Raw genomic sequence first — 143,813 nt, 5'->3', positions numbered from 1 at the left:
TCCTTCACTGATGTTTTCATCTTTGTCATGTTTCCTACATTACCCACCATTCCACCCATCTACCATCTTAAAGTGAAGCCAGTAGGATTTAGCCTTTTTTTATGTCTATCTACAGAGAATGATGCAGCGGCGCTTTATTCCTTATGTCTGACCGGCTCTCTCGCATCACATCATCTGTACAATCTGCTCGAGCAGAGTAATATCAAACCACCATGAAGGCTAATGTGCCTGTCATCACGTCGATCGCTGATTAGCTGAGTCGAGTCTAGCAATAACTGATACAACTGCATCGTATAGATGCGTTGCATTCTGAAATTTTGCAAAATCTTTATAAAAATTTTATAAAAATGACGAAACTTCTTATCCTTATGCCTGAAATGGTGCCTGTTTGTCCAGTGACAGTTTTCATGTTGCTATTCCTCACTGGTTTCTTTCCAAACCACAGCAGGGTTTTTATATTCAGATGATTTAATCATTATGGAGTAACAGAACATTTTGATGTACATTTCTGTCTCATCATATGATCAGATGTTTTTAAAATGACAACGGAGATTAAATTCAGAAAGGACCGTGTTGGTGCTTTTAGAAATCAGTGCACAGTCTTCTTTATGATGCTTTGATGTTTATTTCGCAGTTAATGATAAATCTGCAAGTGAATGGATTAGTACCATCGTTATAGTATAGATTCGTTCTCTTCATATACTCGAAATTATTCACTAAGTACTGTAGATATCCTCAAATGTCTCCAAAGTCAAGAACAGATGTAATGAACCAGCTTTCTGCTTTTATGGAGCTAAAACTTTCAAATGAATCCTCAGCTTAAGATATACAGCAGCCATTACCTTAAAACCCACTGACTGGTGATGTGAATAACATTGAGAGTGTGTGTGAGAGAGAGAGAGAGAGAGAGAGAGAGAGAGAGAGAGAACGAACACTCATAGTTTGCAAAATTGGTGTGTTGCAAGCAGGAAAAATGCGAAGTGTACAAATCTGAGTGATCACTCATTGAAATCCAACTTTTGTACAGTTCATCAGAGGATCGTTGTGTAAGTGGCAGAACAACTGTTTCATGTGTTTTTCATTGCTACTCTTTATACAATATATATTCGGACAAACCAAGGGTTCATTCAATTATGCATTTGTAACCAAGATGCCTGCATCTGCATGTATGTATGATTTCTGTTAATATGCATGTGCAATGTCCATTTTAGTCAATTAATTAGCATGAAAAGACCGGAAGTCACACATAAATGAATGTTAATGCCATGCATTCTTGTTATGACCCCTAGCATTTGTATTAATAATAATAATAAGAATAAGAATAAGAATAATAATAGACAACCTCAACCTATAAAAATGATGAAATCAGTGTTTAATTTTTATTCAAGTGATTTCTAACACCAACACGACGTATTATTAAAACACACCACCACAACCAACAGCTTTTAAAAGGAGGGCCAACACCCAAAAACAAAACAAGGTCGATCTCGTGCGCAGCCGCAACCCGACTCCAGTGGACAGGTGACCAAGACACGGACACGCGGAATCTGGGATGCGCGTTCACGAGGATGCGCGCGCACGAGGCAAGAAAACGCTGTGGGTTCAGATGCGTCAGTGGCGCGTGCGCGCGTTCTCGTTTCAACAAGGCAGGAAAAAGGGTTTTAAACAGACATTTAGACCACGATCCAAGTCATCTTCAAGTGTAGGAGTTGCTGGGTCTGCATAGAAACGATATGCATTGACAAAACCATAAGAAAAGGTGCATACCATGAATATGATAGATTGCTATTCATATGCATCTTGCTTACCAATTGCACATCGTTCAAGACGAACAGCTTTTGGTTCTCCTCCTCTTCACTTCGCTATTACGGAGTTTTTCAGTGATTTTTCTCTCGTGTCCTGCAGGACAATGGCGGTTTGTGTTTAATCCGATTTCTTTCTTGGTTCTTCCTTTTCCCCCTGCATGACAGGGATATTCATCCAGGTTGTAATAATCATACTGGTCATAATGCGCCTCTTCGAACAAAACCAGCCTTTCGATGTCAGTAGCCATGTTTATTTCTTTGCTTTCTTTCCTCGCACGCGCGCCCTAACAAGCTCACTTCTATGCGTAAACAACACAGACGATGTCACGTGACTTTATGTGTGTTTTCAGTCGCCTTCGCGTCACGTGGTCGCGTTCGCAGTCGCTTATTGGCTGGGAATTTTATCCCCATACAGTCAACACTTCTCTAAAGCTTTCTCACGTACATCAGATTAGAATCTGGATTCTCTCTCTTGGAGATAAAGAATATTTAATAAACAATAAAAATACACATTTTCTATCTCAGGCGTCATCGGGACACACTCTCCGGACAATTTTTTGGACAATTTTCCAGATATGCCAATCAACCTACCATGCATGTCTTTGGACCGGGGGAGGAAACCGGAGTACCCGGAGGAAACCCCCGAGGGGAGAACATGCAAACTCCGCACACACAACAAGGCGGAGGCGGGAATCGAACCCCGACCCTAGAGGTGTGAGGCGAATGTACTACCCACTAAGCCACCGTTCCACCCTTACATGAAACATGAAACATGTGCATGAAATAGGTACAAATTGTTGTATTCTTTATTACTCATTGCATAGTATTCATTAAATAACAGTGAACACAGTGCCATCTACTGGCTTTCTTGAGTAGTTATGGTTCAGGGGCCTATTTGCCCCCCTGTCAAGGGATTCTTTTGATTATGATTCATTTACAGCAGAGACCTGTTACGTTAGCTATGTACAAGATGAGCAGAACACTGCATTGATGGTGGTATTAGCTTCAAAATTGCTGATATGTTTGATATGTTTATGCTGTGTAAAAATCTGGACAGTCTGAAGCTACTACTGCTTTATTGCTTGAGATGAGATGAGATGAGATGAGTTGAGAGATGAGATGTAAATCCCACTGCATCACTACTGACAAGTAGTCAGATGTGAAAATAGACTAAAAAGTCAACCAAGAATCTAAATGTGTCACATCTAAAATATAAAAATATAAATTATATGTGCCATAAAAATAAAATACAAATTTGAATTTACCTCTATAGGTTGGGGGGGAATGAATAAATAAACAAATCAATCAATCAATAAACTTTGTTACTGTATCAGTGTTAAATACAACAAGAATATATTTTCTCCACATGGTGGCAGTGTGAACTAAACAACAACAACAACAACAATAACAACAAAAAACAGTTATCTGGGTTTATACCAGTTATCGCTTGTTCTCAAAGAACATTATACTGAAATTCCAAATATACCAAATTCCAGTCTTTTGTGGCGTTCTAATCATTAGAATACATAAACGACATTTCTGTATTGTACAATCTGTTGCACCTTAGCTTATTTTACATAATATATATATATATATATAGGTACATATTGCATATAATATGTAGTACTACTGTAAGTATGTCTAATAGCACACTGTGTGTACTGACTATATGAATGAGCATATTGGACATTTTCATCTGTTAATTTCACCTGTATGTTTCTGCAATTCCTGGAGTACGCTCCCAAGAATTTCACTCACCAAGGCACATGTGCTGTGGTGGTGACAATAAAAGTGACTTGACTTGACTTGATATGAAAGCTATAATTACATGTCTAATAATTAGTCTATAAATGAGTATTAAATTTAATATCATAAGTAAGAAGTTGAGCTAAAATTGTAATCATAATATTATATAGTGTAATATTTAATTTATTTTAGTGTAATATTTATTTAATAGTCCTTATGCTATTAGAACAGCACTGAACAATAAATAATATGGAAGATAAATAACACATGCAATTTTGAGTTCTAGTAAATAAGGAAAGTATTGTGTGATATTGTGTGAAAAATATATTTTGTGAAACCTGCTTACGTACCTCAAAAGAAACAGAAATGCGCATTGGCAACCATCAGGTTATTGGAAACTACTGGACCTGTTAAAAAAGGATCACCAAAAAACACTGATTAGGTTGTTTTTTAGAAGTATATATGCCTGAATACTGCAGATGTAGTCTAATTGACATTATATTTAAATGTAGTTTATATTACATATATGTATGTTTTGTCTATTGTGTGCATATATATACATACAGAGACAAAATATACATATCCCTATATATAAATGTGTGTGTGTGTGTGTGTGTGTGTGTGTGTGTGTGTGTGTGTGTGTGTGTGTGTGTATAATACATATATATATATGTGTTGTCTTATAAGGCCAAACTTTAATTGTCTATGTGATCTACATGATATTCTTGAGCAAACTTGAGCTATATTATACTTCTTTCTACCTAAAAAAAACCTTTTGCAAACTATTGCACCCGAGCACCTGTTTGACCCAGAGCGCTAGCGCGCGCGCCCCCTGTCGGTCACAGAGCGCGGACGCGCGCGGACACGCCCCTGCCGCTGTGGCGCGCACCGACGCTCTTCCACGTCTCCGCTCCCGCGGGCCCAATGGTCGGAGAAGGCTGCGTGTACGAGCAAGGCCGGGAAAAAACATGGCGGCGCCCGTCTTAAGAGTGTCCACCCCTCGATGGGAAAGAATAGCCAGGTTCCTCGTTTGCCTCTTAGGAATACTGCTGTCCGTGTACGCGTTTCACGTGGAAAGGGAGAAATCTCGGGATGCCAACTACCAGGCCATGTGTGACTTGAGCAACTCTATAAGCTGCTCCAAAGTGTTCGGCTCAAGGTAAGTGAATGAAGCTAAGCTAATCGGCTACCTCCACAAAACCCGCCTACTTTTATAGCATTGTATCAGAAGAGTCCGGTAGCGCTGCTGCTTTAATGTGTATAGTATGAGTGAGTAACTGGGAAGTACAATGGGCATGGGTTTACTGGGTTTACTGGGTTTAATGGGTTCACCAGTCAGACTAGCGCTTAAATGTGGACCAGGATAGTGACCTGTCTGGGTGTTAGCCACCCAGCCTACTCAGTGTGATACTGATAACGCGTGTGTATTGCTGTTTTTATTATTAATGTTAAACCATTTAGTATTTTGTTGCAGCGTGTAAATACCACGACTTGAGTGAGTTGAATGGAGCGAACGAACAGTTAAGGAATATGTGCTAAAGTCTGCAGCCCACAGCTAGCTAGCATTGATAGCTATTAATAAGACAGTTATCTGTCTGATCCTAAGTATTCGGGACAGGGGACAGGGATACAAATAACATGAGATAGTTTGTGTTTTTTTGACCTTGTAGCAGTCGCTATTGTGGCTGTTGACTAAACAGATTTTAATTGTTGGAAGGAGTTTGTATAGAACTGTAATTTAACTTGTCACCTAGCCGCTAGCTACCTAGCCACTTAGTCTAGCTACCTAGCCACTTAGCGTAGCTACCTAGCCGCTAGTTACCTAGCCACTTAGCCTAGCCACTTAGCCTAGCAGCCTAGCCACTTAGCCTAGCTACCTAGCCACTTAGCCTAGCTACCTAGCCACTTAGCCTAGCTACCTAGCCACTTAGCCTAGCTACCTAGCCGCTAGCTACCTAGCCACTTAAACTGTAGCAGAGAGATAAGACTCTAAAGGCTCTAAATATACACACCAGTTTTTTTTATTTTGTTGGTTGTAGTTTATTTTTGGGTCCTGTGTTATATTTTCTGTTTATTAATTAGTTAATATTAACTTCTATAAAACTGATAGGCGTTGCTAATGTTAGCTAGATGTTAGACTGACTAGGGTTCTGTTTCTAAGGCGTTTCCACACCGTGGATATTTATTTATTTATTTATCTATCTATCTATCTATCTATCTATCTATCTATCTATCTATCTATCTATTTATTTATTATACCTGGTGGGTTTGAAATTCCTGTTTATAAAAGTATAATAAAGACGTTGATTAGTCTGTACAATATTCCTTCTTGCCTAAACACCTTGAATTGTGTTCAGCATTAGCATTGACACAGATACATTTTCATTTGTAAGTAATTTACCTACGTGGAACTGAGGAGGGTTTTTACCTACAGCTCATATTAACAATCAGAGGACAGCCCTCTATCTGACAGACGTGTTCAGGCTGTCACTTTCAGCTTTACAACCTTGTGTTATGGATAGATGAAGGTTTACATACTGGCTCAATCGTATCACCTGTAGACGAGCTGTTTTGTGTATTGATTCAACCCAGTGTGTAGTGAATGTGCTCGGCTGTAGTCTGATCTCTAAACACAGGCTATTGAGAAACGAAGCAAGGGTTTGCCGATCACATCTTTGATACGATGTCTAGGTCTGAGTCTCGCTCAAAATCTGAATGCTCTGAAATCTGAGTGCTCGATGACCTCCTGACAGTAACCCAGCCAAGCTTTCGTTTGAAGATTTATTATTCTTTTAATTATTTTAAAGACAGCAGAGGCGTGAAGGTGACATGATTTAAGTAGAGAAGACAACACAATGTGGAATGCTGTTATAGGAAAATAATCAATGACAGGTTCATGTGAAGGGACAAGACATATTTTTCCAATCAAAGCAAAGTGTTTTATTTTTCTTATACCTCAGCAATTTGCCAATTATTAAAACATAGTCCCTGTTATTGCTTATGAATATAGCAGCTATATTTATTTAGCAGTCATTTCTTCACAGCTTCTCTTTTTTTTTATTCTAATATGACAAAAACAGTTTGTCGTGTTAGCCAGAAACCCGAAGACGTCCCTGTGACGCTGTTACTGTTAAATAAACGTCTCATAAAAGACTTCGGTATATCAATAAATTGTATGCTTTTCATTCTTAAAACATCACAAATTCAAAATCTGTCTATCTTTGTTTATGTGGAGGATCTGCCATACAAGTTCCTATGAATTATTTGTTACTATAAAAATTAGAACTTGTTAGCACAGTCATGCTAGTGTAATCCCATCATTTGAAATGTAGCAAGCACTATTGTAAGATCTGCTGTGATAGAAAATGAACCCGGATACGAGAATTCACCAGTGCCTTAGTATGAGACAGTTTGTCAGTATTTTTTGCCGTGACACGACACACATCATCCATCCCACGGAAACGGTTGTAGAAATCGGTTGTTGATTACTGCCGCGATCAGATCAGTATCGGATATCGTCTCTATCAGGATCACTTTGAACAGCAAAAGATGTGTTCAGTGTGCCAGTAAACTCGGCTTCATTTCAGCAGGCCAGGCTCAGCTCTCAAGACCTGTTTTGTTTTTTATTCAAACTTGTATCCACATGTGTAAATTAGAAGAGTTAATCGGTTAGATCTGAGAGTCACAGATGTAGCGACCGTTTTGCAAATCAAAATAAATTGTGGGCCGAAATGTGACGGGAAAGATCATGACTAACCTTTCACTTCAGATTCACTTCCACAGATCAGCTTACCAAGTCTATTTTATTTATGTCGTTATTATGCTCTGGCATGCGAGACTCTCACTGCTGAGTATTTCACTTAATGGTATCTCGGGTAAAGGTTCGTCTGGGTGGCTGTGGGACGATTGTGTAAGGATGGCAAGAGAGAGGCTTTTTATCTAATCCAAGCTGGAGGTTTTTTGATTCCACCTCACTGGTTAGTCCTTGACCAAGTCCTTGGTTAGTTAGAATAATACATACCTCCATGTGCAAGGAGAACTTGATAAATGAACTAGAGATGGTACCGATTTGTTATGTTAGTGTATCAGACTAATATGTGCAGAAAATGCTGGATTGAATATCGCCAAAATAAAAAAGAATCCAAATGTGATTTTCTATCAAGCAAACATTTAGGGTAAATTTATACACCAAATTTGTGTTATTGACTTTTTTCCTTTTTAAATATATTATTAAATGTATCTTGCAAGAAAAATGATACTGGATTGCAATTTATTTTTTTAATTTAAACATCTGTCCAATTTTGCATATGATTTCATTAATTTTATTTATTTATGTTGTATTTATATTATTTTCTTTTTCAAATTAGAAGCTGCTGTTTTGTGTAAGACGTATTTGTCGGTGTGTATTTCATCCTGAAATACTAGTTCTAGTGAAGTGTGTCAATTAAAAAAAATCGTAGGAAAGGAAAAGTGCGAGTTTCGACCAGACAGCAGTTTTTTTTTTCCTCAGTATCCCACGGGTGATCGCAAGTATAGTAAAGAAGGACGAATGAAACAGAGCTACTAATAAAACGCAGTAGCTGAGTCGTTTAGAGAGTCTCCCACAATAGTTGTAGAGAAAAGAATCCGAAACGCTTATTAATGAGTTTGTTTAAATAATAAGGAAGCTGGAAACAAACCGTTGATGAAGTCACCTGTTTAACCAGCTCAGCCTGTGTTTTATCACATCTTCTATTTAAAGGATGAAAAAGTCGGTACAGCACGTAAGCTCGATTCGCTCCTCTTCACGACACCGTTAACAAGAAAGAAACACAGAGTGTTTATTATCGATGCTGAACGTTAATGTTAATGTAACGCTTATGTTTGGCTGCGCTACATAATAAAGACACTACAAACCATTACTACTACAAGATGTTATTAATGAAAACATGCTGCAAATCTGACAGAATATTGAAGGCACTATTTCCCACACCTAAACCTGTCAAATCGCCTTTTACTGAATATCACTGAGGCTGATTGATATAATCGTTTGTTGGATTTTATCTTCCATTATTGCAGAATCCTACAACGTGCAACGTAAGCACGAGAACAATGAAAGGCGAAAACTAACCAGTGACAGGTTGCGTAATGAGATTTCACCGTATGGTACAGATGCAGGAATACGATTCACTTATTATTTTAGTTTCCCACTCACTTAAACCACAGTTCATCTAAATACAGTCGTGTGCAAAAGTTTAGGAACCCCTGACAATTTCCAGGAATTTCATTTATAAATATTTGGGTGTTTGGATCAGCAAATTCATTTTGATCCATCAAATAACTGAAGCACACAGTAATATTTCAGTAGCGAAATGAGGTTTAGTGGATTATCAGAAAATGCGCAATATACATCAAAACCAAATTAGACAGGTGCATAAATTCACATCAGTATTTAGTAGAGCCTCCTTTAGCAGAAATAACAGCCTCTAGATGCTTCCTATAGTCTGTAATGAATGTCTGGATTCTGGATGAATGTATTTTGGACCATTCCTCCTTACAAAACATCTCCAGTACAGTTAGGTTTGATGGTTGCCGAGCATGGAAATTGTCAGGGGTTCCTAAACTTTTGCATTCGACTGTGTGTATATAAATATATATATATATATATATCTTCACCCCAAACTCTCATGGTCCGTGTTTTTGATGTGTGTGATCTGTGGTCTGTTTGTCTTGGCTTGTACGTATCGGCTTGTGATTTTTATTTGTGAAGAACTGATGATTTTGAAGATTTTTTTTGCATGTTCTTTTTATTTGACAGTACAGACAGACAGACAGACGAGACGGACAAGACAATACAAAACAGTCAGACAATACAGAAGTCTTCACATGTTCCTGCTTAGCTGGTTTGCTGTTTGTGTTGTTAAACATTGCCATTTGTTGCACTGCTGCGCTGTGGTTTCCCTTCCAGTGTCTGTTAGCAGATCATCACCAAAGGAGGCCGCTTTCTATAGCAGGGCAGATATTTGGGTAAAAAGCCGAGTAGCTGAAAGTTGGTTTCCTATCAGTTATTTCTTCTTCTTTGGATTGATTAAGCAAACACTTAGGATGATTGTCTGAGATAACATCAGATCATGGTCTGGAAATGTTGAGCATTCTTCATCCTGCTCTACTGGGAACAAAACTTTGGGATTTTACAGTGAATTTACAAATACGACGTTTATATCTTTGCCTTAATCCTGATCTCAACCCAGAGCATTCATAGAATTTTGTTTTGCATCAAGAATTTGTAGGTTGCAGTAGTTAGTTAGTTTGTTTTTTTGTTCTTTCTTTCTTTTTAATCGAAAGACTTTATTCATATTACAGTGTACAAAGATGATACTTAAAAAGAATGGAGATAGATGTGATAGAGGTCTTTGCTCTAATTTAGAACAAGGGCCAGTAGGTGTTCAGTATTGTCATGTTTGCTACCACATGGAAGTGAACCTTCTTATGTGTAGGTGTCTTTATATCTCCTTCTTCTCCTTCTACATCTCGTTTTAGGATTTAACCAACAGGTGTACAAGTCAGCTCCACAAATGCCTGTGAGAAGCAGTTTATATGTCGAGGCTGTCTGTGTCCACACCTCTCTTTTGTAATCCATCTTTAAGTTTGATGCATAGATAAGTTTGTTGATATCCAGCTGCCTTTTAATAATATCCCAATTAATAATATTTCTGACTGTATCATCCGGTTAGTCCTAAACAGACTTATCCGTTACCCGTAGCTATAAAAATAAAACCGTCTCCTCTTTGCTACGTATTTTTCGTCATCGTTTGACAATTTGGAATCTTTGTACACAACACGCAGAGTTTCTTTGACTGTACGAAGGACCTGGTATGAGACGTTCTCATTGGGTTTCTGCTGCTTCGTGCATAGGCCTAACATTCTAACACTGTCGTTTCACACCGTACGTGTTTTTACAGGGTTTACAAGACTTCAGTAGTGCTGCTAACTCTGATTCAGAGCAGGTTTCATAACCACAGGTAACTCTTATTCTAAATTCCAGGTGTTTCCTTTGCCTGGAGCTAAAAGAAATAACGATATCCCAAAACCCTTTATATTATGCCATGCCATCACCAGGACACAAACCCCGCATTATTTAAGAGAGGGGGAGGAAAAAAAAAGTAGTGAGCTTTCTCAGGACATCGGATTGTGCTTTTCATTGCCAGTGTTGGTGCTGTAGCAGGTGGTGGGATTTAGGAGTACGACATCACACCACCATGAAGTTTGTTACATACCAAGAGAAAACCTTTCCCTTGTAGTTAAACCTACTTTTCCTGAGTTCTTCTTATCCCACACATACAACCTGGGCAGCTGTTCCTCAGGTAATAATATACTATACAGATATGGGACTAAAGGAAGACCAGTGCTTGAAGTCCATCTTTATCGATGCAGTGGCATGATCTGTGTATCAGAGAGGGGAGCAGGGACATGTGTACTGGCTCCATCACATGCCTCCACACATTATTAATAACAGGTAAGATTAAAGCCCTCCGAAGCACCGCTTTATGCCACTCGGGTCGCTTTATAATCCTTGCGAGTGCTAAATGCGATGCTCTTGAGAGTTTCTCATGCCCAAAGTTTCCCTTTATTCATCTCGGATGACGTTATTAGGGCTAAAGGTGACGTTCGGCTTGCTCAAGGGGAAGCTCTGTTCCACTTTGATTATTACATTTCACTGCCTCTTTCATCATCTTGTGACTTATTATTCAGGCCAAAGATTTCTTTGCTGTTCTTTGTGCTCCAAATAGAGAAGGCATTGATATTAAACTTTAAATAAAATGACTGTCTTTTTTAATTTCCATTATAAACCACGTAAACCTGTCCATGTGTTTTTTTCCCTCTTTTTTCTGTAGATGGGGTCGAGGATTCGGTTTGTTTGGGTCCATCTTCGGTAACAACAGTGCAATAAATCAGCCAAACAGTGTCTACGGACTGTTGTTTTACGTCTTTCAGCTGTTATTAGGTAAGTAATTGACCTCAGCATGCCTTTGTTTGTTTTTTTTCTTTGAAGGGCAGCCAGCGACTCCGGATTTACACCTTTATACTGATCCAGAAACAGATTCTTCTCACTACAATTCTTATAATAAAATCAAGGAGTCTGGCCTTCTGCCAGCATGAAATGAGACCATTTTAATCATGTCAGTCTTGGGGGAATGAACTAATCAACAAGAGTTCTCTACTCAGGGTCTAGTGTAGACGCGATCACCCCTCGTGATGGAGTCGCCATCAACACACAACAAAAGTTTAGTAAAATCATTAATTAGTAGATTAACGAAAGTAACGGTACTCGAGAATCAGGGTTTAGAAAACTATTATCCATGATCAAGAAGTTAAACTCAAAATCGCCTAAATGTAAACATTTTTCCAGTAGACCTGTATTTCTGCCTTAAACGTACCACTTCTTGTGTCTTGCTAAAGGAAACGATGACGTTAGATAACTTCTACGGCTGAGTTTGTGAAGAAGAGGCGGGAATTCTGGGCGATTCTGCAAGCAGCAAATTATAATGAAAACTGATGGATGCTTTAAAGAAATACAGCTTGCAGTTTAACTCATGCCCGAGGCTTCACATAACCAGACCAGGATATCGTTATATACTGTAAAAGAAGTATTAACTAAACAGGGGTCATGGAACACTGGGTTAGCATCGTAAGAATTTTATTTCTGTTCTGCATGAAAAATAAATAAATAAATATCTTGTATAATCTTGTAAATAACCCCAATCACAAATCCATAGTGATTGCTAAAGCTGCTTAATCGGATGTCATCTTTACTTAGGCCTGTTTTCCTTCAAACGTCTCATTTTCCTGCCATGCAGACGGAGAACTCTGTTAAGAGAGAGTTCACTGTTGGACATCCTGAAGGTGCAGCATTTAGATGGCTGAAGATCCCAACTAGGAAACTTCATATGTGGAGTTTAATATCTTGGCACAACAAACTGAACCACAGATGGAAGGGTGGGGTGCATTTCTTATTGTCGCTACAACGAACATGATCTTTTGACATATTTGGCCTGGTTATAATCATGTTAAAAGATTTCACCAAAATATTGCTTAAATAATTAAGCGTTTAAACCACACAGTTCTCAGATCAAACCTTATTCCGTAGTCGGCATGAAACCGGTCGTGTCGGTATCGTCGACCGCCTCCTGGACATCCATTCGAGTTAAATGACTCACATCTCACGTCGTTTTTCTGTCACATCTCTATTTTTACTCTGTTTCTTTCTCCTTTTTCCCCTGAGAGCTCGTGGCATTCGCTGACTCAGACTCTCCCACATGTAAGGTTTCCGTGACCAGCTGATAGGACCACGAGTTCCACCGGATCTCATCTCGTCTAACATCACACACCAAAACACGACACGCAGCACATTCTCACGCATCGTCTCAGCAGTTTGATTCACCACAGATCGATAGCGAATGCATTATACAGGCTGGATAAATCCACATTTTCAGTTATTGTTCCCTGTCGACAGGAAATTGTAAAAGGGGGGTGTGGGATAAAACCACGAACAAGTCCCATCTTACATCATTTTTGCCCAGTATGAAATGCGTCACATCGCGGAAAAAAACTAACTCCAAATTTCCGTTCCTCTTTATCTATACGACGCACTTCAGTCATACAGTCATCCAACACTACTAGCACCTTTTTTCACCTTTTTACATTTAATCTATTTCTTTTTCCACTGTACACTTTATTTTATCATCATCATCTAGCTCATTTTTATTGTTTTATTTCATTGTGTTCTGTTTATTCGTATTTTATAAAACGGACAGTCAATAAAACGTTTCACTGCACGTCACAACCGTACGAACGGTTACCGTTAGCGTTCTTTATTCCAATATATTTAAATAGAGCTCATTTCCTTCTAATAACCTGTTATGTCCAGGTTTTTAATAATATCTGTCCAACGGAATGTATATTCACCTGAAAACATTTATTGAAGAATTAGAATTTTAATAAACTTTTTTAATAATTTTTTTTTGTATCACGCCAACGCTTTAGCTCCGTCTCTCCTCGGCTCTTTGTGCGCTCGCGTTCCGTTAGTCCCTTTGTCCTTATTGCAGTTTTGCATCTATGAATAGACTGACCTTAAAGGAGAGAAGAGAATGCAAAGGGCTTGTGTGTACTTGTGTCATGGTAGTGCCACTTGGAGAAAGGTCACATCTTCTCTCTATCAGCATGCCGATGTTTCTCCGTGGACGTTTTCACTCCGGAACAATTTAATCCCCCCCCCCCCCCCCCCCCCCCCCCCGTGCTGTGATTAAATATTTACTTACCGTATGAACTAATAAGTAGTCTTAGTGCAAGATCGATAATGTTATAATAAAAAGTGCTGCGTGTATTTTTGAAATATCTTCGGCAGACTGGTTTTTAATTAGTCTCGAAATGACTGGAATAAGAAGCTGAAAGTCTGTTTTTTAAAATACATTTAAATAGAGTTCGATTAGCAGTTTACTTCGAAGAATCATTTTAATACTTGCTATTGAAGTTTTTTTAATAGGACGCCTTAAAAAAAGAAAAGCACACAATGTGGAAAATAAATAAATAATCAAAATAATTTCAATCAACTGAACATCAGACGCTTTAACGTTTAGGTCTTCGTGTTAAGACCTGAAGCACAAGCATGGAGCTCAAAATATTCCTGCTCTTGGGATCAGATAAAACAAGTATTTGACAGTCTTAACATTCCAGTGTGTGTTTTCTGCTGTTATTAACCAGCCCGCGTGCGTGTGTGTGTGTGTACTTTAGGCTTGACCGTGAGCGCGATGGCCGCCCTGATTCTCATGACCACGTCCATCGTCTCAGTGATAGGCTCGATGTACCTGGCCTACATCCTCTACTTTGTCCTGAAAGACTTCTGCATCATCTGCATTACCACATATGCACTGAACTTCATTCTACTCGTGCTCAATTACAAGAGGCTGGTCTACTTGAACGAGGCCTGGAAGCAACAACTAAAGCGGGACTAAAAGGAAGGAAAAAAACAGAAATACAAGGATAAAAAGGAAAAAAAATGAAAGAAAAGAGAAACGTGACCTCCGAACATTTGACTTGCCATCGGGAGACCTTGCTTTCAAACCAGTGTCTATTCTGAGTTAAAAAAAAAAAAAGAAAAGAAAAAGAAAATACCCAATCTGAAGAGAATTAAAATCCTAGGGCCACAGATCACAAGTTCATTCGTGTTGACAGAGGAAGGATTTAATCAGGAAAAATAATTGGGGGCTGTTCAGGGGTGGTGTTATTTTGTTCTTTTTCTTTTTTTTCTTCGTCTTTTCTTTTTTTTTTTCTTTTTCCGGTTATCGCTCACGAGGGTTGGGTCTAGTATTAGCGGCGTCAAAGAAATCTCACAAAAGCACTTGCAGAGAAACAGCTCCGAGTCCGGACAGAGGAAGTGAAGCGAAGAACAAAGCGAACAGGACGAGTGTAGAAAAGGAACAAGCCTGTCGCATGGTGCTTACTTGAATCCAGAGGAGAAATCTCATTCCTTTGTAGAACGGTACATCAACTGAATTATGACCTTTTTAAATTAATAAAAGTGCACGATCATGAGGTTTATGTACAGTTCACAGAGGTAATTCCATTAAAAGACCTAAAAAGGATAGTAATTGTTAAACAAATAAATTGCAATTTTATGTTTACAGTATTTCTCTCTCTCTCTCTCTCTCTCTCTCTCCTTTTTTTCTTTTCTTCCTCTTCATTCTTTCTTTGAGTAAGACCACTAATTTTAAACTATGAGAGAATTGTGAGATGGTGTCTTTGGGAGATCAAAATCATTATATCATCTACAATTTTGTTTTATCTTGCAGGTCTCTAGGTAGATAACGTGTTAAAATTTACTTGGACGGTTTTTGTTTTATTGTTTAAACAAAAAAAAAAAAAAACCCCCATACAACAACAAAGTAAAGCAACCTTACGTCTGACAAGTAAAAACAAAACATGTTTGACTTGAGACGGTTCCACCTTACAGTTGTGTTGTAGATCTGCACCGAGCTCTCACATTCCAGTTTTTTACTCATCGTAGCGATTTAATAGGCATCTGTTTAGTTTGTTGAGTTTAGTCATCGTTTGTTTAAATTAAACGTAAGAAAGGGGTAAGCTCTATCCTAGTCCTAGTTCAGGCATTGTGTGTGTTTAGGAGGGGACTCGGAGATCAAGGTGGTGAAAAGACTAAGTGGTGAAGGCGTCTGCAGCGCGGCGCGTTCTTCTCTCCTCGACCCTGCTGAGACAGCTCTTCAGACAAGCTCCCTTTTCTGTACTCTGTTGTAAATACTCTTGTATGTCAGCATTCCTGTACACACAGTAACATTCACTAGAGAATAATGTGCCTAAAATTTCCTTTTTTTTTTTTTTTTGTCCTTGACTTGAAATGTGTTGTACTTTAAAAGTATTTCATTGTGTCCCCTGTTTCTTGTGCATTATTGTGTTTTTCAGCTTTTCCCGCCCACCTTCAAAACCGTCAACGATCCACATTGTTTTCTTCAACCGTCACTAATCTCATCATACGTATCCAAGGCCCTTGTATAAAGATACACATGCTTTAAAGTTCACATGCCACTTTTACTCTAGTTACGTCTGTGTACTTCTGCAATAATGGTGTTAAGTCTGTTACCCATTCACACTGTAAGTCACGTATGTAACTGCGGTACTGTGACCTCCAGCAAGGCTTCCTTTGGAACTAGATGAGCTAATGCTAGCAAAGTTGTGGCCTTGAGACGGCGACCCCGTATGTGGAACCTTACACCTGTCCGCTAGCAATTCTTTTCACCACAAGTGAAACGGCACGACTAACCTTCACACGACCTTCGTTTCTACTTCCTTACATTTTATTTGGAATTATTAGCCGCCATATATCAGACATCATGAGGGGTTTTAACATCTCTTGCTTGCACACTGCCACGAAATAATAGGCAGTGCTGGTTCAACAGCTGGTCACATGACCACATAGCTGGCTGGAACTTCTGCATAATGCTTGACAGCCTTTTTTGGGGAAAGAGTTTTGTTCTGCTGTGTGCTCACTGATCTGAGTCATAACCGATGGTGATGGCCACATTAAATACGGTCACGTCATGTCGCGTGGCAGTCGGAGACTTACTGGTTGGTTGGTTGCCATCGGAAACAGCATGATGGTGACCCATATAATCTATAGTAGACACAGTATGAGGAGGTTGTTGCTGAACCGAAGCACCAAAAATTCCCACCTTCTTTATAAACCGGTGGAGTGCATGCTCACTCATTGCGTGTCTACACCTTTGCAAAAATGCCAGTGTGTTGGGATCTATCCCAGTGTCCTGACTGGGGTTGATAGATGTGCCTCAGCGTTATCCTCAAGAATGGCAATGCCCGAGAAACGCACTCGTTTAGCCAGTCGTGCACCGATGCGTCTTTCCCATGCAACATAAGAGAACAAATGACTAGTCCTCAATATTCACACAGTGAAACATAATGATGTCATAAGGTCGAGGTTCTGTATGTTCTTGTCGAAGGTGCTCTCTGGTCCTAGACAATTTAACTTTATTCATTGGAGTGGTGAAGAAAAGATGACTGATGTTGTGTGATGTGACCTTTTATAGGCTACACACATGGGCTCAGGGTCACAAGGAGATGATTTTACTATTGGTACTCTGCCTAGAAACAAGCACAGTTTTGAAGTTCTAGTTTTAAAGTTAACATCCCACCTCAACATAGTAAGGTAGACCTTGTTTTACTGAACATTTCCAGCCTCTACCTCTCAGTGTTACCCCTCAAGTCTTCCCCTTCAAATTCTTTGCATTGTCCAAAAAGACCGAGAAAATAAGCAAGCTGTGCCGCTTGGCCCCGTTCCTAATTTTGGAATCAGTGACAAGAATATGTCATGTACACAGTAGATGCATAGTGTTTTGGGTTGGTGTAGTGTGTGTGGTCCTGTCAGTAGCCTGCTGTTGATCTGAATGCTTGATGAAGCTTATTTGCTCTTCAGCCAAATCATATTTGAACCATATTCACACAAAACTGATAAAGCTTCATGTTCCTACTTTCAGGAACTTTCAATAATAGTCTAGAACTGTCGAAGGTCTAGTCAGAGAATTTGCCGGTTTGGAAACCAAAACAAATCCAACCACTACATTGTGACGAAGCTTTCCGAATCTACAGGAAAGTACAGATACCATATTGTCTGGATGTTGGTGCTTTGCCTAAGTTTTTTTTTTTTGAAGATGCCAGATACATTCACAAAATATTCTGAATATTCGCTTAACTGTAAGTTTAGTTGTCTCTTGCCACTATCTAGTAACTATGTCACTGTGAGTCCCTGAACCTTGTCCTTGAAGATTTTCCAGCAGTCAGCAACACCAGACGTAAAACCCACCCTGTTCTTGAATAGACATCGAGGAATTGAATAGAATTTACTTCAAACTCCAAGCGTGACACGATGACTTTCTTGCATTTGTTCTTATCCTCTCTTTACTATACGTATTCTGTGTCACTTACGGGAAAATCAATACGGCTTTAAAAAAAACAAAATCTGCAGTGTAAACGAATTTGTCTGCATGACATCCAAGCCTACATCCCATGCTCAATATGGCAGGTTTATTCTTTTCTTCAGTTAAACACTTCCTCTCCTGAGACGTCAAGTCCGAAGAGATCTTTTAATGCACAGCGTTTCCTCCTGAGATATTTAATATATAATGATAACGTTACGAAGGACCACGCCAACAGTGAGAAAGTCGCATCCGGTTTATACTTCAATAAAAGTGCCTTCTGTTTGTGCTTCGTTAGATGAAACTTCCTGAGGGTCAGTTAAGTGTAACACTACAGTGTTCTCTTATACATTCAGTATTAGATTCTTCTCTGGGTGATGATATACCCTGCCATATAAACACACACAAAAACAACCCATATGCTTTTATACGTTTTTACCCTACTCCTTTTATCCCATTACCTTTTCGTTTGTCATCTTGAGCTGTGTACGTCTTTTGATTTTTTTAGTCAGGAGAACGTTCACATCCGTGTTTAGGAAGCATGTCGCTGTCGATCTACGATAAGGTTTTGTATGTCGAATTCGCTAGGATATGGCAGGCACAATCCGACTAATCTATCTTGGAGGAAACGGTGTACAGAACCTTACCATAACTTTGTCATATATTTAAGAGAGAAGGGATGGTGGGTGGATCTCATGAGAATCCAAGAAATACGTTTTAAATCAAAACGGAAACAGGGACAAGGAACAAAGGATGACGGCTGAGAAGATTTGGATTAAACGGATTACAATGTGTGAAGGAGAAGTCCAGACTGAATAGCGACAGTACAGTGTCTTTATGTGGAACTGGTCTACCATTAAAACATTCCCTCAGCTATCGCTTCTCTTTGTGCTCTCTCTTGATCAGTGGTGATGTTTGTAAGTAGATGATCTGGAGCCAGCTCCTGCCATGCAAAATCTGAAATGTTTTAATGATTAATAAGGGTACATTCATTAGCCTGTGATGTTCTGATGCAAGAAAATATGTTTTATTAGCCATTTGTGTATTAAAATATTTATGGAGTGTGATTAAAGATTTATTAAACCATGTCACAGCACAGGATAAAAAACACAATCGGTTAGAGCTCCTTTATAGCCGAGGGAAAAACCACAGGACCAAAAAAAAGAAGGTATTTTTCCTATCTAGACATTTTTTATAGGATCCAACAAGTAAATGATTTGTTAGGTTATCAGTTGATGATTCCTTCCCCCCCCCCACCAGTGTTGTGTTTGCCTCTAGTTCTTTAGAATATATTTTAGATTCCCATCATGTAAGACATGGGCGAGAGTTTGCCATCTTTTTATTTCAGCTGGAGTTCATGGGGAATGAAAATTAGGGTGAGACATATTCGTGTCAGTACACGATGCTGGGGGAAATGATGGAAATGAAATGAAATCACATACAGGAAATGGATTTTTATTGAAAGCGAAAAAGGATTTTGAAGTTGTACAAATTTGTTAGGGGTCACATTTTCTACATACATAAAACAAAAGCCCCCAATAAAGTTTTCATGTGAATCTAAAAGTAAATTAAAGCCAACGTTTTAAAAGCCAGACTCGAGTCTGAATCCATACGTAATGGATAACTGATACACATAAAAATAGTCTGTAAGCCTCAAAGGTCTTGCACATTTTCCCACCGAATTCTTCCCAAGCTTACACCCAACTTTATCATTTCATTTAATAATACGGTCATTTCATCCAAAAGGTCAAATAAAAGCAGGACTACTAGTAAATCCTGGTCCAAAGACAAACCAAACAAAAGAATATCAAGCCACTTAGCGAGTAACTGGTTAGTAAGCCAGCGTAGTGATATACAGTGTCTTCACTCGTTAGCAAGTAACGTGTTCCATACGGAAAAGTCCAGCATGCGTAGGCTTAAGTGGTTTTTTGTTTTCTAGAATGTGTTTGAACGCAAATTATATGTGCATATGGAAGTAATTGAGTACAATCTCAATTTTACAGCACAGGCAATAAAACCGATCACAATATTCTCACAAACTGAATAGCACTGGCAAAAATATGCATGTATGCATTTTTGTGTTTGTTTTTTTTTTTTAAAAAGCAGAAGGCGCTGATTTCCGGGTCGAGAACAAGGATGGAATGTCTGGAACGCCAGGAAAAAACCCAAAAAACAAAGAGAACTGAAAGGCTTATTATAACCGTGGACGTAACCGGCCTGCTGGATTACGTCCCCAAATCTGAAATGCAACGAAATAACATTGTTCATAGCCTTAACAGATAAAATTTTGGCACTGATAGCAAAATGTAAAATGTGAATCTAAAACATTATTAGAGAAACCGAACAGCCGGTTTGAGATCACGCACTTTGTTGATGCTACAGTGATGAATGCTCATCACATGCGTGTTAGGAGACTGAACTTGGATTCTGGGACCTGAGGATGTGATGAGATGAACATACAGTGCAGCTGTGTAGTTTCTCTGTAGATCCAGCGTGAGGAACGTGACACTGTTTGAGCAGCACTAGTGTTATCGAACTCCTACGTTAACTCCCACAACATTCCTGACATTCCTGCTGATATGTGCTCGGTAAGATGAAGTGCTTTCTGCTGTATTATAAACGCTGTTAAACATGTAAATTCTTCCTGAATTTACCAGAAGAAGCAGAAACAGAAATCTGATCTTTAACTGGTTGACATAAGCATAAGGCACCATTGAAATATTTTGACTCGTTTTCACAGCTCGTATTTGTACACACACACACACACACACACACACACACACACACACACACACACACACACACACACACACTCACACGCGCACACACACACACACTCACACGCGCACACACACACACACTCACACGCGCACACACGCACACACACGCACACACACGCACACACACGCACACACGCACACACACGCACCCACACGCGCTCACACGCGCTCACACGCGCTCACACACACATATGCAGGGTGACATGGCAGCCAGTGTGGAGTCTTCACAGACAGGGGTATCTAGTCCATGTGGACAGGGCACCTGTTTCGTTGGCGATCCTCCAGTAGCGCTCTTTCAGAAGGAAAGCTCCTGCTTTAGGCTGCCGCTGCCGAGTGAACACACCCTTCTTGTTGCCTATCACACGAGTGATACCTGCAGAGAGAAAGTAGATTATCTGAGGAATAAAACAGAGATTTAATCCTGTTATAAACATAGCGGCGTGCGAACATTAGGGGTGTAACATCATCGCTATCTCTATCTGCTATGAGCACCAAATATTCCTGTATCTGAGGAATATATGGAGCAAAGGTTTTACTGTTATTTGTACCGGTCTCTGCTATATTTGACAAAATACTGTTGGATAATTTAAAGCAGGAAAGAAAGAAAGAACAAATGAAGAACAAAAGAAGAAAGAAAAAATAACTAACAAAAGAACAAACAAATGAATGAAGGAAAGAAATGAACAAAAGAATAAAGAAGGAAAGAAAGAAAGAAAAGAAAGAAGGGTCACCTAATTTAAACCCCCTGCGACCAGGAGCAGTGTGTTAAAGAAACAGATTTATTTTCTGCTCATTTCACACACACTACATTTTCAGATGCATCCCGCAGGATCCCAGTCCTCATGGTCTCTAGACTCAGCCAGGTACCATTTCCTGTTACCTTTCTTAATAAAACTCCAGTGACATGATTTTGTGTTTATAGATATGTTTAATGTTGTGGAATGCTCCTGAAACATGTTTGTGTTATCACTTATTTTACAGCAGCTGTGTGTGTGTGTGTGTGTGTGTGTGTGCGGTGTGTTAAACCTCACTGTCTACACGATACTGCTCTTATTTGGATTCATGCAGTTGCTAAATTGCTCATTTCAACACGCTCTACTACTTTAAATATCCGTGTCACTAAGATCCTAACTGTGACACTCATTTAACCAAGCTGAGAATCTCACTCAGTCTCCAGGCAGATCAAATGATTTCTCCACTCACACTCCGAGAGCCTCGGAAACAAGAACCAGTCCAGTCGCATTTCTATGAGGAAGTAGTCCATGTTCTATAACTACAACAGCTAACAATAATAATCACTAATCAGAATAAAAGGAAATGTTTTTATTTATTTATTCTTTTTACCCTGAGCTGTCATGAAGTCAGCGAAGTTCCAGATGAGTTCTCCTACAACAAAGTCCTTCCTCTTCTGATCAAACACTCGGTGGTAGTTTTGCAGGACGGTTTTCTGGTACTCCTCCGTAAACATAGATGGAGGATCCTAGGGGAAAATATATATATATATATTACACACACACACACACACACGGCGATAACTACCTGCAACAGCTAAACAAACTATACACACACATTTCACCAGAACGCCTTGAAATGTTTTATTTAACTTCATGCAAAAATCATGTTATGTAAGAAATCAGATGTTAATGTGTTAAAACCAGGTCAACCTGAACCTGACTAAATCCTTGCTAGCTTTTTATAATAGAGAAACAATCAACACAGACACCAGCTAAATGAAATCTTTTAATATATAAACTTTTAATCTAGAGATTTCAAGAGGCATTTTATTTCAGGAAGGTCTATAATATTCAGAACTACATGTATTAATTTCACCACCTTAAGGGATTCCCCCGAGCCGCTACGTACCTGCTTTCGTCCTGCACAACAGAATCATTACTCACATTGTGTAGGCCTGCTACAGCGTCTGCTCCGTACTCGCTCTGTATGATGGGTTTCTTGTATTTTCCGTACCAGTCGTCAAATTGAGTGCGCAGCTGGATGGAGATGACCTCCAGATGCCCGGGGTCATGGTACCAGGAGAAGTAGCTGTTCACACAGATCACATCTACGTAGGGAGCCTGAGGATACAGTCATGGCCAAAAGTGTTGGCACCCCTGAAGTTTTTCCCGAAAACGAAGTATTTCTCTCATTAAGGTATAGCAATCACACATTTTGCTTTACATGCTCGAAACAAACTTATATATCCACAATTTTGAAAGGGTGCCAATAATTTTGTCTGGCCCATTTTTGTTGTTTTGTGTGAAATGATGTCAAATTTGCTTTTTCCTTTGTTTTTTTTTTGTGTTGTTTCAATACACACAAAGGAAATAAACATGTGAATAGCAAAATTTGAAATCGCAATACTTTTCTGTGAGAAATACTTCATTTTCTGGAAAACTTTTAGGGGTGCCAACAATTTTGGCCATGACTATATGCAGTAAACATACTGTAAACCTGTGTATTTTATTCCAGTTGTATTTGTACTAAAATGAAATTAGAGACAGGTCCTTACATTTTAAATTAAAGGACATCTTAAGGTAAATAAATCCTTGTTTCTTCCTGAACCTTCTAGCCATAAAACCCAAGCCAGTCATACAATCAATAAACAGATTGTTACAATACAAAGGGAAATTCCTGCAAATTTCGACAAACCAGCCATCTTTTTGAGAACCAACCATCCTCTGAGATACATGCTGCCAGCCCACCTCATCTTATCATGCTACGTACTCATGCTGATCATATCATCGTTCCAACAAAATCGCAGACTTACAGTAATTATTCCTTCCTTGCTTCATAGCCACAGATAGTCAGGACAAAAGGGTTCAAATGAGTTGTATTTAGACTGTTTTAGACTGAACCAATTCAAGCTATTCGCCTTTTCAGTCAATTACACGGTCACAACTTTATGAACAATAAAAAAAAAAATCAAACTTTAAAAGAACTTCTTCGAGCTCTCCATCAAACATCTTATTAAACCAGATGATTCAGTTTCTAGAGAAAAGCTCCCTTTAGCGTTAATGTAGTATGACCTAGAAATGACCCAGGAGCTTTAAAAAAGTTTGAGTTAATATTTGCTCTGGATTCTCCTTGTTGTAATCGTTGCTATATAACAACTATCGTCTTATATGCCGTCTGGACGATACCACATTATCTCAGCACTTTTAAAAAAGGAGCGGTTTTAAAAAGCTGAGCTGTTTATAAACGTTTTTAGAAAATACACAGAAAAATCAATATACACAAACTCAAACTAGCAGGATTGCTAACCATAGCAATTAGCTTATTAGAGTCTGAGAGTTTCAGGCTGAGTTCCTGAAGTGGCTTGCGGGCATGTCGACAGACGTGATACCAAGTGTGCCGTTTCGGGTTTGGTCAGCTCTGGCATGAGGAAGTGAAACTGTGCTGGCATTTTTATTAGCAACAAACACAAATACATTGTGTCTGTAGACATAATACTGTGCATACATGGTCACACTCAATACACACCTGCTTCGTTATGTAATTATTCAATCAACCAATCACGTGGTAGCCGCACAGTCCATTGGTTTCATCATCAAAATGAGCAACTTCTGCAATCTCTGTGACTTTGACGTGGTCATGGTGTCAGACAGGCTGGTTTTGAGCATTTCAGAAACTGCTGCTCTTCTGGGATTTTTACACGTAACAGTCTCTTGCCTCTAACACAGAATGTTGTGGTCTAACAAGCCTTGACAGTATGAGGACAACGGACATGCTGGTTTATGCCGACACGAAGGCTAATTCGATTAACCACTCTGTACAACCACGCGGGGCAGAAAAGCAATTCAGCACATCCATGAACACACATCTGTATGTGACTGTAGTAAGTTTCTATCTCACATTCCTTCTTCGAGTCATAGACAGAGTCAGAGAATACAGAGGTCATAGGTATATTCATATAAATGACCAGAAAAGACAGAAGCAAGAGATGATGTAAAATAATAAGTGACAATAAACAGACTCACTCCTTGGTCTCTGGCATAGTTACTGTCTGTGATGAAGGTCACCGGACGCGTCGGATCCAAAGATTTTGTGTATGTTATCAGTTGTCTGCAGAGACAAAAGAAGATTTTTCCACTTCGGGATTAAGCTGGATTTATAAGAAGCAAACGGATGTATTTAATCCATAAAGCATTTTCACACTAGCCTTAAGCTAGCAGATCAAAACAGGAAACACTCGTTTTGAGCCGTAATGTCACGACAACGAAGGCTAAATGACTTTTTGATTTGGCTGCTAGGGAGAAGGAATAATCCTGACAGGGTGGCCTGTGATTGTGCTGGTATTCAAGCTCTACCTGTTTAATAAGAGATGTAGCGTGTTAACATCTGACCTGAATGCATTCCTGTAGTCACTCAACCTGAACTGGATCCACACACACACACACAATAAAGAAGGTTTACAATAGTAAGCTTCATTCCTTAGCTATATGTAAGTGAAGATGTAAAGATGAAGGCCACACATTACAGAAATGCTGTTCACAAATCACACACACACTGCTTTCGCTCAGAAGTATTTAACACCTTTCACATGCTCAGTGGAAACTAATCAGGAAGTTTGAACTCAGGCCAAAATCCTTCCACAAGCATTTCCATGACAGGAAGTGAGGGTTCATGTTTAAAAAATAAAAAGCGTAAACATTTGCCTGTTCAAGGAAATGTTCTGATTCAGCCCATTTAAATCATTATCCAAGTGGCTCATGGCTCACTAGCCTCGAGGCAACAAAGACGACAGGAAATGGGGGAAACATCTGGAAAATTGACTCTGAAAAGTGATTATTTTATATATATATATGATTATTACTATGCTTTATAATCCTTTGTATAATATGTTATAAAAAAAATCTGTAGTTATTATAAACCACCTAAACCATATCCTATGAAGAAGGATTAAGCAACCAAAATATTCATCAATAATTAGTATGAATAAATCTATTTGGGATCTTTTCTGAATGCTACTCGGTATCTGATTTGATGTAATTGACTGTCTTTGTACAACTTGAGCGAAAATGAATGAAATACAAATCAAGATAATGTAAAAAAAAAATAAAATAAAATCCTTAAAAAAGGATGTTATATTGTGGAACAGTAAACAATATATGTCTTAAGTAGAGGAGTGTGCCTGAAGTAACATCAAATAAAATTAGTCTATGTATTCATACTTGAAATAGAAGCCTGCTGGAGACATCTCAGCCGCCGGCTCGTTGGCTACAGACCACATGACGACAGAGGGATGGTTCTTATCCCGCCTCAGCAGCTCCTTCATGACGACAAGGTGATGGGCCAGTGATGTATTATCAAAGCTGCGTCTGCGGAGGAAGTGAATAGTTACAATTAAACAAATCAACACCGCAGTCATGTCGTACTCAACACAGCTTGTTACATCTTACATGTCTTTGATGCCCACTCCGGGGGACTCGTCTATAACCACGATGCCATGGCGGTCGGCCATCTGCAGGATCTCCTCAGCGTACGGGTAGTGACTAGTACGGAACGAGTTTGCGCCTAGCCACTTCATCAGGTTGAAATCTTTCACGATGAGAGGCCAGTCAAAGCCCTTTCCTCGAATCTACAGCACAAGACGAAACGTTTACAGGATTAACTACAGCTACTAGTTTTTGGAGGTGTAAAATATTTGTTCCTCATTCATTTTTATTAAAATGGGAGTGTATGAGAAACAGCACATGCTTTTTTTGGCATCTGGTGTAACGTGGGCTTGGGAGAAGAAGAAAAAATCATTTATTTTGGAGTACTCAAAAGTTGCATCCTCGTAAACACTATTCTAAAACGTTGTGTCGTATAAACAGAGTGAGTACTTCCAGTACACAAGGAAGTGAGGGATGTTGGACACTTAATGCAGTGTTCTGTTTGAAATGAATCTATCCTTCTATAATTCATGGACTAGCATACATAGTATGTCATTTTATCACCAAACAATCAGAGACCCAGATTACTGATTCACTTAAAACACTAAATATTTTAGACCAGCTCAAAAGGTTGTATTAAAATGACTTTGCTGCCCTCTAGTGGTACTCACGTCTGAATCCTCGTGCTTATTGACTCCATGGAAGTAGAAGGGCTTGTTGTTAATGAGGAACTGTGTACTGGTGACACTGACGGTGCGAATACCCACTGGCAGCGTGTAGTAATCCACATCACCGCTCTCCGCTTTGAGCTGAACCTGTGTGACCCACCGATAATCCAATCCATGTCAAACATCTAAAAGTGCTGACTGAGGCATCTGCTACATTAATGCGACCGTATTCATTCATAATGAATCACATTTATTAAAACATAGATAGAATAAATGCTACAGCCAGTTTCTAAACCACAAAAATCACACACTGTCTCTCACCTCCATGGAGTACAGGTATCCTGGGTTCTGGCTCATCAGATACGGCCACCACAGGTTGACTTCGGGTACTTTGAGAACTCCAAGGGTTCCGTTAGCATTGGCCACACATCGCTTGTCTTTATCAATAAGAGTGACCTTCACAGAGGATTTGGCACTGCCCCCTGGTGTCACGTTGTATTTCACAAACCCTACAAACAAACACAAACAAAGATCTGATTATTTTGTGAACAATCCATCCAATCTTCCATCCATCTGCTGAAGCTCTTTCTCTACACAGTGTCGCAGGGAGCCTCAAGCTTATCCCAGAGTACCCAGGGAACAGGGCAGGACGGGGTGCTACCCATCACAGGGCACAATAACACACCAGGAAAAATTTTGAGATGCTAATCAGCCTAAAACTCGTATCTTTGACATGGGGAGGGAAACCAGAGAACCCAGAGGAAACCCTCAGAAAATGTTATGATTATAACTTTGCTTTACAAATCAAAGTTGATACAAGATGAAAACATTGATACCACTGACCAGTACTGTCTAAGAAGGTAGTAGTCACAGTGATGTCATCAATGTACACCTGTGGCGTTGTGTACAGTAACACAGAGCGATGTATTCCCGCATAGTTAAAGAAATCAAAGTTGGTGTTTTGAACAAAGTAACCTGCAGGATATCTGGCAAGAGAAAAATAAGAGAATGTTTAGCATGAGTGTGTTCTGTTCATGTAGCATGTTCATGTCAGGAAACAACGAGAGGTTCGGTGCCATACTTATACCCAGATGGTGCTCTATATCCAAAAATATCCAATCTATACACAAATGATTTTGTCATGTTAAAATCAGAGGTCTTAGTGTGATAGAGTAAAGTACACAGCTCTTACCGCGCAGGATCGTTCATGTACTGGATGGTTCCCGGTGGAAGAGTGTGCAGATCCAGTGTGTTATTAACAGCGATGGTGATACGACATGGCATACTCGCATCCATCCGGATCACATCAATGATATTCGCTTCAAAGGGAAGATGGCCCCCCTCATGCTCCATCACCTTGACCCCGTTCACCCACTGGCAATATAAATAATTAGCTATTTTACTGAATAGTAATTAAACCTGTTTTCTGATTTACATATTAGATACCAGAAAGATTTAGACTTTTTGCATGAATAATTAAAGCTTCATTATAATAAAATATCCTCTGTTTGTTTAAACAAACGATAGCTGCATTTCCAAAATAATTATCACCCTTCAAAGGACTTCAAAATGATTTTGTATGCGAGTCCTACAACAAGAGACTTGTGTCTTCAAAGAAAAGAACTTACAACCACTGCATAGTAGTGAGCACTTCCAACTCTGAGCATAATCCTCGTGTCCTTGTTCTGAAACCAGCGCTGAGGGATCCACGCTTCCTTCTCGTACCACACCCAGCCGATGAAATCTCTCAGTTTAGGGTTCTGAGTTAAATCGTTGAAGCTGGAGGGTACTGGCATGTCAATGACAGGACCAGACTAGAGTTTGACACAAACACATGCAAAGACACGGTGAGAATTATTCCTCAATGCTCAAGCTAAACAATTTGCTGACTTAATTTAACACCTTTTGCAATGAATTCTGTGATGATGTGCTGCAACATTTGGTAGCCTAATGGTGAAGGTGTTGGACTACCAACAAAAGCTGTATAAAAATGAGATAATGCAAGTCGTTCTGGATATAAGGGCACCTGCCAAATGCTGGAAATGTAAATGAAACGTTTTAAGGGTGTGTGGTAGCCTGGTGGTGAAGGTGTTGGGCTACCAATCAGAAGGTTGTGAGTTTGATCCCGGGTCCACCAAGCTGTCACTGTTGGGCCCCTGAGCAAGGCCCTTAACACTTAATTGCTCAGTTTATACATACACACATATATATAAAGATAAATGTTAGTCACTCTGGACATAAGGGCATCTGCCAAATGCTGGAAATGTAAATTTTTCTCATAAGCGGAACAGGATTGTCTCTGCATAGCAATTTCAGGATCGAACTGGTGCAAAAACTTGGTACATTTCAGGTGATGGAGCCTTGCTACACCAACATGGATAAATGCAAAAGTTTGCACTCTACTACTAAACAAACAAACAAACAAACAAACTTTATATTCTTGGCAAAAATTCAATAATTTTATATATATTTTTTTTTGCAATGCTAACTACACTTACTACCTACACTTTTTGACAATACTCCACCCCAATAACTATAACACTTTGTCATATCGTGAAATATCGTGTTATAATAATATTCATAGTCATATCGTCCCTCACCATTGCAACTATTTACCTCTGATAAAGGACGTTTGAACCAAAGCTGGTCGAAACCCTGGTTCCTGTTGGGAGAGAAATCAGCTCTAAAGGTCCACAGTCCGTTCAGCACCTTCAGCTCCCGTGACAGAGACTCCTGGGGGAACAGAATCCCCCCGTCCGCTGACACGCACAATGTCCACACAGCAGCAACACACACTAAACGAACCAGCCACATTTTCAACACTTTTTGCTTGAGTGTTGCAGAGATGTTCTGTACATTGCCACTGTGCGTTTTCCACTCCGCTTCCGCTACTTTTCACATGACACGCGGACCACGTGACGGGCGGACCACATGACGCGCGCTACTACTGTGCTTGAGTATGCGCGGTTATGCTAACGTCAACGGCGCCGCCATCTTGGATGGGTCATACTGTCACGTGTAAGTGTCTTTAGACAATTTTATCGATCACGTGTGTAAGTAGTTACTGTAATATTTCCAAAACTTCAGGTCGTATGTACATCGATATACACATATCAAGGCTTATGTAAATTGTTGAATACGCAAAGAAATAGCCACATAATATTTAAAATACACTCAACACTAGAAAAAAAAAAACATAAAAAAAATCCCCATTAGATTTTTATGGGATAATTTTTTTTCGTTTATGTAACTTCAGTAAATATTTTATCCTTGTGGATGTTAGTAATTTGTTTGTAATTGAAACAAGTTAGTTGTAGTCAGTTTGTGTGTGTGTGTGTGTGTGTGTGTGTGTGTGTGTGTGTGTGTGTGTGTGTGTGTGTGTGTGTGTGTGTGTGTGTATGTGTGTGTTGAATTAGTCAAAATTTCAGGAGAATAGATGGGATTAGTCACATCTTTTGAAGTAAGTGGGATAATAATTTTTTTTTTCTGGTGGGGGAGCAAAAGGTCAGTCAGTCAGATTGGTTCAATTTAGTTTGTTTTCATTTCTTGTCCAAAAACAGATTAATCATACATATCACTGTCCCTAATTACATTGCATTACATTACATTTACGGCATTTAGCAGATGCCATTGTCCAGAGTGACTTGCATTTTATCTCATTTAAGGTCATTGCTCAGGGGCCCAGCAGTGGCAGCTTTGGTGGACCTGGGGCTCAAGATCTTACCCCTTCTGATTGGTAGTCCAACACCTTAACCATTAAGCTACCACATCCCCCATAAATGTAACGTATATATATTAAGGTATTATGGTTAATATTTTCTCTGACTAAAAGGGTTTAATATTAAATATACTACGATAAGTGTTAAATAATAGTCTTTATACGGAATTCTCTATGCTGTATATCCACCTGGTTAACCTGAAATTCAGTTTTGATCACGTTTTGAGAATCTTTTTAGGTTTTTTTGTGTGAATTAATTGGCTTTCCCATATTTTACAAGTACAAACATGTAACAATGCTTTTGATGCTTAGACTTTTGTTAAGAATTTAATAGTTTTTAATTGGGCTTTTCATGAGCCCAGACTGTATTTCTGTCTTACATCAAGTTTTCCCAGAATAGGCTCTGGATTCACCTCAGCCCTGACCAGGATAAATTATTGAAGATGAATTGATAGACCAGTAAACTTTGGGGTGAGTGAAGAAGGACAGATCGCCACAAGAGGCCGACAAACACTGTATTTAATTTGTTCCCATCAGTACCATGGTGTTTGACAATTGTAGAAGATGACAGATCTAATATCTTATTACATATTTCATAAGCTCTCTGGGGAACTATGTGGTGCATCTCGTGTGATCGGTGTGTGGAATCATCAAATAAATAATTAATTGATTTAAAAAAAAAAGTATCAGGTTCTGGTACAAGAAAAAACTACTCATGCCAGGGTTGGCAAAAGTACTTTATGAAATTACATTTAATTGAATGTATAGATAGTGTAAACGATTCAAGTGAAATTTTAAAATGGTTTTAAATGTATTAAAAAGTAAAAAAAAAAAACTAATAATATAAAAAAAATCAACATGGAGTTCTCTGAGAATATAAGCTGTTAAATATTATGATTATGAATTTGCTAATGAATTAATCAGAAGTAAAACCTCATGTGAATAACCAATACATACCGTTAGCTAGACTTGATTTACATCAGCTCCAGCCTTAGCAAAGTAAACAAGCTAGCTTAGCTAAATATAGACTGCTTAATATGAGCAAACTAGTGAAACTGAACTCTGCATAAATTCAAATCAAATAATTACCCCATTATATTGAATCATCTTAATGAGGTACAGCCATGGCGCTCATCCTCAACTTCCACACTGCAGACTGGTGAATTATCCATCTGTAAGTACACACAATAGCAATAATATAGCAATAACTGCATTGTATTGATGACATGAACTTCAAGTGCTTTAAACTGAAATGTCAGTGACTGCACATGAGTCCATACTGTTGATCAGCTTCATGAGAAAAGAAGAGACCAGTGTAAAGAGTACTTTAAGAGTGTAAATAACAGAATAAGGAGTTTTCTTTATCCCTGCAAACTAGTCTACTACTACTATTTACTAGAATAAAGAATGCTCAAGGCTCAAACCATGTCTTAAATTGTGTAGTATCGCAATACTGATAGATTAAAAAGGATAAATATTGTTCTCTTAGCTGCACACCAGATCTTCTCAACATGGATCCTGATGTTGTTCCTAGTGTATCCAACCTGATCCAGCTAATCACCTTCGGAGCAGGTCCTGGAATGTGCAGAACTTATAGATTATTATCAATAAATTCTATGTTTATTGCTTCTATGCTAATTTATCTGGCATTGTTACTGAGCTATACTTATTTTTCAATCAAATGTAGTTTTTAATTCCCCCAATACAAACATTGTCTACTTGTATCTGCTCCAGCTCAGACCTTCCGTGTCATTCTATGGCATATGATGGGGTTTGTAGTTATATGTGTTTCTCAGTCTGGATATTCATAATGAAGTTGTTTGAATCTTGGCTTGTGTCTGTTTCATTCTGTTTCTCTGGCATTATGACACACATGATGGTATGTTTGGCATGTCACCTCTTTATGCTGTGTGAGCCAACTGTTTTCCATTAAAATATTATTTATAGCTCTGGAGTCAAACACTTTAGGCTTGACAACCTGGGAAAGCTGTAGACTTTGTAGTCTTGCTGGGATGAAATCCCACCAGATTCCAAGGGAAGTGACAAAAAATTGGATAATCCTTGGACATGAATTATACAATGCTAAAAAAATATAATTAAAACTAGAATACTCCCCTAGGCCAAACTAATTTAATTTATTAGTGTCAGTTGTACAAACATTATGGATACAGACACACAGAGCTTCGAAGAGATGGAAAAAAAAAAGTTTCTTTTATGTTATAACCCTCAGTGTATTATTATTATTATTATTATTATTATTATTATTATTATTATTATTATTATTATTATTATTATTATTATTATTATTATTATTAGTATTATTATATTTATTTATTTTTTCAAATGAACAATTATATTGACATGTGATTTAATAGAGTGTAATGTTAGCTGTGTTATCTGCAGAATATCTCTAGGGCTTGTCCTCTAAGGATTTATTTATTTCCCCCCAACTTTCACGTGTGAAACGACATATAAGCCTTTTCACACATTTTATCCCAGTACTTTCTATGACATCATCTTTTAGAATAGGACAAGCTGCATGTTAATTCACTTGTTCTATAAGATTACTAGATAATGGTTTAACAAATTCAAAATTGTCTTCTGATGTCTTCCCAAATAAAGTGCCATTGAGAAATTACAAATTGTTTATACTTGTCTCAGTTATTTTCTAGGAGTTATACCAATAAGGACTCATCCATCAAATGCAAGTTCTTCAGTGCATCTTATTCACCGCATATTGATCTGGAGAAAGTTTCAATGGCGATGTTTCTAGTGTGAGCTTCAGTTTATCATATACACATTAAACTGAATTCAACACTGATCATGTTCCTGGTCCTTATGTTTACCCCAAGTTTTTGTTTTTCACTTTGCGTGCTAGGGAGACTAGTTACGCATAATGTTTTGGTGCATCATTGCAACACATGAATTATAAAAGGTGTGACATACTGTAAATTATAGCCAAGTGTGTTGTATGCTCATGAATTATAACCACGTATGAATAAAAGTTTTCATTATGCAGTCTTATGCAAAATGTCCATATATTTAAATGGGAACATTAGAACTGTGTATTAAGCATGATGCTCAGAACAAATTATGAATTTATTTACAGGAAGCTGTAATATCTTTGGAGTTCTCTGACAGTAGAAGCCTTTATTATTGTCACACACATTATAGCAAAGTGAGATTCTCTTGCATATCTCAACTTTGGAAGTTGGGACCTGAGTGCAGAGCACCACGATACAGTGTCCCTTGAGTGGAGAGGGTTATGGGAACAAAACTGGCAGCTTGGCGATGCTGGAGTTTGATCCCCTGGGCCAACAACCCAGAGCCTTAGCTACACGGAAATGTGTTCTTTGTGCCTTTGTATTAATTTGTTCTTAATGTAAACCAGTCAACCATATCGCACTCGCCTGAGGTCATCACGCTAAATATTTAAGTGCCAATTAATAAATATATTTAACACGAATCCAGATCAAAGGTCCCAGAAGACAGGCAGACAAAAAGGTTGACCTTTTGTTATGTAGACATTACTCATGCACTTTTAGAGAATTCATGAGCTTTTTTTTTCAATCCACACCCATACTATAGAGCCATCCTTGATTTCTCAAAGCTACTGGATGAAGTGTTTCATGTGATTCATGTTTGCATAAATAATTGAGAAGGTCCAGTGTGCAATACTAAATCTGCTTATCACACCATGGCTTGTTTTCATCTGGAGCATTCTTTCCTTGGCCAGATGGGCTTTAGTGATGTCACTATTAAACTTTTTTTTAAATGACATTGAAAATAAATTCTCAAAGCGTTCATTCTCAGTGTTGATTAATCTTTTAGCAGATCAGACAACACCATCAGCTGTAACCTAAATCACTGGTTTATATTAAAAAATCATTAAAAGTTGTTCATAAGGCAAAGAAGAACTGTCTCATGAAGATAAAAAGGATTCACTGTTATAATGGGACTTGCTTCATGGACAATTAACATTAAAATGTAAATCTAAATGGTTAGAAATTATGGAAAGTAATCAGTGACACATTTCTTTAATAAGTATAGCATCAAAACACTCCTTCATGAATTATTTTCCAATGACATCATACCTTGTTTTTTTGGTTCTTTTAATCACTTCCTCGCCTGACAAACCCTTTTGTTATTTTACCATGTGACAGCGGATTGGAATTTCAATAGAATACTTACTGTACGTACATTGACAAGCTGGATCTGAGAGACCACTGCTTAACATATCATTCAGTTCAATCATTCATTATTGAACATGTAGAAAAATTGAGAGAGTTGGAATTAATCATTATTTCAAAAGCACAGCTAATTTAAAAATATATATTTCTTTATAAAGTTAGATTTATGGGAGTTTGGAGATGACCAGGTGTTAGGTGCTGACATGCACATAACCTTCACATACAGTAGCTATTTTGGTTTTCTTACCATGCTTGAACCCTCTGGCATCTGATTTATTATCATCAGAGATACACTTCAGGGAGGAAGCATTGACACCTCACGAGAGGTATAAAGATTTATTTGATTTATTCTTTGTACATATTTTTTCTTTACACTTAAAATCTTGGTACACTTTCTTATTTGTGTGTAATGAACACAATACTGGTGTATAAAGTGAAAAGTCTATCGATATGGCCTGGAGGGAAAATGATCAACATTGATAATTAGCAGCACAATAAAAATTTTCTACAGAGCTGTTTTTTTTGTTTTTTTTAATATTTTTTATTTTATGTCAAAGGAAATTCCTTCATGAATTCTATGTAGCTTATAAGTGTAGTAACCAATCATTGTTTATTTAGGATATTATACTCTATTGATTGATTTCTTACTCATCAGTACAACCTCTGCCAATCCTTTTACTTTGAGAAAGCGCATCTTGCCAGGCTGCCAAGTTGGGCTCCAGCTGGTGCCAGATTGTTTGTGTGGGTGTAGATGTGACCGTGCCAGTGCACACTGGCTTTTCCTGCAAGGCATCACCACCTAAGCTGGCAGGCAGTTAGTGAGTGGGTTGGATTTCCTCACTGTATCGTATTTTATTACTTTGAGCACCTGACAAGTAAAAACTACATCTATAGACGTAACTCTTTTCTAGTGATTCGACACACAGAAGTATAGTTTTAGGGAATTAGGGAGATTATCATATCATAATAAAATCTGTAAATTTGTATATAAAGTGGGATCCGAAAGTCTAACACCACATTAACTATCTGGGATTTTATTACATTTTAAACTGGGAATCAATTTGGAAGAATTCTATGACAAAAAGAAAGTAACAATCTAAGATGTTGCAATTTTTAGGTCATTAATTAACCTGGTGATTTGAGCAAATCGATGATGTTGACCTTGTTAACTCCTATTTGTACAGAGTCTGATTTTCCATGAGTCTCATCCTGTCTATTAAAACACATGTTCAGATGACACCCCGATGTATTCGATCTAACATGGATCATAAAGTCTTTATTTTCAATGCCAGCAGGCAGTAAAGTGAACAGCAATGTTCTCTGTTCCTACATCCTACACAAAATGTCTCTGCACAGAAACCTGAATCTAAAATTTTCATGCAAGCATTTAGACAAAAGAGGGTTCTTATGGACCAGATGTTTTTGGCAATAATCCTTGTGGGCTTGTGCATTAAAGCTGCTTCTCTGTAAACACTACTGGATGATCAAAGGAAACATGAATGGAGTGATGTACAGGAAGGGAAAGGGATGAAAAAATGAAGAGAATTCATAAACATACAGAGAAAATAACTCAGGAGTAGTTTCTAAAAAAGACAGCAAAGCTGTTTGCATGTCCTGGCCAATCTCCTGAATTTTTATATGGAGAATTTTGAAGTTTAACATTCCATCAGTTCTAAACCATAATGCTGCAGAAGCCTAATGACTTCTCACTGTAGAGGTCTTAACTGCCAACAACAGCTTAGCAACAAAGTACTACTATCACATATACAATCATACGCAGTACGGCATGCAGTGAAATGCTGTTTTACCAAACAATACGACTGTCTATTTCATATAAATATAATTAAATAAACTAGGGTCAACATGGTGCCATGGATGTATTTAGCTGCCCTCATTACTGCTCTTTGTTCACCATCCTCATCAACTTATTATTATTATTATTATTATTATTATTATTATTATTATTATTATTATTATTAGTAGTAGTAGTAGTAGTAGTAGTAGTAGTAGTAGTTGTAGTAGTAATAATAATAAAGATTTTATTATTATTATTATTATTATTATTATTATTATTATTATTATTATTATTATTATTGTTGTTGTTGTTGTTATTAATTATTATTATTATTATTATTATTATTATTATTAGTAGTAGTAGTAGTAGTAGTAGTATTTTTATTTTTAAAAAGTATTATTATTATTAATAATAATAATGATAACTATTATTATAATTATCATTATTATTATAATTATTATTATTATTATTGTTGTTATTAATTATTATTATTATTATTATTATTATTATTATTATTATTATTATTATTATTATTATTATTATTGTTGTTGTTGTTAATTATTATTATTATTATTATTATTATTATTATTATTATTATTATTATTATTATTATTATTATTAGCTTTGTTTAGGCACATACTGTTTTGCTCAAATGTATTTTTACTTTTTACTATAATTATAATATTTTTACTTTTTAACTACACATTCTTCTGAACCAAACCTGAGATGTTTTTAAACGCCTTTTTAAAAAATCTTTATTTTCTATATCAGTACTTTTGTAACTGAAACGTGTGAATTTCCATCTGGAAAGTAAGTAAAGAAATGTGTATGGATTAATAATAATACAACATCAACGACAATCCTTAAGGGTTGAACGGCTCATTACAAACAAGGAAACTTTACTCCATTTATATCATTAGTTAATGGTTACGTTTGGTTTTCAGGAAGAAAACTGATCTGCAAAGAAGGAAATGAGTGGAAGCAAGTCAGAATAATTCAACATATTTGTCTTTAAACTAGATAATGTTCATGTCACAGGTGGAAAGAGTGCAAAAATGACAAACACTGACTTAAAAATGAAATGAACATTACTGCTAATGTAATAATAATTCAGTTGATCACAAAAAATATCAAGACAATGCCTAAGATACAAAGAAATGAGCCATCTGGTGAAAAACTTCTTGAGTAATTACTTTTACTTAGAAATTCTTTATGTCTGTACTTGATACAACTGCTCCAAAAATCTTCTCAGATGTTTTCATTTTTAAATAATTATCTATAACCAAGTAAGATATACTGAAGTGACCTCCACATCTGTTATCAGTGCTATATAAAGACATGCACTGTAAGCTAGCTAGCAGATCGGGTTTTAGTAGCTTGCTAGGTTTTAATTCATACACGATTCTTGCTTCATACATTTTTTAACTACATACAATAGATAAAATCGAGAAAGATAACGTTTTGGTTCAGATCATTTTGCAGATAGTTGTCAAGTTTTTTCTTCTGAAGCATTTAAGCTGTATATACCTGAATAATTGAGGCACGGGTTCTCATCTGTCTCTGCCGTCTCATACGTTGCTGTGGCTGACTGAGCATTTGGCGCATGAAGTGTTTTTCATTTTAATTAGGTCTTGAAATTTAATTATTTAAAATTTCCACATGCTGTTTTTTAAATAGCCAAATGCTATTGTTTACTAGGTAAGGGTTCATTCATTCATTCATTTTCTACCGCTTTATCCGAACTATGGACTTTGGACCGGGGGAGGAAACCGGAGTACCCGAAGGAAACCCCCGAGGCACCGGGAGAACATGCAAACTTCGCACACACAAGGCGGAGGCGGGAATCGAACCCCGACCCTGGAGGTGTGAGGCGAACGTGCTACCCACTAAGCCACCGTGCCCCCCTAGGTAAGGGTTGCATATCTTATATACGAGCAGTAATTTATTTATATGCACAGATAAACATAGACAAAAATAGACTTGTACACATATACACACTAATAATATCGATTCAGTTCTTCATAAAGGCTTTGGAACAGAAGTATAATTAAAAAAAAGGATATTGACTCGGTTACTGTCTGTGTGGAGATTTATTTGTGTCTACATCCACTGGGACTTCATTTCTGGTTTATTATTATATTATGGCATACAGCTGACCAGAATTTTTTAATTGAACAACTTGAAATATCTAAACTTGACCCTGTTTGACCCTGTTTGACTCTCAAACATAAGCACCATTAATACACCAACTGAGCTACCTGTCCTTTCTTTTCAGATACTTCAGGAGCTAATTAAAAACCTCATACAAAGCATCAGGAAACCTGTTACAGAGTCGGAGCCAATTAAATCTATAATAGATACAGCTGGTGACAGAAAAGGTGCAGAGAAGTCAATGTGCAATTTATTTCACACCACTCACAGCAACCGTATCTTGCTTTTATTTTTTCAGAGAAGAAATTTGGCTCTAAGAGTTTGTGTGAGCATGTGTGTGTTTGTGTGTGCATGCGTGTGTTTGTGTGTGTGCATGTGTTTGTTTGTGCATTTGTGGTGTGTTTGTGTGTGTGTATGTGTGTTTGTGTGTGTGTTTATATGTGTGTTTGTATGTATGTGTGTGTGTTAGGAGGGCATCATTATGCTGTATTTGCTCCATGAACCAGAGCACCATCGCTATTCATTTCTCACTTCATTAGCCAAACGTTATCATCATTTCTCTCCACCGCAGGAGATTTCCTCTATTAAATCCCTGAAACACAGATGAGAGACTTTCTGTATGAGTTGACTGTTTTACCACCAGGACAATGTTCCTCAGAACAATTTCTCATGATGTCACTGTAAAGGCCTAAATTTAGCTACTTGAATGATTTATGTGCTTAAATTATTAATACTCATTAGTTATTGTGTTACACACTAAACTATAAATTGTGCCTTGAGGAATAATTAATAACTGAATCTGCTGTAAAAGGATACGTGTGACATAGTTTTTTGTTTTTAATGAAAATTTAATCTTTAGGTTAGCAGGTATATATCATAAGTATTATAACTCAATAAGGTTTTTTTTTTTTTAGTTTTTTTAAGCTTTAAGCATGTAATAAGGTTTTATTCACATTTCAATGCAATCGTATTTGATTCGAAATATTTTATTTCTACATTAAAAAAAAGTTTTTTGTGCTTTTATTCATGTGTGACCTTTAGGACTGCTAATTCCTCGTCTCTATGATGTCAGGCAATTTGCTGAATGTTGTAATTACATTTCTTTATTAATCACTTGTATTAGCTTGTACAAGGCTTCTTTATGTGTTTGTTTAGTAATCAAGGGTCCTTCAATTCCACTAATATTTCATTAGTATTAGTATATATATTTATTTATTTATTTACTTAATTAATTAGAAGAGCAGTGACAAATGCTCTTGAATGGCCCAGTGTTAAGGATCAGTGTTTGTCCTATCATCCGAAGACCAGGAGATTGAGTCCACAAACATCTGTGGATGGAATAGTCTTTAGTGACACTCCTGTGTATTATATTTAAATAAGACTCTTGTCATCTGTGCTGTGCTTTAATGACAGACGAGGATCCTCCCTCATGTCACGTGTCAGGCCCTTCGCTATCCAAGACACTGTTGGTGGATTATGGAAATTGTTCTTCACAGATGGCTAAATTGATGAGAAGGGAGGGAAAAAACAAAATGAGGGAAGCCCTTATAGCACAGCATCGCCGCATGCTCTCCTTTTGCTTTTTATCCAAGTGATCATTTGAGAAAGAAATGAATGAGAGAAATGAGGGGTGTGGTAGAGTGAAGAGATTAAAGCAAGGACATTTAATGTAGTAAATATAAGAAATGGAAAGGAAATTGACCTGAGAGAGAGAGAGAAAGAGAGAGAGAGAGAGAGAGAGAGAGAGAGAGAGAGAGAGAGAGAGAGAGAGAGAGAGAGAGAAAGAAAGATTCTGTGAGATCTCAGAAAACAAAAAACCCACAAATATAAGACATCCCTCGCACCCTTCCACTCTTCCCATATGGATTGGCAGATGATGAATAATTCACACTGCCTTTGTGATGAATAATGAATAAGCGAGTGTGATAACGGGTGATTCTAATTAGTGTGTGGATTTGCCTCCAAATGTGTGTGTCTTAGAGCCGTCAACTGCAAGTTAAAAAAAAAAAAAAAAGGCTGCAAAGGAGAAATAGAGGGCACGTACTGTATCTCTATCCTTATAATAAACAGTGCACAAATAGTGAGGATACGTATCAAATTGATCTTAAAACCGATCATGTCATCATTATTTGATAGCTTTTCTCTGGGTGAAAAGGCCGTATGTGCCAGGCCTGAGGGAAACCCTGAGCTTAATCCTGCTGAGTTTCACTTAATAGGGCTCTGATGCAGAAAAACTGGTGTATTGTCTTTCTTAGATGTCATATCCCTTTCCTGCATAGTACTTAGACAGGAAGTCTTATGTAATTAAACGCTCTGTGTGTGTGTGTGTGTGTGTGTGTGTGTGTGTGGTGTTCAGAAATAAGGGTTCAGTGTATCACAGGTGTAAAATGCAGAGAAAATTTAAAGAGTAAAAAAAATAAAAAAATATTATAAAACCCTTTCAAAACATTTATACAATTTTTAAAAATTTGACAATAAATTATCTAGTCAAAGTAAAAAGATTTCACTCTGCAGGGACTTTAGCATGGGAAAAAAGTAACCGGAATGTACACACCGCCCCATCATTTATGATTTTCTTATATCAGCACACCCCCTTGTGTTTCATTTCATACTTAATAGATTCTTAATCAAGAGGAAAATCACCACATTACAGTATAGTGGCAATGACGGCTGGTGTATTGACGTTTCTGTGTGTTCACATGGTGTTGATTGTGTGTGAAAGTTGGTGTGAATGTGAAAGATTCTTCCTTCACAAGATAGAGGGATGCATTAAGATTTGGACACAATATGAATATATTTTTTAATTCAGCATGTGTTAAACCCTTTCTCTCAGACAATACAGTAACCCTTTCATGTGTATATTTACTTATCATGCACTCACACCTAAGGTAAATCCCCTGCTTTTCAAATCTGAAAGTGAAAGTGAAGTGACATACTGTACAGCTAAGTATAGTGACCCATACTCAGAATTTGTTCTCTGCATTTAACCCTTCCAAAGTGCACACACACAGCAGTGAACACACACACACACACCGAGAACACACACCTGGAGCAGTGGGCATCCATTTATGCTGTGGTGCCGGGGAGCAGTTGGGTGGGGGGTTCGGCGCATTGCTCAAGGGCACCTCAGTCGTGGCCGGCCCGAGACCAACAACCTTAGGGTTAGGAGTCAGACTCTCTAACCATTAGGCCACGACTTCTGTATACACGGGGTGTGTATTTAATTGTGTTATCTGTATTTGCAATGTTAGGATTATGAGGGTTAAAAAAGTAGCGAGAAAATAGAAAGCATCAGAAAGCATTGGCACATGCTGAGGACTAAACTCTCCCCTTTTCAATCATCTAGGGGCAGCTTCTCATACTGACTGTTAGCTTTAAACACACTCGGACTGCATTTTATAATATTGACAGAAATATTTGTCTATTTGTAACGTCTATTTTGATGCACAGAATACATTTACAATATATAAAGCATGTCTGGGCTTTAATTATGTATGCAAGTGTTCAGCATCAAGGCTTTTTTTTTTTTCTTTTTTCAAATAACCTTTTGCACCACTGACCAGAAGTCTGTGAGATCAAACCCAAGGTCTGACAAAGAAAACATTTTCCTGGAAGGTTCTTTTATAGTTAATAGTTCATGTCTCTAAAATAGGTTCTTCTTGGAAACATTTTTGAAATGGAAACCTCTTTAAAAACCTGTATTAGAACAGCGTTTAGGGAAGCTGATTTATTTTATTTGTGCACTATAAGCATTTGCTGAATGCTCTCAAAAGCTCTCAAAGCAAAATCAGGTCTAGTTTGTTAAAAATATTGGGGTCATTGATCATTAACATATTAACTAATTTATCAATTCATTTATTCTACAGTAGAGTTTTATGCTACTTGGCCAAGTTTGCAGTGGATTAGTCCATAAATGCTGGACATAAGATGGGAATAAACCCCCATGCCATTTCATTATATGCATACATTCATGCACCCATTGACACCAAAAGGCTATTTTTTATGGCTGGCATGTTTTTGGGAGGTAGGAAGAAACCCATATCAAATTCATGTATCATCCTGGTGGCCAGCTGAATCATCTGTATTACCACTAAATATACTTATTGTTGAGGGTAACTTGATAAACGCTTTGTGAGCTTTTTGGTACCACTGGCCAATCCAGACTGACCAAGACACCTGTGAGTCAGAAAAGTACCTTCATAAAGTGTTTCACTGAGTTCCACATGATGTTGCAATAGCATACTCATTTCAGAGAAATCTTTCTTCCTTCTTTAGTCTGTTGGAGAAGCCGAAGTGTTTTTCTCTAAATAGATGAGAATGCATTCAAAGGCCACTTTATCTGAGTGCTTTCTTTCATGTTGCACAGACATAGAGAGTCCTGCTCTTTTGATCCAGACTCCACAGGTCTGATCAGCTGCACAAACACCCCACACTTCCATTCCCAGGGCTGTAGATTCCAGCTGTGCAGCATAATAGCATTCTTCTTTCAAACGCTGTAGCTCCTGTGCTTCACTTTTTACTGCAGCAACTTCTTAGGAATGTGTATAATATAATCTTATCTATTATTAAGGTTAAGCCTAGTCATCGTTCTCGTTTCTCTGAAGATCTGAATTTATATCTTCCTCTTTCTCTTTCTGCAATCAATCATACGATTGCCAAAATGTGTTTGAAGCCTCAGAACAATGCTTTTATTAAGAATTATTGTAATTCCAATTTTTAAAAGATACTTACGTAAAGCTTTTACCACTACAGGGGAAACTGAAATGACAACTCAAATGACCCCTCACACTACGGAGAGGTATTTGCATATTCAGATTTTTAGTCCTCATTCTTGTATTTATATACATTAATTATTAGTTTAAGTATAATTACAGAATATTCATAAAAAAAAAATCAACATCAACAATTAACAGCTTTTTCCTGTCTGTGCTTGTAAGTTATTTTTAAGGACTGGAGGCTCTAATCAAAGCTCAGATTTTAAAGGGAAGTCAGTAATTACACAGTGAGCTCTCTCGTTAATCAGTAACTTGAATTCATTTTCTGGGTTGCTGATTCAAATGATTGAAAATACTTGCATTTTTCTCCAGTACAGCAGCTGTAGGCTTTCGGATTGCATATTTGCTGGTTATGAAAATATAAACTTCTTAAATATAAAATCACTTTTAAAAATGTGATAATTTAATAATTTAAAAAAGTATGCTATGAGGAAAAATAGAAAAGGTTCAAATGAATATATAATGGTAGCCTAGTTTCTAAATTCAGAATACTATACTCTAATCTGATGTTGAAATTCAGATAATCGCATACAAATCTGTCCATATTCTCCAGTTAAAATATAACTTTGATAGTCCAGTACTGTATAGCAGGTTGTAGAGATATTTATCTTCAATTCAGTTTAGTTTCAGTGGGTCAGACCTCATGGCATCGGTACGAAAAAGATCTTTAATTATATATAAAACACTGCATACACATGATGTGAAGAGCAGATTCACCAGTTTGGGAGGCCACAAAAGACCTTTCACTTCCTGGTCTCTGAACTACATGTCTGTTTCCTCACTTTTCTGCCCCTTGGATAAGCTGAGCCTCATCAGCAGAGGAAGATTGTGGCTTCCTCTTGCTGTAATGAAATGTGGTGTGAGTGTAGGCAGGTGTTTGGCTTGACGTAGAAAGGAAGGTATTTTCATTAACCAACAATGCCAGAATAATGTGTATTAAGTTGCCGATGATCATGATTACAGCTGTTATTAAGACAAAGAACGACAGGGTTTAATTTTATGTGAAAACAATATCCATCCATGTGTTGCATAGCTCTTATGTAGATTCCAGTAATTACCTTCTATTACATCCAGGGTTTCCAGATTATTCTCTGATTAAAAACAGAACTATTTTCAAACAATAGAACCATAAAACCCATATTGATCTCTATCACACAGTAGAAAGCTCAAAGAGAAAAAGATCAGGGTTTCTTAAACAGAAAATAGCCAGCATTTTATATGTAAGTTTCTTGAGTATGCCTTGAGTCACTGTTACTGCTGCTGCTAAAATTATCCACCATGTTGAATAAATCCATTAAAGTTTTATATGTACAGATTGTGCAGCAGGCACAAAAAAAAAAAAAAACACATAGTGCTTTGAAGGACTGCTAGCTTTTATACGTATGATTAGTTTATTATAAAACATATTATTAAATATAATAATTAAACTTATTGCTGGATGTTTGGGCACACAATATATTATTATGCTTTCTTCTTATTTTAGAGGTTTAAAGGAAAAATGTGCTCAAACATTTCCCCTCTAAGACCCTGACCTGTTTGTTCTAGCATTTACATTTACATTTATGGCATTTAGCAGACACCCTTATCCAGAGTGACTTACAACTGAGCAACTGAGGGTTAAGGGCCTTGCTCAGGGGCCCAGCAGTGGCAGCTTGGTGGACCTGGGGTTCGAACGCATGACCTTCTTGCACGAGGATATGCATTGATGGAGATTACAGAGTGCCTCCTGTTAATATAAACGTGATGGTTACCTGAAATACAGAAGATTTTTTTTCTCTCAAAAAGTACTCACTTAGTTCACATGAAGCTTGGCTCTGACATAAATGCGAGCGAGGAAAGATGACAAAAAAAATGATCACAACCACCATTAATACACAAGCGCACAAGGATTTTAATAAGAAATTTTTTTTAATTAAATTAAATTTAGCTTAGAACAGCTGTATAAATATCTATCAGATATCACAAGAACTCGCTTTAAGCAATGTCTGAAAATAAAAAGCCACAGATGAACTACAGAGGCTCTGTCCATGGTGCTGATTCCCTTCCTGCTGGAGAAAAGCTCTAAATATACTGATTTCTAGAACAGGTCTAGTTTTACTATAACTACAATAAAAACATCACCAATAACATTTGAGCAATTCTTTATCAGAATTTCTAATAGAGCTGTAATTATAACAAAATTTTAATATATACAAATGATATTTACTTCTAACAAAATATATTTAGTGTAGATTTTTTTTAGTGTATATATTGTCTCCATTCATCTGTTTTTATTTTACTCACAATAGCCACTTATGAGTTATCAGAAAACACCAACAGTATTTGACACTGTATATAAACACAATTTATCTATAATCATTTGTGTTATTTAAAGAAAGCAAAGTCTAAACATCAGACAAAGACCAAACAGCCTAATGGCCATTGTGATGAGCTAAGAATGTGACAAATTTGATCCCTAATTTGTATATAAGGGTCTAGGACACTAGAAAGCAAGGGTGTCTTGAAAAAATAAAACAAGGGAAAATGTTATCATGCACACAGGAAATTGCACATCAAGTCTCATACAATAATATTCATTTGTGAACATTGTTGTTCATTGGAATTTACTCTGAAGATTGTATCTCATTTTGTTTGTAATGGAGCCAAGCATCTAGAGGAAGGCTGAAAGGCTATTGTTAGGTCACTGGTTTCAGTGGTGATCATGTTTAATGCATGTCAGGCAAGACCAAGGGGTGAACAAGAGATTGGTGTTACGCTTGAGAAAACAATAGCATGTGACTGAAGTGTTATATTTACTTTACCCATGAGTTTTAGGCTGAATAAACGGGAGCATATTCATTCTTGAAGGCTTTAACACCAGGACTTGTTTTATTTTTGCAATTTGATAAAACAATGCATGCTAACTGGCCACAACAACAGAAACTTACAGTATTGCACAAAGTAGTCATAGCACAATATGAATAGAAATAGCATCATATGACTACAAGCCAAACAAACCAAAGCTATTTTAGAGTAAAGTCAGACAATTTCAATACAACCCAAAGAGAGAAATGCCAGCACTTGATAATTTTTTAAAGAATCTAAAACAATAACTGTCTTTTTCCAAATTGTAAAGTGTCCAAACTCAGTTGAGTGGAATGGTTTAACAACACACACAGCATCCATGGCTGATAACAGGATAGTAATGCAGTCACTATTAGTCATTATCATCATTATCATCATTAATATCTAGAAAAAGAGTCTTGAGCTGACTAGTTATCAGCTAAGAATCTGGATGGCAATAAAATGACCTTTAACTACACTCACCTTAAGGCACAGCAAGCCACATGACACTAATCACTCATGCCTGTTTCCTATTTCTCTTTGATTTGCACCACTGTTTAAATTCTGCTTTCTCATTGTCACCTTTCTGTTGTCTGTTTGTTGCTTTGACTACCATAGTCTTGCCCATAGTCTGAATCTTTGTGCTGTTTTGTCTGTAATCATCAGATTTTTTTACACTCTGCTCAGTAAATGTCTGCACTTGCATCTTCTGCCTCTGAGAATCCCAGACACTATGAAAATACAAGCTGAGCGGGTCATACTGGTTGAGTATATAGACAATTCATTTCATTTCAATTCAATTCAATTCTATTCAATTCAATTTGTTTGTATAGTCCTTTTAACAATTCCCACTCCCTCAAAGCAGCTTTACAGAAGTATGGAAACAGAGAGAGAAAAAATAAAGAAGAAGAAGAAGATGAAGAACAACAACAAGAAGAAGAAATAAATAAATTAATACATAAAATTAAAATTTTAAATTAATATATATATAAAACCCTATCCCTGATGAAGGAAAAATCCTTGAGATGATATGAGGAAGAAACCTTGAGAGGAACCAGGCTCAGAAGGGAATCCATCCTCATTTGGGTGACACTGGACAGGAAATGATGTAAATGTAAATAATGTCATTTCTACAAGAGTTTATAATAATGAAAGCTTCTGAGGAACAATTGGGTCATCGTAAACTCTGAGTTCAGCACAGACCTGTTTGCTGATTATGACCAGATTATACAGCTGGCTGACACAATATTGACACAACATAGATAAAAAAAATAAGACAACATTAAGACACTTAGGAAATCTGTAACATTTATTGATCAGTTTAATCAAACAATAATAATGCTGTTCTTTTATTAGAGGGTCTCCCATTCTGACCAGTCCAGTCTGTGTTTTGAAGCTGGTAGCAGAATGAGCTGGGTTTTTCGGCAGGGGTGAAGTACACTGTACAGCTTTGAAATGAATTTGTTTTGACCTTCACTTCTTAATTATCAAGGAGAACAAAAGATGTGATTACTTTTTTAAGACCTGGGTCAATGAGAGGCCAAATAGGAGGTCTGTCAGAACAACAGTAACTTTTGAACTCCACAGGAAACAATACACAATAAGAGATAGAGGGTGTGTCTTATCAAACACGTCAGTACTGACCTTAGGTTTAATTTAACACATTCACATGGCCTGTTGAATGAACCGTAATCTGTTGAATGGCTTAGAGGCAAACTGTTTAAAATGTTATGTTGGCACTTTTTAATAATTTGTTAAGATTTTCCATCACTTCCTTTCCATCACTTCCAGCATGATGAAGTGTTCCTGGAACGCTGTGGCTTATTGTTGTGGAGGAGACAAGGCGTCTACTGTTAGTCCCCTGCTGTGGCGGGATGTTTGCAAATGCGCATCTGCGCGTGTGTGCATGTGTGTGTGTGTGTGTGTGTGTGTGTGTTGGTTAAGCAAATGGAACATCATTAGGAATCTGATGAAAATTCCTCTAAATTGTTTTATTCTGTTCCAAAAGATGGTGGAAGAAAAGGAGGATCTATAAAGACACCACCTGCTGAGGGGTGTATACACAATGTTGTCTACAGCTCAGCTTTTAGGTCACATTTTGTGGAGCTTACCGAAACCTCTCCACCCTGAACCACAATTAGCTCATTTGGGAAGCTAGGAGCTAATGTTGAGTGAATACTAAAAAGCAACAGTTTGAAAAAGACAAAAAAGTGACAACTGATTTTTATCAACTTCTACAGCAGCTAAGTTGAAAAAGGACATCCCCGGTAGTACCTCAGACAAAAAAAGGAAACAACCCGGGAAATCATACAATTGTTTTTTGAAAAACTGTGGAGAAAGTGGCACAAGTAAGGAAAAACAAGATATGCGTCCTGCTTTCCATTTATCAGTGGAGACTATGAAAGAAACAAGAGACACACACACACACACACACACACACACACACACACACACACACACACACACACACACACACACACACAAACACACACACACACACACACACACACATATATATATATATATATACAACAAACTGCCTTAATAAATACAAAGTGTACATAGATTACTACTAAAGGTCAGGTTTATTAAAACTTTAGATCAATTTGAAAATGCCTGATTCATACGATATAAAAACTGATTATCTTTTATGAGAAAAGACAATTTTTCAAGTGATGTTTTGACTAATTTCTTCTACTATTTTGAAGCAGGATGTTGAATATCCAGGATGCATCTGAATAGTGTGACTTCACAGAATTCACCCATTTGTTGAAGGCATTTCAGAACATTCTGAGACGAATTTTCATCTAACACTGAATCTCCCGTTCTTTGTACTTCACATTAAAATACTTTGCTCTTGACCCAAAGTAGTCCATTTGCCTTTGCCTGTTAGTAGAAATATACAAGAGATATGCTAATACACTACAGTATATTGTGGTGGGTCTTCCATGGATTGGACTTGTTTGTACGGCTCATCCCACAGATGCTGAATCAGACTAAGATCTGGGGAATCCGTCAACTCCTTCAACTCTTTGTCATGTTCCTCAAACAATGCCTGAACAATTTTGGCAGTGAGATAGAACACATATAAGCTATTGCTATTAGTGGAAATTTATGCCATGATGGTTTGTACTTACTTAGTCTGTACTTCCATATGAATACCAGGACCCAGTTTTTTCCAGAAGAACATTGCATCACTGCAATGGTTGCCTGCCAGGTTGCCTCCTCGTGTTTTGAAATTTGCATCCGATCCCAATCCTGAAAATACTGTGAACTAGACAGGGTGTAATCCCTTGATAGGACACCGATCCATCGTAGGGCACGCTTGGAACACTGGATAAAACATTGCGCAGCTGTATATTTAACACCCACCAGTTTTCCACTTGCAGAGTGTAAACACGACTGAGTGAAATTATTAGAGCTGTTTGATAATAAATGTTTAAATAGCACACTAAATGTTCTGATATCGCTAATGCAACAGCTAATCAGAGTGTTTAGATGTTGCAAGTTAAACTTCTGTGTTATTTGCCTTGCTTTCCACGTGCTTGTCATTGTACTGTATGTTCAAAGTGCTCAAACACCAAAATGTCAGTTAAAATACAAAACCGGTTGTTATGTCTAACTCACAGTATTTATATTTAATGTCTCCCTTCAGCTTTTTTTTTTTTTTTTGCTTTATTGACAAAGTGTTCCATCAGCCTACTTCTTCTCAGTCCACCAGACATAGTGGCCCCCTTTTAAAAAGTTCCCCAATCTAAATAAAACATGCTGTGGAAAAAAAGTGCTTCTCTCTTTCATCAAGGTCACGTTCACTCTGGACTGCTTTTAATAGCCTAGACAGAGCTTAGAAAAGTTCAAGAAACCTAAAGTGAACAAAAGTTGTGTTGAAAGTGCACTTTGGGTAAACTTCACACTGCACTGTGTATCAAGATCTAGTTTAGTTTAGTTTAGTTTAGTTTAGCTTAGCTTAGCTTAGCTTAGACATAAAACGTTTAGATACTGTGCATATTAGGTAAAATCTATGAGCTTTTACTGCTGTTGAAATGTAATATTTTGGAAATAGATATGGCCTGCTGGCATTAGAGCACTCTCTGTAGAGAAAAGTACTGTTGTTAAAAATGATCTTATATGATAGATGGTATAAACTAGGCTTGGCCAATAACCTGCGTCTCCCGAGCCACATGCGGCTCTTTGCCCGGTTTCATGCGGCTCTTACGTTCATATCGAAGTTTGTATTTGTGTCTTTTTATGTGCGTGTTCGTTTCACTTGAGTTCAATACGGTATTTTCGTCAAACGCGCATGCTTCGAGTGGCAACAACGGAATACAAGCCAGATTTGAAGAGGATTGTTCAAGGCAAGGAATGCCACAAGCGCCACTAAGTAACATGCATAGTTAAAGAAAAACACTATTGTAAATTATTAGATTTTTGTTTGTTGCTTGAACTGAGAGAGACCACTGGCCTGAGGTTTTAGTAATGTAGGAGTCAATTTCTGTCATTATCATGTTGGTGTGTAACATTTACAATAAATCTAGCTGAGTAAAGGTATGTGTGTGTGTGTGAGGAAGGGATAGTCATGTGTGCCCATGTGTATGATGTGGCTCTTTGCGGTAACACAGTAAAAAAAGGTGGCTCTTGGTCTCTGACTGGTTGGCCACCCCTGGTATAAACTCTTTCGTCCATTAACTCTATGTTCTAAAAATGTGCATTTTAATTAAGAAAACATTGCTGTTTACAACCTATAAGTATCTGACACTACCATTAATAGTTTTTTTTTATGTTAATATTAATGCATGTTAATAGTTATTTATTTCTCTCAGTCAGCCATGGATTTGCTTACTGCCTGTCTGTGAGGCGTTCAAAGTAAATTGACTTCCATATGACATTTTTAAGAACAAATATATCTATTAATTAGCATGTGATTAAAAAAAAACAGACAGGGACAAACGCTACACCCAATCTTAATGAAAAACGTAGCTAGTGATTAAAGTGAATGCTGGTTAATGAATACTGTGGCCTCTCTTTTAGGTTTAAGCTCTCAACACCCAAGAACAATGAATTGACAAAGAAAAATAAAGAACAAGAAAAATTGAGTAACGCATTCACCCCTTTCCTCTCCTACATCCACCTTCTAAATAGGATGCAAGGTCACCCAGACCGTGAGCGCTGAGAAAGAGGAAGAAGGAGGAAGTAGGCCAATCAGTGGGATGGAGCTGTAGATGTTTGTAGGAATAAAAAGAAATACACAGCTGCTTTAGATGTGTATTTCCTGTTAATGAAATAGAGAAACTAAGAAGTGAGACAAAGACAGGAATAGAGGAAAAGGTGTACATAAGAAAGAAAGAGGGAGAAGGAAAGAGACAAAAACAAAAAAAAGAGAAATAGTGGACACCAATGATTACAGGCTGTATTGATTCTAGAAAAAAAAATACAAACTTATTTACTTATATACAAAATTATCTTTAAACCATTAGGTTTTTTCTCAAATTGATGGTTATTTAACTTTAACTACCTTCATATATTATTCTCACTATCATGCTGCTGTAAAACTGCCATTTTGCCAAAAGGGATTAATAAAAGTTTGTCTTTCCTTGTTTTGTCTTATCTTAGATCCAGAAGTACCAACTGATATCTGGTCAAGTCATTATTATCCAACATTCTTGTGCTTGACTGAGTTTGTATCAATGCCCAGGACTAGTGTGAGGAAAATATGCTGTGTAATGCTGACAGGTGAGATAAGAATCCAATACTGATTCAGTCTCTGGTCCTTTTGTGTGGGTCTGTTGTGTGCCACATTGATGACATGCCAACATCCATTTCTGCCAAATCCAAACTACAGGTAACAAACAAATACAGCAGATGAGCTTAGATACCTATATTGAATAAAAAATGAGGAGCAGGTTGGATTACTCTGCTTAACAGAATGTGTTACTGTGAAGTTAGATAGCTGATTTAGTTTGTCCAGTGTGTCACAGCACTTTCCTTTGTGGCAGTGTCGGTACTGTAATAATGATTCAGACAACTTTGTTTATTGCACACTTTACTGTGTGTACAGATTTTATTTAAAATGTAGGAAATGTACTTTTTTTTGGCCACCACTTAAATGACAATGTAACCACCCATTTATTTTTTGACCTTTTTAATAATTTAACAAATAATGAAATCTTTCATTTAGAAATGTAATTAGACCCCATTCAGTATTTTGTTGAAGCGAGCTCTACAAAGACTTTAGCAGGTCCTTTCAAACATATTTATTGCACCGGGAGCATCTGTGGTAAAAGTTTGAAGTTGTGGAGCATTCTGGAGCAGATTTTCATCAAGGACCATTCTGTTTTTCTACCAGTTCTGACCAGTCTGACCATCTTTTCTATGAGAAGCATCCCCTTAGCCATGGGACTAGCATACGGATTGTATTAACATGTTGGAAACGTCTTTTTTTTCAGACGGTCCACTTCAACATTATCCCAAAAAGTTGTATTTTGGGATCAGACCAGAGAATCATTCTTCCAAAGTTCTTTAAGTGCCATCCATATTCTTTTTACTCAAGCTTCTGCCTAACCACTTTACTTTAAATGCCTGATGGTTGAAATATTTCTGAGATGGCTTGTCCTTTCTGGGATTCACATCTCCACTGTGTTCTTGGTCACCTCCCTGGCTCTTTAAACCTGGTTACTGGCTTTGGTCAGATCTGAGTATAATAAATTTAAGTTTTTAATGATTTGCTTTGTCATTACGGGATTTTCTTCCTAATGAACATCATATAAACTTGATCTTTATAATCTTTCTTTCTGCAGGTGGGTGTGTGGTGCTTAATAGAGATGTGTGAGTGTGTCTAGGTGTGTATATTTGGATTCACAGCCCTAACTGATTAGTGTTTGTAGAGCTGCTCCATTTCAGTGCTAAATATAAGGAGTTGTACCAGATCTCAGATGTAATCACCAGGGAGGAGGAGGATATAGCATCTCCATCATCATAGCACATGATAAAAACAATGTACACGGCTCAATCTACAACAAAACCAAAACAAACAATATATGTCTAGTCGAGAAGGAGGAACCATAACAAAGCCCCCATATATTTTTTTCCCTCTCTGAATGAAAAAAGTGGATGTTTATGAGCCAGATAAAATCTTCCCCAATCGTGATCCCTAAAGTAGCTTGATTACAACCCTGTGCACTGATTCACTTTCATTCCATGACTCTTTATTTCCTTCCTTTACACATTTCCTGTTACCATAAAATGTCAGGTCATTACTCCCCTTCTTTCAGCATGCTCTTTGTGTCATTTGGATAAGCTCTATAGCATTGTGTCACTGAGAATAGAGGTTACTAGCAGAACACTTGTAAAGATGGAGGACTTTTGTTCTTGTTCTGAAGAAGGTCAGAGCTCAGTCTAAATTAAAAAGATACTTTAGGTTTAAGTTTCTCTGTAAAGCGGGCTGCAAGCTAAATACCCAGATTTAAATCAGAATGTTTCTACACCAACACTACAGCATTTATACATACTGTTAATAAAGTACAAGAGAAAAAGTTTAGGATAAAAGAGTAAGGGTATGGTTCACTGATGTTCCCTCATCTAAGTAACAAAATGGTCGAATTATTTATGCTAAGATATGAATTTCGGACCTTCGTTGCCAACCCTGTGAGGATCCTGAGGCATCTGATGTATCAGCTCCAGTTAGACTCATGATTCATGAAATATTCAGACATTCTAAGAGTAGATGCCACTACATGTAGTCTTTAAGGACAATATCCCCAATCAAGACACAATTGTCAGACTGTATATTTATAATCACACCCTCCAGTGTCACCCAAATGACGATGAGGTTCCCTTTTGAGTCTGGTTCTTCTTAAGGTTTCTTCCTCTTCCATCTAAGTGAGTTTTTCCTTGCCACAGTTATCTCAGTCCCCTCAGACTTGTTCATTGGAGATAAATACAAACACATTTTCATATAAGTCTAATATTAATTTTTGTATTACATTTCCTAGGCTTTGTAAAGCTGCTTTGAGACAATGTAAATTGTTAAAAGCGCTATTGAAATAAATTTGAATTGAATTGAATTGAATTGAATTGAACAATGAAAAAATCCCAAACCAGTTCTTCTCTTTCTAATTGTGATATTCAATGATTTGTAATATTTGCCTCGTTCAACTTTTCCACATTCTCTAGTATTACAACCTGGTACTGAAATAGACTTTAATTGGGCTTCTTGGTGGCTTCTCTGACTAATCCCTGGTTTCTCTGATTAATCCCTGGCTTCTCTGACTACTCAGTGACATTTAGTGGCATTTACACCTCTATGCAGATCCTCTGGTGTGCCGTATAGTTTGCATTTTTTAGTAATGGATTTAATGGTGCTCAGTGGGATGCTAAAAATTTGGGATATTTATAGATCTAAACCCTATTTTATAGTTTCGCATTAGTTATAGTGTCCCGGAATTGTTTTGATAGATCAGTGATAATTGTTGATGCTTTTGGTTTATTAAATGTACAAAACAATAAGGTTAAATGCTTATGCAATCATAACTTTTACCTGTTATCTGTTTCTGGTAATATTTAGATATGTGACGATATAATCACTTTGACGTATGTCACAACTTGTGCTCTTATTTATTTGTACTCTTATTCACTTATTCATGTGTTTAAACTGATCATGCCTACGAACCACTGCATTGTTTGACTTTACAGTAGACAGGTGTATAAAAGATTATTGATTTATGATTCCATCTACTATTACCCAGAAGAGTATGCTTTCCTTTTTAGTGTGGTAACTCTTCGAAAAATAATATATCTCAGGGCATATTTCTTGCCATGGTCACATCTGAGCCACTCATTAGGGATCTAAAATTACATCCAGATTTCTGTAAAGCTGCTTTGTGACAATGTACATCATTAAGCTGAGTAACCATGATATTTATATACTGCCCTTAATCTATCTAACAAATGCAAAGTATACTTTTAACATATTTGTTATGCAGTATAATGTATAGTTTAATGCAATTATAATGACTTATGCTTTATTATAGTGCCTAGAAATGCCAAAGTGATTAGAGTCACTTGTTATTTTAATTGTTATTACATGGTAAAGAGCTGTGTTTCAAGTCTCAATGTGTTTTAACCTTAATCACTGTAAATATCTGTAAAATTCTCACTACAGCAGTCAGGGCTTTGTACATGGTAGTTTGTTTGCACCCATTGTTTGCTACAGCTCAAAGCTATATTTGCTCAAAGTGATTTGATTTAATTTCCATTATTTAAAATAAGTGGCTTAGTGGCCACAGAACACCCACAGATAAAAAAACATGCACATGACTTATTTTTCCCAGCCAGACTCTTATTTGAAAACAAACCTGATGTACTGTAGAAGCAGTGACCCCGATGACTCTGCTGGCCCTGGCAACTCACCTTGCATTGCTAGTTAGCCCATTTACAGAAAGTATACTCTTGACCTTACGGAGCATACAGTTGACCCTATTTGTTCTTTAAGAAAACAGAACAATGACAATTCATTGAATGTGGCTGATGAACACCTGACTCCACAACCTGAATAATTTAAACCATCTGTAGAGGGATTTCTTTTCTCTCCACCAACTATAAGCACTTTCTTTGGTTCTTTTGTTCTTCTATAGAATATCGTATGCTCCTTTCTACTGTACACTTCAGTGGTTCGTTTTGTGTTACACTGCGAATCCAGTTGAATGTTAAACTGTATATTACAATGGACCAGAATGATATTTATTAAATATATACGTATATATGAGATGCAACACCTATGCAATTAGGAATTTATGTGTAATACGATATGTTTAATACTGACAGTGTGTAACTAAAGTGTGTAACGTTCCCTAGAACATTTCTCAGCACAATATCCTTCATTTGGTCCTTTTTTAAGAGTTAAAATAAATAAGCTGTGAAATACAAATACACCCTTCCTTAACAATTGTCCGAGTATCTTTAAACTCCCATTTCCATATTCCTATGAATCATATGATATCTGGCAGGAGCTGATTCCTCTTGAGGTATAAATATAACTGGGAACTAACTCTGATTGCTCTTCCCATATTTGTGGTTGTGGTGTGATTTGGTGTGTGAATTTGTGTTAGATTAATTCAATGTGTGCCCATGTATATGCAAACTGTACTGGCATCACATAGTTCGTTTTATGTTTCTGTTGTTTTTAATCATTTGATTAGAACAGAAGGGATAAAGAATAATGCCTCGCAACACAATCCTACACTGCAGAAGAGAATTAGGTTGTAAGATTAGGATCTCGTCAGAGAGAGAATGGTAAGACACCGATAAGGAACACAAATTGCATGAAGGGTTCACCGAGTCAGATTCTATATCATGGCAGGAAACTTGAGTGTCCATCAGCGTGTCCACATTTGAGAAATTGCTGTCTTCCTGAGGAGATGTTCATGGCTGAGGGCCATTTATGACATTTTGAATATTATAAAACATCAAAATCTAAACGCCATACAGCTTAATTTTTAAAGAACTTCACACCCATACAGTATGTGGTTCTTCCTCAAGATGACAGCATAACGATCTCCAGACCTCCTCGACTGACATCAGTGTCTGCTTTCACTTATGTTTTTGTGTCTGAATGAACATAAACTCTCGCAAATCCTGATTTGGGGTGTTCAACATACACATAAAGGTGTGATGGTCAGGTGTTAACAAACTTATAGCCATAAAGTATCTCTTTATACCAACACAATATTGAATTCTCAATCCTTATTAGATAGAAGGCATTGATACATTTATAACAGCATCTATTATCTAGGTATATATTAATGTGGTCATTCTTATATATACATACTGTATAAGGTATAAGGTATATACGCATATACATATAATCTGTTTAATTTGTTTAATATTACTGTATAATCTTACAGCACATTGGAACTTGCATAGCTGACACTGCACATGTGTAATCACATGTGAAGTAGAGAACTTTTATTTAGTGGCTGAAGAAACTGCATGCTGAGAAAACATGTTTATAGCTGTAATGTTTAAGGTTCACATTAAACATTACCATTAATTGATTTTTTAAAATATGTGCCAATGTAATTGTTGTTAGATTTCTGTGGTATAAGAAGATAAAAACAAACAAACCTTGGGACATGCTGAGATTGGAAAATAATCAGGATGGTACCCCTTAAAATCATGCTTTATTCTTCACTTGAAAAATGTCAGTGCTCTGTATTTTATGAGCTTCAAACACAGTGTTTGATGAGGTTTAATGGTTGTGATGTCTGGTCTATATTCTTGATTAGTCAGTTACTACAACTAGGGAATTGATTAATAGTCTAAGTAATCTGAATTCTGTTTTTTGACTTGACTATTATCAACTATTGTTGTAAACAGGCCTACTTGCCTCGTAGGCAAGATTTCCCAGTTTGAAGTGGAGAATGCTGTAATATCTCACTCTGATAGCACATGATGGAGGTGGAAATTAATTTTGAGGCAGCACAGTGGAACAGCAGGTAGTATTATATATCTTGCATGTCCAGTGTCCCCAGTTTGATCCTGAACTCAGCTTACTGTGGAGTTTTTGTGTGTGTTTTCTCTGGTTTTTCCACACAAGTGTTTGTGAATTTGTGTGTATGATGGACTGTGATGGACTGGCATCCCAATAAGGGTATATCCTCATTTCAAACATTAATGGGGTTAATTCAAGTGAAGTAAAATCTAAAAATTCGCTTTGGTGGTAAGTTTACTGTAAATATAGGATTAATTTTTTAATCTGTATGTTACAATAGCTCATTACCAAGATTAATAGTTTACCTGAACATAACTACTATTGAGCATCAATATCCAGCTGTATGAATAGAATTTAAATTCAAACCTTTTTAGACTGTAAATTAGCAGGAATCATTGTAATGTTATAGTGCTCATAGTGCAAGCTTTGGCTTCAGTGTCGCTTAAGTGGTATAATTAGCTTACACCTTCACTCACAACAGCTCTGCATCTATATTTCATTTGTAAAAGGTCTAAAGTCCTTCCTCTGTATCTTTAGCAATCTGTCAGATCACATTTTGTATTGCGGGTCACTCAGGTGCCTGTTCAGTCCCTTGTCTTTTCAAGACTTGACTACTACAGCTTGCTTTTGGGAGGTCTGCCTCTGAGCACCTTTGCAACTGATCCAGAATGTAGCAACAGGACCTGTTTTCAACCTTCCTAAATCCCACCTCATCACTACATTTCTATACATCCTCCACCTTGCTTCCAGTAGCTGCCTGTATTCAGATTTACAATCCTGATGCTTGCCTACAAAACCAAAAACGAACCAGCACTTACAGTACCTCAAAGCACTTATCACACCCTGCAATGCACCATGCTCATTCAGATCCTCCAGCACTTCTCGACTAGTCCCACTGGCTGTCTTCTTAACAACATGTAAAGACCTACCTCTTCCTAAAGCACTTAAACTAGCACTTAACTTATACAACTAAATATACAACTTCAGATGTGACAGTGGATCGTAAATTCCACCGTTGTTACTAAGTCCAGTTTTAGCAGGATTGTAGTAGAACATAGAGCAGTGAAATACATTTGAGGTTCAGTATTGTCCTACATAATGCAGTATAACATGACAATTATTATATTCGTTAACTGCTGCTTATCTACAGTACATTGTCCCATCCTTGTGAACTTCTGAACTTCTGAGAGCCCTATAATGAGCGTCCTCCACCGGATTATATCACAGTCAAGAAATCTCTCATGGGGCTGTTTCTTTTTCTTCCTTAACTATACTAACAGTGATGTCTACAGATTGAGGCGATTCTGCACTCAGATCCAGTATCAGAATTACTTATCTATATTTCGGTCCCAGTAAAAACAGACCACCATCTGCATCCCCTAAACAATAGACAAGTTGTCCAAAATAGCACATGAATGCTGAGTACTTGTTTGTCTCCATCTTTCAGGCCCTAGAGACGGGCAGCATCCTGTTGTTCTTGTGTTGTTTGTGGAGCCAGGGTTCCTTAAGTAGCTTCCAAGTTTACAGTCCTCGCCAACCTTGGACCATTTTCTCTTCACCTAGATTGGACGCACAGCTGTAACGGTCCAAATTCAGTATCTACGACCATCTAAGTGAAGTGTCTGGTGTCTATCGAGTGTGTGTGTGTGTGTGTGTGTGTGTGTGTGTGTGTGTGTGTGTGTGTGTGTGTGCGCGTACTAGTGTAGTGCTGTCAGTGAGTACTTTGCAGAGGTGAAATATGAGATATGAGTAGGGTGGGAAATAGTGAGAATTGTTTTGGAGTGATGACCTAGCTATGACTCTCTTGGTGCTTCAGTCTACTTCCTCGCTGACCCCTGCTGGTATGCCATCTCATTCTCTCTCCTTTTACACTGCTTTCTTTTAAGGCTTCTTTACCATTGATCTCCTTTCATATATTATAGATCTACTGACTCCCTCGCACTTTTCCTCACACAATGACAACACACTGCTCTTATCTCAGCTTGCAGTGTGCCTCTGAAACAAACATTCCTAGTAATTAGGAATGTGCACTAGATTATTTTCTTTCTCAAGCTCAGGTTCCGTTCCCTGTGGATGATTAACGAAACCGGGTCTCTTCTAATGAAGTCTCGACTGATCTGAAACAGAACACAACGTCTGATCCAAATCGTTTAACCTAAATTTTGTTTGGTAAAGTGACTATTACTGTAATTAATATTAAGACAAGACAATAGCGTGCGCCGTGATTAGTCACTGATCTGCTTAGAAAAAGGTACAAAAAAGCCCTAGCTACAGTATGTACATTAGACAGCTATTGAAACATTAAACAATGACAAGTCAGATCAAGAACTAATAAACAGACAGAATAGAAAACAATGACAGTAAAATGGGTAAAACAGATTCGTCTCTAATTTTAGACTGCTTACCGTTGTGTGCTATTTGGCAGAAAATAGCCTTACCCATTACTCCGATCTACACAGCATTAAATCCTGAGGAAAACATAACAGACTTTTTGAACTTAAAATGTAAAAATCATTACCGTCTTACAGCACTAACCTTTAAGAATTTAATGCCTGTGACTACAAAAGCCATTCATGGGAACATGTTTCTCTGCAAGGGTCTTTTATGGACCAGGAAAGGATCAGATGCTTGTAGAGTTTCAGTTACAGGTCATACCTATATATCTATATATATACATAGGTCACTTCCGTGACCTCTGCACACACTGTGCATTGCTGTTTGTATACACTGATGTTCCATAATAGTAGTGATTATAGTACACTGTAGTCCATTTATTAGTTTGACCTTTTTAACACTGGCATAAACAGCCCATACTACTTCTGTTACTGTGGATGAAGTACCAGAGGAAAACTCTCGAAGAGTCTTTAAGAGAAAATGCTTTAGATAATGCCTTTGGCCTTTTCCAGTCTCCCAAACATCTCTTATCTGATTGGTATGTACTGTATCAGAAAAGCGATAAAATGACCGTCTTTACTCGTGTGGTTCAGCTATCATTCTGTGAATGGAGTCAAATGAGAATCGCTCGGATACAGACTGCAGCTGAGAAACGGAAAGAAAGTCGGAGGCTAAAGAAAGATGTCTCATTCACCACCTGCTTTCAGTGCTCTCCAAAGGCAAAAAGGTTTTGGAGACCTGCATGACGTCTGCTCGAGGCAGGAAGATGATAGATAGGCTGTTCCCTAGAGAGACTGTGGCCTGTTTTTTCCCAAAGTGGAAGAAGGTTCTTGATGCATCAGATAGGGATCTGGAAAGGTCAGAGTCTTCAGTTTGCTTGCCATAAAAAGTGCAGTGCAAAATACCACAGGAGGATATTGTGTTACAAGGAAATCTCCAATGAGGAATAAAATAAATGACATGAATGTTGATGGTAATAGTATGATGGTCATATTAAAACACAGTTTTAAGTATAAATAAATAAAACAGTTTTTGCTTGTTCTCAGTTAAATGACATTCTGGGGGTCAACCCTGTGCTCTCAAATTAAGTTCATTTAAAAGTCATTTTGGTGTAATGTGTAGTGCGGTTCTCTTATTCAGCTGTTTAGACTGGAATATGATACCTGTGCTAGTGTACATAATTTCTCCCCGAGGCACCTGATAAAACAGTGATCAGGCCGAAAAATGGATTTGATCCCTGTGATAATATTAGCTATGAGAAAATATGGATGAGGAAAAACAGTGGGACAAGAGAGTTTTTCAAAAATTAAAAATAAAGGGGAAAAAGTAACTTTAGGAAGAAAAAGAATGATTTGTTTATCCATTTTTATTATTATCCAGCACATTATATATGCATGCGTGTATTTGTCCAGCATATCCCATAGATTCTCAATCAGACTGAGAATTTAGAATTTAGAGGTCAAGTCAACACTTTCTGACTCATGTTCCTCAAACTCCTCAATTTTTGCAGTGTAGCAGTGAGCATTATCCTGCTGATAGAGGACACTGCCATTAGGGAATTCTGTTGCTATGAAGGTCTGTACTGGGTCCGCAGCAGTGTTTAGGGTGGTGTTATGTGTCAAAGTATCATCACCATGAATTCCAGCGCTCAGGGTTTCCAAGCTGAACATCACACTACAACCACCAGCTTGCCTTCTTCCATAGTGCATCCTGGTGCCATCTCTTTGCCATTTAACTGACACCCACCCACCTGGCCATCCAATTGATGTAAAAGAAAATGCTATTGATCAGTCCAGGCCTCCTTCTTAAACTGCTCCATAGTCCATTTCTGATGCTCACATGCCCATTGCAGGTGCTTTCAAACTGATTAAACACTTTGTACTATAGTGGCTCTTCTGTGGGATTGTAACAGATGGGTTAACCTTCACTCACCACATGCATCAGTGACCCTGTCGCTGGTTCATCGGTTGTCCTTGCTTAGAAGTGCCGACAACTTGAGGGAACGTCTCACATGACCTGCCGTTCTGGGGATGCTCTGACCCAGTAATCTAATCATCACTAATTGGCCCTTAGAGACATAAGTCACTTAGATCCTTACACATGACCATTTTTTCTGCTTCTAACTTCTTAGCTTTACTTGCTGCCTAATATATTCTACTTCTCAAAAGCTGTCATTGTGTTGAGATAATCAATGTTCCTCACTTCAAATGTTAGTGGTATTCATGTGTTTTCTTTTAACATGGTGGCTTAATGATTGCCACCTTTAAATCCTCCAATAGCTGTATGACAGGTCATTTAACCCTATCATGCATTTTCTCCACATGAAAGGTTGCCTTTGGGAAAATAAACGAGCACCCAAGGCCATAACTGTAATTTACCATACAGCAATATCCTGATTTCTGTTGCATTTTTGGACCATTTGCCTTTTCCACTGCAGTTGATCCCTGGTATTTCTTTAGAAACTTCAAAATCACAAATAATAAAAAGAAGCCAGACTGCATCTGAATCTTCAAAAAAGTTAATATTGTTTATTTAAACTTAGAAATCAGCTGCATCATGCAACATCAGTAATCACATGAATTCTTTACATGTCAAAAATAGTTATATTCATTTGTTGTTTATTCTTTTATTCCAGGCAATCCATTTACCTATTAATATAATCATTATATAGAAAAAGGTCATGCAGTTTCATTCAGTAGTTCGTTATCGAATCGGGAACACAAGTGCAATCTTTTTTTTTTTATCTGACATAATTATCACACTTTATATTTAAATACATGTTTACAGAAAATATCATTCAATATCTGGCATGAGCTAAATAACAAAAACAACAATTTAATATGATTATAGTGAACCTCATTCAAAATGCAGAAATTAGTATAAATACCATCACTGATTAGAACAGTGCTCTACATAGGAACATACACCAAAATAAAAACATTAAAGGTGTACACATGACACAATAGAGGTTTTTTTCAAAAAATGATGTGCGTCTATTATATTCCTGCTTTGGTCTTCTATACCAAGATTCACAGTACAGTCATAATCAGGGCCTCTGAGACCTACAGAAACCTGGCCATGAACATGAAGTCATGTGGACATGTGATCCCATCCCATCCCATCCAGTGTGGTCATGTAGGTGAAAAAAAAAAACAGTCACCTAAATAAATCAGCCACTTCACTCTGGTAGAGAGACAATTAAATATGTGTTGTAAAAATGTATTGTAGTAGTATGTCTGAGGAAGTTTTAGGGTTTAGTAGCAAAACTGCTTCAATATTAAAGGTTAAACGGTTAGAAATTATATTAAATTATGTCGATTTTACCAAGACGTTGAGAAGTACGAAGGCCTATGAGAGACGACAAGATTTTTGCATTTATATTATTCTATTCTATATATATATATATATATATGAATCTAAATATATTTCAACAGAATTACTGTTCAAGTTTTCAGTTTCTCTCTGTACGATCAATATACTGTAAGATTCCAGACACAAGCTGAATCGGTGTGTGAAATTTTGTGTAAGACTTCCACCACGTTTGGTTATTTTTAGCTGATCTGCTTTCATATAAGAAGCTAACACCGCCACAGTGTGGGATTTCTGATAGCGTGGGATTTCTGATAGCGCTGAAAGTTATTTATATGCTGAAGAAAAAAAGAAAAAAAAAAACTGCTGATGATTTACATCCACTAAATAGAACCTCTCCAGCTTGCAATTTCAAACGCCTCATGAGCGACTGTATGGAAGATTTGAATTATGGCTACTTCAGTAAAAACTCAGGATTGAGTCAGTACCTAAATGTTTGTTAGTAACATTACCTAATTTGAATCAATGTTAATATTGTTAATAATGTTGATATAAACTAGTACTATATCAAATAGCCTGATATTCATTCGGCTAACTCACTCGTTGAACATTACGTTTGATAGCTAGGGCTTGCTGTTAATCCAGGTTTATCGGTTAATTCAGGTTACTGAGCTCATCAGAGCTTAATAAACTGTAAAGTCAACTGTAAAAACATAGCATGATTTTAAAGATTCATGAGATTTATTTACTGTGATTAAAAAAATAAACCCACAGGGATCCAAACGTTGCTTGTAAAAATTTCAGCACATCAGGAAATACAATGAATTTTCGAACACGAGTACAAAAGGAAACAGGTTTGTTTTGTGTGTCTGAAACCCTGCCTTCCTGCTTCAACTAGTTAAGACAGATAAATGAGATGGAAGTCTTGCACAAACAAAGAATGGTACGTATATATACAGTTTAAAATAAGCAACAGTGCGCATTAAATGATCGCTCCTTTATTTCTATTTATACTGTGTGTACGTGACTGTAATAGTGTCAGTGCTGAAATTTAAGCTCAGAGGAGAGGGGATGTAAAGAATGACCTCAGATTTGACCTGTGATGTGTAATTCACAAAGGTGCTCTGTTCAGAAATGACACTAACGTCCTAGAGAGATGTGTGTGTGTACAGTTTTAACCTATGAATAATACAAGTTACACTACTTTGACAGATGAATGGCCACATTCTTACTGCTCGTGTGTGCGTGTGTGTGTGTGTGTGTGTGTGTGTGTGTGTGTGTGTGTGTGTGTGTGTGTGTGTGTGCGTGCATGAGGCTCCAGTTTGGCCGTGCCTCAGATAGATAAAGGCCAGGCATTTATAACCTCCCTATCTCTCTCCAGAGGACTTAACTGGGTTTCTATTGATAGCAAAGGAACACACTCCTGTTTTCCAGATCAGCCATCCAAAATATCAGCATGTCACTCACCTACATGGAAATGAAGTCTCACCTCTAAGACGGAGGCCAAAACAAAAGTGCATTCACTGTGATGTACAGAAGTGCCTGTCATTCCGTTTGGCTTTATTGATTCTGCGCTTGTTGCTGCTAGTTTGCAGCTCGGCTCGTCCTCTAGTAGAGCTGAGAAAGGTCCAGAGCTGAACACACACACACCAGGAGGAGGGTAAAGCTGAACATGACCACAGCGCTGCCGGAGCGGTACACTGTACGGTTCTTTTGTGGCTGCACTGGTCTGAAGTTATTTGTCATGGGCTTACCATTCGGATATTTTAAGAAGGAGAATGCTGAGAGCTGTGAAGTGAGAAATACACACAGCACTTTTAAACTCACAATGCAGTTTGATATCTCCTTAATTGGATACATATATGTATTGTTGTGTGTATTAGTAGCTTTAATATAAGCATCTCACCTGCTCTTTGCTCAGTGGGATGGGGATTTCAAACACAGTCCAGACCACTGCCTCAGAGCAGGGAGGGGTGGTCAGAGAGCCGTCATAACGATAATACTTGGTCATGCTCTCCTCACTGGTTATGAGGTTGCTCAGGGAGATACCAGTAAGTGATGTATTTGTTTCTAGAGCAAAAAAAAAAAAAAGAGTCAGCTTATAGTCATATAAAAATACAGGAATTTTGTGCTCGAACAATAACCGACCGTATATGGAGCACTTTACTATAAGGTCCACAAATAAGCAATATATTTATGGTAGTAAGTCAGATATCTTCGAAACAGGAAAAAAACGTAACTTGGAATTCCTAACGAGGAAATCAGGAAGGTTCAATATATTCTTCTGTATATGACTTGAGTTTATAGCATTATTTTCTTTAGACCAATCGACTTTGTGACATTAGTCGATTACAGTACAAATCTACAACACTGAGAAAGAAAATAAACACATCATAAGCTCATAATCTAGAACATTATCTTGCTAGGTTCATGCTGGCAAAACACAAGCTTTCATGAAGATGTTCATGTCTTTTTTCCCCACTTGTCCAGACAAAACACAGCACATCAGAAAATAATGAAGTGTACTGTATAAGATTACAGCCTTTGAGTCACGTATCAATATCAGATAACTCATTTCGATGATACCGCAAATCATAATATTAATTATTAATGAGTATTTACATCATGAGCAGGATTTGAACTAACGTATAACTCAAAAAGCACAAAATACAATGTAAAAAGATTTGCATTATTTTACTGCTTAATTCATTATATTAACTAACACAGTGAGACATTACTACTTAACATGATTAACATTATTAATGGCTATTTAAATATGACTCGTTTTTTTGTACTTTTTTCCAATTAGTGGACCTAATATATGGCTTATAAACAATATCCTCCTCATTTTATACTGCGTAATTGTTCACGTTAATATTATATATGATATTATGAAGATTTTTTACATACAAAAATGATTCACACTGACATACATACAGTATTTCCAGAAAATAAAGATAATATATATAAAGATATATCACTCACTATAAGGTACCACTTTTTTCAGAGCTTGTATGAGTCCTTTATACTTTTTGTTTTCGCTCTTTGATTCCTGTCATGAAAAAAGCATGATAAGAAGAGATTGAAGAAATCATTGAGAGACTTTGAATAATCACGTGACACTTTCGAGCAACGTGCACACCGACATACATTTTTGTTGTTTCAGATTTTTCAGACACTACCTGAACAAATAGATTAATGATTACACCCTAAAATGTCTCTGCAGTTTGTGAATTGTATTCTAATGTTTTCAACTTTTAAAAAAATATATTTATATTAAGTTATTTTTGACAAAGTATGTTGTCTGAAGCCCTTAGGACAGCTAAATTTATATGATATTCTGACTGTTATAATATATCAATAGTACCTCATAAAAGTATCCCAGCACTGCCACTCCAGTTGGGTCCTTCAGAGCTGCATCCAATGTTTTAAAATCCTCCCTCATATGAACAATATGAAGCTAAGAGACAGAGACATTTTATTATTCATATTTGTTCATATCTTTTAAAATTACATTAGCTAATGTAGCCTAATAATCAAACTCCTACAACAATCTTAATGAATAACCTTCTAAATTGGTATAAATCGGTTGATGTCAATCTGAATGAAATGCATTTAATACGATATGTATGATCGATATGTGTCGATACTTTTACAAGTGAATGTGGGTTCAAATTTAATGAGTAATCACCAACTTGTGAAAAAAACCCTGTATGTTTAAACTTATATTTTATCACTGGTCATCATCGCTTGTTATGGCAACACCAATGCACATAAATTCTGTACAAATTACATGTAAATGTAAACTTGGATTTCTGACAGAATCTTAATTATCTGTTTTGTCAGAAGTGTGTGTGTGTGTGTGTAAGGAGATCATACCTCCATGGGGTACTGCTCTCCATCGATTGTGTGTTCAGACCCAGGGCCACCATTTTCTCCCCAGTGTAAGTGAAACTGCACGGCTTTGTAGGTGGCTCCGAGGTTCCCTCCGCTCACATTGGCCAGGTGAGTCACTGGCACAGATACCTTCACTGCAGAAGAACAATATACAAATAGTGTCGTTGAGTCAGATATTGAATGCAGTTCTCATCAAAGATGCTTTTGGAATCAAATTATGCAGCAGCAGCAGCAGTCAGCTAAGTTAGAGGACAAATCGTCCTCCAAAGTGCTAAAGCTAGACCCCCATCGAGCCTGCTGTCAGCCGAGGCCTGCAGATCGAATGCAAGGCCATTTTATTCACAAGCAAATCTAAGGACATACTTACTTTAGAGCAGACCTTGATATGTCTTTCCAAGTTTGCAGATTCAGATCTTGTTTTAAAACACGAGCATTGAGAAGCACCTTTTTCTTTTAATCAATGTTAGTTTTAAAATGATTTTTATAAACTATATTCTGTCTTACATTGTCCTGACTTTTTATTACACATACAAAGTACACTCAAAAATCTTTTATCCATCTTATAGATATTTATACAATAGCTTAATTCTGAAACAGAAGCTCGGACATTGGTGCTGTGGCTGCAAGTCAGTTCGTATGTATGTGTTAATGCTCATTCTAATCCATTCTCATTTTCTCATTCTCACGAGGAAATACGGTGCTTGCTCTATCATTCAAACCCTCCTGTGGAACATAGACCCAACCTTAATCAAACACACCTGCAACAGCAACCCTGATTATTCCCCTGAGTGTTGTTTAATGAACGTCTATGTGGACATTTTTGTGGTTTTTACTCAACACTCGTTGTGGATTAATCCTTTCAATTCTGAGGTTCGGTCTGCGGGTCAAAACTTCCAGTCACCAACATTGTAACGTTGGACTTTATTATTTATTCTGCAGTTACATTAAGAGTCAAAATAATCAATAGTAGTTACCAAATGACATTTTTAAGATGAAAAATGTGTAATGTTTTTGTGAATTTGTGTAATATATTTTTTAAGATTTCTGCAAGGATTTTTTTTATAAACCTCAAACACAAAAACACAAGTTTTGTTTAGAGTGAGGTGAGAAAACAGGGACTATGTGATGTTTGCTGAAGGCCTGAGGGCCACCAGGCATCAGTACAGATGTGTTTTTCTTCCTGAGCTGATTGTGTGGAGATGAAGAGAGGTGTAGGAGAGTGATCAGTTAGAAAGCTCATCTCACAACACAGCAGTAAGCCTCAGCTCAGGATCACTCTGCATGTGGTTTGACTCTTGTCCTGGAGAGCTGCCAGCTGCCAAATTTTATTTATAAGGGCACTTTCTGATTTACTGCCAATGGGGCCTTTTAACTGATCACACAATATGGATAAAACATTTCACATTTATCCTTCACTCTGTTTACTCATAAGAAAACTTTTGAATAAACCCGGTGAAAAGAATCCTTCCAATTATTGTGTGTTAATTATGAGCTAAATTAATGCAGGAGGCAAACTGACTTGGCATCGGTGGCAGCTGGATGCTGGTGGCATGATGTTTGCTGGTAGTAATCTAATAGTAGCTCCCAATTAAACTGTTATTATTGGGCAATGCATTATATCACAACTGTGGGACAAATTATTCCATACACACTAAGTGGTATATAATCCAATCAGGATCTCTACTTTGTTTAGATTCGATGCCGTACTGGGTTTAGGCAATGTTTTGTCTAAGCACTAAAAATGTTTTAACTGTTCATTTAAGGGTTGATTTGACTATACAATATATGATTAGTCTATTTTAATGTTTATGTGCAAAATTAACCCCTTACCAGAGTGTCCGTTGTTTTCCAGGAGGCTGTCGAAGGCTTCTTGGTAGCCTCGGAATACGAACGTTGTGAGATTGGGGTCCAGCTTGGTTTTCCTGGTCACTATGTTAATGGGTGACTGTCTGTTTTTCTTGCAGTCTTCATTCAACTTATACCAAGTATCCGATACTGTAGAGAACATGAAGGAAATGACCTTTATGTATGCATTAGTGTTGCTCCCATGAAAATGCCTTCTATAAACTCATCTGTTATTTCTTCCTGAACTTGGTGTGCAGAATTGCTAAATGACGCACAGAAATTATGACCTTACCGTTGCAGACTGGTTCACAGGTCACCTGAGACTGATAGCACCAATCTATTGATAGAGACACAAACATGGCTCCTGTTAGTACATAGATCACTGTCAACCTTCGGTGAAATGAAAGCAGTTGCAAATCTCAGTGCCATGTTTATGTATAAATGTATTAATAATCTGCATGATACGAGTTCGTGTTATCCGACCTTGCTTTATATCATACTCATGATAATAATATTGAATAATTTATACTGTAGATCTTACATGCATTCACTATACTATTCACTATACTACTATATTATATACTATATATTTTTTGTATATATTATACTTTGTTTCTTGGATCTTCTCTCCTAATTCTTAAAGTCTTAGCCAGTTCCCACCCACCGGTTAGGTCTCCGCATCATACAACAGCTAACATCCAGCGGGGTCAAAGGCTAACACGGGTTTCCTCAACACACATGGTCAGTTACTTCACCCCTACATCAAAGTGCAGCACAACATGCAAGAAGGAAAGCACTATTTACCCCCTCCATATGCAGGAGTTCATAGGCAGCCTTGTTTGGTCAACCCTCCCACAGAAAGAGCACGGATAGTTTTGGTTTATCTGACTTCTGACCACTGATGATTGCAGAAATGTGATATCCTGATGAAAGTGTGACCACTTTTCTATTGCATCACCCAGGAACCCAATATGTACTCATAAAAAAATATATTTTGAGTCTAAATCCCATTTTTCCCCCAGTATAAATTACACCCATTACACACACCATGTCATTCTTATATAATGTTGAAAATACCTTAAGATGGATTACCTTTTTTTAAAGGGAAAATGTTAGCATGTAGTTAACTGCTTTAAAAAATAATAATACTAAATAATAAAAAGCCCAGCCATGTCATTTAAATTGACTCTTGACTGACACACATGCCTGTGTTATATTCACACATTATGGGAAGATGAACTGAAATACAAACCCATAGTTGGGCTGAAAAATAACTCTGATAAAAATGTTAAACTGTATATTCAGTAGTATCATATTGAGAACCCGAACACTGTGTGAATCAACATGGATTTGAAACCTTTCTTAGAAACTACATGTGTGGGGCAGGGATACAGCATGGATGGGATTCGTTGCAAGCTTTTATTTTCACCCATTATTAGTATATAAGTCAGTGGGTCTCAAAGTGGGGTCTGTAAAGCAGAATCAGTGAGTCTGTGGTTTTCACATCACAACCCAAATCCCCACCTCAATAACTTTTTCTCCAAACCTTAATAACTTAAAACCGTGTCAGCCTATAATAACGTCAGATTGGACCTAATGTGTCTATGGAAGGTTCTGGAAAAGGCCTATGGCTGTAATTAATATATAGTATATTATTTGACATATTTATCTAATGTTGATGAAATAAACGTGTACTGAGTGTTTTGTGAAATTTGTTTTACACTTAAAGGGGTTCCTGGCTACAAAATGACATTCCAAATGAAATGCTGTATTATTGTTTTTTGTTCCCTTTATACTCATTTCCATACAGTGCATTGACGAGTCTGGAAAGCCACGCATCTCATCAGTGCTCATTTTGATCTTTTGAGCATTGCAGAACAAAAGAAAGGCCAACAATACAGCGGCTCTCTCAGCCGGTCCCTGCTGTTTAGGAAAATAAACCAAATTCCAAAGAACTGAAAACAGGCGATGTTCTGCACGTCGACGATTAATGATACTTTACCTATTAACCTCTTTTGGGTCACAATATAAACATCTTGACCTTTCCCTTGAATATATTAGAATTTCAATCCTAATTCATAAAAATAAAGGAAAGATACTATACCAACCACACAGAAGATTTATTGTACTACAAATTGCTGAAAACTTTAATGCTGGCACTGGTAGGAAGGTGTAAGAACACATAATGCATCACAGCTTGCTGCGTATGGGGCTGCATAGCCGCAAAGTAGTCAGAGTGCCTCAGCACGATCCCTGCACCCCACTGAAAGCATCTACAATTGGCATGTGTGCATCAGAACTGGACCATGGAGCAAGGATGAAGGTAGCTTGGTCTGAGGAATCGCATTGTCTTTGACATCTTCTTGGAGGTCCGGGTTTGTATGTGTCACACGGGAAGAAGGCAAGTCACTGGAGACATAGCGATGCTCTGGCCAATGTTCTGCTTGTATCCATGGTGATGTTACTTTGACATGCACCACCAACCTAAACATTGTTCCAAACCAAAAACACACCTTCATGGCAACAGAATTCATTAATGTCAGTGCCCTCTTTCAGCAGAATAATGCTCCATGCTACACTGCAAAAATAGTTCAGGAATAGTTTAAAATACATGACAAAGAGTTCAAGGAGTTGACTTGGATACCAAATTCCCCTGATCTTAATGTAATTCAGCATCTGTGGGATGTGCTGGACAAATACCAGTCCACTTCATGGAGTCCTCACCTCAGAACTTACTGTCAGAGCTGTTTTGTTGGCAGAAACAAGAGCTACACAACATTAGGCAGGTTTAATAGTGTAGCTGATTTGTGTATAACTGTGGAAAATGTGTCTCTTAAAAAACTCTAAAAAATGAATGTGCCAAACTGGACTTTTCCTTGTTCCAAGGTTCCAAGGTTCCAAGGTACCTCATCTGTTCCTTTTTTTAGACATAAGCAACCAAATAGTTGATATAATACTTCATTGACAATAATATCGCCATATTCTCAGAATCTTGTTTCACACTTGTCATTTTCTGCTGTACATTATTGAACATCTCTAGTTTATTATTACTACAGTTAGTTTTATATCATGCGTACAGTTATAGTGTACTTGTCACAACACACTTACGCACAACTACTGTTCTGTACAGGACCCACGTTCTTATTGTCCTCTTCACTTTCATCCATTAGAACCCTTTAGATGATTATAATTTTGATAAACCTGAACTTGAACTTATTCCTCTCTCTTCGTCGTGACAGAGACACATTAGAGGACCTCAGAGGACCTTAGAGGAACCTTGGAGAATATGAAGGTCTGTCGGCTCTTTCGCCAACTGATCGCGTCACCTGATCAGATCCCGCACACAAAGCGCACCGAGTGCGTGTTACCTCACCTGCCTTTGTAACACGCCACCACAAAATGACACAGACTTGAGCTCAGCATTTCGCCTGCTTGCTAAGGACACGGATCATAGTGATTCTTCTGACGCACAGCCACGGTGTCTGTGCGTTCGCACCGTTTTCCCTTACACTTCGGAAACGCGCGGTCACAGCACCATAAATATTGGATGCGCAATTCGCGGATGTGGCACTTGCACAGGTCCGGGCCAAGAAAACTGTGCTCTTTAGTCTGTATGAAGCTCAGTGGTCGTTTGATAGAAAGCCAAATGGCCCATAAATCTCTCAGGGCGCAAATGGTGCATTTGAATGTCTGAAGCAAGGGTGCAAATTACGCATCAAGCAGTGGTGACATGACCGAGTCATCATAAAGGCATCAGAAATAATACAAAAACATGCAATTAGAGTATCTAAAGTCAAGGTGAATTTAAATTTATAATTATCTGAGATTTCTACAATTATCTGAGAAGCTTCAATACTATGATTCTGATTCTGATGATTCGTAAATGTACCAAACCACCCATATATTGTATGGTTCTTCCCCAAACTCTAGAAGCACTCGACTGTATAGGCTGTATTTGTGTGGTGTAGCTTTAGTTTCCATCACTAGATCTAAGTAGCCTGAAACTGCCCCAACATGACAATGCTCCTGTGCACAAAGCCAACTTGATGAACACATGGTTTGCTGAAGTTCTAGTGGAAGAACAAGTGGCCTTCCAAGATCCCTGACCCAGAAAAACTGAGGTTATTATAGTAAAAGAGGATTAAATGGAATGTTGGAAAAAAAACACACACACACACAGGGGTGTGTGATGGTCAGCTGTCGTTATAAAAGCTTGTTAAATTCATTTTGAAGCGTTTGTGGACATTTTGGCTTTCCGTACACAAAAAGTGCGCGCTGGTGCAGCGGAGAGATATGTGTCTCAGCGCTGTTTCTCTTGCGCTCGCACGAGCTGCGCAATGCGGCGACGTGTCCTGCTTTTACTGAAGTGTAAAGCACTGAGAGATATGATGAGGGAGTATGACGGGAGAAGGAACGGGATGGTTTCTGATGGACGGTGGCAGGTGTGTGCGACCTTTTACGCGCTCATAAGAGCGTTATAACAGCATTAAGTGTGAACATATTCCATAATATCCATAATACTAACATTCAGTAAAACTACATCTGTAAGAGGATATTTGATATAATAATAATAATAATAATAATAATAATAATAATAATAATAATGATGATGATGATAATGATAATGATAATAATGATAATGATAATAATTTTTATTATAATTATTATCATTATCATTATTATTATTATTATTATTATTATTATTATTATTATTATACTTGACATAAAAGCGGTTTGGTCTAATGGTTTAAAATGCACACCGAATTAAATCCAAACTTACTGTGATGTAAAAAGCCACGATGTTGAGTTTATGCTGGATAATGTATACACTCACCTGCACCGGTGAACGTGGTCCAGAAAGATGCGAGAAGGACAAGACGCGTAATGTGCGCGCGCATCGTGGAGCTTCAGCCGCCGATCCAACACACAAAAAGATATTTTATGATTTTGTTGGGTTTTTTTCCCTCCTCTTTTCTTTTTGATGCTAATCGGCTTTCAGGAGCGTCGCGCTTATTTATTACCCTTTAGTGCGTTTCCTGTGGCACCGCCCTCTAATAAACACGCAGGCGGAGAACATGACTGCTGATCGATGCGCTTATATCACGCACGTTTCTCACACTCTGCTGTGTGTGTGTGTGTGTGTGTGTGTGTGTGTGTGTATGGGGGGGGGTGTTTGTGTGGGGTTTTGTGTGTGTGGTTTTGTGTGTGTGCGCGAACGCGCGCGCTCTGTGATGGAAAGGGTGGAATAAGATGATGAATAAAACGAAGGTGATTTCGGTTAACGGACCCCTACAGGGAGATGAGGGTCACCGGAGACACGCGCGCGACCTGTGTGGGAATTTACACCTGCACAGTGAGACGCTTCACTGGAGCGCGTCAAGACACACACACACACACACACACACACACACACACACACACACACACACACACACACACACACAAAACCACACACTCACTCACACACACACTCACACACAACCACACACACTTACACACTCAGACAACCACACGCACACTTACACACACTCAGACAACCACACACACAAACACGCTCACCCGCTCACACACACACATGCTCACACACACATACTGTACACAACCACACACTCCCACACTCACAAAAACTCACACACACAAACTCACACACACACACACACACACACACACACACACACACACACACACACACACACACACACACACACACACACACACACAATTATATATAATCTTATGCATACTGCAAATGGCTAAAATGCAATTAATATTCATTAAAACAGTATGATGTTTTAGTTGAACTCTCACACTCATCATCGGACATGCTAGAGCAGTAACTATCCAATCTAACACTCCAGAAACTTGTGTCTTGCTAATTAAAACTATTGCTTTGTACCCAACATGTTGCTGACCCAGATAAAAAAGTATTAAACACATTAGAAAGACACAGGCTGATTTTTTTCATTGGTTTTCCTATATTCTGTCACAGTATTCTGTTTCTTTATTTGAACGAAAAAATTATCTGATCATGAACAATTCTTTAACCTTCACCCATGTTCTCTGCTGGAGAATTAAAATAAAGTGTATTCTATTTGTGTATGCAGATACAAAGTCATACTATAATAACCTGAAATAAATAAAGCATAATTCATTTTTAATTTCACTCTGTATCTATGTCTCATATCAAACAAATGTTTTGATAGTTAACCCGGAATGACCCATAAGGAAATTAAGAGCCAATGTAATTTCCGCCTGTGTGATTCTCTTCCCTCAGCTAGTGTTGATCTAATAATAACTTAGATTATTGCACACAGCTTTCACAGCATTGTTTGGGAAATAATTAGTTTGGTAAGATACAAAAAGAAAATGTGTATAAAACAAAAGGTTTAAACTGGTTTTAAGAGTCAAAATATCCAAGACAACCACATTTCAGACTACTATTTGTTAAAATTACATGAGCACATGTAATCTATTTGATATAATTATAGATTTGATTTTTCTATTTTACCATTTCAGATTTTTGCTGTAATTATACCGGTGTAGTCCCAATACTGACTGTGGTGCCTCCAGAAGCCCAATATTATCATGTTGATACCAAAATGACTCTTTTCACTACCACTGCTTACAAAATTTACTGAGACCTATCTTGAAATGTTAGCAAAAGGAAAATGACAAAAAGACAAAAACATCTGACAAAAGGAAATCCCATGCCAATTAGCACATTGACAAACCTGAGGTAGGGCTTCCTATGTGCCAATCAGTCGCTCAAAGCAAATAAAATACTTGGATTTATTTAGTCCTGATTACTTGCCACAGTGAATACATTTACTTCCAGTACAGTTTTCTTCTCAGGACATGTCTCCTTACATAGTCTGATGTCTTCAATTAACTGTCTAATGTGTCTCATTTTATCATTAATGTGATCTTTATAGTCAGTATTGATTTTACTACTCAGATGGCAGTTCTTAATGCTCTCTGCTTTAAATAAACTATAAATGAACTAGAAAATTAACCCGGTGAAGAATACAATGTTGGTTATTCCAACGTAGCTCATGCTCATTGCCTGATTGTTTTGTATCATGATATATATACATCCCCTTGAGTGTGCCACCCCAGTGTTAGTACTATGACAGTTAAGTAAATTTATATTGTGTGTATGTTCTTACTATTTTAAGTTCGAAGGTTTGAAGTTACAAAATGCTCAGCAATATTATAGTCTCAAAAATTGTCATTCTGTTTCTCATTTTTTAATAAATGCAAGAAAGGTTAGGGAAACACAGCTGGAAAAGTTTATTAATAATTTAATATAGGTAACGTGAAACTTTAAGTCTAGTTCTAGCATTATGGCCTTAACTGGAACATTAGCTAAATACTTTCATATCTGCAATGCTGCCTGTAGTGTTATGTTGAAAGGTTCACTAGCATAGAGTCTCACTACACTTGTGTTTTTATCTTTAGGGTTCCTATCTACTGCAGCATGGAGAATTTATGTGTCTCGTGATGGTTACTTGAAAGGTTAAATGTGGTTTGAGCCTGTGGGAAAGGTCACTGTACAGCCTGCAGAAAGTACAATCTTTAACATAGGCTTGCTGACATCTACTGGGAAACTGTTGGAACTACATCAGTATATCAGACTCTTGTCCTATTAAAGATTACACTAGCTGAGTTCAAATGAGTTAAAAGAAGGACAACACAAATCTCTGTAGTTAGACACTAATGCTGACACCAGAGAAACGCCTGCATATCAGTGCCAATGTGCTACCCAAACAAAAAATCTTTTGATCAGATTAAAACATGGTGGCTGACTAAACTAAGCATGATGAACTACAGTAACTGGCTAGTTAAGTGCATTAATACAGACTAAGGGACTTGTGTCCCTTAGTCTGTATTAATGCACTTAACTAGCCAGTATTAACAAGTATATCAACTTCCAGTGAAATGATGTCACATATAAAAAGACATTTAGGTTTCTACTGCATTTTGTTTTGTTTATTTTACATGTTTCAACATACCTGCTTTCTGTTACTGTACTTAAACACTGTTTTTGCTATCTTTGCACATGCTGTCTTACACATTTGTCAATTGCTGTTTTTGAAATTTTTTTCCAATACCTCATTTAACTGCTGATATTATATTAAGCGTTCATTTCTGTATTTTTTGCACAGTTTGCACTGTCTTTTATATCCTGCATTGTTTGCACCAGGTTGCACAGATGCACTAATGTGGACTAACGTACCTAAGTCGTTAGCTCTGTTGTTCCCTGTCTTTGTTCTATGTAGCACCATGGTCCTGGAGAAATGTCTCATGTATCTATGTACTGCATCAGCTATATATAGTTGACAATAAAAGCTTCTTGACTTATTCCCGATTCTAATTAGATCATCTGTAACACGTTGTGCTATAGATACACAAACTACAAATAAAAACTCTACGACATAAAACAGCCCTGATTTGTCAACCCCTGGCCCAACTAATTGTCTGGCCATTTCACCACTAACAGTGAGAGAACCTCAACACAAGTGCATGAGACTTTCTTACGCAAAAGCAGTTTGCAAACAAATAATTTTTATTAATAAATACCAAAGTGTTTTTTTGGTTTTTTTTTGCATCTGTAAAACATTTATTCAACATTAATACAAAAAACTTTTTTTTTTCATTTTCTTTGGCAAACAAAGCCACCAAGCTGGATTCTACAATGCCATGACTTTCCTTTTTTTTTTTTTTTTAAATCGGCCATACAACTGAACAACTGCACAAGTCTATTAACCCTTGTATGATGTTCGTATTTTTGTTTTTAGTGCAATCCAGAATCATTTTCTGGATGGAATCAGTTCACAGGTACACAGGACTGACAATTTCCACACTCGTTTTAGCCCTGGGTCCAGTGGACCCGAACATCCTTTATGTAATATAAATGTGAAAAAAATTATAAAATATAAATTAAAAAATTGATAAAAAAATGAAAATGGGTCCCACAGGCCCGAACACCATACAAGGGTTAGGGAATGAAATGTAATTGATATTAAAGTACTTATAAAAAGTATGTTCAGTTGACTATTAATCGGGTATTATTAATAATGTTTATAAATATTCAAAAATAATTATCTATTTATAAATATCTATTTGACAAACAGGAAGCATCCTCAACAAAAGAACAAAATAAAACAATTCTGAAAATATGAACAATGTGAACAGGAACATACCCACAAAAAAGGACAAAAAACTTTTTCCTTTCAACTACTTTTTCCTTTCCTGCACTCATAAGAACAAATAAAACATTTAAAAACTTTCATAACATATCATCTGTGTTCAATAATTTTGGTTCTCTAGTTTTGACAATGGGGCTGTTTTGAGGAATTTTGAGTCTTCAAGCTCGACTCTAGTAGAGTTGATTACAGCTCAGAGTTGTACTTACACTCAACAGAACGAGAGTGAAGCTGAACACTACAGCAGATTCAGCTGCACCAGAGTGGGATCTATACACAACCCGCCCTTTACGAGGCTGCACTGGTCTGAATGTGTTCACCAATGGCTTACCATCTTTAGACTTCAGGTTGAAAAAGGCCGCAAGCTGTAAAAGAACATGGAAATAGACAAATATATACACAAATACATGGTTCTTTTAAACTACAGTACCATACAACCAGTGAGCTCTTCTTAAAACCTCTGACAATGTCAAAGATCAGTCACACCTGAGTTGTGCTAAGTGGAATAGGCTCCTTAAACATGGTCCAGATCGCTGTCTCAGAACAGCCCGGGATGGTTTGAGAGCCTTCATAACGATAGTAGTCCCTCAGCTTCGTCTCAGACAGGATCAGTTTGTTCAAGGAGATGTCAAGATCTGTCTGGCTTTCTAGACAAAAGAATAAAAGAAATGTAAGTATTTACATGTGAAGTCATATGAAATCAAATCCCTTTCTTCAAATCCATTTCCATTCATGTAACTATCCAATCAGCCAGTCATATGGGAGCAGTAATCATAAAATCATGCAACTACTGTATAGGTCAAGGGCTTAAGTTAATGTTCACATCCAACATAAAATTAAGGAACAAAATCTGATCTCAGTGACTTGGCTGTTGCATTAGTGGTTTAGTGCACTACTTGATCTTTTCCCAATCTTAATTGTCCAGTATTTCCAGTGTAGCCTGCTTTCTGAGAGACTTTATGCTTTTCTCTTCACTATAACAACAATGAGAGGTTATATGAATTACAGGAGCCTTCCTGTCAGCTCAAACTAGTCTGCTCACTCTCCTTAAACATTAACAAACGTTCTTGACCCGTATTTGTATGATTTGGAGGTTGTCGACTGTTGAACATGGGCACAGGATAGCACAAAGAGGCAATAAGATTGCAAGCTTCAAGAAAAGCATGTATCACATTGAGAAATGCCTACCTGCATCTTGCACATTAGTTAGAGCTGCAATGAAGGCTCTATACTCCTTGTTTTCAGTGGCTGACTCCTGCCATAAAAATTACATTATATATTTTATGTATAAGAAAACAAATTCAAAAGAAAACAGTAGAAACTGTGACAGTAGAAACTGGTGGCTCTGTTATAATGTGGGTGCATTGTGCTTCCAAGGTTTTGGAATAAAGCCAATCTTTTCATAGCTCATAGAGTGTGATTCAATATTTTGATGCAGCTGATAAAAAGTGTTCACACTTGTTAACTCACGATCTAAGTACTCATAATGCATGAATGACAGTGAATGGCATCATTGCATGAAAGTAAAGTCAAATCAGTCTGAAAATGATGACAAAAATGTAGTGTGCAAATCTTGGGAGTGATCATAATGGGAGTGGTGGTTATCTGGTTGACTCTTCCCCATCCACAGGGCTCACAAAAAGCTTTAATAAGAATGAAAATGATGCAATTGTACACATTGGATACATTTTGGAGAGATGTGTAAGAATTCAAATTGTGGATCATCAAAACTGAGGAAAAATGTTCATTCCTCCTTTACCTCCAGTTGCTTTTCCTATATGATGGCTTAATATGAAGACTCTTTAACAAGATACAAATTACAGTGAATTGGTTTGACATAACAGTAGACTCTTAAAAGCAAACCTCAAAGAAGAATCCTAAAATTGCTTGTCCAGTTGGGTCACTCAGTGCTTCATCTACTGTAATGTATTTGTCCTTTATATGCAGGATGTGCAGCTGAAATAGAGAGAGAGAGAGATTCATCAAGAGTAATACACCTTTATTGTTAATGTACAACCACACAACAATCCATCTCAGAGTAGTAAATTCCTACACAAAATCATTGATTATTTTCCTATAACACTGACCAAAAACATAACATTTAATAGTGAAAGTCTTACATGTCTGTTGAAGGTACGGTGTAATACTGTACCATGTCTAAACAGGTATTTAATATTATCATATAAACAGCATTCATCTTGCTAAATAATGCCTTATTTGGAAAACAAAACAAATCAAAACAAAAAACACCACAATCTTAGTAATCAGTGTGCTGAGGAGAATCTTGACTGTACCTCCATGGGATACTGGTCTCCATCAAGGGTGTGTTCAGACCCAGGGCTGCTACTGCTGCCCCAGTGGAAATCCAACTGGACAGCTTTATAGGTGTTCGAGAGATTTCCCCCACTCAAAGTGGCCCCTAAAGGAATGTCCAGAAAAACTACAAGGAAACAAGTAAGGTGTTATAAATAGACCTGCAATTCCATAAAAAAAAATTGCTCCTGCAAGACCATGAAAGTTGCCAACATGACATTTAGAGACGACAGAAAAGATTTCTTGGAGTATTCATAAGTTTAAATGCTTTACGGCAGGGGTGTCAAACTCTGGCCCACGGTTATATTTGGCCCGCGAGATCATATCAAATGTGCATTACAGCTGACTAGCCGCATGCTCCGCTAATAGTACAAATCCCAGAATGCCGTGCCACTGTATTGACGCGTAGTCACGAACAGCAAGCGCCCCTCATTCACTGTTGACAGTCGTTAACAACCATGCTACAGTCACATCGAGCAAGTTAATTCCACCCTCCACAAAAAACGGCTAAACGAAAGATGGACAATAGGAGCTTTCAAGACAGGTGGGAGGCAGATTATCTGTTCACGAATATAAAGGACAGATCTGTTCGTCTTGTGTGCTAACGGAGCTAAAGTGTCTAACGCAAGAATATAACATAAGAAGACACCATGAAACGAAACATTATGAGAAGTATAAGGACCTGGACGTAAAGCAGAAGCTCCAAAAGGTGGAGGAGATGAAAAAAAGTCTGGTTTCCCGGCAGACTATGTTCATGAAAGCAAAATCAAAAAGTGAAGCTGCTCTAAAGACGAGCGTTATTGTGGCAGCAGAGACAGCAAAATCTGCCTGGCCCTTTAATGAGAGAGTTTGTCAAAAAGTGTATGGTCAAAGTTTGTGAAATGAACATCACTTATGTGTCTTTTATTTCAAATTTAATTTCATATGTGTTTGTAATATCAAGCTATGGTTGTTCCAAATCCTGTATTTAAGCAAAACTAAAGTTTGTTTCCATATGAAAAAGGTTGAACATTACATAACAGTTGCAGTTAATTTTTCAATAAATATTCAGTTTGGCCCGTGACTTTATCTCAGTTTTATATTTTGGCCCACTGTGAATTTGAGTTTGACACCCCTGCTTTACAGAGAACTTGAAAAATAAAAACAATGCCTGCTATATTACAGGTCATAATGCTGTATGCACCAGAAGACACAGCTCCCTTACTAAATGTTATGAAGACACATTTTTAGAGTATATGAGCCTAAAAAGAATGTTATAATATTTGGTCAAAGCAAGAACTTTGGTCAAACAGCTGATGAAGGACTGCTGATGAAATGCCCCCTTTTCTATGGAATTTGCATACTACGCTTAATTTTCACTACATCAGCTATATTTGAAATCACTGCAGTTAGTTCCTGGACTGGAGAACCCAGCGAAATCCCATGAGGATATGTTGTAACACACCCCACCAGGTTTCCTTTTCACGCCTTCCTACACACGTCAACCTTAGGAGTGCCCACTTGCTTTCCATATATTTCCCCATTTCCAGTCTTATCACTCTAAAGTACATGAAGTGTATAGAAATGTCCAGGATTACCGGTTTGCCCGTTATTCTTCAAATTGCTGGTAAACAGCTCACTGTAACCAGTGAATTTGAATGCGGTAAGACTGGCATCCATCTTAGTCTTTTTGGTCACTATGTTGATGGGAGATTGTTTGTTACCACCACAAACAGCATTCACCTCATTCCAAGCTGCTGGCCCTGCAAACATCAGAAAAATAACAGGGTTAGATCAAATGTTAGCTGGTAAAAGTTGAATAGATATAAAAATTTTTATCAAAATGCTTATATCCATTGTCTGTCATGCTCACTTGTCTATTATTACCTTTGCAAGGCTGTTCACAGGACATCTGGGACTGGTAGCACCAATCTGCATGAAGAAAGCAGTGCAGAGGTGGTACAATACATTTACTTAAACAAATGCTCTCAACATACAAATGTTATGATAATCTGGATAAAAAGGAGAAGCAGTTCAGATTAAGAGAACATGACCTTGAGTAATTCAGAGAAATGAATGTTAAAAAAAGTACAGATGCTGAAGGAACTAGTCTGTGATTTCATGCATGCTTGCTGAACTCTGATAAGCCATATTAAGTCATCTGTTTCCAAAATTTACTTTGTGGCCATAGTGACAATGTTTATAATACTTTAGCACTTGAAAGATATACTGCAATATCCTGAGGCCTTTTCATACATAAATGACACTCATTTAGAATGTACACTCCTGTGCTGTGAACCATACCATCCCTGCTGGGTGATATAAGTTGGCATATCATTAACTACAGTCAGTGCTTTTTATATTGGCTGCTTATACATCAGTCTTGCTTTGAACATTTGAAGGGCACAAAAATAAGGGTTCTTGGAACTGAATACACAATACAAATCTTAACCTACAGGGTCTCCCAAAAGTCTTCATTCAAAATTAACATATTTTAGAAATGTAACATTGTCCAATGATCATCTCTCACAACCCTGTAACAACGTCCTAATCCAGCCATGAAAAAATTTCATTGTGATCTTCTTTTGACATTTGGGACACCCTGTACTTTTGTCCTATTTGTGCAAACCCAATTTCATTCAACTAGTGATTTCTGTTTCATCTGGTTACACTTTGAATACGTATTGGCTAAAACTGAAATGTAAAATTTGAAGCAATTAAAAAAGCATGTAATTCATCTTTTTTATATTTTATGCTTGGATGTTCACAGGAGCTCAATTACTGCCAATTGTAGAATGAACCTTTAATATTGTGTGTTTAGTAAAAATTAATTTATCACTTTGTTTCTAGATGTTGACCGGTCCTTTTTCTGGGAAATACAAACAGTTCTATAGCCAGACTCTTTGTTAGACCTTGTTAAAATCCTATTTCTGGCTTGTTCCTCTCCATAAAAATGAGAGAATTGCATTGAATCACTGAATTGCATTTCATAATGCAATCTGCAATATTCCTGCCACAGTGCCAAATAAAAATATTTATAATTTTAAATATTATAAAATATTAAGTTTAATATATATATATATATATATATATATATATATATACACAGACACATTCAAAATACAATAATCAGTCTTTTTTTGTTATAAAATAAACATTGTTGTAGTCAATCCATACTAGAGGATCAAGCTTGCTCTTGTGACTGAACCACGAGCCTGAGGTAAATTATCTATGCTAGCTAATTAAATTAGCCTTAGCTAAATAGCTTAAAAAACGGAGTAACTGTAGTGAATAAATGACAAAAACCGTGACATATCTGTTTTTTGTTTGTTTTTACAATAACCGTCAGTGACATATCTGGGGAAAAAATGACAATAAACGTCGATTGACGATATATCTGAATATCTAACGGCATATTTAAACAATACTGTGATAAGCTAACTAGTTAACTACTGGTCATGAGAAAAACCTTCCTGCTCACTTTCACGTCACTCACCCTCACAAATGCAGGATTTAAAAACTAAAGCTAGAAGAGAAATCAAAAGTAGACCCGTCATATTGGATGATTTCCAGAACTTTCCACAAGGCAGATTACCACACAGGTGTCTCAACTAACCAATCGGTTTGAAAGTGATTCTTCACAGTGTCGATTTGGCTCTTTTACGTCAGCATTGACAGGCGACTCGCAAATGAGTCGCATATGAGTCGTCTCATATACTTATTTTAGTTTAGATAGAGACTCGTTACTTTGACAAAAAACTTCACAGGCTACAAAGATGGAAAATGTCACAAACCTTGCAGGGATTAGAGAAAAAAAGGTTCACATACTTTTGCCAATTACACACACTGTATATAATATGGGAACATTTTCCTGAATACAAAAAAGTATAATATATTCAAGCAACACTGTATATGTGATTTTTGTATATGCAATCTAATGTTGTATCTTGTAATAACTGTTTTGTAATTATTAATTATCGGTAATTCATTTTAAAGATTATCATCAGCTATATGTTATATTTCAGATAAGAAATTCACAATACATAAACATTAGAATTCCGTATGTATTTTCAGATTTCAAAATTTTTTTAAAAATTTAATGAAATTAAAAATTAATAAAAAGGTTCCTATTTGAAAAAAAAATACAAATATAATTATTATAAAAAATAAAATATAATAATAATAAACAAATAAAAATAAATAAATTATTTATATACAGTATATAAATATAATTATATAATTTCTATTTTAATTATATATAATTATTATAATAAAAACTATAATATATATATATAGTATTTGTATAAAATTTTATTATAACAAAAATATAAAATATATTTATAATTTTAAATATTATAAAATATTACGTTTAATATTTTAATAATATATATTCAGACACATTCAAAATACAATAATCAGTCTTTTTTTGTTATAAAATAAACATTGTTGTAGTCAATCCATACTAGAGGATCAAGCTTGCTCTTGTGACTGAACCACGAGCCTGAGGTAAATTATCTATGCTAGCTAATTAAATTAGCCTTAGCTAAATAGATTAAAAACGGAGTAACTGTAGTGAATAAATGACAAAAACCGTGACATATCTGTTTTTTGTTTGTTTTTACAATAACCGTCAGTGACATATCTGGGAAAAAATGACAATAAACGTCGATTGACGATATATCTGAATATCTAACGGCATATTTAAACAATACTGTGATAAGCTAACTAGTTAACTACTGGTCATGAGAAAAACCTTCCTGCTCACTTTCACGTCACTCACCCTCACAAATGCAGGATTTAAAAACTAAAGCTAGAAGAGAAATCAAAAGTAGACGCGTCATATTGGATGATTTCCAGAACTTTCCACAAGGCAGATTACCACACAGGTGTCTCAACTAACCAATCGGTTTGAAAGTGATTCTTCACAGTGTCGATTTGGCTCTTTTACGTCAGCATTGACAGGCGACTCGCAAATGAGTCGCATATGAGTCGTCTCATATACTTATTTTAGTTTAGATAGAGACTCGTTACTTTGACAAAAAAACTTCACAGGCTACAAAGATGGAAAATGTCATAAACCTTGCAGGGATTAGAGAAAAATGGAAACGATTTTTTTTGGCATTCTAAAGATTCGGCTCTTTTTGATGAGGTAAACTGAATGATCCGACTCCCCGAATCGATTCGTCTTCACTACTTTACAGACTTATGTTTTCCAGCCTTTTTTTTTTTTGGGTGGGTTCAATTTTTAAAGGGTTTTTTTTTATACTGTACTTAGCCTATGTATTACGTATGTAGCCTCTGTATTAATCATACTTTATTATTATTTTAGTTTATCCCCCAGTGTTCTAATCAGTGTTTAACTTATTTTAACTATTTGACTACAACATTGGTGTTCTTAAAAATAAAAAAATATATATTTTGTTCTCAGTACATTCTTGCTGATTTCACCTAGCATGCCTAATTTTAGTCAACAGTCAACTGCTACCTACATGAACATCAGAATCAGAATCAGATTTATTGGCCAAGGGTGTTGACACACACAAGGAATTTGGTTCCAGCAGTTTGTGGCTCTCAAATGTACAGACATAAATAACACTATACTAAACAAGAAAACAATGCAGACAATGAGATACAATATACACAGAATGAGTTATATAATATGAATATAGAATGAATAAAATATATAAAATATGAATATAGAATATGAACGATTAGTTATGTACATAAAGTGTGGGAGTGCAAATAACAATATTGTGCAATATTATGCTTTTTGTGCAATATACAGCATCAGTAGTGTGTAATATACAGATGATTTGATGACTGACAGTCCTGATAATGCAGTACTTATGATAAGAAGAAGTGAATATAATTATGGTGAGTTGATCAGGGTGATTGCTTGGGGAAAGAAACTGTTCCTGTGTCTGGCAGTTTTAGTAAGCAAAGTTCTGTAGCATACGTTTCTGTAGAAATAAGTACAAATGAAGCATATGTACCAGAGACTGACATTGTCATCGGTTGTTTTCTTAAGATTATGACAAGGGTGGTAGGGACTGGAGACGAGTTGTCGGGAATTAGGCATAAACAACTTCCAGTAAATCTTCTAGTAGACCTTCTAGCACACCTTGGCCGGTCCAGATTAGCTTGATCAGGAGATGAGCATGCTGTGATTTTGAGCCAATGATTGATGATGTTTTGCTTTTACATATCTTCTTTACTTGAGTTCTGTCTATAAAATCTTGATGTAATCAATGATCGTGGCCCTTCATCTCTCATGCTATATGCAGAGTGTTGGGTCCTGCTGCGCAGCTGAACACAATATACTGTGAAACCTTTTTTACTCTTGCCCGTGTCTACCAGTGTGATACTTTATACACTGATGGCGTGCAGGTCCGCATAAGAACTGATGGCGTGCAGTTTCGCATAAAAACTGATGGCGTGTAGTTTCGCATAAAAACTGATGGTGTGCAGTTTCGCTTAAACACTGATGGCGTGCAGTTTCGCATAAAAACTGATGGCGTGTAGTTCCGCATAAAAACTGATGGCGTGTAGTTCCGCATAAAAACTGATGGCGTGTAGTTCCGCATAAAAACTGATGGCGTGCAGTTTCGCATAAAAACTGATGGCGTGCAGTTTCGCTTAAACACTGATGGCATGCAGCACTGCATAAACACTGATGACGTGCAGTTTCGCATAAACACTGATGGCATGCAGCACTGCATAAACACTGATGACGTGCAGCTCTACATAAACACTGATGACGTGCAGATTTTGCATAAACACTGATGGCGTGCAGCACTGCATAAACACTGATGGCGTGCAGCACTGCATAAACACTGATGATGTGCAGTTCAGCATAAACACTGATGATGTGCAGTTCAGCATAAACACTGATGGTGTGCAGCGCTGCATAAACACTGATGGCGTGCAGCTCCGTATAAACACTGATGTCGTGCAGTTCCACATAAACACTGATAGTGTGCAATGCCAAAAGTTCTGATGTCTGACAATAAAACTGTAGCTACAGTGATGCTTGGCACTGTGTGGGAATCTGTCATTATTTATTAACTTCTTATTTGCTTTTCATCAGTTGTCACAAGACCTTCTACATTATAGCTGTTGAGAAAACACTAAAAATCTGGGCAATATGACCTTTGAAACACAGGGTCAGGACACTGACCGGAGAACAATTGTCACTACCCATTGCTTTCCTTCGACAATACCTTGAACACTGCCCCAGAAAAGTCCTCAAACAATAGACTCTGACTCTTAGTCTCCAGTGTCAGAGTGCATGATAAATTAGTTTGTAGTTTCTTGGTATCCTGATAAGCAGCAACTTCAAGAGAAAGGACAAAAATGGAGGCTACTTTTTATAGCTGCTACAGTGTAAGTGAAAACAGGAACTTGCTTATTTCATAGACGTTCCACATTGTGCAGCAGGACTAATATAAGATATCAAAGACTTCATGATATGCTTTTTTGGGAAAATAATAACAGCGTGGGTCATTATTTCTCACCAGGCTCTATTTGTAGTGTAAATATAGTGACCCTACTGCGGTTAATCCAGCCCTGTAAAAAGCACATTTAAAAAGCACATCTGAAAGCCCAGTTAAACTAGCCACACGTATATTGTAGGTGTTCTGAATAAGGACAATAAATGAATACAAAAATCATTTTTAATAAATGCACTGCAAAACAAATACAAAACAATTTGACAGTATTATGAGAATAAAGGCATAACATTTTATAGGCATCCATTATATATTAACAATAAAATTGACAAAAGAAGAAAGAAATCTAGTAATGCATGGCCTCTTACTGTAGGTCTTCCATAGTAAGAGTATCTGTCTATAACATTACAAGTTCTCTACAAGGATGTTGTTTATAATAATGTTACAGGCATAATAAGAGAACCGGCAGGGTGATAGGGCTGAAAACTAGGAGTGGAAGGGGTGAAAATTTACAGTAACTGACAGAAGTGAGTACATCACTCACATTTTTGTAAATCTGTTCATGTGACAACACTGAAGAAATGACATGTTGCTACTGTGTAAAGTGTACAGTGTACAGCTTGTATAACAGTGTAAATTTGCTTTCCCATCCCATCAAAATAACTCAACACACAGCCATTAACGTGTAAACCGCTGGCCACAAAGTGAGTACACCACTAAATAAAATGTCCAAATTGGGCCCAAAGTGTCAATATTTTGTGTGAACACCATTATTTTCATTTTCCAGCACTGCCTTAACAGTCTTGTACATGGAGTTCACCAGACATGAGTTTTTTTTCCTTGATTCATATAGCGTGTGTAAGTTATGCACGTACGTTACACGTGTTTGTCGCTAAAGCTAGCATATGTACATAAAACATTAGTAATGTGAACTACTGAATTTCAGTAAAGACTACTAATGTAAATTTGATTTGTCTATCGCATGACTTGAGATTCTATGTTCAAACAACTTGACTTGTTTAGTTTTATCCTGCGTAAAAACTAAAATGGTTTAGTGCAACGGGTTTCTCGAAAATTTCTTGTAATGTCAACTAATTCTGGTGAAGAGTGCACCAGGTTGCACAGATGCACTAATGTGCACTAACGTACTTAAGTCGTTAGCTCTGTTGTTCTCTGTCTTTGTTCTATGTAGCACCATGGTCCTGGAGATATGTCTCATGTCTCTATGTACTGCATCAGATATATATAGTTGACAATAAAAGCTTCTTGACTTATTCCCGATTCTGATTAGATCATCTGTAACACATTGTGCTATAGATACACAAACTACAAATAAAAACTCTACGACATAAAACAGCCCTCATTTGTCAACCCCTGGCCCAACTAATTGTCTGGCCATTTCACCACTAACACTGAGAGAACCTCAACACAAGTGCATGAGACTTTCTTACACAAAAGCAGCTTGCAAACAAATAATTTTTATTAATAAATACCAAAGTGTTGTTTTTTTTTTGCATCTATAAAACATTTAGAAAGTTTTAAACTTTTCTAAATTAGATTTTGCCAACTGGGGGCACGGTGGCTTAGTGGTTAGAGCACGTTTGCCTCACACCTCCAGGGTTGGTGGTTAGATTCCTGCCTCCGCCTTGTGTGTGTGGAGTTTGCATGTTCTCCCCGTGCCTTGGGGGTTTCCTCCGGGTACTCCGGGTTCCTTCCTCCCCTGGTCCAAAGACATGCATGGTAGGTTGATTGGTATCTCTGGAAAATTGTCCGTAGTGTGTGATTGTGTGAGTGAATGAGAGTGTGTGTGTGTGTGCCCTGCGATGGCTTGGCACTCCATCCAGGGTGTATCCTGCCTTGATGCCCGATGACGCCTGAGATAGGCACAGGCTCCCCGTGACCCGAGAAGTTCGGGTAAGTGGTAGAAAATGAGTGAGTGAGTGAGTGAGTGAGTGAGTGAGTGAGTGAGTGAGTAAAACATTTATTCAACATTAATACAAAAAACTTTTTTTATTATTTCCTTTGGCAAACAAAGCCACCAAGCTGGATTCTACAATGCCATGCTACATTTTTTTTTAAATCTCCATACAACTAAAAAACTGCACAAGTCTATTAAGGAATAAAATGTAATTGATATTAAAGTACTTATAAAAAGTATGTTCAGTTGACTATTAATCTGGTATTATTAATAATGTTTATAAATATTCAAAAATAATTATCTATTTATAAATATCTATTTGACAAACAGGAAGCATCCTCAACAAAAGAACAAAATAAAACAATTCTGAAAATATGAACAATGTGAACAGAAACATACCCACAAAAAAAGAACAAATAATCTTTTTCCTTTCAACTACTTTTTCCTTTCCTGCACTCATAAGAACAAACAAAACATTTAAAAACTTTCATAAAATATCATCTGTGTTCAATATTTTTGGTTCTCTAGTTTTGACAATGGGGCTGTTTTGAGGAATTTTGAGTCTTCAAGCTCGACTCTAGTAGACTTCAGGTTGAAAAAGGCCGCAAGCTGTAAAAGAACATGGAAATAGAAGAATATATACACAAATACATGGTTCTTTTAAACTACAGTACCATACAACCAGTGAGCTCTTCTTAAAACCTCTGACAATGTCAAAGATCAGTCACACCTGAGCTGTGCTAAGTGGAATAGGCTCCTTAAACATGGTCCAGATCGCTGTCTCAGAACAGCCCGGGATGGTTTGAGAGCCTTCATAACGATAGTAGTCCCTCAGCTTCGTCTCAGACAGGATCAGTTTGTTCAAGGAGATGTCAAGATCTGTCTGGCTTTCTAGACAAAAGAATAAAAGAAATGTAAGTATTTACATGTGAAGTCATATGAAATCAAATCCCTTTCTTCAAATCCATTTCCATTCATGTAACTATCCAATCAGCCAGTCATATGGCAGCAGTAATCATAAAATCATGCAACTACTGTATAGGTCAAGGGCTTAAGTTAATGTTCACATCCAACATAAAATTAAGGAACAAAATCTGATCTCAGTGTCTTTGGCTGTTGCATTGGTGGTTTAGTGCACTACTTGATCTTTTCCCAATCTTAATTGTCCAGTATTTCCAGTGTAGCCTCAGGTCATCTGCTGATATATCTCATCTATCTCAAGGTGTTCTGCTTTCTGAGAGACTATGCTTTTCTCTTCACTATAACAACAATGAGAGGTTACAGTATATGAATTACAGGAGCCTTCCTGTCAGCTCAAACTAGTCTGCTCACTCTCCTTAAACATTAACAAACGTTCTTGACCCGTATTTGTATGATTTGGAGGTTGTCGACTGTTGAACATGGGCACAGGATAGCACAAAGAGGCAATGAGATTGCAAGCTTCAAGAAAAGCATGTATCACATTGAGACCTGCATCTTGCACATTAGTTAGAGCTGCAATGAAGGTTCTATACTCCTCGTTTTCAGTGGCTGACTCCTGCCATAAAAATTACATTATATATTTTATGTATAAGAAAACTAATTCAAAAGAAAACAGATGTGTGACAGTAGAAACTGGTGGCTCTGTTATAATGTGGGTGCATTGTGCTTCCAAGGTTTTATGTATTATGGATGCTTCAAGTATAACCTTCATAGTCTTAAGCATATATATATCATATATATATACACACACTGCTCATAAAAATAAAAGGAACACTTAGACAACAAAATGTAACTACAAGTCAATCACACTTCTGTGAAATCAAACTGCCCACTTAGGAAGGGCAACACTGATTGACAATCAGTTTCACATGCTGTTGTGCAAATGGAATAGACAACAGGTGGAAAGTATAGGCAATTAGCAAGACACCCACCCCCAAGAAAGGAGTGGTTCTGCAGGTGGTGACCACAGATCACTTCTCAGTTCTTATACTTTCTGGCTGAAGTTTTGGTTAGTGATGGCGAAGTGAAGCTTTCTTGAATCAGTGAAGCTTTCAACCCAATTGTATCGGAAAAAGGTTCATTACTCGAAGCTTTTCAAATCAGAGCTCGATGAGGACCTCTGCTGGTGAAAGTGCTATCACAGAATGTTCCACAACCAAGCAACGTATTAATTTTAGAAGCAAAAATTAATGGATTGACAAATTAAGGATAGATTAATAAATAAATGAATCAATATATTAAATACAATAATGTATGTTCTTATTGTATTTCTATAATTTACTATTTTACTTTTAATTATTTATTAATTTGGACAATTATTTTATTTAGTTTGTTCCTATTTTGATAATAAAAAAAATAACAGCAGCTCTTTTAAATCCATCCATCCATCCATCCATCCATTTTCTACCGCTTATCCGGGGCCGGGTCGCGGGGGCAGCAGTCTAAGCAGGGATGCCCAGACTTCCCTCTCCCCAGACACTTCCTCCAGCTCTTCCGGGGGAATACCGAGGCGTTCCCAGGCCAGCCGAGAGACATAGTCCCTCCAGCGTGTCCTAGGTCTTCCCCGGGGCCTCCTCCCGGTTGGACATGCCCGGAACACCTCCCCAGGGAGGCGTCCAGGAGGCATCCGAAACAGATGCCCGAGCCACCTCAGCTGACCGCTCTCAATGTGGAGGAGTAGCGGCTCTACTCTGAGCTCCTCCCGAGTGACTGAGCTCCTCACCCTATCTCTAAGGGTGCGCCCAGCCACTCTGCGGAGGAAACTCATTTCGGCCGCCTGTATCCGGGATCTTGTCCTTTCAGTCATGACCCAAAGCTCATGGCCATAGGTGAGGGTAGGAACGTAGATCGACTGGTAAATAGAGAGCTTCGCCTTGCGGCTCAGCTCTCTCTTCACCACAACAGATCGGTATATCGACCGCATCACTGCGGAAGATGCACCGATCCGCCTGTCGATCTCCCGCTCCATCCTTCCCTCACTCGTGAACAGGACCCCAAGATACTTAAACTCCTCCACTTGGGGCAGGAACTCTCCACCAACCTGAAGAGGGCAAGCCACCCTTTTCCGGCTGAGAACCATGGCCTCGGACTTGGAGGTGCTGATTCTCATCCCCGCCGCTTCACACTCGGCTGCAAACCGTCCCAGTGCATGCTGAAGGTCCTGATTTGAAGAAGCCAACAGGACAACATCATCTACAAAAAGCAGAGACTAAATCCTGTGGTCCCCAAACCTGACTCCCTCCGGCCCCCGACTGCGCCTAGAAATCCTGTCCATATAAATAATGAACAGGACCGGTGACAAAGGGCAGCCCTGCCGGAGTCCAACATGCACCGGGAACAAGTCTGACTTACACCCGGCAATGCGAACCAAACTCCTGCTCCGGTCATATAGGGACCGGACAGCCCTTAACAGAGGGCCCCGGACCCCATACTCCCAGAGCACCCCCCACAGGCCATCACGAGGGACACAATCAAGTCCTTCTCCATGGCCTCACCGAACTCCTCCCAGACCCGAGTTTTTGCCTCTGCAACCACCCGGGCTGAAGCTCGCTTGGCCCTCCGGTAACTATCAGCTGCCTCCGGAGTCCCCCGAGCCAACCAGGCTCGATAGGACTCCTTCTTCAGCTTGACGGCATCCCTTACTTCCGGGGTCCACCACCGGGTTCGAGGATTGCCGCCACGACAGGCACCGGAGACCTTACGGCCACAGCTCCGTGCGGCTGCATCAACAATGGAGGTGGAGAACATGGTCCACTCGTACTCAATGTCTCCAACCTCCCTCGGGATCTGGTTGAAGCTCTGCCGGAGGTGAGAGTTGAAGATCTCTCTGACAGGAGACTCTGCCAAACGTTCCCAACGGACCCTCACAGTACGTTTGTGTCTGCCAAGTCTGTCCAACTTCCTCCCCTGCCATCGGACCCAACTCACCACCAGGTGGTGATCAGTTGACAGCTCCGCCCCTCTCTTTACCCGAGTGTCCAAGACATACGGCCGGAGGTCAGATGAAACAACCACAAAGTCGATCATCGACTTCCGACCTAGGGTGTCCTGGTGCCATGTGTACTGATGGACACCCTTATGCTTGAACATGGTGTTTGTTATGGACAAACTGTGACTAGCACAGAAGTCCAATAACAGAACACCACTCGGGTTCAGTTCGGGGGGGCCGTTCCTCCCAATCACGCCCCTCCAGGTGTCACTGTCGCTGCCCACGTGAGCGTTGAAGTCCCCCAGTAGAACGACGGAGTCCCCAGTCGGGGCACTTTCTAGCACCCCTCCCAGAGACGCCAAGAAGGTCGGGTACTCTACACTGCCATTTGGCCCATAAGCACAAATAACAGTGAGAGACCTCTCCCCGACCCGAAGGCGCAGGGAAACGACCCTCTCGTTCACCGGGGTGAACTCCAACACATGGCTGCTGAGCTGGGGGGCTATGAGCAAGCCCACACCAGCCCGCCGCCTCTCACCGCGGGCAACTCCAGAGTAGTAGAGAGTCCAGCCTCTCTCGAGGAGTTGGGTTCCAGAGCCCAAGCTGTGCGTGGAGGCGAGCCCAACTATCTCTAGTCGGTATCTCTCAACCTCCCGCACCAGCTCAGGCTCCTCCCCCCCCAGCGAGGTGACATTCCATGTCCCTAGAGTCAGATTCCGTATCCGGAGATTGGGTCGCCGAGGCTCCCGCCTTCGACTGCCACCCAATCCACATTGCACCAGCCCCTTACGGTTTCTCCTGCAGGTGGTGGGCCCACAGGAGATCGGCCCCACGTCGCTCCTTCGGGCTGAGCCCGGCCGGGCCCCGTGGGGTAAGACCCGGCCACCAGGCGCTCGCATGCGAGCCCCAACCCCGGGCCTGGCTCCAGGGTGGGGCCCCGGTTGCGCCATACTGGGCGACGTCACGGACCTTGTTATAATTTTCTTCATAAAGGGTTTTTGAACCGCTCTTTGTCTGGCCTGTCACCTAGGACCTGTTTGCCTTGGGAGACCCTACCAGGGGCAGAAAGCCCCAGACAACATAGCTTCTAGGATCATTCAGGCACGCAAACCCCTCCACCACAATAAGGTGGCGGTTCAAGGAGGGGCTCTTTTAAATCACTTAATTATTTTAATAATTAAAACTGAAACAAATGAATAAAATTTAAAGTAGGCTTTAACCTTGGCTGTTGGCTACATCTTGGACAGATGATCTGGCACTGTTAAGCTTTGCAGGAAAATGCCTCAACCTGGATGATGTATTATTATTATAATCCAGCTGCTGGGAGCAAATCAAACACTGGACCTAAAAACAGATTAAGGATAGACCTTGTTTCAAAAGTATAAAATGTGAACCAATTAACAAAAGATCACGTTATTAAGCAGTGCACAAAAGGCTTTTCTTGCATTCCTTTTCATTTTTCAACTTATTACTACTGTACAACAAATATATAGGACAAAATATACGACATTAAATGTTACACTGAATCGTATAATTGCCCAATGATGAGTGAAGTTATAATTATAGGCTTCACAAAAAAACCATATATATCCACCTTATTTGGCGAAATCAAATGAAAATGTTCCCACATTTCAGAACGAGATTTTTTGTAACAGGCTCCATTGACAACTCGCAACAATAAGCTCTCCCAAACAGTAATGGATTCCATGTAATACTCCAATACAACACACGAGGGCGCGCCGCGTGTCGCGCACAATTTTAATAAACATCTGAATCAGATAACGAAGCAGTCACGTGGGTGTGTGCGAAGCTTCGGACGTCATTTGTCACGTGAATTTTCCAAAACGAATCAAGCTTCGATACAAAGCTTCGATGAAAATCGGTTCATTTTTTTGACACACGCCTCGGAGCTTCGGTGTCACTGATAACATCACTAGTTTTGGTTACTTTTGAATGCTGGCGGTGTTTTCACTCTAGTGGTAGCATGAGATGGAGTCTACAACCCACACAAGTGGCTCAGGTAGTGCAGCTCATCCAGGATGGCACAGTTTTTGCATTCAATTTATTGCATTAAATGGGCATTAAAATAATACCTGTCAATGTACCACTGATTTTATATTTAAATCTAAGAATGATCAATACATGCAATGTTTTTCTTAAATAGTTATTGTTAAATATCAATAGTTATGATTAGACTGATGTACAAATTTTAAATTCGTACAAACATCACATTGCATTTGATATACTAAATGACAAGAGCATGTTTCGTGTCTTTTTTTATTAAAGACATGATTCACAAAAATACAAGCAATTGTTTAATGATAATTAATGATAATTAACAGTTTTCACAATGTCATTGGTGAGCAGAGTGAAGAAAGCAGCAGCCTGAAAATGGAGAAAACAAACACACACACACACACACACACACACACACACACACACACACACACACACACACACACACTATTAGCACATGGGTTGTAAATGATGTAAAATCATCTACCATATTTTAATACTTTCTTTATAACCTGACCTACATTTCATCTTCTGCATCAAATACAGTGCCCAGGTTCATGTCACTCGTCTTGGGATCTGGTTCCTGGCCAGTGTAGAGGAGGTGGCTAAATAAGAAGTCCTGGACATCAGCTGACTGCAAGTTTGGATCCTGGCCAGTGTACTGGAGGTGGCTAAATGAGTAGTCCTGGACAATAAGAGGTAAAATTTTGTGTTACAGCACACATTAATGTTTTAGATGTACATTCCTACCAAACCTTATTGTAGCTAAAAATTGTGGGTTAAAATAATTGCACTGACAATTTCTACAAACAAAAAAACAAAAATGTTTCTCAGCTCTCACAGGATAATAGCCAGAATGAGCATAGGAGGCAACTTCTTGCTGGGAGCAGGACATGTTGGAATCCAAGGAGCCTGGGATACAGCAATGGTTCTCTGCAACAAAACGAACACAAAACAATGAAGGTTGACAAAAACGGCTGACTGTTGAGTAACATGTTAACCACATCTCACCAATACGTTTTTCTGAAACAATATTACAATACAATGCAGCTCCTAGTGTCCATCTTCTGGACTTCTGTCATGGTGAAATTTCAGGTTTTGAAATAAATTTGATACCCAACTTCCTCCCCTCTAATGTACTTAGATTTCATAGTTCCTACATCCTCCCCCTTACATGCCAGGAAATGAATCGGTTATGCTAATAAATAGCATATTGATGTGAATGTGTGTGATGGGCTGGCATCTCAATCAGAGCACACAGTTTTACTTTGAAACTGACCAGAGTAAAGTAGGTACTAAAGATGAATGAATATATAAATGAAAGAATAAATTATGAACGTCTACTGACCGACCGCATCAGAGATATCAGGTGAATTCAGCATCGGATGAAAAGGACTTGGGTGATTGGAGACTTCTTGCCCAGTGGCAAGCTGGGCCCTGTTGGAAGGTGTGAGTCTCTTTAGCTTGACCAGAAGCTCCGGGTTGGCCCGTTTGAAGTTCGGGTTAAAGTAGTGCTGTATGAAGCTCACTTCTGAGATCTTATAGTCTGGGCTTTTTTGAAGCCATACAGGTTTAGTTGATGAACAAAATTGATGAAATTAGTCGTTTTGAAAAACTTGACCATCTGCTTGTTGTCTGTGGATAGCACTTCAGCTTTGAAGGTCTCTGGACAGATCAGGATTCCTTCCCCACTGTCATCCCAGAAGATTGAAGAAATCTGAGGATCATTCACCAAATGCCACAAGTTGTTGGGAAAGTTTCTTTGGTTGATCCGGACTTCCATCCCAGCTAAATGATTTGTAAACAACAGATATGAGCTCAGTGTTATTGAACTATAGATGTTAATAAATCTAGACAGTTGCTAACTAGATTGTAACAATTGATCTCTAGCGCTAACTAGTTAGCAGGGCGGCTATCTAACACATTCATCCATCTACATTAACAAATGATTTATAAAATAAATAAGTAAATAAAGATTAAGAACTAATACATAGCCATCATCAACAAGCTAGCAGCATTTTCTCGCCTCCCGAGTGGTAAATTAATTAAAAACAAAAGAAACACTATCGGATTATTTCTGATATCTGATTATAACATGTACAAATACCCGATATCTCGGCTCATTCTGTTGAATCAACGTTTCCACTCATGATCAGAAGCGTTTAAAGTCAGTGTAAGATGAGTGTAAAGCGTTTAAACAGAATCTCTTAAGCACTCGCCGACTTCTGGAGTTTAAATTTAAATGTAAAGAAGTGAACGGGCAGAATTTCTGACGTCAATCATTCATTCATTCATTCGCTAACCAGCCAACCCCCCCTCAAAAATATTGAATAAGTGCGCGCCTGTATCTGTCCAATCAGAGTGAAACAAGAGACTGCGACAATAATAAAGTGAATTCCTGCTGTGTAGTAAATTGTAGGTCAATATAGTGAAGAAGAATTTGTTTTTGAGAATATTTAGTTTTTTTTAGTTTTTAGTCTGGGACGGTTTGCAGCCGAGTGTGACAGGCGGATTGGTGTATCTTCTGCAGTGATGCGGTCGATATACCGATCTGTTATGGTGAAGAAAGAGCTGAGCCACAAGGCGAAGCTCTCTATTTACCGGTCGATCTACGTTCCTACCCTCACCTATGGTCATGAGCTTTGGGTCATGGCCGAAAGGACGAGATCCCGGATACAGGCGGCCGAAATGAGTTTCCTCCGCAGGGTGGCTGGGCGCTCCCTTAGAGATAGGGTGAGGAGCTCGGTCACTCGGGAGGAGCTCAGAGTAGAGCTGCTGCTCCTCCACATCGAGAGGAGTCAGTTGAGGTGGCTCGGGCATCTGTTTCGGATGCCTCCTGGACGCCTCCCTGGGGAGGTGTTCCGGGCATGTCCAACCGGGAGGAGGCCCCGGGGAAGACCTAGGACACGCTGGAGGGACTATGTCTCTCGGCTGGCCTGGGAACGCCTCGGTATTCCCCCGGAAGAGCTGGAGGAAGTGTCTGGGGAGAGGGAAGTCTGGGCATCCCTGCTTAGACTGCTGCCCCCGCGACCCGGCCCCGGATAAGCGGTAGAAGAAGAAGAAGAAGAAGAAGAAGAAGTTTTGACATTTCAGACAGATGATTTTGTGATTAGTGAAGTATTTATTTTTTATTTGTATATTTGGTTTATCGAGATCCAGTGTGTAATAGAAGTGTGCCCTTAATTTTTTCCAGCAGTACATATAAGGCGATAAGTATTAAAGTTCGAGGGTTGGTTGTTTAAGTTCAATCCTGCGTTAATGTGAGCGCGCTTCCTATTGGCTGCGCCGGTGGCGCTACTACGTGCTGATTGAATGATGTGCAGTAGAACAAGGAAGAAGTGCTGTGGGTGAGACGCATATGTTGTAAGAATAAACGTTCAAAAATTCATCTCATGGTGAATGTTAGACACAGTTGCACACGGTAAACGAGATGAATCGTGTTTTGATTAGGTGGAGCTTGCCGGGTTTTGGCGCTTAGGGAGCCGCGCCTTAAGAGGGTGTGGTTGTGGTGGTGGTGGTGGTGATGGGGGGGTTCTGTTAGGGATTAGCGCAGATCCGTCATGGATCCGCGCAGACTTATGGCCATGTGCGTTTGTGTTTGTTTGTGTCACGTGATTGCACTGTCATTGTCTGCTCCTCCCGGTCATCACACCTGTTCCCTATTGTGTGTGATTACCCCTGTTTGTATTTATGTGAGCCGCGTTGCCTTACGCAGCGCGGCTTCATTGATAATATTGTTTGTTCCCTGTGTAGCGTGGTTTATGTTTGTTCTTCCTCATGTATTAAACCCCTTTAGTTTGAAGCTATCCTGCGTACGGGTCTGTCACCGCACCACCTCCGTCCAGGGACCTGACAGTTTGCTGTTTTGTTAAGTACTAAGTTATGTGAATGTCACGGTTACAGTGTAAAAAAACGATGTGTTGGATTTTCTTTAAACTATTTGGGCACAATTTTTCATCACCCTTTTTAAGTAATATCAACTTTAATAGGTTTAAATAAAACTATTAAAAAATAAAAAAAGGTTTAACTTTAAATAAAACTAACAACAAAGTATTTGCAAAATATGCACAATGTTGTGAGTTTAAGCAACCATTCATTCATTCATTCATTCATTCATTCATTTTCTACCGCTTTATCCGAACTACCTCGGGTCACGGGGAGCCTGTGCCTATCTCAGGCGTCATCGGGCATCAAGGCAGGATACACCCTGGACGGAGTGCCAACCCATCGCAGGGCACACACACACTCTCATTCACTCACGCAATCACACACTACGGACAATTTTTCCAGAGATGCCAATCAACCTACCATGCATGTCTTTGGACCGGGGGAGGAAACCGGAGTACCCGGAGGAAACCCCCGAGGCACGGGGAGAACATGCAAACTCCACACACACAAGGCGGAGGCGGGAATCGAACCCCCAACCCTGGAGGTGTGAGGCGAACGTGCTAACCACTAAGCCACCGTGCCCCCAGTTTAAGCAACCAAATTACTTAAATAATAAGTAACACCCACATGATTTAATAATTTTTTTTTTGTTTTATATTCAAATCTAGATTATGCATGTAGCTCATTTACATTAAAAAGTCTAATTAATCAAGTTGAACTAACATTATATATAATTGATTTCCAATCATTGAAAGAAATTACCTGAATTGTTCCTGCACAGTTAACATTCTACCAAATCAATATACACCATACAGACAATTGTGCAAAAACATTGTTTATTTTGGACAGAAAACTTCAATAAAACCTTCACTTATTAATCTTATAAGACAAAATTGTCCCAGACAAGTGCAGACTAACAAACTTTTTTTTTAACTGAGGAAAAATAAAATTACTTTGAAAAATAAAAAACCTGAATATTTGTTCAACCTTTACATTTAAAATATGCAAGAATGTTTAACATGGCTGAAAACATACTTACAGTGTGGAACCATGAGTAAGGCATAAATATGTTAAGTAAATGTATTGTTTACATTATGTTGTGTCATAGGAAGTAAAAACAATGATATTCTGTTTAGAACTGCTAATGAAAATTGTCAAAATAACTATTCATCAATAACACAATACACGAAGATGTAATAAATAACATGAAAATAATACCGGTTATTTCTATTCTCTTTGGCCTCCTCCTTTGGAAAATAAAACAAAATGTAACCTTTGTCCTGTGTCTTTCATTAATTTTGTTGAACAGAATGGTCAAAATGGTCAAATGTTATTAATCATGTCAACGATAAAGCTTGTTCTTCAGACACATTTTTTTTATTTATTTATTTTTTAACCCAGGAAAATCTTAGAAAAATTCATGTGTATCTGAGGTATTTGGGGTAACTCCGATGCATATATTAGGCCTAGAAGCAAAACACAGGTAGTTGCAACAATTGTCAACACTCTCAAGACCTTGATGCCATCCTGCACTATCACAGTCTCTATGAGATCATCTCTGGAGCCTTCTTTTGTGACAATTCTAAGCACATGCTGTGGCAGTTCCTGCTGGTATATTTCCCCATGAGGATATTCAATTTTGAACAGTGTTACATATTTTACATCATAAAATTATTTTTCACCTTTCTTAATAAGATATAAAACATGTCTCTGCCACATACACATCACTGATTGTTGTGGTTAAGGTGATAAGTTTGGAATTTACTTTACAGGTGGTTGATGGTCAATAAAATGCTATACAATACAAACATCAAGTAAATTGCATGCTGTGCACTCCATATACTCCCCTCATAATGCCTGAGATTTTATGTTTTTTTCAGACAGGTACACTGTTCTGCCATTGCCAGGAGTAACATAATGCAGACAAGTTACATCTTGTGGTCGCATGAGGTATCACAAGAAAGTGGTACGTGACCTCATCAATAAAAGACTATATTCTTTGTGAACTTTTTCAAAGACAGATCGTTCATGTTATGGGCATTCATTAATCTAAAAACATCCTCTTTTCAAAGTTGTTAATAAGGCTTTACCTGTAAGTCATCTCATTTGTCATCACTCATGATTGTGTTTAGTGCATTTTGTGTAGTTAAAAATGCATGTTTGATGTTACAGTATATAGAATGATTTGTGTATGCTTTCCAAAACGGTGCTATTATTTTATAAAGTTAATCATTGTTGAAAATATAGCACATTTGCTGTGACAGTGCTGAGTAGTCACTATAAGCACTAGTTATGCTTATGTGTAATATAGTAAACTGTTAAAGATTATGCAACTTATCATTGTATGTATTTGTATTTTCAGTTTCACACAATTCATGTGATAAAGTTACACTCTCAACATCATAATCAACTTCTCTGCGTTTTTCCACAGCGTTACTCTGAAAATAGCAATAAAAATTCTTTCAAGTGTGGATAAATAAAACAACATTTACATTAAAAACACAAGCATGTGCAAACAAAATAATGTGTACCTGATTAAGCATATTTAAAATGTCATGCATCTGCCGTCCAGCATTTCCTCCTTGGGTTGGAAACAAAGAAAGGAGTATGTCTGTGTATTTGTCCATGTTTGCCATTCAAGCTCAACAGTTTTTAACCTCCTGAATTCTTCTTTGACCTTCAAAACTACTAAAGTATTACAATTAGACTTTTAACATCCCATAATTTAATAAATGGACAAATTTAGGCCAACAAGCCAATGGCCGGCCAGACACAAAAAGCTTTTAACACAAGTAAATAACAAGGCAAGCCATCTTTGCTGAAGGAATTCTATGGGTGGACTGTCCTTTATATCCTGTCGACAGTTGGAGAAAGTTCTGGCTATTTTGTCATTGATGTTTTTCCAGTTATCCCTTATCTTGACAATTGTAAGGATGCTTTCTGCTTTTGTGAACAGCAAATGTGCCCAGAGCCGGATTAACGCAAAGGCAAACTAGGCACGTGCCTAGGGCCCGATTGGCGGGACGGGGCCCAGACAGAGGGACAAAATAATAATAATAATAATAATAATAATAATAATAATAATAATAATAATAATAAAAATAAAATAAAATGTACAAATGTCCTATCTACAATTTATTTCATTATTTATTAATTAAGTAAAAATGGTGACGATGTTTTTTTAAACCATAGACTGTATTTATATAGAGGCGCCACTGCCAGTTAAGTCCGAGGAGACGTCAGCAGACAACAAATATAGCAGGCAGGTGTCTTTTGAGTAGTAGTAGGCTGACTTTTAAGATGCTTTCGGGTGCGGCAAAACGTAAAAAGAAAAAAAATGAAGAAGAACAAAAGAAGAGACAGCGGGGGGTTTTGCAAAAGTTTCTGTCGGGCATCCATCTGACAGCTGTGAACGCGGTGGAAGATGCGGCGGGAAATGCGGGGGAAGATGCGGTGGAAGATGTGGCCAAAGACACTGTGGCGCCCGTGCCGTCAACATCAGCGCCGTCACAGAACGACAAACTGATGGAAGAACAGCAGCCAGCCAGAAGTGAGCCCAATATCGTTATGCAGCAGCCTCTAGACCCAGAAAGGGTATTAAAAAGCTACCCATCTGATCCTGCAAAGTGGGACCAAATTGATGACAGGATGCGTGAGTATTTTGCACTAAACCATCTCTGTCAAAATATTGGAGATTTCTCTGCATCACAGAGGAAATATGGAGACATTAACCCAAGATTAACCAAGGAACATTTCTTTAGAAAAAAGCTAAATGGAGAAACCCTGTCAAGAAAATGGTTAGTGTACTCGGCGTCTACTGGCACTGTATTCTGTTACTGCTGCAAGTTGTTCAGTATAAGAGACAATCAATTTGTCACCGGATTTAATGACTGGAAAAACTGTGCTAATCGTTTGCATGAACATGAGAATAGTATGGATCATCGTACTGCTGTGCTGAGTCTATCATCACTTGGAAATAAAAATGTACGCATAGATTCAAACATAGTACAGCAACAGGAGTCTGAGAGAGCATAATGGCTCAACATTTTGAAACGTATAGTGGCAACTATTCAGTTTCTTTCTTCACGAGGACTGCCCTTCCGTGGGGACGATGAGTTAGTAGGATCACCCCACAATGGGAACTTTTTGGGCTGCTTGGAGTTAATTAGTCGCTTTGATCCACTTCTGTCAGAGCATCTAGCCAGATATGGAAACAAGGGCAGGGGACATACCAGTTACCTGTCCTCTACAGTTTGTGATGAGTTTATTCAGCTGTTGGCTGAGAAAGTTCTGCGTGCCATTGTATTTCTCCATCATTGTGGACTCAACACCTGATGTCACACATGTTGATCAGCTTGCTTTGATAATTCGCTATGTCCTGAAGAAAAGTGGTGAGCCTGTCGAGAGATTTTTGGAGTTCATACCACTGCATGGTCATACTGCAGAACACATGGAGGAAACACTCAAATCTGAGTTAAAAGAACTGGACATTGATTTGATGGACTGTCGTGGGCAGAGCTACGACAATGCTAGTAACATGGCAGGGAAATATTCTGGACTCCAAGCAAGAATAAAAAATAAAAATCCTAATGCTGACTTCATACCATGTTCTGCACATTCTCTTAATTTAGTTGGTGCATGTGCAGCAGAATGTTGCCTAGAAGCAGTTTCATTTTTTGGCTTCATTCAAAATCTCTACAACTACTTCTCAGCTTCAACTCGGCGGTGGGAGATTTTAACAGCCCATCTCACAAAATGTGAGCGAGGTCTGACACTGAAGAACCTTTCCGGCACAAGGTGGTCTGCAAGAGCTGATGCAACAAAAGCTCTGAGATTTGGCTACAAAGCTATACAGGATGCTTTGAATGAAATCAAAGTTGACCATGGAACCCCCAGAGCTGCTCAATATGAGGCGAGTCAATTAATAACAGTGATGGAAACCCTTGAAACTGCAGTTATGACAGTACTGTGGGATGAACTGATGAGAAGAATCAATTTAACCAGCAAAGCATTGCAACAGGTACAAATTGATGTATGTACTGTTCTATTCTGTACAGTTCACTCATAGAATACATAGGACAGGCCAGAAATGATTTCGATGTCTATGAAGCAGAGGCCAAGACTCTCACAGCGACAGAGGGATACAAAGCAGATAGCCAAAGGAGACGAGTGAAGAAAGTTATGTTTGGTGAGTCTGCAGGTCCAGAGGTGCAGCGCTCAGGCCGTGAAGCATTCTTGATTGACACACATTATGTCATCTGTGACTGCTTGTCACAAGAATTGAAACAACGCAAAGAGGCATACAAAAACATGGAGGAGAAATTTGGTTTCCTTACTAAAACGAAATCAATGAACATTGAACAAATCCGTGCAGCCACAGAAAAGCTTAAGAAAATATACCCCAAGGATCTTGAGGAGGACTTTACAGCAGTGTTTTGCCAGTTCATCTCAATGGTAAAAGATGAAGAATCAGTCATGGCCATGTACAATAAGTTCCTAGAGCTAGGCTTGAGGGATGCTTTCCCTAATGTGGACATTTGCCTTCGCATGTATCTGACATTACCGATTGCAAACTGTTCAGGAGAAAGATCATTTTCTTTGTTGAAACGAGTAAAAACATACCGGAGAGCAACAGTAACAGAAAAAAAACTGAATGCCTTTGCCCTGTTGGCAATTGAAAATGGATTCACAACTGCCCTGGATTTTGAAGACATCATCGAGGACTTCACCTCATCAAAACTCAGGAGAAAGCATCTGTAAATGTAAGTTTTCCATTTAAACATATAAATCTGAATTAGTAAAGTGAATATTAAAATCAAATGTAAGATGCATATAAATTAAATGTATAATATAGGGCTGTACTTTCTACTATAATGAAATTCAATATGAGAACCAAACCAAGTATATTCAAATCTCAAACAGCTGTCTTATGTATACATTTTATTATTTCTCCACAAGATTGTGATGATGCCGTCAAGACGTGTTTCTGCAGTGATGGAGGCCTGTGATGCTGGAAGGCTGAAGATTATGCCTGAGTGGAGCATGCATACTAAATGGTTTCTTTAGTATTTTATTTATTTTTATTTTATTTTATTTCCAAATAAAAAATGTTTTGAAGGAATCTGGTGTTTATCACATAATTCTTGAAATGTAAGAAGTATTCCATCTATACAAGTCTTTAATAGTCTGAATACCTTTAGTTTTCCATAGTTTAAAACCTGTTAAGGATCTCGCCCCCTATTGCACGTTTTTCGTCTACATGACTTGCCCAACAAAAGGTGGTACAGCTCCCACATACTTTGACACACAGGGGTGAGCCTGGTCTCATTGGAAAGAAGAGATTCTCTAGTTTCAGAAACTATCAGATTGATTCTAGGCCTTACTGGCACAAAGTTACAGAGGCTAGAATGGGAGGTTTTTATTTCCGCCTGGGTTGTTTACCTGATAAACTGATTAATCTTATTTTTCTGGAACATGCTAGGGACAAAATAACAACTGAGGGTCATAGCCACATGTCTTGGCTTTCACCAAAAAATAATTCAAGTCAAAAGACCCAAAAATGGATTTTATATGAATATTTTTCTACGGCCATGGTCGTCTGGTGCAGCGTTTTTGTGTACTTGTTTACTATATAACTTTGAAATAAAAGGCTGCAGGCTCAGTCTGAAAAGCCATAAACAAGCCTAGACTATTTCTCAATCACTCTGGTGTGAAAACAGGCCTGTAACTTGACACCCTGAGCTGTGAGAGGGACAAAAGGTCAGGGATTACGCAAGAATTCTTCTGCGCAGCTTGTTCACGCAGACACAGGCAAAGAACATACGGCATGGCGCATGCCGTTGGAATCGTCTGCTTATTGGCTAAACAGCTGTATATGTCCCGGCCCATTTCATTGCTATTGGAAGGAGTAATTGTCAGTCAAAGGCGGGTTCCCAAAAAATGAGGTCATGCCATCATTGGCTTCTCAGCCGTCTATCTCTGCCATACAAGCACCGATTGGCTTAGGACGTGGGCTATAAATATGACGTAGACTTAGAATTTTTGAATATCCCAATGAGAAGTTAGAGCGGCAAAACGAGATGATGGCGCACTACTGTTGGATTAAAAGGTTTACAGATTTCAATTCCTTGGACCTGCGTGGATTTTTGTGGATTATTTGTGTTGGAATATATTACCCCAGTGAAGAAAGAGACGCGTCTAAAGGTAAGGGAAAAACTGGTCTAGCGCCACCTAGGTCAGTTTTGTCCAAAATTTTTTTCTAATAGTATGAAGGCTGTGAATCATATTATGCTTTGTGTGTGGGCTTAAAAAAATATTGAGAGTATAAAATTTAATAGGTAAATAAGTTTTTTCGTGTTTTTGGAGGATTTGATGCTTTAAAGTTGAGTTGAAGCTTGTTTCTGGGTCATCCCCTAGTGGTCACGGCACTGCGACCCGTAACAGGTTTTAAATCCTCCATCCTTATATTTATTATTATTTATTGCTAGACAGTTTCTAAATGGTCTTGATTGAATGTGAAGGGGTCATGTTTGCCTTCTTGTTCTTAATTACAACATTTATAAATGTTGTAAGCTATTGCATTTTGCAGAAAATCTTAATTAAATGTGTTGATTAAATGTAAACAGAGCAAATAAACTTATTTGCTCTGTTTACATAGTTTACTGACACCTATTGGTTATTTGCTGGTACTACTGCCTTAACAATGACACTCCCAATGGATGAGGATAATTTAATAGCATTTAATAGAGCCGTGTAATGACGTATAAATAATGAATATCAAAAAATAGTCTGATAGACTGTTTAATTTTGTAACTGTAAGACTGTAACCAATTTGTAACTAAAGACTGGGCTATGTAAAATGTGAATTAACTTTTATTAGTAACTTTGGTAAGTTTCAGATTTCAATTCATAAATAACATCGATGGAGGGGGGCCCAAAAAAATGCAGCCTGCCTGGTGTAGTCCATTTATTTAATCCGGCTCATAATGTGCCATAAACTTTTGTCTGAAAATCACCATGGTTAAAAACAAGATTTTTTAGATGCTGTCTGTGATGTGTGAGCAAGGCAGTGTCTGTTGGAAATGTGACGGAGGCAAATCACTTTTTACTGCATACTGACTAAGCAGCAGAGCATTGGAGAACTACTGTGTGTGGAGCTCAACTACAACTACATGATTCACTACTGTCTCACTATTACTGCTCTGTGTGCAGGAAAATTATTTTAATATCATCCAAATGATGTCCCCTCAGAACACATTGCAATGACTGACCAGTCTCTGTAAGTTAAACCTCTAGGGCACGGTTTAAAGCTTTATACTGGTTCTACACCACCATCAGCCTATATATAATTCTTAGGCAAAATTGTGCACATTCAATATTCTACTACATTGATTCTTGTTTCAGATCCTTTGCTAAATATTAGAACGTTGTTAATAACTTTTTCCAAAACGTTACCAAATAATTGTATAGAAGCTACAAAAAATAAATTACTTTGTTGAATAAATCATTTAGTACATTTCATGCATCAGGCCCCACATTTCTGTGCATTGTTTCATTCACTTTTAAGTCAAATTTGCATTAAAATGATACTTGTAAAAGTACGATTAAATTTATATTTAAATCTAAAAAAAATATCAATACATGCAATGTTATTCTTAAATAGTTATTCTTAAATATCAATAGTTATGATTAGACAGATGTACAAATTTTAAACTCGTACAAATATCACATTTAAAAAAAATTGATATAATAAATGACTCGGCAACAGCTATTGGTATATTCATGTTTCATGTTTATTTTATTAAAGAAATGATTCAGAATAATGAAATAGATGGTATACTGATAATTAATGATAATTAATTGTCTTCACAATAAGTCAATGGTGGGCAGAGTATAAAAATTCATTTCTTCATTTCATCTTCTGCATCGAATATAGTGTCCAGGTTTATGTGACTCTTCCTGGGATCTGGAGCATCAGCTGATTGCCAGTTTGGATCCTGGCCAGTAAACAGGAGCTCGCTGTATAAGTAGTCCTGGACATCAGCTGATTGGCAGTTTGGATCCTGGCCAGTAAACAGGAGGTGGCTATATGAGGAGTCCTGGAAATCAGCTGATTGGCAGTTTGGATCCTGGCCAGTAAACAGGACTTGGCTATATGAGGAGTCCTGGACATCAGCTGATTGGCAGTTTGGATCCTGGTCAGTAAACAGGAGGTGGCTATATGAGGAGTCCTGGACATCAGCTGATTGGCAGTTTGGATCCTGGCCAGTGAACAGGAGGTGGCTATATGAGGAGTCCTGGACATCACTGATACAGCACTGATTCACTGCAATAAGACAAAAACACAACAATGAAGGCTGACAAACGGCTGACTGTTGAGTAACATGTTACCAACATCTCACTAATACATTATTCTGGAACAATATTACAACACAAGCAGCTCCTAGTGTCTATTTTCTGGACTTTTTGCAAGGTGAAATATAAGGTTTTAAAATAACTGTGATACCCAATATCCCCCTGGGGATTAATAAAGTATTCTGATTCTGATTATAAACACTCGATGGACACGGAAATAGATCATGTGCAATGTAAGGCCAGACTGATATACTGGTTGTCTGAAGTAAGGGTGTCGTAACTCAGAGCCCGTCGACAAATCGCAGGGTGTCCTCCTCTCTTAGACTTTTTGGTTACTAAAGACTGTTTCAGTTAGACTTAACTGATAACTCTATAATTACTACAAAAAAACACTGAGAAAACTCCTCAGACCTGGATGAGAATGAGCAAACGTCTTTATTGTGGTCAATCAGCCAGCAATCTTATAAGAGAAATTGCCAAGTTGAAAGTAACAAATGAAAACCCCAAAAAGAGCATGTCATGCAAAAATCAATCAAAAACAAAAACTCTCGTGACGTTATAAAATCTCCTCCATATATACCCTGGTGCTCCTAGGCGTCCCACCTGGTGACCTTCCTCACATCCCCTTGTTTACCGACTTCGCCCACTATTTTTTTTTTACCAATTTCCCCTTCTTTTTCCAGCACCTTTCACCCATATGCCCATTTATGGATTTTCCTCCCCTTATTTTTCATGACCCAAGACTAAACACTTGGGCCTTCTTCATTCTACATAACAATTTTGTATTTGTTATTACAAATGTGCTTAAAAGAGCCTTACTTCCTGGTCACAGTGGAGGATTAATCCTTTTTTACAGCTACAATGAGCAAGTTTCCTCATTTCATTTCTTGCTATGATAAAAGTTCTTGATTATATTGGTTATGTTGTATTACTGTTTTTGCTAAGCCCTTGCTGTTATAATGTTGCTTTGTATATAACGTTACTGTCTATGTTGACTCCTTAAGCTTACGAAACCTATGAGCTGAACATTGTTATGATCTCAGTCTGTCACTTTCCAGACTGGGCTTGCACTCACATGCATATTTTAAGCCTTAGTTTCTCTATTTCCACTAAAGGTCAGGTTCCCTTTAGACCCTCAATCTCAGATTCAGCAGGTCCGTCCACCTGGTCGCCTGATTCAGCTGTCTCGCCCTACTCCCTTCATGAGGCCTGTTTCAGCTGAACTTTTGATTTTCACTTCCTCACACATTGTTGATCAGAGAGCTCAGACTGACTAGGCCTGACAGCACCGAATCTGGTTACTTTTACTAAGTTAATGATTACTTAGTAATCAGAAAATCCATTTGGAGGTGACAGAACTCAGCGCTTGAATCATCTATTAAATTAACAGAAATCATGTGCATAAAGCACCACAAAACACTTTTAATGTTCTATATGAAAAACCATGAGTTTTATGCTTTAATAATTTGTGTACAATATATAAGAGAATTATATTGACTTATATTATGATATGTCATCTTAATTAATATTTTCTAGAAATCTATAATTGGGGAAAAAATTTAGATAGAAAAAGTGATACTCATGGAGGTTGGACAAACTCTTGTTACCTATTATCTGTCAACACTAAAATTGTAAAACAATGGACTTGGCTACATCCCAAATTGCATGCAAGCATACATCATACTAATGGCCAAAACTATTGTATTTGCTATGCAGCATGCAACCGGGCTGTATAGTAGGCTTAGAGTAATTAAACTATAATATTTTTAACTATTCATCACCTGGTGCATTAAAACTGCATGGTGCCAAATCAGGCATGGAGGCATCAAAATTCCCATCAGGCACTGCACAATGTAAGCCCTGTTGCATTGGACTAGATAGATGTGTAGACAGAAAATCCACCTGGAGGTGACAGAACTCAGAGCTTGAATCATCATGACCTGTTACAAATGCCTGGGAGGACTGGGGTGTTGTGTGGGACCCATTAACATGCAGGTGATCAGAAGTTCCTTGATGCTCAGATAAATCTGTGCCTGAACAGAGACAAATCAAACTTTAAAAGAACAGTAATAAAAGTACAGATGACTGTCAAGACAACAACGTTACCTAGCCAGCACATTTTCTCTTTGTCTGTTTTCCCTACAAATCCTTACACAATCTTACAAATTCTTACAAAGGATGAATATACAAATGAAAAAATGAATTATACAGTAGTTTGTTTTGAACGTCTACTGACCGACCACAGCAGAGATATCAGGTGATTTCATCATCGGATGCAAAGGACTTGACTGGTTGGACGTTTCTTTCCCAGCAGCAAGCTTGGCCTTGTTGGAAGGTGTGTGTCGCTTTAGGTTGACCAGAAGCTCCGGGTTTGCCCGTTTGAAGTTCGGGTTAAAGTAGTGCTGTATGAAGCTCACTGCTGTCAACGAGATCTTGTAGTCTGGGCAAACTTTTCTGAAGCCATACAGGTTAAGCTGGCGAACAAAACTGATGAAATTAGTCGTTCTGAAGAACTTGACCTTCTGCTTGTTGTCTGCAGATAGCACTTCAGCTTTGAAGGCCTCTGGACAGATCAGGATTCCTTCCCCACTGTCATCCCAGCAGATTGAAGAAATCTGAGGATCATTCACCAAATGCCACAAGTTGTTGGGAAAGTTTCTTTGGTTGATCAGGACTTCCATCCCAGCTAAATGATTTGTAAACAACAGATATGAGCTCAGTGTTATTGAACTATAGATGTTTATACATCTACACAGTTGCAAACTAGATTGTGACAGTTGATCTCTAGCGCTAACTAGATGCAGGGCGGCTATCTAACACATTCATCCATCTACATTAACAAATGATTCGTAAAATAAGAAAGTAAGTAAGTAAGTAAATAAATATTAAGGACTCAAAACATTGTCATCATCAACAAGTTAGCAGCATAGCAGCATTTTTTCGCCTCCCGAGTGGAAAATAAAGTAAAAAACAAAAGAACCACGATCGGATTATTTCTGATATCTGACTATAACATATACAAATACCTGATATCTCGGCTCCTTATGTTAAATCAAGTTTCCACTCGTGATCAGAAGCGTTAAATGTCAGTATAAGATCAGAGTAAAGCGTTTAAACAGAATCTCTTAAGCAGTCGCGGACCTCAGTCTGGAGTTTACATTTAAATGGTAACAAGTGAACACGCAGAATTTCTGACGTCATTCAAAAATATTGAATAAGTGCGCGCCTGTATCTGTCCAATCAGAGTGAAACAAGAGACTGCGACAATAATAAAGTGAATTCCTGCTGTGTAGTAAATTGTAGGTCAACATAGTGAAGAAGAATTTGTTTTTGAGAATATTTAGTTTTGACATTTCAGACAGATGATTTTGTGATTAGTGAAGTATTTATTTTTTACTTGTATATTTGGTTTATCGAGATCCAGTGTGTAACAGAAGTGTGCCCTTCATTTTTTTCAGCAGTATATATAAGGCTATAAGTATTAAAGTTCGAGGGTTGTTTAAGTTCAATCCTGCGTTAATGTGAGCGCGCTTCCTATTGGCTGCGCCGGTGGCGCTACTACGTGCTGATTGAATGATGTGCAGTAGAACAAGGAAGAAGTGCTGTGGGTGAGACGCAGGTATACGCCGTATATCCACTTCCGTATACCCACCTAAAAAGCGTGAGGAGACGTAACAATATCGTTTTGTGACAGAACTTTCATTCATCAATTCACCCCGTCTGTGTTGCGAACACAGAGTGTGGTTGCGATTGCGAATCACTAACATTTTTGGACCATTGGGGCTTCCGTGGCCTGGGATCTGATCTGACGTCACCTTCAGTACCAAGGAGGAAAATCAGCTGCTTGGCGGTCTTTTTTGGCGCAAATTTGAAATTAAATAACTAAGTAAAAGAAGATCTGAAACGAAAGCAGACTCAAACTACATTCTGAGTGTTTTCGGAAGCCTGCGCCTAAAGCTACAGCAGCTTCGGGGGACATTTCACCCACAGCCCGAGTACAAATGTATTTGGAAAGATTTGTAAACTACCAGTTCATTCAGTTCATAATATTCTGCAATGAAAGATTGTTGATGATAAAACTGAACAAATGTTTATTGTTCACTCTTAAATGTACATTGAAAATTGACAGCTGATAAAACCTGTGCTCCAGGTCCCATATTCATATAAAATTTAAGGCTAAATGTAGCTCTTAAAGGTATAAAGTTCACTTTTGTGTTAAACAGAAGAAAGAAACTACACAATTTTCATTTTTGGGTGAACTAAACCTTTAAGAGCTACATTTAGCCTTAAATGTTATATGAACATGGGACCTGGAGCACAGGTTTTATCAGTTGACAAGTCTTTTGTTGCTTATAATAAATTGGAATGTTGATAACACATAAGCAGTCTTTAATAATGCTCTAAATTACATGTAGATGCATATTTTATGCATTAGTGAATATGGTGGTGCCTATGGGGTGTCCCTCTAGGATGGGTGCGTATGAGGCTGGGAGGGGGGAAAAATCACAGTATACTCATTACAAAAAAACTAGACTACACCACTGGTGAGACGCATATTTTGTAAGAATAAATGTTCAAAAATTGATCTCATGGTGAATGTTAGACACAGTTGCACACGGTAAACGAGATGAATCGTGTTTTGATTAGGTGGAGCTCAACTACTGTACATGATTCACACCTGTGTCTATATTACTGCTCTGTGTAGGTCATCACTTTTTGTTTACTGACTTTTGTGCAAGCTAGTTTTGTAGTACACTTAATTTATAGCTTTACTAAATATGTTAATTCTAGTAATTTCTGTGTAAAATATGTATCCTTCATTTTATTTTTTTCATTTCATTCTTAATTGTTAAAAAAGGAGGTAATGCATGTAGCTCATTTTCATCAAAAAAGTCTAATTAATCAGGTTAAACTAACATAATATATAATATTAATTTGTAATTATTATTATTTGTAAAATTATCTAAATTGCTCCTGTGCAGTCAAATCAATATACACCATACAGACAATTGTGCAAAATCATTGTTTATTTTACACAGAAAACATTAATAAAATATGCCCTTATTAATCTTTTAGTATATTATATTTGTTCTGTTTATTATATTCTTAATTGTTAAAAAATCTGTATAATTTACCTGGAGAAAATATTCTATTTCTAATTAATATTTTATTTCTTTTTGCTGTGTTGTTAAGTACTAAGTTATGTGAATGTCACAGTTACACTGTACAAAATGATGTGTTGGATTTTCTTAAACTATGTAGGCACATTTGTAAGTAAATTCAACTTAAATAGGTTTTAAATAAAACTAACAGCAAAGTATTTGCAAAATATACACAATGTTGTGAGTTTAAGCAAACAAATTACTTAAAAAAATAAGTAACACCCACATGATTTAATACATTTTTTTTAGATTTTAGAAAATCTAGATTATGCATGTAGCTCATTTACATTAAAAAGTCTAATTAATCAAGTTGAACTAACATAATATATAATATTGATTTGCAATTATTGAGAGAAATTACCTAAATTGTTCCTGCTCAGTTAACATTCTACCAAATCAATATACACCATACAGACAATTGTACAAAAACTTTATTTTGGACAGAAAACTTCAATAAAATCTTAAAAAAAAAAACAACCCTGTGGAACAGTGTGGAACCATGAGTAAGGCATAAATAAGTTGAGTAAATGTATTGTTTACATTATGTTGTTTCATAGTAAGTCAAAACAATTAGTTTTTAATTGTTTAGAACTGCTTCTGAAAAATGTCAAAATAAATATTTCTCAATAACACAATACAAGAAGAAGTAATAAATAACATGAAAATAATACAGGTTATCTTTGGCCTCTTCTTTGTGAAATGAAGCAAAATGTAACCTTTGTCCTGTGTCTTTGATTAATTTTGTTGAACAGAATGGTCAAAATGGTCAAATGATTTTAATCATGTCAACGATAAAGCTTGTTCTTCAGACACAATTATTTATTTATTTATTTTTTAACCCAGTAAAATCTTATAGAAAAATTCATGTGTATATCTGAGATCTTTGGGGTAACTCAGATTAACTGCATATATTAGGCCTAGAAGCAAAACACAGCTAGTTGCAGCAACTCAACACTCTCGAGACCTTGATGCCATCCAGCACTATCACAGTCTCTATGAGATCATCTCTGGAGCCTTCTTTTGTGACAATTCTAAGCACATGCTGTGGCAGTTCCTGATGGTATATTTCCCCACGAGGATATTCAATTTTGAACAGTGTTACATATTTAACATCATAAAATTATTTTTCACCTTTCTTAATAACATATAAAACATGTCTCTGCCACATACACATACACAAAGATCGTTGTGGTTAAGGTGATAATAAGTTTGGAATTTACTTTACAGATGGTTGATGGTCAATAAAATGCTATACAATCAAACATCAAGTAAATTGAATGCTGTGCACTCCATATACTCACCTCATAACGCCTGAGATTTTATGTTTTTTTCAGACAGGTAGACTGTTCTGCCATTGCCAGGTGTAACATAATGCAGACAAGTGACCTCTTGTGGTCGCATGAGGTATCACAAGAAAGTGGTACGTGACTTCATCAATAAAAGACTATACTCTTTGTGAACTTTTTCAAAGACAGATCGTTCATGTTATGGGCATTCATTAATCTAAAAACATCCTCTGTTCAAAGTTGTTAATAAGGCTTTACCTGTAAGTCATCTCATTTGTCATCACTCATGATTGTGTTTAGTGCATTTTGTGCAGTTAAAAATGCATGTTTGATGTTACAGTATATAGAATGATTTGTGTATGCTTTCCAAAACGGTGCTATTATTTTATAAAGTTAATATCATATTGTTGAAAATATAGCACATTTGTTGACAGTGCTGAGTAGTCACTATAAGCACTAGTTATGCTTATGTGTAGTAAACTGTTAAAGATTATGCAACTTATCATTGTATGTATTTGTATTTTCAGTTTCACACAATTTATGTGATAAAGTTACACTCTCAACATCATAATCAACTTCTCTGCATTTTTCCACAGCGTTACTCTGAAAATAACAATCAAAATGCTTTCAAGTGTGGATAAATAAAACAACATTTACAAAGAAAGGAGTATGTCTGTGTATTTGTCCGTGTTTGCCATTCAAGCTCAACAGTTTTTAACCTCCTGAATTCTTCTTTGACTTTCAAAACTACTAAAGCATTACAATTAGACATTTAACATCCCGCAATTTAATAAATGGCCAAATTTAGGCCAACAATCCAATGGCCGGCCAGACACAAAAAGCTTTTAACACGAGTAAATAACAAGGCAAGCCATCTTTGCTGAAGGTATTCTATGGGTGGACTGTCCTTTATCTCCTGTCAACAGTTGGAGAAAGTTCTGGCTATTTTGCCATTGATGTTTTTCCAGTTATCCCTTATCTTGACAATTGTAAGGATGCTTTCTGCTTTTGTGAACAGCAAATGTGCCATAAACTTTTGTCTGAAAATCACCATGGTTAAAAACACAACAGTTTTAAGATTTTTTAGATGCTGTCTGTGATGTGTGAGCAAGGCAGTGTCTGTTGGAAATGTGACAGAGGCACAATGTTGACATGAGAAGGAAATGTGCCCGCCAGGTGTGTGTATGTCATCAGGGGCATGGTGCTTTTTCAAGTGTGAACTAAGGGAGTTTAACATCTTAAATGAACATGAACAATTCAGATAAACATACTGTATGGAAGTGATCGATGCTGACTTACAAAATCATGCTGTAATCTATAAGGTTTATAAGTAAAATTCAAATCTATATTTACAAATAAATACTTATAGTTTCAATTTAAATACTTAATTGCTATGCTACATTTACTTAATTTTAACATATTTTGTCTACACTCACATTTTTAACTTCACTATATGCATAGTCTTAAGTTCACATTCACAAACCATTCAAGTTGTATGCACAAGTGTTTGTTAAGAAAAGCAAAATAAATAAATAAAAATGTATTAAATATGTTTTAAGTAATAGTTACTTATCATTTCACTATACAGTGTATATATATAAACAACGAATCACTTTTTACAGCATACTGACTGAGCAGCAGAGCATTGGAGAACTACTGTGTGTGGAGCTCAACTACATGATTCACTACTGTCTCACTATTACTGCTCTGTGTGCAGGAAAATTATTTTAATATCATCCAAATGATGTCCCCTCAGAACACATTGCAATGACTGACCAGTATCTGTAAGTTAAACCTCTAGGGCACGGTTTAAAGCTTCATACTGGTTCTACACCACCATCAGCCTATATACAGTATAATTCTGATGCAAAACTGTGCATGTTCAATATTCTACTGCATTGATTCTTGTTTCGGATAAAGAGGTAGAAAATGAGTGAGTGAGAGAGTGATTCTTGTTTCAGATCTTTTGTTAAATGTTAGAACGTTGTTTAGAACTTTTTCCAAAATGTTACCAAATAAGTGTATAGAAGCTGCAAAAAATAAATTACTTTGTTGAATAAATCATTTAGTACATTTCATGCATCAGGCCCCACATTTCTGTGCATTGTTTCATTCACTTTTAAGTCAAATTTGCATTAAAATGATACTTGTAAAAGTACGATTAAATTTATATTTAAATCTAAAAAAAATATCAATACATGCAATGTTATTCTTAAATAGTTATTCTTAAATATCAATAGTTATGATTAGACAGATGTACAAATTTTAAAGTCATACAAATATCACATTTAAAAAAAATTTATATAATAAATGACTCGGCAACAGCTATTGGTATATTCATGTTTCATGTTTATTTTATTAAAGAAATGATTCAGAATAATGAAAGAGATGGTATACTGATAATTAATGATAATTAATTGTCTTCACAACAAGTCAATGGTGGGCAGAGTATAAAAATTCATTTCATCTTATGCATCGAATATAGTGTCCAGGTTTATGTGACTCTTCCTGGGATCTGGAGCATCAGCTGATTGCCAGTTTGGATCCTGGTCAGTAAACAGGAGCTTGCTGTATAAGTAGTCCTGGACATCAGCTGATTGCCAGTTTGGATCCTGGCCAGTAAACAGGAGGTGGCTATATGAGGAGTCCTGGACATCAGCTGATTGGCAGTTTGGATCCTGGTCAATAAACAGGAGGTGGCTATATGAGGAGTCCTGGACATCAGCTGATTGGCAGTTTGGATCCTGGCCAGTAAACAGGAGGTGGCTATATGAGGAGTCCTGGACATCAGCTGATTGGCAGTTTGGATCCTGGCCAGTGAACAGGAGGTGGCTATATGAGGAGTCCTGGACATCACTGATACAGCACTGATTCACTGCAATAAAACAAAAACACAACAATGAAGGCTGACAAATGGCTGACTGTTGAGTAACATGTTACCAGCATCTCACTAATACATTATTCTGGAACAATATTACAACACAAGCAGCTCCTAGTGTCTATTTTCTGGACTTTTTGCAAGGTGAAATATAAGGTTTTAAAATAACTCTGATAACCAATATCCCCTGGGGATTAATAAAGTATTCTGATTCTGATTATAAACACTCGATGGACACGGAAATAGATCATGTGCAATGTAAGGCCAGACTGATATACTGGTTGTCTGAAGTAAGGGTGTCGTAACTCAGAGCCCCTCTCCAAGTCGACACATCGCAGGGTGTCCTCCTTGGTTACTAAAGACTGTTTCAGTTAGACTTAACTGATAACTCTATAATTACTACAAAAAAACACTGAGAAAACTCCTCAGACCTGGATGAGAATGAGCAAACGTCTTTATTGTGGTCAATCAGCCAACAATCTTATAAGAGAAATTGCCAAGTTGAAAGTAACAAATGAAAACCCCAAAAAAGAGCATGTCATGCAAAAATCAATCAAAAACAAAAACTCTCGCGACGTTCTTGCAAAAGTAAAAACACCCCCACGACCGCCTGAAAATCTCCATATATACCCTGGTGCTCCTAGGCGTCCCACCTGGTGACCTTCCTCACATCCCCTTGTTTACCGATTCGCCCGCTATGTTTTCCCCAATTTCCCCTTCTTTTTCCAGCACCTTTCACCCATATGCCCATTTATGGATTTTCCTCCCCTTATTTTTCATGACACCTGGGCCTTCTTCAGTCTGCACAACAAGTTTATGAACTATGGTCTGAAAACCAAGGCCTTCTTCATTCTACACAGCAAGTTATGAGCTAAGGTCTGAAAACTAAGGCCTTCTTCATTCTACATAACAATTTTGTATTTGTTATTACAAATGTGCTCAAAAGAGCCTTACTTCCTGGTCACAGTGGAGGATTAATCCTTTTTTACAGCTACAATGAGCAAGTTTCCTCATTTCATTTCTTGCTATGATAAAAGTTCTTGATTATATTGGTTATGTTGTATTACAGTTTTTGTTAAGCCCTTGCTCTTATAATGTTGCTTTGTATGTAATGTTACTGTCTATGTTGACTCCTTAAGCTTACGAAACCTATGAGCTGAACATTGTTATGATCTCAGTCTGTCACTTTCCAGACTGGGCTTGCACTCACATGCATATTTTAAGCCTTAGTTTCTCTATTTCCACTAAAGGTCAGGTTCCCTTTAGACCCTCAATCTCAGATTCAGCAGGTCCGTCCACCTGGTCGCCTGATTCAGCTGTCTCGCCCTACTCCCTTCATGAGGCCTGTCTCAGCTGAACTTTTGATTATTACTTCCTCACACATTGTTGATCAGAGAGCTCACACTGACTAGGCCTGACAGCACCGAATCTGGTTACTTTTACTAAGTTTATGATTACTTAGTAATCAGAAAATCCATTTGGAGGTGACAGAACTCAGCGCTTGAATCATCTATTAAATTAACAGAAATCATGTGCATAAAGCACCACAAAACACTTTTAATGTTCTATATGAAAAACCATAAGGTTTATGCTTTAATAATTTGTGTACAATATATAAGAGAATTATATTGACTTATATTATGATATGTCATCTTAATTAATATTTTCTAGAAATCTATAATTGGGAAAAAATTTAGATAGAAAAAGTGATACTCATGGAGGTTGGACAAACTCTTGTTACCTATTATCTGTCAACACTAAAATTGTAAAACAATGGACTTGGCTACATCTCAAATTGCATGCAAGCATACAACATACTAATGGCCAAAACTATTGTATTTGCTATGCAGCATGTAACCGGGCTGTATAGTAGGCTTCGAGTAATTAAACTATAATATTTTTAACTATTCATCACCTGGTGCATTAAAACTGCATGGTGCCAAATCAGGCATGGAGGCATCAAAATTCCCATCAGGCACTGCACAATGTAAGCCCTGTTGCATTGGACTAGATAGATGTGTAGACAGAAAATCCACCTGGAGGTGACAGAACTCAGAGCTTGAATCATCATGACCTGTTACAAATGCCTGGGAGGACTGGGGTGTTGTGTGGGACCCATTAACGTGCAGGTGATCAGAAGTTCCTTGATGCTCAGATAAATCTGTGCCTGAACAGAGACAAATCAAACTTTAAAAGAAGAACAGTAATAAAAGTACAGATGACTGTCAAGACAACAACGTTACCTAGCCAGCACATTTTCTTTTTGTCTGTTTTCCCTACAAATCCTTACACAATCTTACAAATTCTTACAAAGGATGAATATATAAATGAAAAAATGAATTATACAGTAGTTTGATTTGAACATCTACTGACCGCCCACAGCAGAGATATCAGGTGATTTCATCATCGGATGCAAAGGACTTGACTGGTTGGACGTTTCTTTCCCAGCAGCAAGCTTGGCCTTGTTGGAAGGTGTGTGTCGCTTTAGGTTGACCAGAAGCTCCGGGTTTGCCCGTTTGAAGTTCGGGTTAAAGTAGTGCTGTATGAAGCTCACTGCTGTCAACGAGGTCTTATAGTCTGGGCAAACTTTTCTGAAGCCATACAGGTTAAGCTGGCGAACAAAACTGATGAAATTAGTCGTTCTGAAGAACTTGACCTTCTGCTTGTTGTCTGCAGATAGCACTTCAGCTTTGAAGGCCTCTGGACAGATCAGGATTCCTTCCCCACTGTCATCCCAGCAGATTGAAGAAATCTGAGGATCATTCACCAAATGCCACAAGTTGTTGGGAAAGTTTCTTTGGTTGATCAGGACTTCCATCCCAGCTAAATGATTTGTAAACAACAGATATGAGCTCAGTGTTATTGAACTATAGATGTTTACACATCTACACAGTTGCAAACTAGATTGTGACAGTTGATCTCTAGCGCTAACTAGATGCAGGGCGGCTATCTAACACATTCATCCGTCTACATTAACAAATGATTCGTAAAATAAGAAAGTAAGTAAGTAAGTAAATAAATATTAAGGACTCAAAACATTGTCATCATCAACAAGTTAGCAGCATAGCAGCATTTTTTCGCCTCCCGAGTGGAAAATAAAGTAAAAAACAAAAGAAAGTCGATCGGATTATTTCTGATATCTGACTATAACATATACAAATACCTGATATCTCGGCTCCTTATGTTAAATCAAGTTTCCACTCGTGATCAGAAGCGTTAAATGTCAGTATAAGATCAGAGTAAAGCGTTTAAACAGAATCTCTTAAGCAGTCGCGGACCTCAGTCTGTAGTTTACATTTAAATGGTAACAAGTGAACACGCAGAATTTCTGACGTCATTCAAAAATATTGAATAAGTGCGCGCCTGTATCTGTCCAATCAGAGTGAAACAAGAGACTGCGACAATAATAAAGTGAATTCCTGCTGTGTAGTAAATTGTAGGTCAACATAGTGAAGAAGAATTTGTTTTTGAGAATATTTAGTTTTGACATTTCAGACAGATGATTTTGTGATTAGTGAAGTATTTATTTTTTACTTGTATATTTGGTTTATCGAGATCCAGTGTGTAATAGAAGTGTGCCCTTCATTTTTTCCAGCAGTATATATAAGGCTATAAGTATTAAAGTTCGAGGGTTGTTTAAGCGCAATCCTGCGTTAATGTGAGCGCGCTTCCTATTGGCTGCGCCGGTGGCGCTACTACGTGCTGATTGAATGATGTGCAGTAGAACAAGGAAGAAGTGCTGTGGGTGAGACGCAGGTATACGCCGTATATCCACTTCCGTATACCCACCTAAAAAGCGTGAGGAGACGTAACAATATCGTTTTGTGACAGAACTTTCATTCATCAATTCACCCCGTCTGTGTTGCGAACACAGAGTGTGGTTGCGATTGCGAATCACTAACATTTTTGGACCATTGGGGCTTCCGTGGCCTGGGATCTGATCTGACGTCACCTTCAGTACCAAGGAGGAAAATCAGCTGCTTGGCGGTCTTTTTTGGCGCAAATTTGAAATTAAATAACTAAGTAAAAGAAGATCTGAAACGAAAGCAGACTCAAACTACATTCTGAGTGTTTTCGGAAGCCTGCGCCTAAAGCTACAGCAGCTTCGGGTGATATTTCACCCACAGCCCGAGTACAAATGTATTTGGGAAAGATTTGTAAACTACCAGTTCATTCAGTTCATAATATTCTGCAATGAAAGATTGTTGATGATAAAACTGAACAAATGTTTATTGTTCACTCTTAAATGTACATTGAAAATTGACAGCTGATAAAACCTGTGCTCCAGGTCCCATATTCATATAAAATTTAAGGCTAAATGTAGCTCTTAAAGGTATAAAGTTCACTTTTGTGTTAAACAGAAGAAAGAAACTACACAATTTTCATTTTTGGGTGAACTAAACCTTTAAGAGCTACATTTAGCCTTAAATGTTATATGAATATGGGACCTGGAGCACAGGTTTTATCAGTTGACAAGTCTTTTGTTGCTTATAATAAATTGGAATGTTGATAACACATAAGCAGTCTTTAATAATGCTCTAAATTACATGTAGATGCATATTTTATGCATTAGTGAATATGGTGGTGCCTATGGGGTGTCCCTCTAGGATGGGTGCGTATGAGGCTGGGAGGGGGGAAAAATCACAGTATACTCATTACAAAAAAAACTAGACTACACCACTGGTGAGACGCATATTTTGTAAGAATAAATGTTCAAAAATTGATCTCATGGTGAATGTTAGACACAGTTGCACACGGTAAACGAGATGAATCGTGTTTTGATTAGGTGGAGCTCAACTACTGTACATGATTCACACCTGTGTCTATATTACTGCTCTGTGTAGGTCATCACTTTTTGTTTACTGACTTTTGTGCAAGCTAGTTTTGTAGTACACTTAATTTATAGCTTTACTAAATATGTTAATTCTAGTAATTACTGTGTAAAATTTGTATCCTTCATTTTATTTTTTTCATTTCATTCTTAATTGTTAAAAAAGGAGGTAATGCATGTAGCTCATTTTCATCAAAAAAGTCTAATTAATCAAGTTAAACTAACATAATATATAATATTAATTTGTAATTATTATTATTTGTAATCAATATTATTTATAAATCAATATACACCATACAGACAATTGTGCAAAATCATTGTTTATTTTACACAGAAAACATTAATAAAATGTGCCCTTATTAATCTTTTAGTATATTATATTTGTTCTGTTTATTATATTCTTAATTGTTAAAAGATCTGTATAATTTACCTGGAGAAAATATTCTATTTCTAATTAATATTTTATTTCTTTTTGCTGTGTTGTTAAGTACTAAGTTATGTGAATGTCACAGTTACACTGTACAAAATGATGTGTTGGATTTTCTTAAACTATGTAGGCACATTTGTAAGTAAATTCAACTTAAATAGGTTTTAAATAAAACTAACAGCAAAGTATTTGCAAAATATACACAATGTTGTGAGTTTAAGCAAACAAATTACTTAAAAAAAAATAAGTAACACCCACATGATTTAATACATTTTTTTTGTTTTATATTCAAATCTAGATTATGCATGTAGCTCATTTACATTAAAAAGTCTAATTAATCAAGTTGAACTAACATAATATATAATATTGATTTGCAATTATTGAGAGAAATTACCTAAATTGTTCCTGCTCAGTTAACATTCTACCAAATCAATATACACCATACAGACAATTGTACAAAAACTTTATTTTGGACAGAAAACTTCAATAAAATCTTAAAAAAAATCAACCCTGTGGAACAGTGTGGAACCATGAGTAAGGCATAAATAAGTTGAGTAAATGTATTGTTTACATTATGTTGTGCCATAGTAAGTCAAAACAATTAGTTTTTAATTGTTTAGAACTGCTTCTGAAAAATGTCAAAATAAATATTTCTCAATAACACAATACAAGAAGAAGTAATAAATAACATGAAAATAATACAGGTTATCTTTGGCCTCTTCTTTGTGAAATGAAGCAAAATGTAACCTTTGTCCTGTGTCTTTGATTAATTTTGTTGAACAGAATGGTCAAATGGTCAAATGATTTTAATCATGTCAACGATAAAGCTTGTTCTTCAGACACAATTATTTATTTATTTATTTTTTAACCCAGTAAAATCTTATAGAAAAATTCATGTGTATATCTGAGATCTTTGGGGTAACTCAGATTAACTGCATATATTAGGCCTAGAAGCAAAACACAGCTAGTTGCAGCAACTCAACACTCTCGAGACCTTGATGCCATCCTGCACTATCACAGTCTCTATGAGATCATCTCTGGAGCCTTCTTTTGTGACAATTCTAAGCACATGCTGTGGCAGTTCCTGATGGTATATTTCCCCACGAGGATATTCAATTTTGAACAGTTTTACATATTTAACATCATAAAATTATTTTTCACCTTTCTTAATAACATATAAAACATGTCTCTGCCACATACACATACACAAAGATCGTTGTGGTTAAGGTGATAATAAGTTTGGAATTTACTTTACAGATGGTTGATGGTCAATAAAATGCTATACAATCAAACATCAAGTAAATTGAATGCTGTGCACTCCATATACTCACCTCATAACGCCTGAGATTTTATGTTTTTTTCAGACAGGTAGACTGTTCTGCCATTGCCAGGTGTAACATAATGCAGACAAGTGACCTCTTGTGGTCGCATGAGGTATCACAAGAAAGTGGTACGTGACTTCATCAATAAAAGACTATACTCTTTGTGAACTTTTTCAAAGACAGATCGTTCATGTTATGGGCATTCATTAATCTAAAAACATCCTCTGTTCAAAGTTGTTAATAAGGCATTACCTGTAAGTCATCTCATTTGTCATCACTCATGATTGTGTTTAGTGCATTTTGTGTAGTTAAAAATGCATGTTTGATGTTACAGTATATAGAATGATTTGTGTATGCTTTCCAAAACGGTGCTATTATTTTATAAAGTTAATATATTGTTGAAAATATAGCACATTTGTTGACAGTGCTGAGTAGTCACTATAAGCACTAGTTATGCTTATGTGTAATATAGTAAACTGTTAAAGATTATGCAACTTATCATTGTATGTATTTGTATTTTCAGTTTCACACAATTTATGTGATAAAGTTACACTCTCAACATCATAATCAACTTCTCTGCATTTTTCCACAGCGTTACTCTGAAAACAACAATCAAAATGATTTCAAGTGTGGATAAATAGAACAACATTTACATTAAAAACACAAGCAAGAAACTAAACAAAATAATGTGTACCTGATTAAGCATATATAAAATGTTATGCATCTGCCATCCAGCATTTCCTCCTTGGGTTGGAAACAAAGAAAGGAGTATGTCTGTGTATTTGTCCGTGTTTGCCATTCAAGCTCAATAGTTTTTAACCTCCTGAATTCTTCTTTGACCTTCAAAACTACTAAAGCATTACAATTAGACTTTTAACATCCTGTAATTTAATAAATGGACAAATTTAGGCCAACAATCCAATGGCCGGCCAGACACAAAAAGCTTTTAACACGAGTTGTAAGTAAATAAGTACTTAAGAAATGTCAAACAAGGCAAGCCATCTTTGCTGAAGGTATTCTATGGGTGGACTGTCCTTTATATCCTGTCAACAGTGGGACAGTTCTGGTTATTTTGTCATTGATGTTTTGTCATTGATGTTATCCCTTATCTTGACAATTGTAAGGATGCTTTCTGCTTTTGTGAACAGCAAATGTGCCATAAACTTTTGTCTGCAAATCACCAGGGGGGGCACGATGGCTTAATGGTTAGCACGTTCGCCTCACACCTCCAGGGTTGGGGGTTCGATTCCCGCCTCTGCCTTGTATGTGTGGAGTTTGCATGTTCTCCCCGTGCCTTGGGGGTTTCCTCCGGGTACTCCGTTTCCTCCCCCGGTCCAAAGACATGCATGGATTGGCATCTCTGGAAAAATTGTCCGCAGTGTGTGAATGTGTGAGTGAATGAGAGTGTGTGTGCCCTGCGATGGGTTGGCACTCCGTCCAGGGTGTATCCTGCCTCGATGCCCGATGACTCCTGAGATGGCTCCCCGTGACCCGAGTAGTTCGGATAAGCGGTAGAAAATGAATGAATGAATGAAAATCACCATGGTTAAAAACACAACAGTTTTAAGATTTTTTAGATGCTGTCTGCGATGTGTGAGCAAGGCAGTGTCTGTTGGAAATGTGACAGAGGCACAATGTTGACATGAGAAGGAAATGTGCTCCCCAGGTGTGTGTATATCATCAGGGGCATGGTGCTTTTTCAAGTGTGAACTAAGGGAGTTTAATTAACATCTTAAATGAACATGGACAATTCAGATAAACATATGGAAGTGATTGATGCCGAGCTAGAAAATCATGCTGGAATCTATAAGGGTTATAAGGGTTTGTACAATTTAAATCTATATGTACAAATAAATGCTTATAGTTTCAATTTAAATACTTACATGTTTATGCTACATTTACTTACTTTTAACATATTTTGTCCACACACATTTTTAACTTGACTATATGCATAGTCTTAAGTTAACATTATGATGTATATTTTCAAGTGTTTGTATGTTTTAAGTAATAGTTACTTAACATATTACACTAGACAATGAATCACTTTTTACAGCATACAGAGGAAACTGCTGTGTGTGGAGCTCAGCTACAACTACATGATACAGCTACATTATTCACTTTTGTTAAATGTTAGAACAGAATTGTTAGTCCATTTCATGCAGCAGGCCCAGGCAGTACTCCAGAAATTTTGGCCAGCTCCTGGGTCACTTCATGCTGATGGAGTCTGGTCTGCAGAATATGTTGTAAGACCTGCCCCACCGTAAGTCCAGGAGCTGTCCAGTGCTGGCATTCTCCACCGGTGTACGGCACTCTGAGGGATGGGACATGGAAGAACAAGCACAGAGACTGGAGTAAAGTGAACCGTAAGGTGGCTTTATTTTACTTTAAAGTAAAGGTGCAATTTTAATTCAGGAGAAAGCCCTGCCCCTTCTTTTCCAGGGTGATGGGGGCTCTTGTGCAGGGATCCATGGTCCCAGGCAGCATGAAGGTGGTAAAGCAGTCCTTTAGGACTAAACCTTCGTTTCGTCAACGAGGAAAAATCTGATATACAGTGTCCGAATTTTATATTTCAGTGGTTCGGAACCGGCGGTGTAACGGAGCGCATAAAGCCAGAAGGGAAGTCACGCGTTCAGGTTCACGTTCTGCGTCCGTTTGCATGACGCAGCTTTGGAGATTTGTCGGCTTCGGATAACCGAGTTATGATCAGGCCACCTGTTGATTTATGAGGAAATGCATAATAAACAAGAAAAAATTATTTGTTAAATCATGTGGGTGTTACTTAGTTTTTTTTAAGCGATTAAGTTGCTTGTTCGTTTTATTTAAAACCTACAGTATTCAAATTGACTCCATCCAGGGTGTATCCTGCCTTGATGCCCGATGACGCCTGAGATAGGCACAGGCTCCCCGTGACCCGAGGTAGTTCGGATAAGCGGTAGAAAATGAGTGAGAGAGTGATCTAGTATTCAAATTGAATTTACATAAAAAGGGTGATGAAAAATTGTGCCTAAATAGTTTAAGTAAATTCAACACATCATTTTTTTTTACACTGTAACCGTGACATTCACATAACTTAGTACTTAACAAAACAGCAAACATAAAACATTATTAAATAATTAAATAATTAAAAAACAGAATATTTTTCCAGGAAATGTATAGATTTTTTTTAACAATTAAGAATAGAATAAACAGAACAAATATAATATATTAAAAGATTAATAAGTGCATATTTTCTGAGAGTTTTCTGTCCAAAATAAACAATGTTTTTGCACAATTGTCTGTATGGTGTATATTGATTTGGTAAAATGTTAACTGTGCAAAAACAATTTAGGTATTTCTTTCAATAATTTCAAAATAATATTATATATTATAATATATAATAATATTATATATTATTTTGTTCAACTTGATTAATTAGGCTTTTTAAATGTAAATGAGCTACATGCATGACCTCTTTTTTTGAACAATTAAGAAGGAAATGAAAAGAACAAAAATACAAATGAAGTATACAAATTTTACACAGAAATTACTGGAATTAACATATTTAGTAAAGCAATTCCCGCGCTCACATTAACGCAGGATTGAACTTAAACAACCATCGAACTTTAATACTTATCGCCTTATATATACTGCTGAAAAAAAAAATGAAGGGCACACTTCTATTACACACTGAATCTCGATCAACCAAATATACAAGTAAAAAGTAAATACTTCACTAATCACAAAATCATCTGTCTGAAATGTCAAAACATTCTCAAAAACAAATTCTTCTTCACTATGTTGACCTACAATTTACTACACATCGAAACTTCACTTCGCGATTGAATGACGTCGCAGGTTTGTGTCGCTTGTTTGACTCCGATTATAATATTTACTCTTATTAAATATTCATGTATTTGTCCAGAACGTTCTAGAATTACGCGTCTCCATTTGTATTGCTTGTATTGCTTGTATGGGTTGTATTTTGTACTCCACTTATACCGGTTGTATTTTTGGTTGTACTCCCGAAGTCGGCGAGTGCTTAAGAGTTTCTGTTTAAACGCTTTACACTGATCTTACACTGACTTTAAACGCCTCTGATAACGAGTGAAAACGTTCATTCAACAGAAGGAGCCGAGATATCAGGTATTTGTATGTTATAGTCAGATATCAGAAATAATCCGCTCGTGTAATTCGTATAGTTTTTTTTTCGCTCAGGAGGACAGCTAACTCTTGCTCTTGTTAGCTTGTTGATGAGGGCAATTTTTTGACTTTTTGTTTGTTTATGTATTGATTTATTTATTCATTCATTTATTCATTCATTCATTCATTCATTTTCTACCGCTTATCCGAACTACCTCGGGTCACGGGGAGGGTGCCTCAGGCGTCATCGGGCATCGAGGCAGGATACACTCTGGACGGATCTATCTATCTATCTATCTATCTATCTATCTATCTATCTATCTATCTATCTATCTATCTATCTATCTATCTATCTATCTATCTATCTATCTATCTATCTATCTATCTATCTATCTATCTATCTATCTATCTATCTATCTATCTATCTATCTATCTATCTATCTATCTATCTATCTATCTATCTATCTATCTATCTATCTATCTATCTATCTATCTATCTATCTATCTATCTATCTATCTATCTATCTATCTATCAAACAAATTATTTGTCAATGTAGATGGATGATGGATTAGCCCTAGAGATCAACTGTCACAATCTAGTTAGCAATTGTCTAGATCATATATGTCAAACTCAGTAATTATATTTGGCCCGCGAGATCATATCAAATGTGCATTACAGCTGACTAGCCGCATGCTCCGCTAATACTACAAATCCCACAATGCTTTGCCACTGTATGAACGCGTAGTCACGAACAGCAAGCGCCACTCATTCTCTGTTGACAGTCGTTAACAACCATGCTACAGTCACATCGGGCAAGTTAATTCCACCCTCCACAAAAAACGGCTAAACGAAAGATGAAAGAATATAAAGGACAGACCTGTTTGTCTTGTGTGCGGAGCTAACGTGTCTGTAACGAAAGAAAATAACATAAGAAGACACTATGAAACGAAACATTATGAAACACTATGAAACGAAACAGAGTGTAGAGTTTGAATATGTTTTCTTTATGCACTTTTTTCTACTCCAAGGCATGAACTGTTAATAGTCGAAAAGTTGGATTTTCATTGAATGAAATTATTATTTTTGGTTGTTTTGTTGTTGGCTTTGAAAAAGATCCACTTCAAAAAGGAACTTAAAATGATACAGTGAGAGGCAAAATTTATTTTATTTATTTAAATAAGAAATGAACACCACTGATGTGTCTTATTTCAAATTTAATTTATTATGTGTTTGTAATATCAAGCTCTGGTTGTTCCAAATCCTGTGTTTAAGCAAAACTAAAGTTTGTTTCCATATGAAAAAGGTTGAACATTACATATCAGTTGCAGTTAATTTTTTAATAAATATTCAGTTTGGCCCGTTGCTTTATCTCAGTTTTATATTTTGGCCTTTTATGACTTTGAGTTTGACACCCCGGTCTAGATGCATAAACATCTATAGTTCAATAACACTGATCTCCTATCTGTTGTTTACAAATCATTTAGCTGGGATGGAAGGCCGAATCAACCGAAGAAACTTTCCTATCAACTTGTGGCATTTGGTGAATGATCCTCAGATTAGTTCAATCTGCTGGGATGACGATGGGGAAGGAATCCTGATCTGTCCAGAGGCCTTCAAAGCTGAAGTGCTATTTACATCAAAAAATCAGATGAACAAGTACTTCAAAACGACTAATTTCATCAGTTTTATTCGCCAGCTAAACCTGTACGGCTTCAGAAAAGTTTGCCCAGACTATAAGATCTCATTGACGCAAGTTAGCATCATACAGCACTTTTACAACCCGAACTTCAAACGGGCAAACCCGGAGCTTCTGGTCAATATAAAGAGACTCACACCTTCCAACAAGGCAAAGCTTGCTGCTGGGCAAGAAGTCTCCAACCACCCAAGTCCAGTCTATCCGATGCTGAATTCACCTGAGAACTCTGCTGTGGTCGGTCAGTAGATGTTCAAAACAATCTATAATGTCTTAATTTATATATTCATTCATCTTTAGTAACTACTTTTTTCTGGTAAGTTTCTAGGTGGCTCCAGAGCCTATCAAAATAAAACTGGGTGCTCTGATTGGGATGCCAGCCCATCACAAACATTCACTTCTATGTGCTATTTATTAGCATAACCAATTAAGTTCCTGGCATTTAAGGTGGAGAATGTAGGAGGTATGAAATCGAAGTACATTAAGCAGCAGACACTACATACAGACAGTAATGTGAGCTCAGGGTTGAATCAGACTGTAGTAGCTGAGCCAGTTCTAGCACTCGGAAAACCGTCAAGTAAGTAATTGAATGAAGGATTGGAATTTATTTTAAACAAATGCATGTAGGAATGCAATCTAAGCATAGCCCACAGATTTCTGGGCTCCATGTGCATATTCAGACCTCTTGGACCTTTTCACCTTTCCCCCATTTTCCTAAAATATTTTGGACCAGCTCCTTTAAAGAAGAATTTGGAAGAAAAAAGGACAAAGAGAAAAAGTGAAATATATCTAGCTTTGTTGCCTTGGCATTCATCTGTACTTTTATTACTTTTCTTTCATTAATGTATGGTTTGTCTCTGTTTGTTCAGGCACAGATTTATCTGAGCATGAAGGAACTCCTCATCGCCTGTACTCTCAGCACGTTAAGGTGTCTGATACAACACCCCAAACCTCCCAGGCATTCGTAACAAGTCATGGTGATTCAAGCTCTGAGTTCTGTCACTTCCAGGTGGATTTTTCATGTGCATATCCATCCAGTCCAATGCCTGATGGGAATTTCGATACCATCATAGGAATTGTCAGTGCAATTATTTTAGCCTGTGTAGCTACAATAAGGTTTGATAGGAATGTAAACATAAAACATTAATGTTTGCTGTAATTTTACCACTTACTGTGCAGGACTACTCATTTAGCCACCTCCAGTACACTGGCCAGGATCCAAACTGGCAGTCAGCTGATGCTCCCGATACCAGGAAGAGTCACATGAACAAGGGCACTGTATTCAAGGCGGAAGGTGAAATCTAAGGTCGGTTTATACAGAAAGAATTATTATACAGTTAAGTCAGATTAGATGATCCCCATAAAGAACACCCCCAGTGCTAATAATAGACATTTTATAATATATGTATGTACTATAAGGACCAAACTATTTATCCATTACCAGGTTTACTACTTGATTCTGATTGTTCAAGAATATATTGTTTTAAATGAAAACAATAATGGAATGGAAAACACTAAAACCACAACCTAACCATAAATTGTTTGCAGTTTAAATCATCAGGTGTGCAACTAGTCAGCTGGTAAAGTGCTGTTAATCTTTACTATTTACTAAGCAACCTCTAGGATTAATCCTGTTCTTTGCACCTGCTTTAACATGACTGAAAACAGTTACAGATTTGTTGATGTTTTTAGTCACTGCTTGCCCCTTTATGTACAGTACATATGGGCTGTACTCAGCCTGAATATCTTTTTTAAACTTTTTTGCTTTTTCAATTGCTTGCATTGGAAATGATCAAAAAGGAGAACGTCTCTGTAAGTGGTATCCAAATGTCCTAGTGTGAGTGTATGCTATGTGCTGCTAAGCATTAGTGAGTGCAAATATGTGTGTGTGTGTGTGTGTGTGTGTGTGTGTGTGTGTGTGTGTGTGTGTATGTGTGTGTATGTGTGTGTGTGTGTGTGTGCGTGTGCGTGTGCGTGTGCGTGTGCGTGCGTGTGCGTGGGTGTGTGCGTGTGCGTGTGCGTGTGTGTGCGTGTGTGTGTGTGTGTGTGCTTTCTCCTTATTCAGGCCGCTGCTTTCTCCACTCTGCCCACTAATGACTTCTCATTGTGAAGACAGTTAATTATTAAAGTATTTCCTGAATAATTTCTTTAATAAAAAAACAAAACATGAATATACCAATAGCTCTTGCAGAGGCATTTATTTTATTAAATGCAATGTGGTATTTATATAAATTTAACCTTCGTACATCAGTCTAGTCATAACTATTGATGTTTAAAAATAACTATTTAAGATAAACATTGTACGTATTGATAATCCTTAGATTTAAATATAAAGTTTGTGCTACTTTGACAAGAAATAAGTTAACTAGTAGTAAGTAATAATAATACGCAATAACAACCAAAATACACAGACATACACAGAGAGTGAATAGACATCTTTGTACATGCATCTCATAAGATATAACATGACATGATCTCCAGATGTTGTATTTTGTACAAAAGCTGCAATAGTTGAATAAGTCAAAGGTAAACAAACAAACAAATTAAATTGTCAGAAGCAACTGTATCTGTGCCCACAAAAATGTATGAAGAGGGTCCAGAAGTTCTGTACAAATTGAAGTGCCTCTAATCTGATTTACAAAGTCACAATTAGGCAAAGAGAGAGAGAGAGAGAGAGAGAGAGAGAGAGAGAGAGAGAGAGAGAGAGAGAGAGAGAGAGAGAGAGAGAGAGAGAGAGAGAGACAGACAGACAGACAGAGGGAGATTATATATTTCTATATAATATCTAAACATCAAATGAAATTTGGACTGGTGTGATCATTTATAACTCTATTATTTACTCTCCTGATCACCAATCACATCCAAAGCTAACAATTCATCTTGTAAGTAATAAAGCATAAAGGCCACATGCGGTTGTGTGTTATTTTCCAATAACAGCATTTCCCGAATTGTAACAAAAATGATTTATATGTATAAAAAAAGGGGGGCGCGGTGGCTTAGTGGTTAGCACGTTTGCATGTTCTCCCCGTGCCTCGGGGGTTTCTTCCGGGTACTCCGGTTTCCTCCCCCGGTCCAAATACATGCATGGTAGGTTGATCGGCATCTCTGGAAAAATTGTCTGGATTGTGTGAGTGAATGAGTGTGTGAGTGTGTGTGTGCCCTGCGATGGGTTGGCACTCCGTCCAGGGTGTATCCTGCCTTGATGCCCGATGACGCCTGAGATAGGCACAGGCTCCCCGTGACACGAGGTAGTTTGGATAAGCGGTAGAAAATGAATGAATGTATTTAAAAAAAATTATACTTGATTTGTCTATCTATATTTACATATAATGTTCTCAAACATACTGTACATATATAAACTAAATGATCCTCGGCAGTATTCGTTTATTTCTAGCTGTTTATCTGGATAGATTTGGAATTATCAGATTAATCCCATTTACTATCCCCAGGCAATATTCTCTCTCTCTCTCTCTCTCTCTCTCTCTCTCTCTCTCTCTCTCTCTCTCTCTCTCTCTATGTCTCTCTCTCTCTATCTATCTATCTTTCACTCTCTCTCTCTCTCTCTCTCTCTCTCTCTCGCTCTCTCTCTCTCTCTCTCTCTCTCTCTCTCTCTCTCTCTCTCTCACACACACACACACACACACACACACACACACACACACACACACACACACACACACACACACACACACACACAGTCAGTGTGTAACAGGTAGACTTGCTCCATGACATCCCCAGGTAGGGAGACTCGGGCTTGTTTCCACACACATCTGAATCTCCTTTTCACGCACGCCGCAGCCCTGTCCACACGCCTTACACGCGCTTTACCAATGAGCAACTTTCCGACCTCGTGTTTACAGACACTTTCCTCTGCGACACACGGCTTGTAAAAGGATCTCGGATTTGTGAGCAGAACTTTGAAACGGGGGATTTTATTTTCTTACTTTATTCTCTTTTTCCTTGGAGAGGTTTAACATGACGTCCGAGAGAACTTTTGGAGGACCGACTGCCCGGATCGACTTGAAAGAAATCGCACCTGATTACGGACAGCGATTCATTCACATTTGTTAATTAGTTTTTTACACCCACACCAGGACTAAACCTTCGTTTCGTCAACGAGGAAAAATCTGACACACAGTGTCCGAATATTATATTTCAGTGGTTCGGAACCGGCGGTGTAACGGAGCGCGTAAAGCCAGAAGGGAAGTCACGCGTTCAGGTTCACGTTCTGCGTCCGTTTGCATGACGCAGCTTTGGAGATTTGTCGGCTTCGGATAACCGAGTTATGAAAAAAAAAAAAAAAAAAAAACGAGTTATGATCAGGCCACCTGTTGATTTCTGAGGAATTGCATAACCGCCGAAATATAACCATCTGATGGAGATCTATTTGCGCACGATTAGAACGGAGAGATACAAACGTTTCTGGTCGCCTGTCTGCTTTCCTTGAACTGAGCAGAAGCTTAAAGGGAATTCGTGTGCCTGGAAAAGTTGCACACATTTGATGCACACGTTACGAGTCGTGCGTCCAGTCAGGACCTGTGCAGTCCTGTTCATACTCTGCAACTGACACAGGATAGCCAACATTAATTACTGGCCATTTAATTATTATTTTTGTTCCAGCATAAGTGGTCATATTTTATCTATTTTCTATTATCTATGATAACTGCTTTTCCTGAGACATCGTGAGAGCAGATTAAAAAATAAGTTTTCTTGTGTTTATTACTGTTAAACACCAGAAAATGCAACAACGTTAGTCTGCACTTGTCTGTGACAATTTTGTTTTATAAGATTAATAAGTGAAGATTTTATTGAGGTTTTCTGTCCAAAATAAACAATGTTTTTGCACAATTGTCTGTATGGTGTATATTGATTTGGTAGAATGGTAACTGAGCAGGAACAATTTAGTTTTTTTTTTTTCAATAATTAGAAATCAATGTTATATATTATGTTAGTTCAACTTGATTAATTAGATTTTTTAATGTAAATGAGCTACATGCGTGACCTCCTTTTTTTAACAATTAAGAATGCAATGAAAAGAACAAAAATACTAAATGACGGATTCAAATTTTACACAGAAATTACTGGAATTAACATATTTAGTAAAGCTATAAATTAAGTGTACAAAACTAGCTTGCACAAAACAGCCAGTAAACAAAAAGTGATGACCTGCACACAGAGCAGTAATATAGAGACTAGAGTGAATCATGTAGTTGTAGTTGAGCTCCACCTAATCAAAACACGATTCATCTCGTTTACCGTGTGCAACTGTGAACATTTATTCTTACAACATATGCGTGTCACCCACATCATTCAATCAACACGTAGTAGCGCCACTGGCGCAGCCAATAGGAAGCGCGCTCACATTAACGCAGGATTGCGCTTAAACAACCCTCGAACTTTAATACTTATCGCCTTATATATACTGCTGAAAAAAATGAAGGGCACACTTCTATTACACACTGGATCTCGATAAACCAAATATACAAGTAAAAACTAAATACTTCACTAATCACAAAATCATCTGTCTGAAATATCGTCTTTAATATGTTGACCTACAATTTACTAAACAGGGTGATTGATTTGAATGATGTCGCAGTCGCTTGTTTACAGACAGATCCAAGCGCTCACTAAATACTCATAAATTTGTCCAGAACGTTCTAGAATTTCGCGCCTCCACTTTTTTTAGAACTCCAATTTAGACTCCAGATGTCTACGAGTGCTTAATGTTTTCCAAATAGTTTAAACGCTTTACACTGATCTTACACTGACTTTAAACGCTTCTGATCATGAGCGAAAATGTTGATTCAACAGAAGGAGCCGAGATATCAGGTATTTGTATATGTTATTGTCAGATATCAGAAATAATCCGATCGTGTAATTCATATAGAATTTATTTTCTACTCAGGACTACAGCCAACTTTTGCTCTTGCTAGCTTGATGAGGGCAATTTCTTTGATTTCATTCATTCATTTTCTACCGCTTATCCGAACCTCTCGGGTCACGGGGAGCCTGTGCGCATTATTTATCTATTTATTTATTTATTTAATTTATGTATTTATTTATTTATTTATTTAACAAATAAATCATTTGTTAATGTAAATGAATGTGTTAGATAGCCGCCCTGCGAACTAGTTAGCGCTAGAGATCAACTGTCACAATCTAGTTAGCAATTGTCTAGATTTATAAACATCTATAGCTCAATAACATTGAGCTCCTATCTGTTGTTTACAAATCATTTAGCTCAGACAGAAGTCCGGATCAACCGAAGAAACTTTCCCAGCAACTTGTGGCATTTGGTGAATGATCCTCAGATTTGTTCAATCAGCTGGGATGAAACTGGTGAAGGAATCCTGATCTGTCCAGAGGCCTTCAAAGCTGAAGTGCTATGTGCAGACAACAAGCAGATAAACAAGTACTTCAAAACGACAAATTTCATCAGTTTTGTTCGCCAGCTAAACCTGTACGGCTTCAGAAAAGGTCACCCAGACTATGAGATCTCACTGAAGCAAGTCGGTTTCATACAGCACTTTTACAACCCGAACTTCAAACGGGCAAACCCAGAGCTTCTGGTCAAGCTAAAGCGACTCACGCCTGCCAACAAGGCCAAGCTTGCTGCTGGGAAAGAAATGTCCAACCAGTCAAGTCCTTTCCATCCGATGCTGAATTCACCTGAGAATTCTGCTGTAGTCGGTCAGTAGATGTCCCAAACAAGCTATAATTTATTCTTTTATTTATACATTCATTAGTCTTTAGTAACTACTTCTGGTCAGTTTCAAACTGGCTCCAAAGCCAATCAAAATAATTCTGGGTGCTCTGTTTGGGATGCCAGCCCATCACACACATTCACACCAATATTTTATTTATTAACATAACCAATTTATTTCCTGGCATGTATGGGGGAGGATGTAGGAGGTATGAAATCTAAGTACATTAAGCAGCAGACAGTACATACCGACAGTAACCAGAAGATTTTACTGGAGTTCGACAGCAAAGCACAATGAATGTAAAAATATTACATTAATATATTATAAATATTAAGAAACATGAACATGACTTTCCTTGATGTCTTTAGTTCCATAAGCAGGCACTATATCCTTCAAGTCCCACAATGCCTTGTATAAACTGCTCATTAATAAAAATGCAAGTGATTACTGCACTTGGCTGTGCATTTAGTTTAGTTTGAAATCCTTCATATAAAGTTTTTTATATATAGAATATTGATTTGACATGATTTCTGTTGATTTAATGGACCATTAATTAAGTGTCCATTGAGTGTTTATAATCAGAATACTTTATTAATCCTCAGGGGGAAATTGGGTAACACAGTTATTTTAAAAGTTATTTTTTGATATTTCACCTTGCCATTTAGTCCAGTAGATGGACAATAGAAGCTGCATTGTATTGTCATATTATTCCACAATAATGTATTAGTGAGATGTTGGTAACATGTTATCCAAAAGTGGGACATTTGTCAACCTTCATTGTTTTGTTTTCGTGTGTTTCATTGCTGTATCCTAGGCTCCATGGGTTCCAACATGCCCTGCTCCCAACAAGAAGTTGCCTCCGCTCATTGTGGCTGCTATCCTGTGAGAGCTAAGAAACTTTTTAGTTCACGTACAGTACTAATCAAAAGAAATTGTCAGTGCAATTATTTTAGCCTGTGTAGCTACAATAAGGTTTGGTAGGAATGTAAATGTAAAACCTTAATGTGTGCTGTAACACAATTTTACCACATATTGTCCAGGACTACTCATTTAGCCACCTCCAGTACACTGGCCAGGATCCAAACTGGCAGTCAGCTGATGCTCCCGATACCAGGAAGAGTCACATGAACAAGGGCACTGTATTCAAGGCGGAAGATGAAATCTAAGGTCAGTTTATACAGAAAGTATTATTATACAGTTAAGTCAGATTAGATGATCCCCATAAAGAACACCCCCAGTGCTAATAATAGACATTTTATAATATATGCACAGTGTATATACTGTAAGGACCAAACTATATATCCATTACCAGGTTTACCACTTGAATCTGATAATTTAAGAATATATGGTTTTAAATGATAAAAAATAATTATTTGTTGTGAGAAATTCTCACATTTTGAAATCATACTATGTGTTTCATTTTCAATTGGACAGTGCAAGTAGAGACTGCTTGCATTGTAAAGGATTAAGAAGAGAACGTTTCTGCAAGTGGTATCCAAATGTCATAGTGTGACCATCATGACACCAAAACAAACAGCTGTTTATGAGGTGATAGGTTTGACTTTATGCTATGTACTGCTAAGCATTAGTGTGTGCAAATGTGTGTATGTGTGTGTGTTCTCCTTATCCAGGCTGCTGCTTTCTTCACTTTGCCCACCAATGACTTCTCATTGTGAAGACAGATAATTGTCAAAGCCACCTTTATTATTTCCTGAATCATTTCTTTAATAAAAAAGACATGAATCATGACCAACATATCTTCCTATTATTGTTATTGTTGTAATTTTTTTGCTTTACTTTACTTTACTTCAAGTAAAACCAAAATGGGATTCTGTATTGTTATTTGACTTTGTTTGCAATAAAAATACTTCGGCAAAAAGAAAAAAAAGAAAAAAAAAGGTGTATATATGAAACATTGCACAGAAATGTGGGGCCTGATGCATGAAATGTACTAAATGATTTATTCAACAAAGTAATTTTTTTTGCTGCTTCTATCCACTCATTTGGTGATGTATTGGAAATATGTTATGAACAACGTTCTAATATTAAACAAAAAACAAGAATAAATGCACTGTCAAAACATGTACAGTTTTGCCTAAGAATTATTTATAGGCTGATGGTGGTGTAGAACATGTATGAAGCTTTACACAGTGCCATCGAGGTTTAACTTATAGAGACTGGTCAGTCGTTACAAAGTGCTCTGAACGGACATAATTTAATATACTGTAGGACACGCAAGGTGTAACAGACACCAGGCCTTGCTGTAAATATGGTTAAAAGGTATAGTTCACATTGGATCAAATGTCAGTGTGTATAATAAATGATGCATTACAGAGTTATGGATGCTTATAACTGTCCAGCTTGGTGAGTAGAATGCACAAAGATTGAATTTGTACTAGTATAGGGATTACAGTCAAGAAAGTTAACAGCAAATTAGAAGTTTACCTTGAGTACATGTATTGACAAAGCATTTATAGGTTTGTTAGGAATAATTACTAGCAGAGAGGTGTAATATAGTTGATTATTTTCCACTATCAGCACATCCTAAGGTGCTTTATTATTCTTATTTCAAAACCATATTTGTCAGCATTTCACTCATCCTGGTTTGTGACGTCACTTCCTGGTCTGTGTCCATCTTGGATTTTTTCTTCAGCCGGCGGCCATTTTAGGTGACAAGTCAAGTCAAGTCAAGTCAAGAAGCTTTTATTGTCATTTCAACCATATATAGCTGTCGCAGTACACAGCGAAATGAGACAATGTTTCTCCAGGACCCTGGTGCTACATAAAACAAAGACAGAGTTAAGGACTTTGTAAGTAGTCCCAGCCTCATAAATATAGCTGTGCAATCTGGTGCAAACAGTGCAAGACAAAAGACAAAAAAGACAGTGCAGGACAAAAGATACAAAAAATACAAGACAATACATAAAAGACAATACCCAAAAACAATGCCGACCACTGAAACTGTTGCATGTGCTGAAATACTGGAATGAACACATTAGTATTATAGCAGCAGTTACATGAGATATTGTAAAGTATTGAGCAGTCGACTGAAATGTAAGACAGCATGTGCAAAGAGCAAAAACAGTGTGCAAATACAGCATGTAAACAGTTTGATATGATGGTGCTGTAGACGTGGATGTAAATTGAAGGAGTGTGTATTTGGTTATGGTCATTGCAGTCCATACAGTTGATTGTGTGTTTGTGTTTGTGTGTGTGTGTGTGTGTGTGTGTGTGTGTGTGTGTGTGTGTTGTGCTTGGTACAGTTTAGTTAAGTTATTCAGGTTTCTAATGGCTTAAAGGAAACTGTTACACAGTATGGTCGTGAGTGCCCAAATGCTTCAGTACCATTTTTCCAGATGGCAGGAGGGTGAAGTGTCTGAGAGGTGTGTGGGGTTGTCCACAATGCTGTTGGCCTTGCGGATGCAACGTGTTGTGTAAATGTCTATGAGAGACCACAGTGATCTTCTCAGCTGTCCTCACTATCCACTGCAGGGACTTGCAGTCCAGGACGGTGCAATTCCCAAACCAGAGTGATGCAGCTGCTCAGAATGCTCTCAATGGTCCCTCTGTAGAATGTAGTTGGGATGGGGGAGCGAAATGGGCTTTTCTTAGCCTTCATAAGAAGTAGAGATGCTGCTGGGCTTTCTTGGTGATGGAGCTGGTGTGAAGTTCTCCGCTATATGAACACCAAGAAATTTGGTGCTCTTGAAGATCTTTACAGGTGATCTGACAATGTTCAGCAGAGAGAGGTCGCTCTGTGCTCTCCTGAAGTCAACAACCATCTTTTTAATTTTTATCAACATTCAGAGACAGATTGTTGGCTCTACACCAGACAGTTAGCTGTTGCACCTCCTTTCTGTATGCTGACTCGTTGTTCTTGCTGAACTTGTCATTGGTGAACTTGATGATATGGTTCGATCTGTGTATTGCTGAACAATCGTAAGTCAGCAAGGTGAACAGTAGTGGACTCACCACGCAGCCCTCAGAGGCTCCAGTACTCAGTGTGGTGGTGCTGGAGATGCTGTTCCTGATCCGGACTGACTGAGGCCTTCCAGTCATGACGTCCAGGATCCAGTTGCAGAGGGAGGTGTTCAGTCCCAGCAGGCTCAGCTTCCCAATCAGGTGCTGATGGATGATTGTGTTGAATGCGGAACTAAAGTCTATGAACAGCTTTCATACTCAAGTGTCTTTATTGTACAGGTGTATGAGGGCTAAATGCTGATGTAGCTGGTCACTGGTACACTTGCTGATGTAGCTGGTCACTGAACTCTGTACTGTACTCCTCCAAGTTGACGTAGTTGCCGTTGGTTGCAACCTCCCAGAAGATGTTTCAGTCAGTGTACTCAAAGCAGTCCTGAAGAGCAGAGGTGGCTCCTGCTGGCCAGGATTTCACCTGCTTCAGAAGATGGTCTGTATGCTGGAATTAGCATAACAGAGATGTGGTCTGAGTAGCCGAGGTGGGGGCGGGGCTCTGCACGATACATGCCGAGAATGTTTGTGTAATCAAGCTCCAGCGTTTTTTCCAGTCTTGTTGCAAAGTCCACATACCGATGGAATTTAGGGAGCACTATATAAGGACGCTGCCTTCACATGGTTCCTTATCAGATGGTCTTCTTAGTTTAGAGCCTGTGAAGTAATCCCACCCTGTTCCTGTTTCTGCCCTGCCTGGTTTGACTCTGTTTGTTTCTGGTTTCTGTTTTTGCCTGCCCTGCATTGCTCTGTCTGCTGTTGTATCGGATTATTGGACTGTATATTACTGTGTTTTGCCTTCACTGCATTGCACTTAGTGATGGAGAAGTGAAAGCTTTCTTGTACCAGAGAAGCTTTCAGCACAGTTGCATCAGCAAAATGTTCATTAATTGAAGCTTTTAAAGTTAGAGCTTGACGAGGACCTCTGCTGGTGAAATTGAGAAAAAGGGCTGTGTAACAAAATGTTTCAGGACTGAGCAACGCTTCAATTTTGGAAGCAAAAATGAATGCATAATTCGACGATTAATCATAGATTAATAAATTAATGAAGCAATGTATTAAATACATGACAACAATTATAATAAATCTAAAGCCTACAGACCAATGTACTGTATATGGGCAAGGCTTGTGAAGGCTTTGTGTGTAATAAAGTTTACAAGAAGTGTTATTTAGAATGGCTGGTGCTTGGGAAGAGGGTTGTGCTTAAAGTGTTTTGAACTGGCATTACAAGACACAGTACCCCTTAAAGCCAGAGCCTATTAAGTGTATCATGCCGGTTTTCAATTTGCTGCTTAAGGATGGAGTGATTGTGCTATGTGAAACCTCTCTAGTGAGAACACCTATTTTTCCTGTGTAAAAAAATTAGGTCTCCTGGTGAACTAGAGAAGTGGCGCTTTGTCCAGGATTTGCAATTAGTGAATGATGCAGTAATATTGAGTAATATCACTCCGAATGTGCCAAATCCCTACACAATCTTGTCCCAAATTCCACCAGAAAGCAAGTGGTTTTCTGTAGTAGACCTAGCTAATGCTTTTTTTTTTTACAGTGTACCAGTTCATCCAGACAGCCAGTTTTGGTTTGCGTTTTTTTTCAGTGGAAAACCGTACACTTTTATCAGATTGTGTCAGGGATATTGTGAATCTCCCACTATTTATAATGAAGCTCTCAAGAACAATCTAGAATCTCTGACACTGACCCCAAGGTCAGCAATTCGTCTGCATGATTGCAGCGCCATCTAGAGACCAATGTCAAAAGGACACAGTTGCATTACTTTGTCATCTAGCGAAGGAAGGTCACAAGGCAAGCTTATCAAAACTGCAGTTTGTACAACAAGAAGTGAAATTCTTGTGTCATCTGATATCAGAACAAGAATAAGGCGAAGCTATTGAGCAGAACAGAGATACATTAAATTACATTTACAGCATTTAGCAGATGCCGTTATCCAGAGCGACTTACATTTTGTATCTCCTTTTTTAATACAACTGAGCAATTGAGGGTTAAGGGCATTGCTCGGGGGCCCAGCAGTGGCAGCTTGGTGGATGTAGGAATCGAACTCACAACCTTCCGATTGGTAGCCCAACACCTTAACCACTAGGCTATTACATTCCCCATGCAGCAATACAAATGCAGCGATACAGATACAGATGTAGCGATAC

At 37.7% G+C, this 143,813-nt stretch overlaps 10 protein-coding genes and 1 long non-coding RNA gene across 18 annotated transcripts; 4 read left to right on the top strand and 7 right to left on the bottom strand.

Annotated features, from left to right (window-relative positions):
* Positions 1 to 1,355: 1,355 nt before the first annotated feature.
* On the bottom strand, positions 1,356 to 2,135 carry LOC113637258 (nuclear protein 2-like). The gene is made up of 2 exons (XM_047809290.1): positions 1,809 to 2,135; positions 1,356 to 1,718 (listed from the first exon to the last, which is right to left on the bottom strand). The coding sequence occupies exon 1, from the start codon at positions 2,051 to 2,053 to the stop codon at positions 1,823 to 1,825; it is 231 nt and encodes a 76-aa protein (XP_047665246.1). The 5' UTR covers positions 2,054 to 2,135; the 3' UTR covers positions 1,356 to 1,718; positions 1,809 to 1,822.
* A 2,279-nt stretch (positions 2,136 to 4,414) lies between these two features.
* vkorc1l1 (vitamin K epoxide reductase complex, subunit 1-like 1) lies at positions 4,415 to 15,970 on the top strand. Its single transcript, XM_027137774.2, has 3 exons — positions 4,415 to 4,710; positions 11,426 to 11,535; positions 14,322 to 15,970. Exons 1-3 carry the CDS (start codon positions 4,520 to 4,522, stop codon positions 14,540 to 14,542), a joined length of 522 nt encoding a protein of 173 aa, XP_026993575.1. The 5' UTR covers positions 4,415 to 4,519; the 3' UTR covers positions 14,543 to 15,970.
* A 3,497-nt stretch (positions 15,971 to 19,467) lies between these two features.
* On the bottom strand, positions 19,468 to 29,763 carry gusb (glucuronidase, beta). Of its 2 annotated transcripts, XM_027137773.2 has the most exons (13): positions 29,468 to 29,763; positions 28,480 to 28,665; positions 28,044 to 28,225; positions 27,695 to 27,837; positions 27,173 to 27,360; positions 26,855 to 26,998; positions 26,208 to 26,386; positions 25,980 to 26,126; positions 24,786 to 24,870; positions 22,707 to 22,883; positions 22,153 to 22,288; positions 21,071 to 21,181; positions 19,468 to 20,267 (listed from the first exon to the last, which is right to left on the bottom strand). In XM_027137773.2, the coding sequence occupies exons 1-13, from the start codon at positions 29,663 to 29,665 to the stop codon at positions 20,254 to 20,256; spliced, it is 1,890 nt and encodes a 629-aa protein (XP_026993574.2). In that variant the 5' UTR covers positions 29,666 to 29,763; the 3' UTR covers positions 19,468 to 20,253. The 2 variants fall into 2 exon arrangements, with proteins under 2 accessions (XP_026993574.2, XP_026993571.2); XM_027137770.2 differs by having other exon boundaries at positions 19,468 to 21,181; positions 29,468 to 29,762.
* Positions 29,764 to 62,684: 32,921 nt separating this feature from the next.
* On the bottom strand, positions 62,685 to 74,349 carry LOC113637227 (carbonic anhydrase 4-like). The gene is made up of 8 exons (XM_027137764.2): positions 74,068 to 74,349; positions 69,526 to 69,570; positions 69,219 to 69,383; positions 67,371 to 67,522; positions 66,859 to 66,951; positions 66,477 to 66,543; positions 65,398 to 65,561; positions 62,685 to 65,279 (listed from the first exon to the last, which is right to left on the bottom strand). The coding sequence occupies exons 1-8, from the start codon at positions 74,129 to 74,131 to the stop codon at positions 65,100 to 65,102; spliced, it is 930 nt and encodes a 309-aa protein (XP_026993565.2). The 5' UTR covers positions 74,132 to 74,349; the 3' UTR covers positions 62,685 to 65,099.
* Positions 74,350 to 77,778: 3,429 nt separating this feature from the next.
* LOC113637228 (carbonic anhydrase 4-like) lies at positions 77,779 to 85,912 on the bottom strand. 2 transcript variants are annotated; one of them, XM_027137766.2, is made up of 8 exons: positions 85,512 to 85,912; positions 82,619 to 82,663; positions 82,330 to 82,494; positions 80,734 to 80,879; positions 80,303 to 80,395; positions 79,628 to 79,694; positions 78,926 to 79,086; positions 77,779 to 78,804 (listed from the first exon to the last, which is right to left on the bottom strand). In XM_027137766.2, exons 1-8 carry the CDS (start codon positions 85,570 to 85,572, stop codon positions 78,613 to 78,615), a joined length of 930 nt encoding a protein of 309 aa, XP_026993567.1. In that variant the 5' UTR covers positions 85,573 to 85,912; the 3' UTR covers positions 77,779 to 78,612. The 2 variants fall into 2 exon arrangements, with proteins under 2 accessions (XP_026993567.1, XP_026993566.1); XM_027137765.2 differs by lacking the exon at positions 85,512 to 85,912 and adding an exon at positions 84,228 to 84,384.
* Positions 85,913 to 90,174: 4,262 nt separating this feature from the next.
* Positions 90,175 to 91,790, bottom strand: LOC113637240 (carbonic anhydrase 4-like). The gene is made up of 4 exons (XM_047809635.1): positions 91,785 to 91,790; positions 91,568 to 91,634; positions 90,828 to 90,988; positions 90,175 to 90,706 (listed from the first exon to the last, which is right to left on the bottom strand). Exons 1-4 carry the CDS (start codon positions 91,788 to 91,790, stop codon positions 90,605 to 90,607), a joined length of 336 nt encoding a protein of 111 aa, XP_047665591.1. The 3' UTR covers positions 90,175 to 90,604.
* A 4,039-nt stretch (positions 91,791 to 95,829) lies between these two features.
* Positions 95,830 to 98,599, top strand: LOC113637230. The gene is made up of 3 exons (XR_003439310.2): positions 95,830 to 96,027; positions 96,570 to 96,722; positions 96,858 to 98,599. It is a non-coding gene; the product is annotated as an uncharacterized LOC113637230 (long non-coding RNA).
* A 10,061-nt stretch (positions 98,600 to 108,660) lies between these two features.
* On the bottom strand, positions 108,661 to 112,510 carry LOC113637229 (heat shock factor protein 5-like). 2 transcript variants are annotated; one of them, XM_027137767.2, is made up of 4 exons: positions 112,292 to 112,510; positions 111,502 to 111,951; positions 111,047 to 111,292; positions 108,661 to 109,236 (listed from the first exon to the last, which is right to left on the bottom strand). In XM_027137767.2, exons 2-4 carry the CDS (start codon positions 111,944 to 111,946, stop codon positions 108,812 to 108,814), a joined length of 1,116 nt encoding a protein of 371 aa, XP_026993568.2. In that variant the 5' UTR covers positions 111,947 to 111,951; positions 112,292 to 112,510; the 3' UTR covers positions 108,661 to 108,811. The 2 variants fall into 2 exon arrangements, with proteins under 2 accessions (XP_026993568.2, XP_047664986.1); XM_047809030.1 differs by having other exon boundaries at positions 108,664 to 109,236; positions 111,047 to 111,298; positions 112,292 to 112,509.
* A 5,531-nt stretch (positions 112,511 to 118,041) lies between these two features.
* On the bottom strand, positions 118,042 to 121,874 carry LOC125140340 (heat shock transcription factor, X-linked-like). Of its 3 annotated transcripts, XM_047809483.1 has the most exons (4): positions 121,755 to 121,874; positions 120,965 to 121,414; positions 120,507 to 120,758; positions 118,042 to 118,588 (listed from the first exon to the last, which is right to left on the bottom strand). In XM_047809483.1, exons 2-4 carry the CDS (start codon positions 121,407 to 121,409, stop codon positions 118,182 to 118,184), a joined length of 1,104 nt encoding a protein of 367 aa, XP_047665439.1. In that variant the 5' UTR covers positions 121,410 to 121,414; positions 121,755 to 121,874; the 3' UTR covers positions 118,042 to 118,181. The 3 variants fall into 3 exon arrangements, with proteins under 3 accessions (XP_047665439.1, XP_047665440.1, XP_047665438.1); XM_047809484.1 differs by lacking the exon at positions 121,755 to 121,874 and having other exon boundaries at positions 120,507 to 120,752; positions 120,965 to 121,687; XM_047809482.1 differs by lacking the exon at positions 121,755 to 121,874 and having other exon boundaries at positions 120,965 to 121,672.
* Positions 121,875 to 129,094: 7,220 nt separating this feature from the next.
* On the top strand, positions 129,095 to 133,163 carry LOC113637236 (heat shock factor protein 5-like). Of its 2 annotated transcripts, none has more exons than XM_027137783.2 (5): positions 129,095 to 129,293; positions 130,776 to 131,225; positions 131,854 to 131,993; positions 132,164 to 132,290; positions 133,050 to 133,163. In XM_027137783.2, the coding sequence occupies exons 2-4, from the start codon at positions 130,781 to 130,783 to the stop codon at positions 132,287 to 132,289; spliced, it is 711 nt and encodes a 236-aa protein (XP_026993584.2). In that variant the 5' UTR covers positions 129,095 to 129,293; positions 130,776 to 130,780; the 3' UTR covers position 132,290; positions 133,050 to 133,163. The 2 variants fall into 2 exon arrangements, with proteins under 2 accessions (XP_026993584.2, XP_026993583.2); XM_027137782.2 differs by having other exon boundaries at positions 131,854 to 132,062.
* A 3,495-nt stretch (positions 133,164 to 136,658) lies between these two features.
* Positions 136,659 to 139,443, top strand: LOC113637237 (heat shock factor protein 5-like). 2 transcript variants are annotated; one of them, XM_027137784.2, is made up of 5 exons: positions 136,659 to 136,813; positions 137,225 to 137,674; positions 138,503 to 138,570; positions 138,729 to 138,855; positions 139,320 to 139,443. In XM_027137784.2, the coding sequence occupies exons 1-4, from the start codon at positions 136,771 to 136,773 to the stop codon at positions 138,852 to 138,854; spliced, it is 687 nt and encodes a 228-aa protein (XP_026993585.1). In that variant the 5' UTR covers positions 136,659 to 136,770; the 3' UTR covers position 138,855; positions 139,320 to 139,443. The 2 variants fall into 2 exon arrangements, with proteins under 2 accessions (XP_026993585.1, XP_026993586.1); XM_027137785.2 differs by lacking the exon at positions 139,320 to 139,443 and adding an exon at positions 139,123 to 139,274.
* The last annotated feature ends 4,370 nt before the right edge of the window (positions 139,444 to 143,813 follow it).

The sequence above is a fragment of the Tachysurus fulvidraco genome, chromosome 26 (genome assembly GCF_022655615.1).
Source record: "Tachysurus fulvidraco isolate hzauxx_2018 chromosome 26, HZAU_PFXX_2.0, whole genome shotgun sequence".
Classification (NCBI taxonomy): domain Eukaryota; kingdom Metazoa; phylum Chordata; class Actinopteri; order Siluriformes; family Bagridae; genus Tachysurus; species Tachysurus fulvidraco.
This window is presented reverse-complemented; position numbering and strand designations above follow the sequence as displayed.

Excerpts from the sequence above, each read along its gene's own strand:
- LOC113637258 (XM_047809290.1), bottom strand. The coding sequence starts at position 2,053 with ATGGCTACTGACATCGAAAGGCTGGTTTTGTTCGAAGAGGCGCATTAT.
- vkorc1l1 (XM_027137774.2), top strand. The coding sequence starts at position 4,520 with ATGGCGGCGCCCGTCTTAAGAGTGTCCACCCCTCGATGGGAAAGAATA. Across the intron at positions 4,711-11,425 it reads TCCAAAGTGTTCGGCTCAAG|ATGGGGTCGAGGATTCGGTT; the intron begins GTAAGTGAATGA and ends TTTTTTCTGTAG. Across the intron at positions 11,536-14,321 it reads CGTCTTTCAGCTGTTATTAG|GCTTGACCGTGAGCGCGATG; the intron begins GTAAGTAATTGA and ends TGTGTACTTTAG.
- gusb (XM_027137770.2), bottom strand. The coding sequence starts at position 29,665 with ATGTGGCTGGTTCGTTTAGTGTGTGTTGCTGCTGTGTGGACATTGTGC. Across the intron at positions 26,999-27,172 it reads GATACCTGTACTCCATGGAG|GTTCAGCTCAAAGCGGAGAG; the intron begins GTGAGAGACAGT and ends TGGGTCACACAG. Across the intron at positions 26,127-26,207 it reads GGAGTGGGCATCAAAGACAT|ACGCAGCTTTGATAATACAT; the intron begins GTAAGATGTAAC and ends CTTCCTCCGCAG.
- LOC113637227 (XM_027137764.2), bottom strand. The coding sequence starts at position 74,131 with ATGCGCGCGCACATTACGCGTCTTGTCCTTCTCGCATCTTTCTGGACC. Across the intron at positions 67,523-69,218 it reads GGAAAACAACGGACACTCTG|TGAAGGTATCTGTGCCAGTG; the intron begins GTAAGGGGTTAA and ends GTTCTTCTGCAG. Across the intron at positions 66,952-67,370 it reads GAGAGCAGTACCCCATGGAG|CTTCATATTGTTCATATGAG; the intron begins GTATGATCTCCT and ends TCTGTCTCTTAG.
- LOC113637228 (XM_027137766.2), bottom strand. The coding sequence starts at position 85,572 with ATGACGCGTCTACTTTTGATTTCTCTTCTAGCTTTAGTTTTTAAATCC. Across the intron at positions 80,880-82,329 it reads GAAGAATAACGGGCAAACCG|TTTTTCTGGACATTCCTTTA; the intron begins GTAATCCTGGAC and ends GTTTCCTTGTAG. Across the intron at positions 78,805-78,925 it reads TTCCACTTAGCACAACTCAG|CTTGCGGCCTTTTTCAACCT; the intron begins GTGTGACTGATC and ends GTTCTTTTACAG.
- LOC113637240 (XM_047809635.1), bottom strand. Across the intron at positions 90,989-91,567 it reads AACTAATGTGCAAGATGCAG|AAAGCCAGACAGATCTTGAC; the intron begins GTCTCAATGTGA and ends TCTTTTGTCTAG. Across the intron at positions 90,707-90,827 it reads TTCCACTTAGCACAGCTCAG|CTTGCGGCCTTTTTCAACCT; the intron begins GTGTGACTGATC and ends GTTCTTTTACAG.
- LOC113637229 (XM_047809030.1), bottom strand. The coding sequence starts at position 111,946 with ATGGAAGTCCTGATCAACCAAAGAAACTTTCCCAACAACTTGTGGCAT. Across the intron at positions 111,299-111,501 it reads TGATATCTCTGCTGTGGTCG|GCACAGATTTATCTGAGCAT; the intron begins GTCAGTAGACGT and ends GTCTCTGTTCAG. Across the intron at positions 109,237-111,046 it reads ATGCAGTTTTAATGCACCAG|TGAATCAGTGCTGTATCAGT; the intron begins GTGATGAATAGT and ends GTCTTATTGCAG.
- LOC125140340 (XM_047809483.1), bottom strand. The coding sequence starts at position 121,409 with ATGGAAGTCCTGATCAACCAAAGAAACTTTCCCAACAACTTGTGGCAT. Across the intron at positions 120,759-120,964 it reads TGATATCTCTGCTGTGGGCG|GCACAGATTTATCTGAGCAT; the intron begins GTCAGTAGATGT and ends GTCTCTGTTCAG. Across the intron at positions 118,589-120,506 it reads ATGCAGTTTTAATGCACCAG|TGAATCAGTGCTGTATCAGT; the intron begins GTGATGAATAGT and ends GTTTTATTGCAG.
- LOC113637236 (XM_027137782.2), top strand. The coding sequence starts at position 130,781 with ATGGAAGGCCGAATCAACCGAAGAAACTTTCCTATCAACTTGTGGCAT. Across the intron at positions 131,226-131,853 it reads TGAGAACTCTGCTGTGGTCG|GCACAGATTTATCTGAGCAT; the intron begins GTCAGTAGATGT and ends CTGTTTGTTCAG. Across the intron at positions 132,063-132,163 it reads TCGATACCATCATAGGAATT|GACTACTCATTTAGCCACCT; the intron begins GTCAGTGCAATT and ends CTTACTGTGCAG.
- LOC113637237 (XM_027137784.2), top strand. The coding sequence starts at position 136,771 with ATGAGCGAAAATGTTGATTCAACAGAAGGAGCCGAGATATCAG. Across the intron at positions 136,814-137,224 it reads AGAAGGAGCCGAGATATCAG|CTCAGACAGAAGTCCGGATC; the intron begins GTATTTGTATAT and ends CAAATCATTTAG. Across the intron at positions 138,571-138,728 it reads CTCATTGTGGCTGCTATCCT|GACTACTCATTTAGCCACCT; the intron begins GTGAGAGCTAAG and ends CATATTGTCCAG.